The sequence below is a fragment of the Oncorhynchus clarkii genome, chromosome 30 (genome assembly GCF_045791955.1).
Source record: "Oncorhynchus clarkii lewisi isolate Uvic-CL-2024 chromosome 30, UVic_Ocla_1.0, whole genome shotgun sequence".
NCBI classification, from domain to species: Eukaryota; Metazoa; Chordata; class Actinopteri; order Salmoniformes; family Salmonidae; genus Oncorhynchus; species Oncorhynchus clarkii.
In genome coordinates this window covers 16,031,483-16,175,661 of record NC_092176.1, presented here as the reverse complement: position 1 = coordinate 16,175,661, position 144,179 = coordinate 16,031,483, and the positions used below count along the sequence as shown (strand labels likewise).

At 40.7% G+C, this 144,179-nt stretch overlaps 1 protein-coding gene across 7 annotated transcripts; it reads left to right on the top strand.

The window, feature by feature from the left end:
• Positions 1-42,384: 42,384 nt before the first annotated feature.
• On the top strand, positions 42,385-119,432 carry LOC139389592 (pre-B-cell leukemia transcription factor 3). 7 transcript variants are annotated; one of them, XM_071136428.1, is made up of 12 exons: positions 43,256-43,363; positions 43,605-43,823; positions 44,575-44,648; positions 103,107-103,348; positions 104,137-104,327; positions 105,353-105,488; positions 106,538-106,567; positions 112,709-112,874; positions 113,474-113,551; positions 114,002-114,114; positions 115,146-115,235; positions 117,654-119,432. In XM_071136428.1, exons 2-12 carry the CDS (start codon positions 43,630-43,632, stop codon positions 117,744-117,746), a joined length of 1,407 nt encoding a protein of 468 aa, XP_070992529.1. In that variant the 5' UTR covers positions 43,256-43,363; positions 43,605-43,629; the 3' UTR covers positions 117,747-119,432. The 7 variants fall into 7 exon arrangements, with proteins under 7 accessions (XP_070992532.1, XP_070992531.1, XP_070992534.1 ...); XM_071136427.1 differs by having other exon boundaries at positions 42,789-43,823; XM_071136430.1 differs by lacking the exon at positions 114,002-114,114 and having other exon boundaries at positions 42,759-43,823.
• The last annotated feature ends 24,747 nt before the right edge of the window (positions 119,433-144,179 follow it).

The window sequence follows — 144,179 nt, the reverse complement described above, 5'->3', positions numbered from 1 at the left end:
TTAAAGGGTTGTTCAGATTCAATTAGATCTGTGGGCCATACTTTTTTAATGGCTCAGAATATGAACTTTCCAAAAGTTGTTTATATTTTATAGAGATCAGTACTTTTGTGAGCCCATATAATTGATTTATAAATCCCATCATTCATGGTTTGGTAGTTGTGTTTTCCAAGGGACTCCACAGGCCAACATAGCTGACCTAAATTGTAAATGGTAATGTTTGTGTATCTTCCAAATATTGGAATGTTTTCAATCCAGATATCGGTAAGGGTACACATTCCAAATTTGGGCAATTGGGCATGCCATTTTGATTTCCAGGTACATTGTTTTTCAATTTTACACCAAATATACATTTCATGAGCAATAATAGGACCAATGAGTAGTTTACATTAACTAATGGATATATCAGTGAAGATCACTTCTTCCAGGGCAATAGGAGACACCTTTTTTCTCTCAACCAGGGGGCAGAAGAATCATGTCTAAACCATTTTAGGATGGGGCGAAATGTTAGTGACATGAAATACAATTTCAAGTTTGGTACAGATAGTCCGCTTACGTCTTTCGCTCTTTCTAAATGTGTTAATTTTAGGGATCATTTACTTTGCCATATACATTTTGAAACCACACAATATATTTCATCCCAATAGCCAGGAGGGGGAGCCATGTGAAGCACTGAACTACAGAAATTTAGCACGTGGCAATATTTTCATTTCGACAATAGATATTCTGCCGTTGTAACGGCTGTTTGAATGAGAGGACCAAGGTGCAGCGTGGTACGTGTTCATGATTTATTTGAACTGAACACTGATTAACAAAAACAACAAAGAGAACGAACGAAACCGAAACAGTTCTGTCTGGTGCAGACACAAAAACAGAAAACAACTACCCACAAAACACAGGTGGGAAAAGGCTACCTAATTATGGTTCTCAATCAGAGACAACGATAGACAGCTGCTTCTGATTGAGAACCACACCCGGCCAAACACACAGAAATAGAAAACATAGAACACAAAACATAGAATGCCCACCCCAACTCACGCCCTGACCAAACCAAAATAGAGACATAAAAAGGATCTCTAAGGTCAGGGCATGACAGCCGTTCAAAACAACTGGTATATTATTCCATCTAGTGAGGTCATACTACATTTATTTGAGCGTTCTGTTAAAGTTTCTGGCAATGGTTTTATCTAAGGAAGGAAATATATCTACTCTCAAATATATAAAATGGGAAACAATTGGGATTCCATAAGTCAAGATGGAGTCCTTCATTGGGGTCTTGAGAGGCAGTAGGGCTGATTTGGTTAGTTTAATTTTATAGCTTGAGATTATGCTGAATTTATCTATGATCTTCAATGCATTTGAGAGCAATTGAGATACATTGTCTAGATATATAAAATATTGTCTGTGTATAAAGAGATGAAGTGATCTGTAGATTTGAGGGAAATTGGTGTTATTTCCTTCGACTGACGAATTACTTGGGCCAGGGGTTCCTTGGATAATAAGAATAGCAAAGGCAAAATTGGATCACCTTGTCTGCTGCTTCTAGCGATTCTGAGTGGAGCAGAGCAGATATTACATGTAATAACTATGGCTGAGGTATTGGGATATAGTATTTTAATCATATGAATGAAATTGGACCAATTCCCCTATTTTCCAAGACTGACCAAGGATATGATCATTCTAGTCTGTCAAAAGTTTTTTCTGCATCGAGAGATAATACAACCCAAGAAGATGTTGTTTCTGATGAAGCACCTAAGATATGTAATAGTCGACTGACGTTGTCTGAGTATAAATGCTTTTTAACAAACCCACATGGACAAATTTGTAAGTCTCGAGGTGGGACGACAAGATTTTAGAAAACAGTTTCATACCTGTGTTTATCAAAGATAGGTGGCGATAGTGACAGGGCTGGCTCTACGGGGTGGCAAAGCTGGACGTGGACCCCCCAGATTGAATTTGTGCCCTCCCCCCTCCCAGTTTTGTTTCCCCATAAACATAACAAATGGTATAAGAATTACATTGCCCAGTTTTCACAATGTAGCACCACTGGGCCTGCCAGTAATGTAGACTGGGGCAGAGGCCATGTGCCGGGTGTGCACTCATGATCTGAGGAGGGGGAGGGAGGGGGATCTTATTAGTAATGTTATTTTTAGCGGTTAACAAAAAATGCTTTCTGATTGGGCACCTTGCCATGCAATGTCACAAGGTACCACCTTCATTACCTTGTTTAGGAAGCTCATTGGATCCCAGGGTGGGGTCAAAGAGAGAAAAAAGTAGTTAACTTTTCTAGACAGCTAATAATAGGCTAGCTAGTAGCTACTTACTTCGTTAAGTTTTGGTATGCTGAATAATAGTAGCTAGTTAGCTAAGCTTTGATCAGCATGGATATCCAAAAATGGCTGTGCATTGCCAAGAGCAAAAAACTGAGGACCACCATGTCGAGACTGAGCGATGCAAAGCTCACCGAGCAGCCTGCTGGTCCGACCACCGAGGTTGAGTGGCTTCCTTCGTTGAGAGAAGAGGAGTCCTTAGTTCTTTTAGAAGGACTTAGTCTTGGTGTGGATTTACAATCAGAGGTGTCCAGTTTTTTATTGAAGAGGGAGAATATTTGATTGATTAATTTGGGGTCTGATAGTAATTCCCTTGTTTCAGATTCAATAGTTGCTATATCAGCTAATTGATTATTACTGTGTAGCTTGTTGGCCAATAAATGACTGGGACGATTACCATGGAAGAAGGAAAAAGGAAACCGCACACTGCTCTTGATAGTATCACTGATCTTTAATAAGCTTACGTATCGGCCTCACAACCTTCGTCAGAGCTTTTGTGTTCAACTGTTGCACATGCAAAAAGATTGCTCAGATGTGTGAGTGCCTTTTGAATTACGATTACCATGGAAGTAATGGTTGAATCTTACTCGATTGATGGCAAATTCTGCTCTCTGTTTTATCAATAAATTAAGTTCTGTCTTGACTTTGGAAAAAGTAATAGCTACCTGGTCTGAAAATGTTTGTTGAGAACGCCCTAAGACAGTTGACAACATTTCCAAATCTGATATCTTCTTGAATTTTCACACCCTGATCTGTCTCACCTGTCTTTGTGATTGTCTCCACCTCCTTCCAGGAAGGAAGTTGGAGACTTGAAGTTGAAGACTTTTATCTCCCTCACCAACTTCAAACATCTGCTATCTGAGCAGCTAACCGATCGCTGCAGCTGTACATAGTCAATCGGTAAATAGCCCACCCAATTTACCTACCTCATCCCCATACTGTTTTTATTTATTTACTTTTCTGCTCTTTTGCACACCAGTATCTCTACCTGTACATGACCATCTGATCATTTATCACTCCAGTGTTAATCTGCAAAATTGTAATTATTCGCCTACCTCCTCATGCCTTTTGCACACAATGTATATAGACTCTCTTTTTATCTCTTTTTTTCTACTGTGTTATTGACTTGTGAATTGTTTACTCCATGTGTAACTCTGTGTTGTCTGTTCACACTGCTATGCTTTATCTTGGCCAGGTCGCAGTTGTAAATGAGAACATGTTCTCAACTAGCCTACCTGGTTAAATAAAGGTGAAATAAAAATAAATAAATAAAAAGGTGTTGCCCATCTTCCCCATTATCCCCTGTTTATTTATTCTCGTCTTCTCTGTTTGTTTGTTTATCAAACCTACCAGCGTTTTCCCGCTTGCTCCTGTCTTGTCTATAGTTCCTGTTTTTCTAGTTTGCCTTTCTGCCTGACCTGACCCTGTGCCTGCCTGCCGTCCTGTACCTTTGCCCCAATACTCTGGATTACCGACCTCTGCCTGACCTGACCCTGTGCCTGCCTGCCGTCCTGTACCTTTGCCTGCCCGTGTTCGATTTAATAAACTTTTGTTACTTCGACACTGTCTGCACCTGGGTCTTACCTTCAAATCTGATATTAATTGTGATTTATTCAACGCAGATGCAAATGCAGTTGCATTATTGTTAATTAAACATGTGGTGGAATCCCATATAATCCGGGGATCACGACTGAATTTATATAGATCTTTATGAATGTAGGATTTTAGTAATGAAACTTTAAAACACCATATTGTGCCTCTTTTAGGAGTTGGCAGTAATAAGCTCATATGTAGAATTTCTATTTTCATAATGAAAGAAAATGTAGGTGTAGATGATAGTATGAAATTGATTAGTGATAATGATTTATGCTTGTTTGAGTAAAAAGTATACTATTTTGCTTTAGGCTTACGTGCTCACCAGGCATAAATTAAGTTAGTCAGAGAGTATGTGTTGGAGAGTATATGCTTGGTTGCATGTGGATTGTAGTTAGTCTTATTAGATTTGTACCTCATGTCCAAAATGGCATTTGTCTTTCCCAATAACCAGATGGAATTCAGTTAATTCTAACAATATGCTGTTCAGAGAATACAAACATTTCAGATCATATAAATTTGGAGTGTCCACGTTAATAAAGGCAATTTTCGTTCCATAATGGATACATTTAACACTAGAACTGCAAAAGCAGACATGATTATTTGATTTGTATTACTCTACCATTTTTAAAAATCATGCCTCCCCCTGTCCTTGATGTTTCCTAAATTCTATATTACACACTGTAATTGTTAGAATCTTAACATGACAAACAGAACTGGAGTTATAATCAGTTTCAGCAGGGCATGTCATTTTTTGGTTTCCCCCCATTGACCTTGACCGCTCCTTCTCCTGACATTTGAAAGAGCCGTGCCCAGTTGATAATCAACCTGATAATTGCCTCAAAACTGAACCTAAACTATAACAAAACTACCTTCACATATATAACAACAGATTAAATGAATGAAGTAGTAGAAGGGTGAGTTGATGAGCAAGGGGAAGTGAATGATGCATAATTATGTAATCACCAATTGTGAATGAAGAACAACAGTCCAAGCAGTCTTATCAGTTTTCTCTGGCCTACTTGGAGTACACAGTGAGAGTGTGTGTAATTTACAAAATGATGGTGGTGGCGAAGGAATTGATGATTATTCTTCGGATTCCGAGCCTCAGCCTACACCTCTGAGGCCTATTGCACAAAAAAGCTGACCGGGCTCCCACCAAATGAAATGGTGAGACAGGAGTGAGGAAGAGACAGCACAATTTGGATAGAACAAGCCGGTGACAATGCTACGGGACGATTATCAGCACAACATGTATGGGATACCTTTCTTTGGAGAAACCATGTGTCGTGTCTTTGGCTATGCCGGATTAAGTGATATGACATACTATTCTATAAAATCCTTTCTCTGTAATTAATATTACCTGATTGAGCTAATCATGTAAAGGTAATTAACTAGAGAGTCGGGGCACCACAAAATAATATTTATAGAGCTGTTATCTTCCGAATAAACTCTTAAAGACCTAGTAATATTTGACATCAATAGCAGTCAATATTAATCGTCACCTTAATTCAGTCTCATCTGAAAGTTGTACATTCTTGGTTATCTTCACGAACCCTGGCTAACAAGTTGAATCAGCAATACAAAATTGGGTTTAATTATTTATTTACTAAATACCTAACTAATCACACAGAATTACATATACCTAGAATGAATTATACCTTGATTACAAATTACGTCATAAAGGAAAACGTCCCTAGCGGGCGGAACAGATATGACAGATGGTTACGCAAAAGAAAACGGGCTGGGTTTGAGTGAAAGAGTGAGAAGACTGAGGGACAAAGGGAGAAGCTGTGCTATCGTAAATACAGTATCTTATGCATTCTAAATTACTGCCCATTTGGAAAAGGAAAATGCAATAAATATTTACTCTGAGCTGCCCTTCGGTAGGTTGGTGGTAGATGGAAGGCCATGTTGCCAAACCGAGTCCTTTGTCCTTTGAAGAATGTCTCTGGTGGTCAATTGGATACGTTGTAGTAAAGTCGTTGTGTGGTAGACGGGATACTCTGTCTTTCCTAGCCCGCATTTGCAGCTGCTGTTGCTAACTCAACGGCTAGGAGGTATCACTTCTGTAGTGAATAAGAGTTCATACCATTCGCAACCAAAGCTCACGCTGAGGTTGGCTTAGTTCTGTAGTTGACATGTTAGTCCTTTTAACGCAGAGGCTGCAGACCTCACGTACTCTGAACAGGAGGTTACATTTTCGTCAAGGCTTTATATAGTGGAGCGAAAAGCGGCGGGCCACTGATTGAGCAGAGCCCTAACCTTATGAAAACCCAAATCTCTCATTTGGAAGCTAAAATTACATTTAATCTCTTCGCCAATAATTTTATATTCAAACATTTAAATTGAACAACAATTCCATGTGACTCCAATAACTACAATGTGCAGACTTTCCACTGTAGAGTTTATGTCATCCTATCATTGATGAGAATGTCTCCGATGACAACCGAACTGACATCATATTCATTAAGTACCACCGCATATATTAAATTGGTTGGATTACCAGAATATAGTTCATTTCCCCCCACCTTCTGATGTTCCCAGAATCTCTGTTAACCAAGAGGTTTTCAAATTTCACATCAGTAGGGAAGAGAGAGGAAAAAGGGGGGAAGAGGTATTAATGACTTTCTTAAACCTCCCCCCAGGCCAACGTCATGACACATGTCACTGGATTGCTTCAGAGAGATCATGTGTTACCTCCATTTTCATGACAAAGAAACTAGAAGGTGACGCCTGGAAACAGACAAATTTGCCAGGGTTCTGACATTTGGGGGGCGTCCCTTAAGGCCCAGCAGTTCTAGTGTTAAGGGAAGAGATTCTGCCTTCTTCGTCTTAGCCTTTACCCAGCATGGTAATTCACAGTTTCTTATGTATCATTATGATTACGCCTTTAGTTTTGTTTGGGGTTTATGAAACAGCACCCAGTTTGTACAAATGGTTCTCTGTTTTATGTGAGTTATTTTGGAGCAGGTGTGTTTCTTGGAGCATTGCTATATCAATATGGTTTCTTGCTGGGATATTAAGACAGCTGGAACTTTTAATAGGACAGTTAGGCCTTCAATTCCAGAAGACAATAGCTAGCATTGCCATTGTTTAAAAAAATGATGCATTATTCATTATGTAATTGTTATCGTTTGTGTCAATAAGCCCATGGATGTGAAACAAAAAGTAGGACCACAGGGAAACCCACCCTTTGGTCATTCCCCGCCAGAACCCCCCCCCCGTGACCCATTCCCCCTTCCCATTCCGTCACCCCCCTTCCCTAGCTCCCCCCTCCCTAGCTACCAACCCTCTTTTCTAACCCCTGCCCCCTCCCTAGCCCCCAGCCCTCCCTCCCTGGTCCCCCCCCCCCCCCCCCCCCGGCACTATCTTTACAGGGTTTCTGACCTTTAATTGTACGTTTGCAGACTTGATGAATAAGGGTAGGAAATGAATTTGAAAAAAGTAGGCTAAATATAATAACAGAAACGCAAGCCTTAAACAGTCAAACAGGATGTCTTTAGGAGCAAGAGCTCCTGGTCCATTATCATTAGCAAAATGGTATAAATTATCCTAAACATAATGTACCCTCAATTTGTATTAGGCATGTATGTGCTCAATAATATGTACAAAAAAACTGAAAAAAATAAGAGGGTGTGTGCAAGAAATGCAGTCTATAATCTAGATCTTCACTATAATCAATCATGACCTATAGTCCAAGTCTTCACTGGGATATAAATTCAGCGGAGGGAGCCAGCCATCAACAGGAAGAAAAAACTAAAAGGAATTGTGTGGTAGCCCATGGGACTGGCCATCTATCCTAAACAGTTTAGCCAATACGGGTGCAATGTGCTGTAGCCCCACAAGGAAGCAACCCCAGTCTGTATGAGACTTCAATATATTGTCCATTGTCATTGGCGTCGTTGTCTAAATGTCCTGGACCATAGGCAATATAATATTCACAAAGTCCAATGGTCAGAAATAATAATAATAATAGTGTTCCTTTTACCCAATTGAGGGGGTGTCCTCATCATTGACTTGTGCTGAGGGCAGCATCACAGACATGACTGCGTTATTGCGTATGGATAGCATACCTGAATATTGAGCTAGTCAAGTTGGTGTTAGCCTAGATCTGTCGGCTCTTGCCTTGTCTGTTGGGCTTGAGGTGCTTCTCCAAGAAGTCTTGTGCCTCCTTGGCAGTGGAAAAGGTGTGTGTTGTATTCTGGAAGCTCAAGATGAGTTTTGCCAGGTACATGAAGCCGCATCACAGGTTTAGCTTGCGTAGCTGGGATCTCATCTCATTATAGGCACTCAGATCTGGGTAGATGTTGAACATCTTCTCTACGAGGCAAACAATTTGCTGTTTGACTTCAAAACTGTACACTGAGATCCATTCCGAGGAGGACCTGTGCTGTGTGCAATGTTTATCACCGGTATGGGACCCAGCTTGTTCTGCTTAAAGAGTTCATAGAAAAGATCGCTCATGAAGGAATTTGGGTTGCCCGCTTCCACACCAGTTTCAAGTCCTGTGATCCACACATTCAATTTACAGGAATGATTTTCGAGTGATTCTGTTTTCTTTTTCAGGAGATTGATTTCCTCTTCTAGTTTAGTTAACGCTGTTTCCAAGTCATGGAGTCGACCCTCTGTCACATTAGCTGCTGTCTCCAAACTTTCCACTTTAGTTGAGTAGGCATTCACTTTAGAAGTGAGCAGTGCAAGAGATTCAGTTATTGGTTTTCATTTCAAGTCGAAGGGAGAGGTACAATCGCTTGGATAGTAGTGGCCAACTCTTTCTGTTGTCGGGTGTTGAGACACGCCATGTTCCCACAGGTGAATTACGAACCAATTGAATATGCCAGCTGCTGGAGCAAAATAGACCTGCTATTGTTCCTTGTAATACAGTGGACGCCCCAGAACCTTAATGTGATGTTATACTGTATGTTGCCAATTATTTGAAATTAAGTTATTTTGCTAAAGAAAGCCATGAAAAAGCCATGTATTTCAATGTATGCCACCGGAACCGGAACACAACTAGCTGGGTTTCTAAAATAAATCTAAGACTTGATATGGTACAAATTGAATGGAATGCTAGGCTGGCAGAGAAAGGACCTCAGTGTGGTGGTAGTGATGGTAAGGGTCACAGAGGTGGAGGTGCGGTTAGCTGTTTTTGCTTGGCTTTTTGTGGTGTCTGTGAGTTGATGAATGGCGATGGGTAGTGCCAGTAGCGTTATCTGTAGAAGTAGCTTATTCTGTGCTGCCATGCATGATTGATGATAAGAGGGCACTCTCTGACTTCACCATTTGCCATGGCCTCCCACTCCTTTCCATAGTGTCTAAGAAGGGTTGGGGGGGCAACCATTTGACAAAGCAACTGCACACATCTGGCTAAATGTAGATCTACCTACAGGAGTCTACCATCTAGACCATGGATGGGCAACTGGCAGCCCCCCTTTTATTTTAGGAACTCAGTCGGGATCTCAACTTACTGTTGAGTGTTAGAATTAGTATAACACATAACATGCAATTTTGAAATGTGTTTGTGCATCAGCAGTTTTTATGTTATGTCAGTCACTGACAATTATTTAATAAATTCTTCGCTACTTCGCTATCCGAGACTTAACAACAATTTCAAACTTTAGTTTTAAATACATCACTGATGCTAACTTGTGTTGTCCTCGTTGGCTTGTCAAAAACACATAATATAAGTGCAATTTTCTCCACAACTTCTGAAGCCTGAGCCAGCCTGAGCCATCTCAACAGAAATTGGTTCTCACCTACACCACCTGTAAATCACCTTCCACACCTCTGCCCTATTCCTAACCAATCAGGGTGCTTGGATGCATGGTAGAACCCTCCTCCTTCCACTTCATACAAAAATGACAGAAAGTGGGCGGGCGCAGCGAGCAGAGCGAAGCAGACAGAGAGGACGGGACTGGGAGCGGGTTGCAACCAACAGACATCGTTGCAGATTCTATCTTGGCTGGATGTGTGCTTAGGAGCTAGCAATATTTTATACGTCTCTGCTACTTCATATTAATTAATCCCGTCAGTTATATTTAGTATTTACATTGGTAATACCATCAATAGCAAGCCAGAGTGGTGTACTACGACACAAGATAGAGGACTTAGTGAGCTAACTTTGGTCAACTATTGAGTTCAATCCGGGAAAACCTTTGACAGGAAAGGTGCTTCCCTTTTAGCCAGGTTCATTTCTATGGCAACAAATCCTTCAGAATTCCACTTTATCCTGTTTGAACTGCGAGTTGAGGACCAATCAAATCAGATTCCCTCCCTCTCGCAAAGTGCGTCATCATCCCCTTCTTTCTCTTGACCATATTTGAGGAAGATGAATGATTAAATATATATTTTTTAAATGTAATTTTCAAATACATATCACACTACACATTTAGTAAAGACAGATTGCATTTGAAACTTTACACGCAGTAAGCTTCTGTATGACTCGATACAAATATGTTCGTGGGAGGAAAAGGTGCTCATACATTGATAAGCACAACAAAGCACACCAGAGACGTAATTAACGACACACATAATAAAAGAAAGATGGAGCACTTCCAGACTATTTCCCAACGTAGCCTGCTGAAATTGCAGGATAACTTTTCAAGAATGTCGATTTCATCAACATTTTTATGTGGTGCCTACTCACCCATGGATGACGGTTTTAGCGTTATCTCAATTAAGAATTTGGCGTTGGACTAGCCATGTGCAACATGCAAGCACAGTTACAACCCTGCTTGAGTTAGCAGAAGATGCAGGATCAATATTCACCTTTTGCAACATGGATGAAGCCTGAGCTGGAATGTTATGCTAACTGAAGCTGGCTAGCTTTAGAAAATCCTGAGTAGATCTGGGTAGTGTCATAGTATAACACTCAGGTTTACTGGCAACTTGGATAACAACAATAACAGTTGAAGTGGGAAGATTACATACACTTAGGTTGGAGGCATTAAAACTTGTTTTTCAAACACTCCACAAATGTCTTACTAACAAACTAAAGTTTTGGCAAGTTTGTTAGGACATGTTCTTTGTGCATGACACAAGTAATTTTCCAACAATTGTTTACAGACAGATTATTTCACTTATAATTCACTGTATCACAATTCCATTTGGTCGGAAGTTTACATACACTAAGTTGACTGTGCCTTTAAACAGCTTGGAAAATTCCAGAAAATGGTGTCATGGCTTTAGAAGCTTCTGATAGGCTAATTAAAATAATTTGAGTCAGTGGATGTATTTCAAGGCCTACCTTCAAACTCAGTGCCTCTTTGCTTGACATCATGGGAAAATTAAAAAAAATCAGCCAAGACCTCAGAAAAAAAATTATAGACCTCCACAAGTCTGGTTCATCCTTGGGAGCAATTTCCAAACACCTGAAGGTACCACGTTCATTTGTTCAAACAATAGTACGCAAGTGTAAACACCATGGACCCACGCAGCCATCATACTGCTCAGGAAGGAGATGCTTTCTGTCTCTTAGAGATGAATGTACTTTGGTGTGAAAAGTGCTAATCAATCCCAGAACAACAGCAAAGGACCTTGTGAAGATGCTGGAGGAAACAGGTACAAAAGTATCCACAGTAAAACGAGTCCTATATTGACACAACCTGAAAGGCAGCACAGCAAGGAAGAAGCCACTGCTCCAAAACCGCCATAAAAAAAGCCAGACTATGGTTTGCAACTGCACATGGAGACAAAGATCATACTTTCTGGAGAAATGTCCTCTGGTCTGATGAAACAAAAATAGAACTGTTTGGCAGGGAAAATGGGGGAGGCTTGCAAGCCGAAGAACACCAGCCCAACTGTGAAGCACATGGGTGGCAGCATCATGTTGTGGGGGTGCTTTGCTACAGCAGGGACTGGTGCACTTCACAAAATAGATAGCTTCATGAGGATGGAAAAAACTACAGGAGGGACTGGTGCACTTCACAAAATAGATAGCATCATGAGGATGGAAAATTATGTGGATATATTGAAGCAACATCTCAAGACATCAGTCAGTAAGTTAAAGCTTGGTCACAAATGGGTCTTCCAAATGGACAATGACCCCAAGCATACTTCCAAAGCTGTGGCAAAATGGCTTAAGGACAACAAAGTCAAGGTATTGGAGTGGCCATCACAAAGCCCAGCCCTCAATCTCATAGAACATTTGTGGGCAGAACTGAAAAGGTGTGTGCAAGCAAGGAGGCCTACAAACCTGATTCAGTTACACCAGCTCTGTCAGGAGGAATGGGCCAAAATTCACACAACTTATTGTGGGAAGCTTGTGGAAGGCAACCCAAAACGTTTGACCCAAGTTTAACAATTTCAAGGCAAAGCTACTAATTGAGTGTATGTAAACTTCTGACCCACTGGGAATGTGATGAAAGAAATAATAGCTGAAATAAACTATTATTCTGACATTTCACATTCTTAAAATAAAGTGGTGATCCTTACTGACCTAGACAGGGAATTTTTACTTGGAGTAAATGTCAGGAATTGTGAAAAACAGAGTTTTGTATTTACGATACGATGTATTTAAACTTCCGACTTCAACTGTAAATGCACTTTTGTGCACGCTTGAAAATTTAGTTTTTTTTTCTACAACTTAGGCCATACAAATTGTATTAAAATGTTTAAGGGATTTCATTTTTTTTAAGTGAGAAAGTGAGGCAATAGCGAGCCAATAAAATGTATTGATAAAAAATTAGACCCCCTTGTTAAAATATCAAGAGATTTTTATGGAAGCCCGTTTCCGACATCATTTTGTTTAAAATGTCGATCCTATCTCGAAATTTCGAGATACATAAATATACATTTCGAGATACTATCTAGAAATATGCAATTAGAGATATGCAATTAATTGAGAAACGCAATTAAAAATGTTGACACACTAACTCGAAATTTGGAGGCACATAAAACAATCAGACAACAACTGTGATTGGACAATATAACTAACTGGGCTGAGCTTGCTTTATGCAGGGTTTCATCATGTAGGCCTATGCATCTGTAATTAAAAAGTTACTCACACAGTATGTCATCACTATTCTGTTGATTGATTAATTCCAGTCAATCATTTTGGATTGAAATGGTCTAGATTGCGTAGCCACCCAATGTGTGAATATAAGGACTTACCTTGAAGTAAAACATACATTTTAATCTCCCCCTCTTTCAACATCGGCAACAACACCTCCAATGACAGTTGTGGCTTTTGCTTTGATTGTATGCTAGCAGGATAATCCATATCGCCAATCATCTTTGCTGACAGTGTTGTTGTGTTTCCATAAGTAATACATTGGTCTAATTTAGCATGTATGGTAAAGCCTCACCCCTTTGCCACCTCTTTCAATTTATATGAGTTCGGGAAAAAAAACTGAGTGAGGACATTTGAATTATTTTGCGTGACTGCAATCTAATTGAGTTGAGTGTCAAAGTGGACTGAGCGTTCACTGCCGACGTGCCCAGCTTCAGTTGGGTCATTATCATTCAAAATGAGGCATTATAAAATACACGGAACAAAAATATAAATGGAAAGAGTTGGTCCCATGTTTCATGAGCTGAAATATAAGATCCCAGAAATGTTTTGTATGTGCAAAAAGCTTGTTTCTCTCAATTATGTGCACAAATTTGTTTACATCCCTGTTGGTGAGCATTTCTCTTTTATTAAAGGTATTGTGACCAACTGATGTATATCTGTATTCCCAGTCATGTGAAATCCATAGGTTAGGGCCTGATGAATTTATTTCAATTGACTGATATCCTTATATGAAATGTAACTCAATAAAATCTTAGAAATTGCTGCATGTTGTGTTTATATTTTTGTTCAGTGTAAATTACACGGGCGCCTTACATGCAAGCCCTTAGTGTGCCTTTCTCCATGTCTCGGAAAGACAAGTTGGAGTTGTCACTGGATAGATATTAAACATATTAGCTAACCAGATCATGATATGATATAGCAATCTGATGTTGATGCATTGCAACCCCTGCACATCTAGTTGGGCAGCAACTCGAACCACTAACCACTATAATTCTATAATTTATCTTCTTAAAATCTGTTTTTAAACCTAACCTTAACCACACTGCCCAGTGAACAAATGGAGAAAAAAAAAAGATTTGCAGGTCTATTTGAGATTTGAAAAGACGTATTTTTGAGGTCGTTGTTTCAACGGTTCCATTTCAACCTAATTTCAACATGTGATTTTGACTGTATTTATGTTCTGTATCAGCCCCCACCCCATCCCAACCAACTACATGTAGGTAACTGGTTCAACAATCTATACTGAACAAAAATATAAACACAACATATAAAGTGTTGGTCCCGTGTTTCATGAGCTAAAATTAAATATCCCAGAAATTGTCCAAACAGCACAAAAAATGTATTATGTCCATCACCCATTTCATATGATTTGTTACGAATTTCATTGTTGTTGTTTCTACTATATGTGAGTGTGATATTATTCCATCCACTACTGTGTAAGAAATGTAATGTGATTGCAATGCATTCATTAGCATGTTTATGCCAGGTGTTAACACAACTATGGAGGTGACATTCATGTTTTCACTGAAGTAATTTGACCAGTGTTTTAGTGCAAGCTTTATAACAGAATGAAAGGTATGCATAGGGGTCTAAAGGGTTAACCCTATACGCTATAGGGGTCTAAAGAGTTAACCCTATACACTATAGGGGTCTAAAGGGTTAACCCTATATGCTATAGGGGTCTAAAGAGTTAGCCCTATACGCTATAGGGGTCTAAAGAGTTAGCTCTATACGCTATAGGGGTCTAAAGGGTTAACCCTATACGCAATAGGGGTCTAAAGGGTTAACCCTATACGCTATAGGGGTCTAAAGGGTTAACCCTATACGCTATAGGGGTCTAAAGGGTTAACCCTATATGCTATAGGGGTCTAAAGAGTTAGCCCTATACGCTTTTGGGGTCTAAAGAGTTAGACCTATACGCTATAGGGGTCTAAAGAGTTAGCTCTATACGCTATAGGGGTCTAAAGGGTTAACCCTATACGCTATAGGGGTCTAAAGGGTTAACCCTATACGCTATAGGGGTCTAAAGGGTTAACCCTATACGCTATAGGGGTCTAAAGGGTTAACCCTATACGCTACAGGGGTCTAAAGGGTTAACCCTACACGCTTGGCACTTACATAAGTCTGACTTTGTAGTATCAGACTCATAATTAAAGAATCAAACTCTAAACACAAAGATGCATTTGCCGCCACAAGTGATCAACTTGGCAAGACTTGGTTTAAAGGTCATCATATCATGTCAAAAATAATATTATTTACATTTTTTGAAGCTGAATTGCAAAACCTCCTACTTCACATAATTGCCACGAGGTGTTGTCAGATCAATTGTTTCTTCTGCAAAAAAAAATTGAATAATGCTCCAAATATTATCTTAGAGATAAAAAAAATAAAAAACATGACTTCTGTGGTAATTATCAGGTTGGTGCTGTCAGAGAGTTGATTAACCCCCCCTTTAAGAAAACATGACCCAAAGCCCAACAAACAAGGCCAGTCGTATTTAGAGAAAAATATTTTCATTTGTGGCTAATCTGTATTTTTGTATAAAATGGTTGGAGTTTAAAAAACACAAGAGTCTATTGATGCACCGAATTCCCATCAAAATCCGTCAGTTTAAGCTAGAGATATGTTTTTTTTGCATGAGCTGCAATAGTTGTCCAATGTTAGCAACTTGTGTCTGACCTTGCTCATTGACATAAAGGTCCCATTTATTGTGATCTTTAAGTAATACTAATTTAATGTTTTACATGTTTTAATTTAACCTTTATTTAACTAGGCAAGTCAGTTAAGAACAAATTCTTATTTACAATGACGGCCTACTAGGGAACAGTGGTTTGACGGCCTTTTTCAAGGGCAGAACAACAGATCTTTACCTTGTCAGCTCTGGGATTCAATCCAGCAACCTTTCGATTACTGGCCCAACGCTCTGACCACTAGGCCACCTGCCGCCCCAGGTAGCCTAGTGGCCACAAATGATTAGTTATTCAGTGCTGATAACCTATAACCCCAGGTTGTCCATGATCTGTGATTGCTTTAAGTGAGATTTTCTTATTTGTACAATGTTCTGACCCATCTGGAGATTGAAAGAAAATGGACAGACAAAACTTGAACTGTATTTAATCGAAGCAGACAAGGTGTAGCTCGGAGTAAGCGGTTGCTGTCTGTGCTAATTCTGACAGGTAAGATGTTGTTTCCCTAATGAAGGAGAGTTGCTCATTAAGAGCAGCACACAGAGTTGTGGCATTGATGGCTGGCAGACACACGCCTGTGTCAGGACAGACCTGGCAGGAAGCAGCTGCACACAGCCCAAATAACAAACAAAATAAATAAATCAACCAATAAGGCTCTCAGAGTGAAATCAAAAGTGTGTACTTTATTTGAAGATGTCACCTGTCCTTTTGGTGCCATAGGGTAATCTGTTTAATATAATGAGATTGAATGGCACAAAAAAAGAGTGACAAATTAAAAGGAGTGACAAATTTACTGTAGTTTGTTTTTAACTCACCCATGAAGTCCAGGCATCAAAAGCACATTGAGTTCATAAATAATTCACTCCGCAAGGTGTTCTATAATGGTAATGCCAAATTCTATAGTAATGATACAACATCAGTGCCAAATGAGCATTTTATTGTTCAGATGCACTTTCTCCTTAAATCGTATTCGTACAATAAAATCAATGTGGCTAACACATTCCAGGAACATTTCAACACCATAAGGATGAATTAAACATGCTGAAACTCTCTATTAATTTCAGCGGTACATGGTGTCATATTTAGATTTAATAGAACATTTTTAATGAAGCGGATTGGAAAAGGGATGCTCTCCTCCATTACCGGATGATGGATAACTGGGAAAGCTTAGCAGACACTCATTAACACTATCTGAAAATACAAAAGTACTTCCAGCTTTTTTTATTTTCTTTCTTTTTTTTTCTTTTCCTTAAATAAGATAAAATAATATTGAGAGGAGGGGTGTTGAATCTAGTTCAGGCATAATTAAATACACTGATGGGGTGAAAGTGTTCTCTAACAATGCTGGTCGGAAGTGTTGCCGTGAATCAAAATTGGGTAGAACACTTATCTATCAAGCCATGTCAAATCCATGGAAAGCTCAACGCTATAGGAGAATCTGTTTTAGATTTTATTTTAGCTATGAACAGCATTAAAACAATTTTTTTCCTTTTTCATTCTCCTTCAATATTTGATCAGACCAAGGATATTCTAACTGTATAAAATGGTTGGAGTTTTAAAACCACAAGAGTCTATTGATGCACCGAATCTAAGAAATTCCCATAAAAATCTGTCAGTTTAAGCTAGAGATATGTTTTTTTTGCATGAGCATCTCATCATTTTTGCATCTCAATCCACCACATCTGCCAACGTCGCCCCTCCGCTACTGTGGTGGAAAGCGGCAGAGCTACAGCGCTGTTTGTCAGACCAAGAGACATCCTGAAAATCGGTCTTCTCACGAAGACTTCTATAGCATGCAAATGTTTTCACCTACCATTCTATAGAAAGGGGAGACTCTCACGAACACAATGGTGTTCTCTGTTTTGCTCTACCCCCCCCCCCCCCTCCCCCCCATTGCATGCTAATCAAGATATTAGGGTGTAGAAATGCACACTGTATGTATACAAATACAGTCTGATTTGAGGCCTTGTGTGTATATTTTTACAGAGGTGTTAAGAACTCAAAAAAGAAAAGGGAGACAGGAGGTAACAGAGCATCTGATAAAAATAGAGGTCATGGTAAGGTATTCTTCATTTTGCTGAGTGCTACAGAAATGTTACCACTTGGGATGATTCTATATAGGACACATGCTGGTAAAACACTGCCATACAACCCAATGATTTCTACTTGATTCTTCCTAAGTTGAAGGCTCATGCTTGTGGAAATCAACTTCCTGAGGCTAATACACTCTAGGCTCAAAAGGTAATGGCATAAAATATAGATAGATAGGAGCCAGATGTTTATGTAGTGAACCAGCATTAAGACAACATGGTGCCCCCCTCCACTGCAGAGGAGCCCGATTAGTAGCGTTGGGTGGAGCGAGGGTGAAATAGGAGGGCCTCTGGCTGTGTCTGTGAATAGATCATTAGGACACCTCTTTAGCTTCCCCGCGTGACAATCTATTGCTCTCCTCTCCTGTCAGAGAATCATTATGGCCTGATCATTAGTGACATCGCCACATGCCCATCACTCAAAGTGGTGCCATATTGGCAGATGAACAGCCCCTGCCCCTGGACCACAAATCTGGAGCCTCCAGACTGAGAGTATGAAGGAATGTTCACGTGGAATCACAATGACAAAGGAGTGATGATGCCTGCCTGCCTAGACCAGATCAGCTGCACAGACTGCAGGTCTTATTTGACATGATTGGGGTGTGCTGCTCCCCACACTCAGCCAAAGGACATGTGGATTTATATCTTCTCAGAGATCAGGTTTAATTAAATATGAAGTGGGGAGGTAAATCTATGGAGAAACCATTCAACACATTAGTAGCTAGCACCTAATTGCTTGTTTTACGACCAGGAAGTGTAAGACAATAATGCTGCTACTGTACAGTCACATCATTTTTTTATTTCAATTGTACAATTTCACCTTTATTTAACTAGGCAAGTCAGTTAAGAACAAATGCTTATTTACAATGACGGCCTACTGGGAAACAGTGGATTGACTGCCTTGTTCAGGGGCAGAACGACAGATTTTTACCTTGTCAGCTCGGGGATTCGATCCAGCAACCTGGCCCAATGCTCTAACCACTAGGCCACCTGCCGCCCCCAGATCATACAAACTGTAGGTGTAGAACATTGACCTCAATGTAGAGGAAAATGATTTGTAGTCATTTGCATACCTCAAAGCGAAATACAAATCCTATACAGAATGTAATCCGTATTGAAATTGCTGTACCAAACTACATACTGTAAGTTCGACTACCTTCCTTGCGTTACAACATTTTTTTGAGTTTTGAGCATTATCTATAAGTACTGTTTTATTCTTTAGTGACTGGGAACAAAATTGTTGCCCCTTTTCCAGTGACCCATAAACAATGATAAACCAATTGTCTCATGTGACTGACACACCACATAATGAAGTAATGCAATTTTCTCAATTACATTTTGGTCTTAATTGTTGACTTCAATTAGTAGAAGTACCAGCACGGCAGAAAACCATGGCATTTTTCAATTAAAAGGTCCAGATGTTTTTGGAGGCTTCAGTAGACACAGGCAGTTATGAGAAATGCTTTATCTGCATTGTAATAATCACTACAACATCAGCTCCAGGCTGCATTTACATACTCATGTTTTATTCCAGCCCTCTTTCTAATATACCACTTAATTATACTGAGGGCATCACAAAGCCAGACCCCCATAGACCAAAATGTATTACTTTACTGTTGTGTGGAGAGGCTACAATCAAGTCTGCTGCTGAATCCACATGAAAACATTACACTCACCTATCACATGTGTTTGTACACCGAGTGTACAAAACACTAGGAAAAGCTGTCTTTCAAAGACATAGACTGACCAGGTGAATCCAGGTGAAAGCTATGATCCCTTATTGATGTCACTTGTTAAATCCACTTCAATCGGTGTAGATGAAGCGGAGGAGACAGGTTAAAGAAGGATTTTTAAGACTTGAGACAATTGAGACATGGATTGTGTATGTGTGCAATTCAGAGGGTGAATGGGCAAGACTAGATATTTATGTGTCTTTGAATTGGGTATGGTAGTAGGGTGCCGGTTTGAGTGTGTGAAGAACTGCAAAGCTGCTGGGTATTTCACGCTTAACAGTTTCCTGTGTGTATCAAGAATGGTCCACCACCCAAAGGACATCTAGCCAATTTGACACAACTGTGGGAAGCATTGGAGTCAACATGGGCCAACTTCCCTATGGAATGTTTTCGACACCTTGTGGAGTCCATGCCCCAACAAATTGAGGCTGTTTTGAGGGCAAAAGGAGGTGCAACAAAATATTAGGACGTGTTCATAATGTTTTGTGCACTCAGTGTATATTGCATGCATGTAATATACACGCACAGTTGAAGTCAGAAGTTTACATACACTTAGGTTGGAGTCATTAAAACTCGTTTTTAAACCATTCCACAAATTTCTTGTTAACAAACGATAGTTTTTGCATCCAACAATTGTTTACAGACAGATTATTGAACTTACAATTCACTGTGTCACAATTCCAGTGGGTCAGAAGTTTATATACACTAAGTTGACTGTGCCTTTAAACAGCTTGGAAAATTCCAGAAAATGATGTCATGACTTTAGAAGCTTCTGATAGGCTAATTGACATAATTTGAGTCAATTGGAGGTGTACCTGTGGATGTATTTCAAGGCCTACCTTCAAACTCAGTGCCTCTTTGCTTGACATCATGGGGAAATTTTTAAAAATCAGCCAAGTCCTCAGAAAAAAATTGTAGACCTCCACAAGTCTGGTTCATCCTTGGGAGCAATTTCCAAATGTCTGAAGGTACCACGTTCATCTGTACAAACAATAGTACGTACGTATAAACACCATGGGACCACGCAGCCGTCATACCCCTCATGAAGGAGATGCGCTCTGTCTCCTAGAGGTGAATGTACTTTGGTGCGAAAAGTGCTTATCAATCCTAGAACAACAGCAAAGGACCCTGTGAAGATGCTGGAGGAAAAAGGTACAAAAGTAGCTATATCCACAGTAAAAATGAGTCCTGTATCGACATAACCCGAAAGGCAGCTCAGCAAGGAAGAAGCCACTGCTCCAAAACCTCTATAAAAAAGTCAGACTATGTTTTGCAACTGCACATCGGGAGAGAGATCATACTTTTTGGAGAAATGTCCTCTGGTCTGATGAAACAAAAATAGAACTGTTTGGCCATAATGACCATCCTTATGTTTGGAGGAAAAAGGGGGAGGCTTGCAAGCCGAAGAACACCATCCCAACCATGAAGCACACGGGTGGAAGCATCATGTTGTGGGGATGCTTTGCTGCAGGAAGGACTGGTGCACTTCACAAAAAAGATGGCATCATGAGGCAGGAAAATTATGTGGATATATTGAAGCAACATCTCAAGACATCAGTCAGGAAGTCAAAGCTTGGTCACAAATGCGTCTTCCAAATGGACAATTGTCACAGGCCGGCTCATAGCCTGTGGCAAAAATGAGGGGACACGAACAACAGGTATAGGCCAATCAAAAAGGTTATTTATTATAAACCAAACTATTAACTTTAAACAAAGAAAAAGGAATGAGGTGTGAAAGTATCATAATGTAGGGTGTATGTAAAGTGCAGGGATGCGTGAATCTGTGTGTGTGAATGACTGAGTGAAAACTATGCAAAACTACAAAGGAACAAACAAAACAGGATCATACCTGGAGGAGCAGAGAGAGAGAGAGAGACAAGAGTGATTAGTGAAGCAGTTTAAATACCCTGATCCCAGGTGAATCCAATCACTAACGGCCCTCCCCTGCACTGCAGAGGAGGGGCCGTGACACAATGACCCCAAGCATACTTCCAAAATTGTGGCAAAATGGCTTAAGGACAACAAAGTCAAGGTATTGGAGTGGCCATCACAAAGCCCTGGCCTCAATCCTATAGAAAATGTGTGGGCAGAACTGAAAATGCGTGTGCGAGCAAGGAGGCCTACAAACCTGATTCAGTTACACCAGCTCTGTCAGGTGGAATGGACCAAAATTCACCAAACTTATTGTGGGAAGCTTGTGGACGGCTTCGCTGAAACGTCTGACCAAAGTTAAACAATTTAAAGGCAATGCTACCAAATACTAATTGAGTATATGTAAACTTCTGACCCACTGGGAATGTGATGAAAGAAATAATAGCTGAAATAAATCATTCTCTCTATTATTATTCTGACATTTCACATTCTTCAAATAAGGTGGTGATCCTAACTGACCTAAAACGGGGAATTTTTACTGGGATTAAATGTCAGGAATTGTGAAAAACGTTTAAATGTTTAAATGTATTTGGCTAAGGTGTATGTAAACTTCCGTCTTCAATATACACTATGCATGACTATAGTAATAGTGGCAGCCAGTTATAAGTTTTGCAACTAGCTACACTATCTGATATTACAGTGGCTACCCCATATACTGTATATTAAGTTCAAAGATCACTGCCATTAAGGGTGCACAATAAATACACGGACAAACACTTTGCATACAAATAAGCAGACTATCATTCGTTTTGTAAAGGTCACAAGTTCTGTTACGATGAGCAGGCAAGAGAGAATACCTCTGCGCAAGGCAAACAACCGGAACCAATCCAGTGCACGTTCTATTTCCTCCTCCGAAACAGCCAAGCATGAAAGAACCATCCCCATTCAGACTGAGGGTCTGTTAGAGGTATATACTACATAGATACAGTGAGTGGTATGGCATGCATTGAGGTCTAATCCAAACACACTCTTCTCTACAGAAGCCAATCAAATCTGGAACTCATGTGTAAATACTTGTCTGATTGGGGAGTATTTCAACATCATATTTTCCAAGGGAAGTGAGTATCTGTACTGACAGCAGTTAGCCACCGTATAAAAAAAAAAACTTTATTTAACGAGGCAAGTCAGTTAAGAACAAAATTCTTATTTACAATGACGGCCTGCCAAAAGGCAAAAGGACTTGGGCTGGGATTAAAAATAAAATTAAAATAAAGGACAAAACACACGTCACAACAAGAGAGACACCGTGACACTACAACAACTGAGATCGAAGACAACAACATAGCATGGCAGTAACACATGACAACACAGCATGGTAGCAACGCATGACAACAACACGGTAGCAACACAACATGGCGGCAGCACAACATAATAACAGGGCAAAACATGGCACAAACATTATTGGGCACAGACAACAGCACAAAGGGCAAGAAGGTAGAGACAACCGTGATACATTCATCTCTATAGAAATGCCACCAAGGAAATCACAAATAAAACTAACATTTGCTTCTTAGTATTCAATTGATCGATTTATTGACGTCACGGTGGAAGAGATTTTAGGGCGATAAAGATACAGATTTTAATCAGTAACTCTCATCTCGCTAGCACGCTGTTACCCTACTTTCCATGTTCGCTGCAGGCATGTTTTATCATTTGTTTGAAAACAATTTTCCTCTATCATCGCCAGGCAGGTAATATGTGGCACATTACACTGCTTGAAGGAAGCAAGACTTAATGCGTTTCTAAATTCAAAAACAAATAGCTCACTTTTGATATTGTTGTTCAGATGGGTTATATTTCTGTTAGCTCATGCCATGCACCCCAAACGTACCTATTTAGTCAACTTCAATAAATCCTCTAATGTAGCTTTCAGTGCAGCATGACAACACTCCTGCTAAAGACAGAGACTGATGTTAACAAAATAACTGTAATATTACAGCAATTCCACTGCAAGTGTGGAATGACTTTCCCAACCACAAGTGAAATTAGTTCCTGTTTTAGAGAGGGGTAAAAATCACATTTTCCCACTCTTACTTTATAGCATTAGTTCATTGTCATGGCTAATGGAAACTCCCCCATAGATTGTCGCTCCTCTGTAAATTAGTGCACAAGTCTTCTTCCAAAACAATGACTAATACTGCACTTAATCATAAAATGCTCAACTCCCATGAAAAATCTTATAGAAGGGGCTAGAGTGACAATGATGCATCGGAGCATTGCCTGCCATTGCATTCATCATGTTCCTGACTAAAGTAATCTTGAAAGGCTAGAGACCAAATTACTTTAGTTCACACACATTGTTCCCCAAAAGTGCTGAACAAATGTTTATTGTTCATTTCTGGTGCCTAGTGTAATTATAGATATGTGATAAGAAATGTTACATAAAAATAAAATGACAGTTGAGAGTCGCTAACAGTTTTTAAATTTCACACAGACACAGCAGAGACCAATGCTGTGCATTGTACACAAATGAGTTCAAGCTCCTCATTCCATTGACTGGTAGCTTGGTAGACACATCACAGTAATGATAACATCAATTACAGTAATTATCTTTCTCTCTACATACTCCCTGATATGTCGTCTCCATATTCAAATACAGCATGTGCATGTTTTATTTCAATTCTTAATTGTCAGATGGTAGACGGTAGTTCACTATGAGGAAACCAATCAGTAAACCATATTAATAAACGTTTTACAGTCCTGTGTCAGCTGATATTTTCCTGGTATTTACGAAGGAAGTGTGTGGTAACGATGGGTAACTTACCTGGTACCAAATGTTAGGTAATTGTGTTTGTTTGAATAAACCTTGGAGAAACAATGGAGTAAGTTTTAGGTCATTACTAAATTATTACATTTGTAAATACTAGGTAAATAACAGACTGTAAAATAAAGCGCAACTGAAACTTCATGAGGTATATGCAAATCATTTTCTCAATCATTTTCCTGAAAGAGCCCATGCTGAGATGTACACATCTTTAGCTTTGCCAACTAAAAAACAAACATGCAGAGCTCCTGTTACTTATCTTCCAAAATAACTCGTTTTTTTAATGACTCATTAATATGTTGAGTGGAAGAAGAACATTGAAGGAGGAAAGCATTGTTTGCAAATTGCAAATGTATACATTGTTCTGTAACTTATAGGGAAACAAAAAGTGATGTAACGCAGAGCACGCCGTCGTCACCAGTAGGTAGAGCAAAGCATTTGTATTATGTCGCTAAATGCTGACACACCAAATGGCTAGACAGGGCCTTAAAATATTGGGAAGTTTGCCAGTCTTTTCAGGTGCCCACATTTTAAAATACATCATCGTGTCACTTCTTTAATGTACCATGATCTATTAGGCACATGGCAAACTAACAAGTATATTTTTAAATGATGGGTTTTATGGCTTTGTGTTGGTGATTAATTAAATAAAAAGATGGCGTTTCACAAATCATCCCTTTAATAAGTCTGTGAACGTCACAGTGGCAATGCTACTTACGTCTAAGGCTGGTAGGCGGGGAGGTGCCAGCCAGAGCTCCAGCAGGCATAGGGGAGCTGTAGGGGGGCTGTGGAGTGTGAGGGAGGCCAGCCCCAGGCAGCCTGATCTGCACACCCAGGTGCTGGTGTCAGCTGGAATCCAGCTCCAGCTGCTCACACAATAATTATTTCCCTTCTTTCTGTTGGTAATTCTTTGTCTACTTTCTTTTGGTCTTTCTTTCGGTCTATTGTTTGTCTAGCTACATATTTTCCTGGGACTTCAAAGCACCTATAGCAAAAGCACTGCAGTGTTTGCATAGCTACGGAATATTGTGCATTTTGTAGAACTGTAGTAATTACAGTGTTATAGCACAGGTATAGAGAAACTTAATGTACACCTTAAACAAAAAGGCAGCATGTCAGTCCATACTACATGTCTTTTCTTTATCAGAATGTATTTAAAGTGTGTATGCCTATACCGTTACACACTTGACATTCGCTAAGTAGGCAGTACTACAATAATGTTGTGCAATTTTTTTCATTGTTCAATCGACATTTTTTATAAATGGTTTATAGAATTAACCATGCACATTGTCTGTATAGATTTTGTGTAGAAGAAATCATAGCAGCAAATGGCATATGTATGATAGCCAATATCCAATTCACCTTCCTTTATACCATGATGTTAAACCCTTTGACCAACTATCTTAATCCACTTCCCTTTATCTAGAACCTATTTAAAATAATGAACAAGGTTCATTTTATAATGATACCATTTACATAAGTACTGTATTGTGACAGTCCATATAACTGCTGAAAGAGATTTTTGTTACACTCTACTAGTTCTAGGTCATGCGAGTTGTGTTATCAGTCCTCGGCAATTGAAATTACCAGGGTTATTTTTTATTTGATCTGATTCTCTAAAGAGCTCTGAAAAATCCCCTCTTTTCACGGAGATCCATCCTCAATCACAGTTAATGTTAACTTCATGTACGCATGAGAGGGCTGATAAAGAATCATTAGTCTATTTAATGCAATCATGGGTCCTATCCCTCCATCCTTTTTCTATTGAAAACTGCTGTTCATTTCAAAGTTGTTCTGCTTTATTAAAGCTCATTACCATTTGTCTTTTAATAAGCATTTTTTAAAGTCATTACCTGCAGTGGAGTTAAAGGCTCAGCTATTAAAAGGTTACTTTGATGTGAATAATGGCCTCCTGATATACTCAAGTTAATTACTATTGGAAACTGGTTCTACTTTAATTTAATGCTGAACACCTAATGAAGGATATGCCAGAGTAACAAAATGTACAAAAATTATTCATGGTCAACAGACCTATTTATGCTATCTCTTTTCACAATGACAATGTCCTCCTCTAACACTAAAGAAACCCATCTTGAAGGTATTCAGGACTTTACATTAACCCCCCGTTTCCTCAATATAAAAAAATGGGATATGAGGAACGTTCTTTTTAAACAATTGAATTGAGTCTCAGATGTTCTGTCTGAACCAGTCACAGCCTACTGATGACACTCCCCATTAAATGAGTAAGAGAAGACATTGAAATAATTTCACACATTTTCTTGCTTCCTATTCAACTTCTCTTTGAAAACCTCAATGTCAAATACCAAGACATAATTTGAATTCAATAGCATTCATCGTTCTATCTATCAGCCTGTGCAACAAAGTTGGGGGGCAACTTTAAATAGAAAATAGCCTAATTGATTTCCTAAAGTTATGGTAGATGTTACAGTAAGCATTCCACAACCCTTCTCCTACAGAGCTAAAATAATTCCTAAAGTACAGTTATGACCTGTGACCCAGTTCACCTATCCACATATGCAGCACATGATTTAGTACACTATATATACAAAGGAATGTGGACTCCCCTTCAAATGAATGGATTTGACTTTTTCAGCCACGCCCATTGCTGTCCATCAAATCTAGATGATTTTGTGCTTCCAACTTTGTGGCAACAGTTTGGGGAAGGCCCTTTTCTGTTTCAGCATGACAGTGTCCCTGTGCACAAAGCGAGATCCATACACAAATGATTTGTTGAGATCGATGTGGAAGATCTTGACTGGCCTGCACATAGCCCTGACCTCAACCTCATTGAACACCTTTGGGATGAATTGGAACACCGACTGCGAGCCAGGCCTAATGGCCCAACATCAGTGCCTGACCTCACTAAGGCTCTTGTGGCTGAATGGAAGTAAATCCCAGCAGCAATGTTCCAACATCTAGTAGAAAGCCTTCCACCAGTGGAGGCTGTTATAACAGCAAAGGGGCGACCAACTCCATATTAATGCCCATGATTTTGGAATAAGATGTTCAACGAACAGATGTCCACATACCTTTGGTCCTGTAGTGTATGTGGAGCAGTCAAATTACAGGGGGGACCCATCCAATTGTTATCAGCCTTCTTGATTAAACTCTCATTTGACCATTACTGTAATCATCATACTATTGTATTATCGTATTATATTTCTGTTGAACTCTATGTTATCTGTTTCTCACATACTTTAAGAGCACATGTTTAAAGCTGTCCCTTTAATCTGAGCACTACCATTTAAATTGTTTAAAAAAAAGCCTAGTTACAAGAATTGCTGCAGAAAAGACTGGTGCAAGGGCTCCTACATCACTTTAATATTCAAGGCTTTCTTGACAAAATATTTTTGGGTGTTTCTGTGATTTTTAAAACCAAGCTGCAGAACACTAGATTTTCTTATAGAATGTGTTATGGATTACTCTGACTTTAGGGACAGAGAGGCTACAAACGCCCACTAGAATGGATAGTGAAACTAGGAGGTGACCAAGAGTCACTTCCTGGTTTCAGTGAAATGGAGTTGAAACCCAAATCACCCCCTTCCCTCGCCCCTTGGTCATCCATTTGTGCATTCAAGCGCTCCTCCACCATTTGCACAAGTGTCACAAAGCTGAGGGAGTGAAAATTATCTAGGGTGTAAGGGCTAATTCGACCGAGCTGAAGTGCTATCCTGACACACACTGCAATGTTTACGCAATTTTATACCAAAGAATAGATAATTATATGCCATAAAGGGATTGTTCATTTGAATTTCATGCTAGTTTTATTATTTAAAAGTGGAACATGAATTGCATCAGTCAAGTCAGGAGTGTGTCCCGAAGTTGATGGGTTTATTGGTCTCATCACCACTCTCTGATAGTCACACTCTGAGTTTCTTCAGCAGCACGTGACAATGGAGGGCCCTCCGAGTGAGTTGTTAGGGGTGAGGGGATGGTTTGGGATTCACAGAAAGAGTGAGTGTGACAGAAATGGGAGAAGCCATTTGGGGACTTCGATTAAGCTGGTCCGGGCACCTGGGTGGGCGGGCTTTGCACAGGGTTAAAAGTGATTGAATTCGTTATGGAACAGGACTGCCTCCCGGGCGTAAGCCTGGTGTCGTGTTCTGGTTGAAGGCGAAGTCGGCAAGTAATGAGGAGGATTTTGTGTTTTTACATGCAAAAGTGTTTGCTTTTGAAAAAAATGCTTTATTTGAAATCTCAATGAAACATAGTTTGAAATTTTTAACATACAGTGCCTTCAGTAAGTGTTCATACCCCTTGACTTTCCACACTTTGTTGTGTTACAGCCCGAATTCAAAATAGATTTGCACAACTGGATTACACAATATTTGCCCATTATTAATTTTTTTTATCCAAGTTGATTGTTGATCATTGCTAGACAGCCATTGTCAAGTCTTTCTATAGATTTTCAAAACTATTTAAGTCAAAACTCTAACTAGGCCACTCAGAATCATTCAATATTGTCTTGGTAAGCAACTCCAGTGTAGATTTGGCTTTGTGTTTTTGGTTATTGTCCTGCTGAAAGGTGAATTTGTCTCCCAGTGTCAGTTGGAAAGCCGATTGAACCATGTTTTCCTCTAGGATTTTGCCTGTGCGTATAGCTGTATTCCGTTTATTTTTATCCTAAGAAATTCCCTAGTCCTTGTCGATGACAAGGAAACCCATAACATGATGCAGCCACCACCTGCCAGGTCGCAGTTGTAAATGAGAACTTGTTCTCAACTGGCTTACCTGGTTAAATAAAGGTGAAATCAATAAAAATAAATGCTTGAAAATATCAAGAGCGGTACTCAGTGATGTGATGTGTTGGATTTGCCCCAAACATAATGCTTTGTATTCATGTCACGCGGGACTAGGTGTGTGTACAGGAATCAGATGCAGAGAGTGAGTAACGGAGTAAAGTGCTTTACTATTGCACACCAAACTGATAAGCCCAATAAAATACAAGGCGCAGGACACTATACCAGACAACCCAAAACCACAGGGTGTCCAGTATAGAAAACAAAATACACCACGACCTAATATGTACACACGTAACAAAAGACAATCCCGCACAAAAAAAGGGCGGGTCAAACTACTACATATAGGGAAGCTAATTAAACCAAAATAGACACAGGTGAAACTAATAAGACAAAACCAACAGACAAACGAAAAAGGGATCGGTAGCGGCTAGTAGGACGGTGACGACGACCACCGAGCACCACCCGAACAGGCAGGAGAGCCAACTTCGGTGGAAGTCGTGACAATTCAGGACAAAAAGTTAATTGCTTTACCCCACAAAGAAATGTGTATTACTTAAATGCCTTGTTACGAACAGGATGAGTGTTTTGGAATATTTTTATTCTGTACAGGCTTCCTTCTTTTCACTCAGTCATTTAAGTTAGTATTGTGGAGTTAATACAATGTTGGTGATCCAACCTCAGTTTTCTCATATAACAACCATTCAACTCTGTAGCTATTTTAAAATCACCATTGGCGTCATGGTGAAATCCCTGAGCAGTTTCCTTCCTCCCCGGCAGCTGAGTTAGGAAGAACACTTGTATCTTTGTAGTGACAGGGTGTATTGATACACCATCCAAGCCTAATTAATAACTTCACTATGTTCAAAGGGATATTCAGCGTCTGCTTTTTAAAATTCCATCTACTAATCAGTGGTCTTTGTAGTTGAATCTGTGTTTGATATTGACTACTCAACTGAGGGACCTTAAAGGTACTTGTATGTGTGGCGTACAAAGAATGGGGTAGTTATTCAAAAATTATGTTAACCACTATTATTGAACACGGAATGAGTCCATGCAACTTATTACGTGAATTTGTTAAACATATTTTTACTGCTGAACATATTTAGGCTTGAATACTTGTATTCTTGTAATACTTGTAATACTTGTATTAAAAAACTTTCGACAAACAAAATTCCACTTTGACATTATTGTTTACATGCTTTGCATGAAGAACGATTTGCCTAATAAATCCTGTTTCTAACGACACATCTGAAATCAGGCTGACTGATTGGTAGAAAATCGGCAATCATAATAAACATTCTACCGTGGTAAGCATATTTGATTCTGATTTCTGACATATAACGTTTGTATGTGATAACGACTTCTAAGACAGATACATTCAGTTTTTCCGAACTCAAGTCACTTGCGCTGAACAGGGAGGCTCGCTCGGCTAGAGCACATGCACATATCAAATACAAATCTGGAACACTGAATAAGGTGTTTACATGTTGTAAAAATTTGAAAGATTGCTCAGAAAACCAGGAGTTTTTAATCGCCGTAGGCTTACTTCGATTTTGACTCAACGACACCGATTAAGATAAGCAGAGTAAGGTGTTTACATGACTATTGCCTAATCTACCTACAGTTTAATATCCAATTATTATTGTGCATGTAAAGGTACTCAATGTGTGTTAAAGTGCAGACTGCTAGCTTTAATTTGAGGGTATTTTCATAGCCACAGGAAGTAGAGGTGCTGCAGTACCCCCTGAAAAATCTAAATCTATATTTTTACAAAAATTATAGCTGACCGATATAGCCGTCTGCAGGGTGGGCATATTTTTTTTCTTCTATTTATGCCTCTGTAACGTTATCACTCATCATTATTCACAATTAAATCAGGACTATTCGTAATCATGGTAGCATCCACATGAATGAATGTGTTTAGAAACATATTCTATTTCTATTTACAATGAAGGTGGCTCCAAAATGCCACATTATATTATTTACCATTTATTTCTATTGGGCACAAACTAATCTGAAACACAACCAAAACAAACAACAAATGCATCCAACAGTCACAAACTTGATGCAATCATTGCGTGCTAGGAATGTGGGACCAAATTCTAAACTTTTGACTTCTTTAATACATATACGTAAGTGAATTTGTCCCAATGCTTTTGGTCCCCTAAAATGGGGGGACTATGTACAAAAAGTGCTGGAATTTATAAACAGTTCACCTGATGTGGATGAAAATACCCTCAAATTAAATCTGACGGTCTGCACTTTAACCTCATAGTCATTGTATCATTTCATATCCGAAGTGCTAGAGTACAGAGCCAAATCAACAACAAAATTGTCACTGTCCCAATACTTTGGGAGTTCACTTTATTTTATGGGAAAGATTATGTTTGTTTCGGAACCATGCATCATACTGCCTTGTTGAGAACATGACCGAGGGGAACAGATTACTTCTCAATTTGAGCAGAGCGTGCCTCCCTCACCAGCTTTGCCCGGTCTCTTGAGGGGCCATAGCCGGGTTCAACGCAGGCAACTTAGTCAAATCCCCTAATTTTGACTGCCATGTTGTTGTCAGAAATGTTTAGTAACGAGGAAATGTGGGTGGATTCTCTAGAAACCAAACAGAAGCAAACGGAACGGAACGGTGTAGGGACCTACCTGAAATTGTTTAATAGGAACTCTTATTTTCATTGCAAAACAAAACACTTTGCAAGTGTTTGGACTAATGATTACACCCCTGTTTATGGTTTAAAAGACTCGTTTTCCCAGTACAAGTGAGACCTTTCTAAATTACTTGTACGAGATATTTTATCGATCAAGATAAGTCACCACAAGTAGATGCCTACCTGGCTCCTCATTGGGAAGGAAGAACATTGATGTGCCAGCTTCCAACCACACCCTCTCCAATCCCATCCCTAGCCCCACCTCACTCCCTCCACCACTCCGCCTCCGCCTCCCCCAGAGACTGACAGCCGGGCTTAATTGCAGCATTTAAAGATGCTCTCACTGGCAGACCACAAAGCTTTCCAATCAGCACGTTTCACTCATTCGCATTATACAGTAAGAAAAATAATAATAGCCATGATGATATCACCACCTAACAAATTACACATATTCCTCATAACTAAAGTGAAGATGTTCTTAATGTTGAAGATATAGTGAAAGAACACATAATTCTAAACTTCCATTTTTATTTGTCTACTTAAAAAATGTATTGTAATTGCCTTTTTAATTAATCTAGGCTGAATGCACCGCATGAACGTTTTTCGGGCAATCTGTTTCCCTCACTCTCAAGGTTGTGTGACTTTAACTCGAGGCCTAAGTAAGACTTATGAGTGTCAGTGTGAACCCTTTCATAAATCCCCTGGCCCTTTTTGCTGGATACTAATTAGTACAGGTCAGGATGTCATCTGATCACTTTTTCAAACAAGATTGCATTAAGACAATGGCAAAGAATTAAACAAGTTATACGCTAGAACATGCAGGAGGAATAGGGAGAGGCCAGTCTAAAATGTAGTCATGATGAAAAAGTTTTTGCCAACATACTTTGAGTATTCATTAAAGGCATCATTGAGATGCTGTGGATAAATCGTGATCATTGACAGACTCCATGATAGACAGGTTATTTGCAGAACTTCAATGTCTCTTTGAAGCCCACAGGTCAGCCACTGTCAGCCGAGCAGATACTGAACATTATAAATGAGAGGGTGGACAGCCGACTTCCAGCAAAGGCATGATGAAGAGGCGTTATGTAGACATTGTTTCTTGATCAAGAAGATGCAACTGCTATTGAGCAATGGCATTATTTTAAGATCAAATATTTCATTGTTTAAAAGTGACTATTGCGTGGGCTGAATGGCTTTAGAGTAGCACAGATATTGCTCACATTTCACTTAATGAGTAGCATACAAAGAAGCGAGTCACATTGATGATACTGACAGACATGCTCAACAAAAGGAGTTTGAAGTATGGTAACAATGGATAGCATTTTCAATTGTATGATTCTGTTGATAGGAACACAAAATACGGAGATTGCTTTTAACATGTATGATACTGTAAGTGTACCTGAATGCACAGACACTTCATTTGGACAAGGTTTTTCTTTTTCAGTCACTGTTACTTTCTCCATTGTAGCGTTCTGTTGCCTGCTTTTTTGCTTTTTATGTCTTTGAGCTTAAGACGAGGACACATAAAAGGAGGAATAGAGATGATGGAAATGATCACACAGTGCTGTCCAATATTAATCAACTATTGTTCTCAGTTGTCCTTTTGTATCTCTGGCATTTGTCATGAAAGATGACTGCGGATGCGGATCAAATAAAGTGAATCTGTCTACTGCTTAACAGTGCGAGTTCAGAGAGAGAAGCAGTCTTACAATAACAGCTAAGTCCAGGTCCTACTGTATAGTACAAGTCCTGAAGAGTTCTTTAAAAGTCATGATTCTCAACATAGCAGAATAAAAACAACAAAAGAGAAAAATAAGTCGTAAAATATCTTGTGATACACAGAAGTAGTAAAAGAGAGAGAAAAATTGCACAAATATTCTCTGAACATTTTGCTGATCTCTCCAAGCAGATCGATATGTCCACTGGACAGGAAAGTTGTCTCTATCCCGCCCAAACGAGAGCTGACATTATACTGATGAATGGAGCACCCTGCCAGATTACTTGATTTGATAAGCAGTCGGTAACATAATACATCACAAATTGTTTTGTCAACAATTTATGGCACTATTTATCAAATGACCATCGCAGTAGGCTGAGTTATGGTGTCAGATCTGGCATGATGTCAACACCCAAGTTGAGTTGAGGGCAGCCTGGCTACAGTGATTTAGACACACTGTGCTATGACCTTTGCACAATGTTTAATTCATGTAGCAGGGAAAAGTGCTGTACCATTTAAAAATCAGACGGACGGATACCAAGAAACTGATGTGAATTGTGTGTGTGTCATTCAGGTAACACAATTGCTTTATTTATCATAGTCATCCTAATTTTCTAATCTTTACAGTATCTGTCTGGGAGCATTTGAATAAGACGGTATACTGTATATTCAAAGTCTACGTTTCAAATTGTATACAGTGTATAATCAAATCAAATTGTATTGGTCACATACATGTGTTTAGCAGATATTATTGCGGGTGTAGCGAAATGCTTGTGTTTCTAGCTCTGACAGGGTAGTAATATCTAACAAGTAATATCTAACAATTTCACAACATACAGTATACCCAATACACACAAATCTGAGGAAAGGAATGGAATTAAGAATATTATATGGACAAGCAATGTCAGAGCGGTATATTGAATGATACACTTCAGGATGTTTCACCTCATTATAGGCTACAGCACATCAATGGTTACACAAACAACATTTATCCTTGATGAGAACATACTCTAGGTTTAATCCAAATCTAACATATTTAATCCTAACATACTTTCCCAAAAATGTAAACAACTGAATAACTAGAACTCATGATTAGCGCTATTGCTAGTTAGCATCCTCAGTAGTTACAGATTATTCTATGATAAATGGATAACAATGATCTCACAGTACTTCACTTTGCTTGTGTAACATATCTGGCATATTAATGACTCATTGATTTATAATACATTGTTTGATGTGGCAAATACTATCATGTTGGGCTAATACAATGCATAATTACTTAACCAACAACACACTTCAGTTTCCTCCAATGTTTCATGATCTGTTTTACAATGCCAGATTTTTTTTGCTTGCTCTTCAGTGTAGCCTTGAAATGAAGGCCTGAGTCCAACGTAGTCATAAAATAATCAATGGAACTGCAGCAAACAGTCAGTGAGTGGCAATTAAAAGGGAAAGGCCTTAAATGCTTCCTCAAGTCAATTCTCAATCCTGTATTGGACGGGATATATGGCCCGTGTCCAACCCACCACTGGCCGATCTTAAAGGTTATTGCGACCACTACATGGACCCACATTAACAGGTCTCCTCACTCTCAGGGTTTATAGCCTGTGTAATAATTTTAAGCAAAGAGAACAGTGCATTCAGTGGAGACAGTGTAACAGCTGGAGTCTAGGAAGGACAAGTAGAGTATGATTGATCATGGGGAGCAGTATAGCTGTGTAGCTCTCACCTTCCCTTGTGCTTACTGCCTGCTCCTGATCTCTCACATCTGTCTTGACTTCCCAAAGAAACACTCCCCCAGAATACCTCTCACAGTTAAATTCCGACTCTCTTTTGGCAGGTACTTTGGAGGAACTTTGGGATTAGGGACAAGACTTTCAAACCATAGTGTTGGGATTTCCAGTATTGTTAATTGTACATATTGTATTGATGAGGGTTAGTTGTAGGATGACAGTAGGTTAAGGTTAAGGCAAGGGTAAGGAGTAAGGTCAGGGTTAGAGTCAGGGTTAGCATTATGGCAAATGTTTACCCCCAAAATGTAAAACATTAAATCATGAGATCAGGCTGTGTTGAAACAATTGGGCAAAAGGTTCACTGTGCCGATTGTCATTCAAATCAAATCAAATCAAATTGATTTATATACCCCTTCTTACATCAGCTGATATCTCAAAGTGCTGTACAGAAACCCAGCCTAAAACCCCAAACAGCAAGCAATGCAGGTGAAGAAGCACGGTGGCTAGGAAAAACTCCATAGAAAGGCCAAAACCTAGGAAGAAACCTATAGAGGAACCAGGCTATGAGGGGTGGCCAGTCCTCTTCTGGCTGTGCCGGGTGGAGATTATAACAGAACATGGCCAAGATGTTCAAATGTTCATAAATGACCAGCATGGCCAAATAATAATAATCACAGTAGTTGTCGAGGGTGCAGCAAGTCAGCACCTCAGGAGTAAATGTCAGTTGGCTTTTCATAGCTGATCATTAAGAGTATCTCTACCGCTCCTGCTGTCTCTAGAGAGTTGAAAACAGTAGGTCTGGGACAGGTATCACGTCCGGTGAACATTTCAGGGTTCCATAGCCGCAGGCAGAACAGTTGAAACTGGAGCAGCAGCACGGCCAGGTGGACTGGGGACAGCAAGGAGTCAATAGTCCTGAGGCATGGTCCTAGGGCTCAGGTCCTCTGAGAGAAAGAAAGAGAGAAAGAGAGAATTAGAGAGAGCATACTTAAATTCACACAGGACACCGGATAAGACAGGAGAAGTACTCCAGATATAACAAACTGACCCTAGCCCCCCGGCACATAAACTACTGCAGCATAAATACTTGAGGCTGAGACAGGAGGGGTCAGGAGACACTGTGGCCCCATCCGATGATACCCCCGGACAGGGCCAAACAGGAAGGATAAAACCCCACCCACTTTGCCAAAGCACAGACCCACACAACTAGAGGGATATCTTCAACCACCAACCAGACAAGGCCGAGTATAGCCCACAAAGATCTCCGCCACGGCACACCCCAAGGGGGGGGGGTTTGTTGACCCTGCCAATGAGGGTCATATTCTCAAGCATAATTGTGACTGAGTACATTTATCTTTCTGGCTTAATTTATTCAACCTCATAAACCACATATCACATCACAAACACCCTGGCACCCTCATCTTATTCTTTTAAAATTACAGTGGTGAGCTGCCAATGTACAGTATCATGGACTTTAGAGTTTATTCATCTACGGTGGAGCAATGTAAACAGCCATGGTCTACAAAGCAGGAACGGCCAAAGATAAAGAAGTGTGGGGTGAGAGGCACATCCTCTAACCCAGATATAGTGGTGGTTACTCATTTCTAATGACCCATTAAATCAGGGCCCATCTTGAGACCTCTTTTTCAGACAGACTTTAGACTATATTGCTTTAAAAAGGGTCTGCAAATTCCCTATAAAAATTACTGCTCATGAATATGTCATAGAAATGTCAGCATGCTAATTGTGCATTTAAAACATTCTTAATAATGGTTTGTTAATTTCCCTCCTACACTAAGATTGCACTTGAAATTAGTTAATGACGACAGTGGGAGTTAACAACATGCAATGGCAGATGCAGTATTTTAAACATATGTATTTACCTTTGCAAAGAGCACACACATGGACTTCTAAAGAATCAACATTAAAACTGGATTTAGTAATAGTGAAACTGCCACGTCTGTTTGCAATATTACAACAATAAAGAAATTACTTCAAACAACGAACAATGTTTTTCCCCTCTGACAACATAGCACATCATAACACATCATAGCACATCATTGCACATCATACACATAATTTTACATAATTTTACATCATAGCACATCATTGCACATCATTGTACATCATAGCACATCATTTTACGTCATAGCACATCATTGCACATAATTTTCAATCATTGCACATCATTTTACGTCATAGCACATCATAGCACATCATGGCACATCATAGCACATCATTTTACACCATTGCACATCATAGCATGTAATTTTACATCATAGCACATCATAGCACATCATAGCACATCATTTTAAATCATTGCACATCATTTTACGTCATAGCACATCATAGCACATCATAGCACATCATAGCACATCATTGCACATCATAAGCATGTCATTTTACATCATAGCACATCATAGCACATCATTGCACATCATAGCACATAATTTTACATCATAGCACATCATAGCACATCATTGCACATCATAGGACATAGCACATCATAGCACATCATGACACATCATTGCACATTACAGCACATCATTTTACATCATAGCACATCATTTTACGTCATAGCACATCATAGCACATCATTGCACATCATAGCACATCATAGCACATAATTTTACATCATTGCACATCATAGCATGTCATTTTACATCATAGCACATCATAGCACATCATTGCACATCATAGCACATCATTTTAAATCATAGCACATCATAGCACATCATAGCACACCATTGCACATCATAGGACATAGCACATCATAGCACATCATGACACATCATTGCACATCATAGCATATTATAGCACATCATTGCACCTGATAGCACATCATTGCACATCATTTTACATCATAGCACATCATAACACATCATTGCACATCATAGCACATAGCGCATCATAGCACATCATTGCACATCATTTTACGTCATAGCACATCATTTTACGTCATAGCACATCATTGCACATCATAGCACATCATTTTACATCATAGCACATCATTGCACATCATTGCATATCATTGCATATCATTGCACATCATAGCACATCATAACACATCATAGCACACCATAGCACATCATTGCACATCATAGCACATCATTGCACATCATAGCATATTTTAGCACATAATTTTACATCATAGCACATCATTTTACGTCATAGCACATCATTGCACATAATTTTCAATCATTGCACATCATTTTACGTCATAGCACATCATAGCACATCATGGCACATCATAGCACATCATTTTACACCATTGCACATCATAGCATGTAATTTTACATCATAGCACATCATTTTACATCATTGCACATCATAGCACATCACTGCACATCATAGCACATTATTTTACATCATTGCACATCGTAGCACATCATTGCACATCAAAGCACATAGCACATCATTGCACATCAAAGCACATAGCACATCATAGCACATAATTGAACATCATTGCACATAATTGCACATCCTTTTACATCATAGCACATCATAGCACATCATTGCACATCATTGCACATAGCGCATCATAGTACATCATTGCACATCATAGCACATCATACACATCATTGCACATCATAGCACATCATAGCACATCATTGCATATCATAGCACGCACAATAGAACCACAGAGTACGTATTGCATTTTTACCACCATACTCAATGCTCCTCTCCGCCATGTAATAAACAGAACAAAATTAACAAATACGCTGGGGGCGAACAGTGGCGCTGTTTCCCCTAATGTAGATTCCAGCTTTAAAGTAGGCAGCATTGACGATTTTCTTGGACCAGTTATCCCTTTCCATGAAGAAGACCATTTCATAGATTCATTTTGGAACAGTCGATGCAGGCAATACACAATCACAAAACATCTATTGCATGTCGTATTTCATAAAAATTTTGCATGGATTTAGAGCCTGAAGCAAATCATATATTTACCTCACATTGTCAATATAAATGTCCATAGCTTGATATTTCTGAAACAGTATCATGCAAAATTATCGCAAACATGAGCAAAGATCCTAAAAGTCAAGCCAAAAGCAGGCAGCATGTATGTTTCTTCACCCCTCTACAGCCATAAACAGATGCAACAAACAGTCACAGTACCTCTCATCTTTCACATGTGCAGCAATAATGAAGACAAAGTGCAAGCCTGGAACAAATGCCGGGAAATAAATAAACAATGTACACAAACCAAATGAAAGACTGTTCATAATTTGGTTAGTAATGTCTCTGGCACCGTCTGCTTGGTCATTTCCTCGAATCTCCCTCAACAAGGGGATCACAGAGGCGACACTCAGACCAGGATCCATCTCACCGCTCCTTTGTACCATTGGTCAGAGGTAGACCCATTAGCAGCAGCTCTAGTTCTATTGAACATACAAAATATGAATCATAACAATAAGATATACATTGTTAATTCATATCATTTTGATATCTTAAAGCTGCAATCCTTAATGGTGAAACAGCCACGTCCGTTTGCGATTTTACAACAACAAAGAAGTTACAGCAAACAACAAACACCGCTTTTTTCCCCCTGACATCATTGCACGTGCGATAGAAGAGCAATTTTTTTCCTCCATGCTGGAAGATGCTCCTTAGCTCGGCAACAAAAACAATAACAATGGTGGTGGGTCGGCCAGTGGTGCTGTTTCACTGATCTCAGCTTTAAAGCGCAAACATTTGGATTTTCAGTTCATTTGGAAATGTTGTTGATTCATTTGTTTTGTGTTCAACAGCACTGGGTGGTTTACAGAATTTTCGTGTTTCTTTTTTTAATACTCTTTAGTATTCCGTTAACCCCTTGCAGACAACAGCCTTCTAAAATCACGCACCCATAACTTCCTCACTTAAACTGTATCCCTCCCATCAAAACAGAGCAAGCCACTCTATCAGTAAATGCTAATCTCCTAATTAACAAGCTAATTAGGCAATTACAGCTTTGCAGAAGGATGCCTAAATGAAATATGACAACACAGTCACTGCTTTCTATGGCACCTGTGGGTCTTTTCAGATGTCACATTGAAAAGCATAATATACATTTGAACAGATGACAAAGTGTTGTCTCTGCACACTCATGTGTAGCTCAAACAGACGAGCATGCTCTGCTTTAAAAGTCCTCATTTCATTAGTAATGGTGAGTTGATGAGGCTCAGTAATAAGTCCTCATGCATTAAACATATCATGTTATGCCACGCATCCTTTCCTCCAATATCATGTCCATTCTTGACAAAGTCCACAGAAGGTAAATCCTAAATGATCAAATTATCTCATATGCAATGTAATGTGATGCTTGTTCCCCCCCCCCCCCCCCCCCCCCTTGATTCAAGTGGTGTTGCCATTACAGCAATGATTAATTTCAAATGTTCAACTTTTCTTCATCGAAGTGGTGATGTCTCAATTAACACAAATCAACTAAAAATAAATACCAGGTATACAGTCAAATTGACTTTCGGTTATGTCTTACTCCTTTTTAGATCAACTGCAGTCGCATTATAAATGCAATAGAAGAGGCTTTTATTATGTACTTATTTTTGCAATGGTTTTCTACTGAAAATGATTAGGGAAATGAATAAAAGTAGAATAAATAATATATTTTAGATTCAAAATATGGTTTCAGAATTGAAAACATTGTTTTATGACAATAGTGCACGATTGGTTATGTAAACATAGGGTGGTGAATTTGTAATGGTACTGTGTCTTTTTGCAGGGGGCTGTCATAGGACGGAAATGAATTATGCTGACATATGACTGAAAACAATGGTGAAAAGGTATGGTATGCAATGCAATGAAGAGTCATGCACTGCAACAGAGGAGAGGAGCTCGAGCTGTACCTTTGAGCCCTCCTTGACAGGTATGCAGTGTGACTTGACAGCTCCGGTATTTCAATGATAAATGCAGTAGTCCTGGGACTCCCATTCACTAAACTCAAGAGTGTGTTGAGCTGATACTTCAAGGTCAAGTGAATAAGAAAGGAGCGGAACCACACAGTTCACTTGTTAGAAGCTGTTTGCCGTGATCTCAACCCTCAGACATTTGAGGTTCTTGATTCAATCCAGAACCAAATCTCTCTTGGAATTATTTCATTAATTTTGTGAAAGTACACAGTACACAGGGTAGTGTATAGTATAGTGTAGTTCACTCCGTGGTATGACTTTTCCCAAAGGCTACATTGTAATCTTGATATTATTTGTGACGCAAAACCTCTTGGTGTTCCTTTCTGATAAACAACACTAAACCACTTTTGTTGTTATATTTTATGATGACTGTATGATCCAATAACAGTTTTCAATTTGTGTTGCAATTTATCTCAAGAGTTTTGAGAGGCTATATGGAACTTCATGCTCTGGGAATGCTGTTGAGCCAAAAGGGGTTCCCTTCAGTTTTCATTAGAGGCTGTACAGTACCTAAGTTTATTTTGTAACTAATGAAAGCACATAATCTTTTCTTTTAGGCTAACAGGGCTTTTGCTCATGGGCATGGATGAGCCCCTTTTTGTCTATTGAGTTAATTTCTGGAGAATATCTGTCCATTTAGGGGACCCCCTTTGGCTCAAAAGCACCCCTAGAGGCAAAGATTCTGTATAGCCTTTTTAATTTTGTCAATGTTATACTTACAATGAATTAAGATAGCATTTAGTTATTATGTCTTGGTTCATATTGCACCACCACAGTTTGTGTGACCTACACCCTCACCAACATGTGGAGCTCTCCGACAAGTTTGCACAGAGATACTCTTCCCACACTTGCTATTCTGGAGTGCTTGCATGATGGTGACATTTAATTAAAACCTGTCTTATATGAATGGTGGGTATATAGATTATGATTAAATGTTGTTGCCCAAGAATTAGGAATTCGACTACTAGAATACTATTTAATAGGATCTCTATGGTTGCAGCCTTGCATCCAGCTCAACAACTTGTCTGCTGCCATAGCAACTGCAGGGGAGCGCTGAGCGGTGCTGCCTGCTTGTGCTATGGATGTCACCCGTAGCAACGACCAATCAGAAGTTTATATACTTTCAGAGATCTGTATATAATGAAGAGATGCTCATGTCTCTGCCCTAACAATTGGAGTAATTGTCCCAAAGGCGACAAGCTTAGGTCCAAAATAAACCCATAGAAGCGCATAAGGATTATTTCGGACAGATTTTAGGGAGAGTGAAACCTCTCGCTTCGCCTCTTCCTCTATGTCCTTTGTAGAAGTACATGAAGGGATGTGGTGGGTGGGCTTTCAGGACCATGCATCGGCCAGCAATAGGTCAGCCTGGTCGTCAGTCGCATTCAAACACAGCGTTGATTGGTCGATGAGGTTTACTTCCAATATTATAAACATGTCTACTGCTTGCCTACCCTATGAGGCAAGGCTTGGTAGGGACGACCATACATAGCATAGCCCTGAGAAGCGAAGAGTCAGTGCAATTCATTATCAGTTCTGTATCAAACTATATAAAACTCTGCTAAGCCTTTTATTTTGTGTGTTACACTCCAATTTTTTATTATGTGTGGAGAATGACGGCATTTTGGTGCACGTGCACGGGTAAGGCATACGACAAGTGGGACTCCACCGTTATTTCATCATTATAATAACAATCTCAAGTACTGCTCTAGCATTTTATTTTCGGGGTTCCAGAGAGAAGTGACAAGAATATAGACCCCTCCTCTGAAGGGCGGAGCGTGCATTTTTATTCCGATTTAGTATTTTTTTGCTCTGACACGTCTGCACTGAGTGAGTGGCATTGGCACACTGTCAATCGCTCACTACCGCTGCCATCAAACAACATAAAGCACACAGGCAGAGGCTCGGGCTCATAAATTTCAGCAGGCAGATATTTTTGCGCATCGCTTTAAAGCGTGTAGCCTAATTAATTTCTCGCTGTTATTTTTTCTATAATTTTTCCACTAACGCTATTAACTTTTTCTACATTTCATATTTTTATTTTTGCATTTGGCTACCAATGCCGCTAATGATTTATTTAATTTGCAGTTATCTTGGAAATAATTGCTATACATTTACAGGTAGAAGGTACTCATTTACTACCTAAGTGTTGTATTTTGTTTTTAATTGTTGTTGTTTTTTCATTCACTTGCTCATTGCTTTATTTCACTTTGGATATTTTTCGCGCTCACAATAATGTGGATTTGAACATTTACAAGAGGAATTGCAAGAGGAAACATAATCAAAAGAAGACCGCTAATAAATGAGAGATCAGCAAGGATCAGCAATACCCAACACGTCAAATCTAAAGAGAAAGACGAATTGACAAGAGGACTCGTGCAGGATACGAGGGACAGCGGCTGTCATTTTGACAAAGAAGTTTTGAAGAATTATAGCGTATGCATTTTCGGACACAAACATTCATAACTACACACACTTCGGACCGTAAATAAACAAGATAATAAGAAAGTGATTACATGGACACGCGATATTGATACCGTCACTGGTACTCACCTATTTATTTTTTCTTATCCGCGTAAGCGCAATATCACCAATATTCAGCTCCTTAACGCAACACATGTACTAGTAGTTTTTGTATGTGAGTTTTTCAAGCTAAATTTCCGTTTGTGTGGCTTAGTGCATTGATTCTGTTGCGGCTGACTATGGACGAACAAGCCCGGATCATGCAGGCTCTCGGCGGTGTCAGCTTGGCTGGCCACTCCGTACAAGGAGGCATGGGACTGCAGCCTCCACATGGACACGATGGGACAGATGATGGGCGAAAACAAGATATCGGTGACATTCTGCATCAAATAATGACCATTACTGACCAAAGTCTGGACGAGGCGCAAGCAAAGTTGGTTCATTTATATGTTTTCACTACAAAACACTTTACGCACCATTACGCACTATAGCTAATTAATGCCCATGTAATAACAGGTAGCTAGGCTATAAAATGCTGCTCCATACCTGAAACTCACGGACAATTAGTTGCAGGGACCAATGTATATTAAAAAGTGAACACCTGTCATCCAGTAATTCTAACAGTTTTGACACTTGCATCTTTGCCTAGTGTGGAGTCTACATAAACTTTTAGGGGAAAGTGCAGGCTATATATTTCATTTACATATAATGTTGCGTATTGGTAGGCTGGGCTACTGTAAACATTGACTGATGCGTATTTGTAAAATAATATGTTTCACAGTAACTCATGATATTTTAAAATAACGTTGGGTAATGTCCTAATTTAATTCCATAGCAAGTTATTTTCCATTAGTAACAATTTTGAATGTACACTCTTGAGTAGTTTCAATTGTGAATTTTCAACAAATAAACTTTTTTTAAACTAACTTTGAAGTCATACAGAATAGTTAGTATTTCAACAAACAATGCATCCATTGTCATTCGAGTTGACAAATAACTCTTTATGTTACAACTTTGAGATGCATGTCAACATTACCTACAGATCCTCCATGTGCAAAGTGAGCAAGACCTCGAAGTTATTGTAAAGAGCAAGGACATTATTCAGTAATTTCTTAAAAGTTTTAACAACTGTGGTGTTATAGTGACTATATTTCAATGTTGGTTCTTGTCTCAAACTGAAACAGGAAACATGGACTGAACTGCCACAGAATGAAACCTGCACTCTTCAGCGTCCTCTGCGAGATCAAAGAGAAAACTGGTAAGATTTCACATGCATTAAAGTGTAGGATTAAACAACACGAGGACTGTAATAATAGGAAACATTGCGGAACATCAACGCATTTGCACACCGCCATCTTTATTTTCCTCTAGGCAGCCTTATCCGATGTTATCAAGCGGGAGACAGAATCAGCTCCGCAACGGAGCAAATTTGTAACAGGAAAATGTAGGCTATGGTTTCACCCGTTGAGAAGCATCCATACCCCACAAAAAAAATGTATTATGTGCTCTCACGTACAAATTGATAGTGGGTTGTTATTCGGTGTTTCCATTACCGTGGCATGGACGAGCTGGCATCCTGCACATGTTTACGCTGTGCGTCACATTCTCCCGTTTCGCACAAATAAAGGACATTCACCGGCTTTGGTGTTTTTAGGCTACACCACACAGCGCCCATTATGTGAGCTGCATCTCAACTATGCGTCGTTGTGTTTTATTAACATTGAAAGTATAGCCTACAGTGATTATCCCTGTTTTCACTATTTAAATTAATCCGAAAATGTGTCAGTTACAATGTAATCTCCTGCATAATGAGGTTTTCTGACCACAGGATCACTATTGACATTATTAGCGCCAGTCTATCTAACCGTTGTTGCCATCTGTAACGCACATACAGCATTCATTGGATCAATAAAGTCAGACGTTTCTAACGTGACAAGCTAAGTGCAATGAAACGGTGTAAAGTATATATATATAAAAGCATTGTGTAGCCTAATAGAAAACAACACATACAAATATTTGCCAGGCATTCGTGGACAGTCTTCAGAACCCGTCTCTGCACATCATTTGACTTTCCTAATACAAATGGGTAGCATACAAATGAGTAATTGTATTAGGGTTAACACATTGTTAGAAAGTAGGACATGATTTAAGATTTTAATTATTATGTTTAATTCATTTTAAGTATATATTTTTTTATATTACATTTGTTTGGTCATCTTAGTAGCCTTCTGTAAGATGATGTGTAAAACACGAAAGGGGAAACAAGCGCCCCCCAAACAACAACATTGGGTGTGTGTCCACTGTGTGAGTGAGTTTGTGCATGTGCAAGCGAGTGAGTGACAATTGTGGCACCATGCGACTTTAGGATCACCTTTTTCAAACTCTAACCATAATAAATGCACAAACGAATAGGTTGCTAATAGTGGGTTAACCTGTCTTGTGCACCTTTCTTGTGCGTTGCGATGCCATGCAATCCTGACGTCACAGCAAATCAAATATGATACACTGATAGCACAGTATTTTATCATAATGCGCCTTTTAATTTCTGTTGTTTACCCAAGGTCGAGTGGGCCTGTAGGTTTTGGTGAAAGGAGAATGCTCATAAGAAGCCACAAACACCACAGCCAATGATGTGATGCTTTTGTTAGGACAGGTTGCCAGTCATTCCAAGGCCAGATGGATATCGTATGGACCTAATACAAATAATATAACATTTGGATATGACAAAAAAATACTAAGGATTTTATGCCCACATTATTGGAGAAGGTCTTTTTCATGGATAGGATTCCTCTCACAATTTTTATGAGCCAAAAGGAGGTTACTGCTAGTCAACTTCTCACATATAAACCTATTACAAAAATGTGTTTGCACAGCAATGTAAAACACAAATACAAGTTTTCAGTATTGTAGGTGTATATGAAACATATACAAAATATTGCAATTCATTATTATTGTTAAAGTGTGTGTGGCTTGTTTTTTTTGGGCCAATACCCTATACAGTCTAATAGGCAGAGGTTCTTATTATCGGCCAAAATATTGAACTTTATTAAATACATTTAATATAAAATGTCCTTTTCATTTTAAAGATTTCAAGTTGTGGAAAGTTTTTTTTCAATCTGTTGCCAGGAGCATTATACTTACTCTTGCTAGTGAATATTTGATATATTTGGTATATTTGATACCAATGGCAAAGTTAATGACTACAAGAGACAATACATCAGATTACAAGAGTGATGTAAGCATTTGGCATTTTCCCCTACATGCCGGTCAGTTCTAAGTTTTGTATATTGGTGTCTGTAGAGATAGAGAGAGAGTGATGACAGCTGTCAAATACCGGTAAACTCTTAAACCCATTTTAAAACATAGGAAAGTGGCCTATCATACAAAAAAACTTAAATGACATTCACTTGCTACTGCTTCAAAATAGTGATGGCTTGCCAGATTTGTGGCCTTTGTGGGGCTAATAATAAGCAGAAGTGACTTGGGGAAGACCATAAAACTTAATGAACTTCTTGGCCACGGGAGGTGTCCACAGGGGCAAGAGAAGGGCCCGCTTGGCTGCCTTGCCTACTTGAGGCATTCTTTATGCCTGTCGAAAAGGAAGAGGGAAAGCGAGCGAGCGATCGTGTAAGAAAAAGGGACAAAGTGATCACTGGATGGTTTAGCTCGATGTAATAGTGTGTGAGCGACTGTGCATACAGTATTGTGTATGCTTCTGTGTGTGCATCATAGATGAATCCATGCATCAATATAAACACACACACGATATGTATGTTTCCCTATACGCTTTCAGATCTAAACCCCACCTGTAGAACTCAAATCTCCATGGGCACATATTGGATTACTTTTTACATATTTATATTTCATATTACATTAAAGATCTAATTAAATATGCATGAGGAATAGGGTCTCCAAGTATGCAAATTATTTAAATGAGCTTGTTTACCAGCTCAGTTGTTGTAATCTTCTTTAATCCCTTTGATGGCCTTTGTTTCAATGTATTTTTCCACTAAACAATATTCTTCTGTACTACATTTTTTGAGCACTCAATTTAGAAATGGCTGTGTAATAATGCTTCTTCTGGTTGTACATTTTCTCTATCCCAGTCCCTCTGATCAGTGTGTGTTTTGTGTGCCGTTTGGCATTTGGAAGTAGCTGTAAAGTTATTGTTTTTACTTTTATGAATTTAAATCCACTTTCTGTTTTGAATTGAGACGTGCCTCAAAATGCAGAGGTGTGTGTGTGTGTTTAGCTTTGCAGTTTTGTCTACATCTTATATGTATGAAAACATTTGACAGGTGGACATTATTGATCTCATTGTAACCAGATACTCCAGTGCCTTCATTTGATTATACTTTATCAATAGATACGTAATGCAATTCAATGCAATTAGTTTGCTAAGATATTTTGTCGTAAATCAAAGGAGAGAGCAATGTTCGGAAATATAAAATGCTCATTATTATTCTTGGATCACACTGTATCAAGCATAAATAAAAACAGGCTAAATCAAACCAGAAGTGTTTGTATTGTAGCCATGTAAACAATGACAGCAAACATACGTATTTACATCTGTTTAAAGAGTGAATGGATGATGTGTGTATCTGTCTTGAGTGTGTGTGTATCTGTGTGTGTGTGTGTGTGTGTCTGTGAGTGTGTATCTGTGTGAGTGTGCATGTGGTTAACATGTGGTTTGGAGTCACAGCCTCCCCCCTCTTAGCCATTGACAGAGCTCAGCTGGTCTGGTGGCCTTCTTGACCGGGTTGTTTTCCTTTCCCACTGTGGGCCATTCACATGCCCCTGTGAATCTTTGCCCCTTTCATGTCTGTTCAAGTGGCACACAATCCCAATGTCATTTAACCATGCAATGATCCCATCCGGTGAAAATAATTTCCAACCATGAATTTGACAGCAGTGCAACAAACAAACACGGCTTTAATTATTTTATGTTTAAAATATGTGCTTCAAAACTGAGCAGAAAATGTATTTTTGGGAGAAAAGTAGAGTAGTTGTATCAAGGCTCTCTTAAACAGCTCCAGTGGAAAAATGTGAAACAGTACCTTATATATATCTAGAATCTTTACATTAATATCCATGTTAGAAATACGACGGCCATTTCAACCTGTGTGGAGAATTAATGTATGTATGCCTCCCACTTAGAATCTCAGAAACTCACCAGGGACCTCGGTGCATGGCGTCAAGGGCGGGGGGTTAAGTTAAATCTATTTTTCCGCTTGGGTCAGTAGCCCGTGTTGTGTGGTTGGGAAAGAGAGAGGGATGCACTTGACTGGTAAACAGACAGATGGGTTTTGCAATGCAAGGCTGTTTGTAGTGTTCGGAGGATTTTTGGCACTCTTATTGTAGACCTAGAGCAGATTTCCTCATTGCTAAGACCCTAGAAGTATTAATTCACTTTGATATGCTAATTAGAGGGCATTATGGAAGAAATGAGATTAAGTGGCAGCATGAAGTCATTTACTTGTCAGTAAATTGAGTGTTTTTAGCAGGAGGGGTTTGTTTTTTCACTTTCTCTTGGTTTTGCATTTCAATGAGCTGAATGTGAGATATTGCTAAAACTGCTAAAATTCTGTGCCCTTTTGCCCATTTAGTTTTTTCTCTCTCGTCATGTTTGACACTAGCAATCTGCAAAAGATCACACGGGTTTGTTCTTCGACATTACTTTTTTCCACACCTCTTCTGAATTGTGCCCAGCATGTCAGGGGCAGAAAAATAAAAGTAAACGCTAAAAAGATAAGTATGCTGTCATTTCTTTCTGCCATAGCTTGAGGAAGAACTACGGTGCATTGTGGAGGGAGATCTCAGTGCTAATCAGATGTGCTGGGTTTGTTTTCTCTTGCTCTCCTTTCCCCTCTCTCTCGCCCTGGAAGAGAGGCTTTCAGCAGCAGCGGGAGCAGCAAGAATAACAACAGTGAAAGATTACCTCCATATGGTATTTCTGACCAGGAAAGGAGAGGTTCTGCAGCAGGACTCCTCTTTTGATGTGAGGTTTAATCAATAGAAAGAGATTACAGAAAACTATTACAATCTAAATCACAGCGCGCCACTGAGAGGCTTAGTCCTCTTCACAGCTCTCTCAGCTGCACTGCACTCCTCCTGGCTGCTTATTGACCTGTTGTTTTCTTGACCTTTGACTCATCAAGTTCAGAAACGGGAGGTCTGGAGAGGTAAGAGAGTGCAGGAGGCTCAGGCTGATAGATACCCAGATCCAGTGTGTAGAGCAGAGGATTAGAGAGACTAGCTACAGACTAGGGGAATGTCAGCATTGTGCTGGACAGCATTATGTTAGCCTCCTCACATTACTGAACACACTGCTGAACATGCTACAAAATGTGTCTGTTCATCTATGTGCACGCTGTGGTTATGAACACTGGACTGGCTGAATTAATTTCAGAGTGAGGTTGTAATTAACCACATGCAAGGCTGAGTAAAAGCATTACCTTGCGTAAATATTGTTAGGTTTTAGGGGTAAGCATTTCTCAAACCTTTAGGGAACATTAATTTCAAGGCTCTCTGACAGAGTTAATGAGCCACCTTAATCTAGTTTGGTGTTAATTTTACATCCCATTATTATTATTATTATTATTAGTATTAGTAGTAGTAGTATTTTTCTTAGTATTATTAGTATTTGTGTTAGTATTATTATTACATTGAGAAAACAATCTAAGTTAATGATATCAGTATCCTTCCCGTGGCCCAAGATCAAAAGTCAATATTTGTCAAGACTGCCTTGTTCTTTACCATTTGTTTTTTTTATAGTGTTGATTTGCGCACAATACCAGAGTCGATGTATGCCGGGGAACAGAAAGCTATTCAGCAGACAGACAATTGACTTTGGCTGCTTTTTGTTTGAGAGTGCCTCAGTGATGTGGCTGCAGTGACTAGATAGCGCTCGGCAGAATGGTTCTCTCACAGCTGGGTTCCTGGCCGTCTCAATGGCAGGGCCACTTGTGCTTCCTCTGCATCGGGCAGCGGGCAGGGGATTGGGAAGATGGGGCTGTTATCTAAGCAGCTCCCAAATTCCCTCCTTTCTCCTAACAACAGAGAAAAAAGAGCAAGCATATGACAAAGAGAGAATGGAGAAAAAGTAGGGTGCTAATCAGTATCTATAGGGAGGGAAAATCTGTAATCTCATGCTTTCACATGCTCTGAGTATTTGTTGTATTTTGTTATCCTGACTCCTACAGTATATAGCAGCACCGGAATCTGATTCTGATCTGAACGAGGCGCTTTTGAACGATAATCCGCTGGTGCTGATGTCCCTCCATCTGTACAAACGCAGAACCTTGCACTTGCCTCTCTCGCTCCCATTTCTATAGCTGGAAGCGTTTTCTGTGGGCTCCTATGTGAACAACAGCCGATAATTGTTTTTCCACATACGTTATGCAAATTAGTCTTTATGGCAACTGGCATAAGAATTAGCATCCTCCAACAATATTTTAGTAGGTTAATTGCGAAATTTCGAAATTGTACATCTGCGTTGTTAATTAGGCATGACAGAGGTGGTGAAATAGCTATCTTCAGGCGGTGGCAGCCAGGAAAGGCTGCTTGGGATGCAAAAGGGAAGGATTGATTGAAATTGAGGGGTTACAGCTGTAGGAGTATGGCTGTCAAGGAATACTTCTTTGTGTCTGCCACACGTTTATTTCACACGGTTGACATCGGTAAAGCTTGGAGCATCATGGCCCTTGCTTGCTTTCTGTGCACTCGCCATTATCCTCAATGTTCTGGTGCCTCTCTCTGCTAACCAAACAGAGTATCCCACCTGAACCAACATGCTGCTGAAGCGTGATGAATAATAGAAAAGAAAATTAGAATAAATCTCTCAGATCCTCCTCAGCATTGTTCGTCCTCCATCAGGCAGAAAGGCTCCTCCCACATTGACCCAGTCTGGGTATCAATGACATTGTCTTATATTTGCTAATCTCATTTAATAAATGTGGTCCCTGCACCCCCACCCCCAACTCTTTAGATGAGCTCATGTTTCATTTAAGTACCTTCTATCTCAGATCCCTCGATTTGCTCCATTCTTTGTTATTCAAGAAAACACAGTGAATATGAACAAATAGAATATTAACTCATAGCCAGAATTCGGGTATTGTAATTTCATTGGAGTTGATCAATTCAGTTGGCTTAAAAAAATAAAATAAAAAAATAAATGGGAATATGTTTGTTTTACGTGTGAGTTACTCGAGATGTTCAATCCCTGCAGAATATATCATTTATTTTTCTACACTATATCCCTTGTGATCGTTGCGTAGCTAAGCCTTCCTCTCCAGGGGCCAGAGGTCATAATGTTTCCCCCTGTGGGCTACATGGTGCCCTTATGTTGATGGAGGAACTGAAATGTTGTAGATGTTTTAGGGGCACAGCAACATGGAGGAGGTAGCTTGTTCTCTATCAGGGCCCCGGCATCTGTTAGCATGGCATCTCCTCTAATATATTGCCGTGGCTGCGCGCTCTACAGACCAGAAAGAGGCCGGCTGATGAATTCGATATCACCTTTGACTCGGCAGCTATTCTTTGCAGGTTAACCAAATTGTGCTCAGTATTGAAACATTACATTTTCATTTAAAGTGAATGTTCCACCAGCCACGCTGTTTTCAATATTTTATACTTTTCCCCTGACATGTGTATATGAAATAAGTACAATTTGTGATGTGTTATCATCAATAATTTTGTCAGCAGGCGTAAAAGCTTAAAAAGCCATCCACCCACCACGGTGTTTATGTCTACAGCAAAATGTAAAATTACCATTTACCCATGCAGACCTCACTTGATGGTTCCTTTCAGATATATATTTGACAGCGAGTATGTCTGTTAAATCAATTCGTTTCATGTTTACTTAATGACATTTTCTCAATTATACATTGCTAGATTTGTGTCGGTAATATTCAGTTCAAGCTTAAAAGGGACTAGTCTGAAAGTGTCTTATGGTGCGATAAGTGATATTGATTCAGTAAGAGCTGATCACAGATCAGGTCAGGTAACAGAGACACTGGACCATGGGGAAGACTGTTACACAGTTATAACAATGATACAACTAAAGGTTTGGTTACCGGATGTTTCCTATAGAGTTTCTTTATCTGAGCCCAATCTTGGTCTTAATGTTTTAACGCAGCATCGTTAGATGGTGGAGCTATATTGCCATATAGCAGTTATTAGTGTAAAGAGGGTCAGATGGAGAGACTGGTCTGCTGTCAGTAATGATACTGCTATTTATAGGTCCCCATTTCATTAGCTCCAGTGTTTCAGGGAAGAGATTTTCTCATGGGGCAATAGATGCCTGATGTTAATTTACTCTCCATACACATTACATGTGGACAACCAACATGCTATAATGGTTTTTAGTACAGAGGTGCACCGCTGCTGTTCACAGGAAATATATTTTGATGATGCTATTTGTTTTGGGGTTTATCTATTTTATGATTGGCCGTTTGTTTTCTTCGTTATACGATGAATATAATATTATCCATCTAATACAGTAACATGTATAGGGAATGGAACTCTTACAGGTGATCAGTTTTTCTCTCAGAGAAGTGTTGGCATTTTCAGATGTAGGCTATTAGGTTTACAGATTTTATTTGAGCATTTATAACAGCACAACATTGCTAGGCTGCTACCGTGTTCAAATCATTATCAGTGTTATCAGACACATGCTCTACCATGTCGAATAACAAAGCGTGACTGTAGTCCGTTTTCTCCCTTGCTGTACCATATGTATCTTCCCAAAAGGTGTTTTCTAAAGTTCTATCCTTATTTGTTCAGCTGAAATGAAGACTCTTTTCCATTGTTCCACAAGCCATTGTTCCACATGTTTCACACATTAGAATGATATATTGAAGGCCGAAATGGGAAAAAGACTGCAATGCAATGAAAATTTAATCAGCGTCTTCTGCTGCTGCTTTAATAAGGCAAATAATTCTTATGGCTGCTGTGTTAAGATTTCTAATATTTAATTCATAACAAACCTTGCATTATTCTGCTGCTGCCCTAACAAGCCCCACTCTGCTGCCTGCCAAAAGGCAGCCATAAAAATGTAAAAGCAGATGTAAATGTCTAACGACAACTGGATGAGCAGCTTTGAAGTCATCAATAAATACTATACTGCCTTAACATTATACTATTAAAATGGGGCAGAGAGTGTCTATTTTTACTCAACATTAAGATAATGATAGAAAAAGTGAAAATATATATTGAAGGTCAGATGTAAACAATTCCATGATGGGGCTGTATTTGTTTTAAAGGCAAGATATTGGTTCCTGGTGTTGAACACACAGAGAAACCTTCTATTATTGAGTGATCCAGATTTACTATCTCTACTCCTAGAACAATACACAAGGGACTGAAATCCCCTTCCTCTTCTCGCGTCATATTAACTCAAGCAAGGGTTGGTGAATGTATAAGCCTACTCTAAATGTATCTTTCTTTTTCTTCACCTAAGCCCTTGAAGTTCATTTTTGTGGGCTGAAGCAATGGAAAGATGGCAAGTGGCCAACGACTAGGTTCTGGCTCATGTTACAGTGAAACGGCGGGTCCTGTTTTCGTCTCTTGGTGAAATGGCTTAATTGGTGTCAGAGCCCCAGGGATAAAGGCCTCTTGCTCTGAAACATAGCCACACCGGGCCTGTATTCCCTCAGCCAGGACGAGCGGGTAACGCCTGGTGGTGAATGAGGACTGAGCCGTGCCATAACAATACGCAATGATGTTTGGGATGACAGAAATTAATACGCTCTTGCTCCCAGAAAGCCATGATTAATGACGGCGAGCAGGGGAACGCTGTCCCTCCTTTTACTCCACATTGACGGGCATTGAAAAGCGAAAAAGGCTGGCTTCTCTTCCCTTTAGAAAGTGGAGGTCACCCAGAGTACATTACTGCTATTTTTCTCTCCCTTTTTTTCCGGTGGGAGATTGGATGGTTCCTCCTAATGAATTTAGGATGGGTCCGCTCCCCAGATTTGTGAGCTGGTATCCTGTCCACTAGCATGCTGTTGGGAGTACTCAGTCTTTCCTGGAGTTATGGCTGTTAGGAAGTACATGGGAAAGGAAAAGCACCTACTGATATATGGAATTACTTATATTACAACATAACAGGTATTGACTGATGTTTGCTTGATTTGTTTAACAGCCGTCCCTAATATCTTCACTACATGTCTATAGATATTACAACACAGTTAATGGCATGTTGGCAACCTAGATCCATGTATCAATATGATCGATCATGTCTGCACACTTGGAAAAGGACAGCAAACAAAAATAAGGTATATTCGATGTTGTAAAGAAAGGATGATGACAATGTGCTTTTTCATAGTAAGTGTGTTTTGGGATATTAACAACAGTCGTTTAATTGAACATCTTAAACATTGAGGATTTTCTGAAAGTGAAAGATTCGGGAGCCCATGTGTGAACACACTGAGCTGATGTGCAGTAGCCATGATATGAGTGTCTGTTGTGTCCTAGCAGCAGACACATTAATATTTAATCCTGTGTGCCACAGACATCCCCAGAGCATTCTGTTCAGGCCTTACTTTCACTAATGTCTTTTCCACCTTCCCAGGTATTTCATTTCTACGTAATGGAGAATTAAAGCATGCATTAGGATGATACCAGGCACCTTGTAAGGGATTTCTAAGGGCATTTCTCTCTGCACATTGCAGTGAAAATTCTAAAAGCAAGTTTTGCCAATGGACATTCTGCTGACACGGTGTATTTCCCTCACTCCTGCTTCTCAAATAAGCACTAGCTCTGTCAGAATGATTGATACATATTTAGGTAGCACTTTCTTTCTCGTAGCACTGTGGAAGGTAGGAGTGTATGCGAGCAGCAGAGAAGTCAAAGTTTTAAACAGTGAATCAGTAAGCCTCATAAGGGTCTCTCTCTGCTCTCAGACGGGTGCGTAGGAAGACAATGTCAGCTTTGATTTGGCTTGTCAGTGATTTGAATAGTTACTATCTCACCATTCGTCATTTCAATTGTTTCCTGTGTATGAAGGCTCAAAGCTCCCATCAACAAAATCTCACAAAGTCACTGAATCAGCATAGTTACAAGGGTTTGTTTACTATTTAAACCTCTACAGTTTTACTACGTATAGTAAGTTGTGTCAGTCTGTACTGTATATGTAATGCCCTCAATTTGCTTTCGGTCTTTTAATACAATTATGCAAAGTGATAGGCTTCCCATGAAAATGTGCACATAGCTGGGTTAGAACAGAAGGCGTGGTTCCCCACATTCTCTAAATAATGAAAAATATCCCCTAACGTAGTGTGTGTGTGTGTGTTTTTGTGTGGGTCGGCCGACCCGTCAGGTCCTGGAGTGAAGGCTGGGTGCGAGGGCGCCTGGAACCTCCGTCTGTAAGTATGCCGAGCACGGCCTGGCCTCTCCCGGGTGCTGATGGAGAGCATGGAGTGGAAGAGTTAATTTATTTAATGACTGAGTGTCTTTTATCTCCCGAGCCCTGATTAGAATCCATGCTTGATGAGGGAAGGGATAGAGTGGTGTGCACCAGCCTCACGCACTTAGACCCACGGACTCCGATTCCTCCATCCTTTCTCCTCCCCACCTCCACTCTATCCGTCTCCTCCGCTTCCTCCAGTAAAGATCAGAAACTAGGGTTAAGGAAAAATCATGCTATAGAGTCAGATATTTTACAATTATTATCTGAATACCTTTGATAATTGTGTAGCCTACCTTGTATATGATTTAGCATGGTGAGCTAAAGGGAGCGATCCTGGGAAATCCGAGTGAGGAGTAACGTTACATTGTAATTGTGATTAGTTGTGTGTGGCATGGGGCGTGATACAGATGAAGGGCTGTGGAGCTAGCTGTATGAACGTGGGAAAGCCAAACAGTGTGTGTCACTTTGGCAGCAGTGGCTGTCAGCAGTGGGGAGCTGCTGTTGTAAAAACCATGACCTCGCTCTCTGCCAGCATGCCTCTTGTGAAGCCAAAGCACTGCCCTGCAGATCTGGGCCAGTTGTGGGACGGAATGCAAAAAACACAGAGGACAGTGGAAATAAGTTCTAAAAACCTAATTGTGAACGGGTGGAAGTAATGACATACTTCTCTGAGCTATCATGACCAGAGAGGTGAGAGAGAGTGGGAGAGAGGTGAGAGAGAGGGGGAGAGAAGTGGCGCAGAGGGAGAAAATACTCCCTGCTTCTAACATTTCCATAAGCCATCATCAGTAATGCAACAGCAACCTCACAAACCAGAAATGATTTCTTCAGGCATTTCTGTCAAGTCTTATTCAAATAACACCAGCCTCACATTTGAATAACAGGCGACATTTTGAATTAATTAATCAGACAAGATAGTCTAGGCCTCTTCTCATTAGTCTACGGGTCAGGCTGGGGAAGATATATGAGCTGGAGATGATATACTTCTCTTTAATAGTGATTTATGGAGATTTTGGATTGCGCTCGATTTGTCAAAGGGCCTGGTAGCAGAAGAAAATAGGACAGTACATATTTCATTACCTAATCCTTGATTGATTCCATGATGCTAAAAGATATAATGCTTTTGTTTAGATGCATGGAAATCTCTTGTTGAGGCTGCAACCCAACATCGAGAGCAGAAACACAAACACACGCACACACGCACACACACACACACACACACACACACACACACACACACACACACACACACACACACACACACACACACACACACACACACACACACACACTCTCTCTCATTTTAATCTCCTCATAGACCTTTCCCATTTTACTTTTCCTATGCAATTAAGCGAGGGCTGTAAATTATAACTGTGCAGTACTTTAATTATCACAGTGTAAAAATAGAGTTCCTATCTTTGAGAGGATTTCATTAACTTACTGATTATCCTGTGTGTGCTAAATTTGTTCTTCCAGAATAATTGTATTTACATTATGTAGTCGGTATGTAGTAGGTATGTACTGACACAGCCAGCCTTGGGCTATTCTGGCTAGTGAAATATAAGCACCTATTCTAAAATAGAGACAACATATTCATGTCAGTTCCCAAGTCAATAAGATTCTTGACATTTGCTGACAGCTTGGTGTTAAACTATTTTGGCTTTGAAGTTGTTTCCGTACTGTACTGTAATGTAATGTAAGTTTAATATTTAGTATAGGTGTGAATCCAATACATAACAGTTTTATGACATGCTCTCTTTCTTGTTATTTCCTGGCCACAACAACTTGATGTATTTCTTTCATTCATGAATATGTTTGTTATCCACCATGCAGCCAATTATGGTCAACCCACTCTTGTTTATTGCTCTTAGAAATGAGTGTTTGTGGTTGCAGATTGAAGTACAGCAATGCTTTAGCTGTCTGTATATGTCTGTGAGTGTGCGTGTGTGTTCCTGTTAGCTTGCTTTGGGCCGGTGGTATTAACACTGTGTGAGAGGATGAGGCTGCGGATGAGGCTGCGGTAGGATCTGTTCATAATTCTCTACTTGGGCATGACTTTGCAAGCGTGTAATTGGGCATAGGCCTAAACTTATCAGGGTAAAGGCTGTTTGTACAACCCGGAGGTGCAGAGAGACTGCTGATCTCCACCTGCTAGAACTCCTTAATAATACTGACTATTCAACAGCGACTGAGGTTATAACACACAAGCATTGTTATTGATTATTGTCTGATTGCCTTACATTGGTGGAATGTGTCAGTGTGTCTTTGACTCGGTTCATTTTGCACAAATCAGTCATTTTGGTGGTTTCGATGGTTGAATATAAGACATATCCATGAATAAGGAATTAAAAACGTGTCACCCCCTCACTGGCCATTTGGCTAATATGGCAGGACTTGTGACAGCACGATGTGTGTGTCAGAATGGTACGAGCTGTTGCCATTCTGGTGTGCGGGCAGCCAACACAATATGCACCACCGTTGTGACGAAACATTCAAATAAATTGCTGTCACCCTGCTGAAACACCAAGTGCAGAGATTTCCATCTGACGTGTGGAAGACCCAGACATGCAGTCGTGACAAGTAACGCTGGAGCACCTGTGAGAGACTGACGATAAAAATCAGGATATGCCTGATCCTCGGCATAACAATACCTACCATTACTTGATATTATTACTCTTCCTTAAGAGAGAGCTCAAGATGGAGAGATATTTGAAACGTGGCGGCGTTTTTAAAGCCTGGGTAATGAATACACGCCTGCTTTTTTATTGTTTATTTTACTGCACAATTCATTATACAGTAAAATGCAGGACTGCTGATATTGAACTGTCAATTATTTTTGCATTATAAATACATTTAAACTCCCCTTTCTGAAAGAAGAGTATGTTCTTTGAATAGCACAATTGGGAACGATAGGTTTACTTTTTGCACAATTCTGATTGTGGTTTCTAAACATGATGATGTTTCACCCATAGGCCTCCAGTGCTTTAAAATTTACACTGCAACATTTTAGTCAACTTTAGAATGAGAAAAAGCTCTGCTGAAAACCAGAGGACACATTGTAAAATCTGCGATCCATTCTCCACTGCATTGTTATATTCTACCTTATAGGTTGTTAATGAGGAATAGGCCCTCATTATGAGTTTAAGGATGAGAGAGGAAAGCTTTTAATTAATGATATGTAAATGGTTCTGAATTGATTATGTTAGAATATCAAGAGAGATGGGTAGAAGCTGTGGTGTAATATATTTTAATTAAGAATTAATTAAAAATGATGGCAATTTTATAGAGCCTCACAGAAAATAGTGGAATTTACTCTCTGTCAGAAGTAAATTAGCCTTTGATTAAATAAACGAGCACATACTGTATTTATAGAAGAGTTATTTTTAAACTTTGCCAGGAAGAATTACACAGTTTTCCAAAAATAATTAGCACTATGTCAGTGGTCGACCAATAACTGAGTTTGCCGTGGGTTAATTGTGATTTATCCCAATTATAATGTATTAGATTTCCTTGATTTGTGTCAGCTGAAGTTTATGGATCAATAAAGCTGTATTTCATTGAATGTACTTAGTGCCTGAAATTAGATTGGACATAATGAAAGCAATTGAAGTGCATAGAACTGCATCACACAAAACATTGTATATTTATTACATACTGTATATGTATATACTTATCATATATGACAAGTCAATTGTAAACCACAAAGATATCAATACATTTTTTTGAAGTATCATACAATTTCTCAAAAAGATTAGTTGTGACTAGTGTGAGACCCTAGTTAACCTGTATAATAGTGATCTATTCTTTGGAGAATTTTTTTATTTTTATTTGAGACATTAGGTGCACTAATCGTGTGCAGTAGTTTATCAAGGCAGCACAGGCCTTTGTTCTCTGCTAATACTAGCATGCGTGCTCTTTGCAAAACTGCGATCAATGGCAGAGATGCTGGTATCACAGCACTCAGAGAAGGCATAGCTCGGGGGAGGGGAGGGGAGGGTGTGTGTGTGTGTGGGGGGGGGGGGGTCCCTGGTGGTTCATTTTGATTGGAGCACAGAGTTTTGTGTTGAAAGGCCAGGGAGAGACAGGCTGTTGGAACCAAATCCCCCTGGATCAGTTAGAGCTTTGCAACAAAAACACCTTGATATTCCGAGGGAACATTTTGCTTTGGAAAATTATGAATTTAAATGAATGAGCTATTTAAAAACTGAAAAAATAAACAATGAAATGGCTATAAACGACACGTATGTGTGTGTGTTTACAATGTATGAATGTGTGTCCTGTGTAGTGTATTGGGTGGATTCGTTAAATATACAATACTTATGTAGAACTGTACCACTATATTTTATAGTGTATAGTCTAGTATAGAGTATTGATTTGTTATTATCAGTTTTCTATTGAACGTATGTCAACAGTACTGTATTCAAAGGTCACATACATTATGGATGTTGAGATGAACCAGGCTGTTAGCTGAGTAGTGCTGTGAAGAAGCAGAGAGACAGAGAGAGAGAGCAGAGGAGAGAGGGGTTTGTGAGAGGAGAAGATGAGGGCTTTGATGGGGTAATGAACCAGTTGTGGGAGGCAGTGTGGACATGGTGGCTGAGAGGAGATGGGGTATCAGACCTACTCCCCCCCCCCCAAACACACACACACACACCAATGGCTGGCCAAGCCTCTCTCTTCTCTGACACCTGCAACCAGTTGCAATACATCACTGTCAGGATTGCTTTCCCCACCCATCTGCATTTGCACGTTAGTTACCCATGGAGGCCCTCATCAAAAAAGTTGAGCAGTCCTGACACAAGCTCCCTGGTGGGAACACGGAAGGTGAGGCAATGTTGGGAGGTGCCATGGCGGGTGTCACTGCTGGCTGCACTCTCTCCCAACACGAACCTGATTAATACTGAAGGCAAAAATGGATTGTTAGCTCATTGGCTGTAAATGCTCAGATATCACACCAATCACTTCCTAAGTTAAATATTGAACACATCACATGAAAATCTTGGCTTTGGTTCTTGAGAGCTGATATAAGCACACATTAAGAAAAATATATTACATCACACTTCCATAGCATATTTCCATTACAACGTCACGACAGCGGTTATCATAAATGGAGTATAACACTGAAATAGTCTGAGTCTGAGGTAATCTAGGTTGAAGTTCAGAGTCATTGATCGTCAATGAATGGCTCCTGTATCATCTGCAAGGTTGTCAATCAAATTGGTTGTGTGTCTGGTCATTGAGGAGGAAGTGAATGCATGGTGCCTCCAGTGTGTGTGAGCTCACTGTGGCGTGGGGGGGGGGTAGTAGTCATCTGACAGTGCCACTGTTAGCTAGCGGTCAGTGAGTGGAGCGGTGGCTCCGGCCACGATGGCGGGGGGTCAGCATCTGAACTCACTGATGGGAGCCAGAACATGAAACAATGCCGGGGGAACGTCTGGTGGGCGAGCAGCACAGAATTACAAGCGAGGGAGCGGGCCTGCTGAGGCAATTACGGCTTAATGGGGTCATTTGGAAGGCAATTGCCAGGGGTTAATGTAGTATGGAGAGATGAGGTGAGATTGAAGTGAAATTTGGGGCTAGTAAATGTGTTCAAATGAAAAGGGAGCGAGCAGACATGTTGTGCATCGACGAGTTGGGAGGTTGGATGGGGGAACGAGAGCACGGGCACTCCCAGCAACACATATGGACACATGGCTCTATCTTTCACACTCATGCACACACACACCATATGCCCTGGAAGCACTACCTCTCTCCCTACTGGAGGTCTTCTTCTCTTTCTCCTCTCTGTCTCTTCTGTCTGCCCCTCTGTTCTTTCCATGGCCTCTCCTTGTTGGCTGCTCTCTGAACAAGGGCTGCAGTGTTTCACCCCTGCTGATGACAAGGAAGTCTACAAGAAAGTGTTATTTTACAGACGTGTCAGCACTTGTGATATTATTTCTTGTGTCATAAAGCAGGGTTTACCAGTAATCTACCATAATTTTGGTATCTTTCAAGGATTTTATGTAATCTATCACAAGACATCTAGTGGTCATTTTGGGTACTTCAGATTATCACAGGTGTCTGTAATAATCTCTGACCCTCTATGTGTCTTTATCACATGTTAAAATATATGAAATAATTAAATACGATGATTTTCAAAATAAAACATTTAATGAAAAATCTGTAAAACATTATCCTAAATATAAACAATCAACCTAGTGAATAGCACTGGTGTTTAATGTGAGCTGGTGCCAGTTAGAAGAGTTGCAGAGTTAATTGAAAATATTGTCATTGTTGATGAGATTTTTTTGTTTTTTACATTAATGAGGCTATTTTCTCTTTAATCATTTCCCCTAGAAACTCAGGGAAAATATGGAGACCAATATTTATATTCAAGTATAAATTACCCAAGTTACAATAGATACCATAGATTTTCTGTTAATTACCAAAATTACTGAAGATTCCGGTAACTTTGGTAAACTACCGGTAGCTTAGCAACCCTAGACATAAGTGAGAATAATAACAGTTAGGATGATCATAACATATCAGTTTGATGAATTCTGGGTGATGTAGGATAGGGAGGTCCTCAGTTAGAGACAGGTCAAGCCCTCCTATCAGTTATGATAGAGTGGTAAACATGTTAGAAATTGTAGGAGAGGCACCTCAATGGATGGGGATAAAGAAGGTAATTATGCGTTTTTACGTTGTCCAGTTCATTACGTTAATTGCCAAACATAATCCTGGTTTGGAAGGGTGCACTGGAGCTTTGGGAACAGATCTTTGCCAGGGCCCCTGGCTTTAGCCCCTGATCCCCTAGCCTGATCTGCAGCAGGCAGACCAATCCTGCTAACGCTAAACTTTGATCAAAGCCAAACTTCCTTAAGGTCAGCCATGTGAATTCCCCTGGAGCCACTGTGTGCGCTGAAGCGGACTGCAGTATAGGAGGTTGTAGAGCACTGGGTGCCTTGCTGCTGCTGCCTGGGACCGTGCTGGATCACTGGCCAGCAATAGCATTATCATCAGCCATTTCAAGTCTTCAGCGTTTTTACACGATTATGCTCAACACTGGAACTTAACATCATCCATGGGTGAAGATTCCTAGAGCAGTCTCTCTCCCTCTCTCTCTCTGCATCCCCCATTCTCTCTTGCTCTCGCTCTCCGTTCACCCTTTCTCTCTCACACACTGTCCTGCCATCTCTGTGAAGTCAGCGCCTCCCCTCCCTTCCCCTTCCCCTCTACACATAGTTTTGGCCAGGAGCCGGCCACTTCACTGAGGCACATTTTCCCAGGCTCCCAGAAGGCTATTTTACTAGGATTCCCATTAGGTCTTAACCCATTACCAACGTTCCAAATACAGAATTATTTACTTTATATGCTAATAAATTTATTTCACATGGCTTGCTCAATGCTCATGAACACCAGAATTCCACATCCATGTCTTACTCATTTCTTCTGTATAGACTTCATGATTTTCTGTTGAAGTTATGTGACATTTGAAATACAGTACCAGTCAAAAGTTTCTTGTCCCAAGCAAGTCTCTTCTTGTTATTGGTGTTCTTTAGTAATGGTTCTTCTGAGCAGTTTATGTTGAGATGTGTCTGTTACTTGAACCCTGTGAAGCATTTATTTGGGCTGCAATTTCTGATGCTGGTAACTCTAATAAACTTATCCTCTGCAGCAGAGGTAACACTGGGTGTTCCTTTCCTGTGACGGTCCTCATGAGAGCCAGTTTCATAGCGCTTGATGGTTTTTGCGACTGCACTTGAAGAAACTTTCAAAATTCTAGAAATGTTCCTGATTAACTGACCTTCATGCCTTAAAGTAATGATGGACTATCATTTCTATTTGCTTATTTTAGCTGTTCTTGCCATAATATGGACTTGGTCTTTTACCGAATAGGGCTATCCACCCTTACCTTGTCAAAACACAACTGATTGACTCAAATGCATTAAGAAGGAAAGAAATTCCACAAATTAACTTTAAACCAGGCACGCCTGTTAATTGAAATGCATTCCAGGTGACTAACTCATGAAGCTGGTTGAGAGAATGCCAAGAGTGTGCAAAGCTGTCATCAAGGCAAAGAATCTCAAATATAAAATATATTTTGGTTTGTTTAATACTTTTTTGGTTACGACATGATTCCATATGTGTTATTTCAACAATGTAGATTTTACATGATTTTTCAGTATGACAGAATTTGCATTCAAATGCCTGCAGCCTTTATTTGTGTATAGTTGAATTGTTATTGGAATACTGTACATAGCGCTCTGTTGTCTGGTCTGGTCAAACTGTATCCTCTCAACCATAGCACAGCCCCATGTGGTGTAAGGATTGTGTCAGTGCCATGGGGAGTACTAGTATGATGCAGCTACAGTATGTTGTCATTTCAGAGTGACAAATACACACTGGCAGAACATCAGAATGGGGGAATGGAATGGTGTCACTGACAAAGTGCCCTGACCTCTTGGGCCCCTGGCCTCCAGAGGACCCGGCACTGATTTACCTCAGGTCAGCAGTGGTGTGAATATGGTGCTCCCCCATGGAGAGCAGCTCATCCCATCGCAGTTCAGACTCCACTGGTGGAGAGGACAGGCGTCAAACCCTTTAGCCTATAGAGTGGGATGGAAATTGGGTTAAGATTTTGTTTGAGATTTTCAATGGTAAACATGTATACCCTTTTTGTATTTTTATTTTTTTTAATTCGCCATCTTCTTGCATTTTAAAATACCGTCATTGGTCCCATGACATCTTTATACCTAATTTGAGAACAGGCCATAAAGCAAAGCCTTTACAACGGCAACAGAAAGGAAGATGTAGAAAGCCTGAAGCTACCGAACGCCTCGCTTCACCTGCCTCCATTTCATGTCACCAAAGCATCCCATCAAACCCAGCCTCCTTCCTGTTGTAAGGTAGGGGGGAAAATCAATGCTGCAATCTTTTTCTTTTTGCCTTCTCCAATCCGTAATTGAAATGGAAAATCAAATGAACGGCAAGCAGATAATTGTTTTATCAATATTCCCTGCCTGCCCTACAAGGGTCAGCGCAGAATGATCATGAGTCGGGGATATGACGAGGACAAAATGTGAAATTGAACAGCTAGGAGGCAATAAATCATCAAGAGTGACCAGCATGTAGCTGGAGCAGGCAGCTCTCCCCTCAGAATTTGTCCTAAAGCTTTCCACGCTAAATAGGGAATATTCATCTCATTATGGCTACAGTTAATATTGTTATCAAATAGTACTCTTAGAATTCATGCCCGAAAGTCAAGGTCAGTTTTGTTATTATTGTTGTCATTGTGACTCTGGTATCAAGACTATAATAGAGGGCGAAGCAGAATGGCATACGCTTGCTGAGAGGAGAGAGAAAGTAACAGAACAAATTAAACATAAAAAGGAAAAGAAATAAGATTAGAATTCCTATAATGTAAAGCATAAAATATAAGTGCATTCTGTTTGGTCATAATACAAATATGTCTTACCTTTTGATAGTTTGTGAATGAGCTTTTAGGTTACAAGCCTAGGAAGATTGTATTTTAAATGGTTGTCATTGTTTGCTAAATCAAGTCTGAGTTTTTTTGTGCTCCACAGACATACATGATGTGTCTCTTCTCTCACAGAATTGCAGTGTTTATCCCCTTTTTTCCTTTAAACATTTGTTTAGAGAGGTGGTTAAGAGGACTGTTAGCTTACCGTGATTGACAGAACATTCTTCTTCCTCTCTATGTCCTTAAATGGAAAAGTCTTGTAAAAACTGCAGATAAAACTGTTGTAGAAAATCGACATCCTAAATCATGTATAGTCCCTTTCCATCAGGCTCATCCTCTTGCAAGGCATTGACAAAAATATGAAATTGATTTGGTTGAAGGGTGTTAAAGAGGCGACAGGAGAATGTCACAAACAATGAATGGTCGCAGCTTGGAGGAAAATCAATGGAGGAGGTTGAAGCCGGTCTCGAGAGCAACTTGGCAGGCGCACACTGTTCCAGGAACAAATCTGCCTTCTGGCCTTGGTTGCATGATCAAAGGGAAAACTTGATAGGTTTAATGAAGGGAGATACGATAGAACTGACAACAGAAATATAGATATTGCGGCGCAGTGCATTTCTACTTCAGAGCCCCAGCCATGCAATAGGCCTGATTGATAATACATTTAAATTAGCTGCTTAGGGGAAGTAGAGAGACTGCTTTTGCTCTGCATAAACACGCTGTACACTACTGTAGCTAGTCCGTTCAGGTGCTCGCAATACAGCAGCAATATTGAGGTATTATACTTTTCTATATAATTTTATATCAGCCAGGACTTTTTTGACTGATACCTTGTGACAAGTTGTTTAACATGGTAGCATGGCTAACATGGATACTTCCCCACTTGCCAGTTGTAAGCTATTAACCATATGGTTCCATGCTGCTTATGGTGCTTATGGTGCAGTAGTACACTCTTATGATGTGTATTGGCATGATTCAAATCATGACACAAATGAATGAATAAATAAATCCCATGAGTCAGGTTAATCTCTAACAGTGTCGATGATAACCTGTGAATGAAAAAAAAAGAAGAGTTTTGGCTATCCAATATCCTTCAAGTGGACATAGTGTTATAAATCCCCCCTACTTTGTTTGGATTGCAGTTGTAAGCCTGATGCCATATGCTACTTTCCTCTTTAACTGGGATTATGCCATCATTATTGCTGATAAAAGCTGTTTACTGCCTTGGCTCCAAATCGATGCTCAAGGCGCTCTGAAACTGGCATTCCCTCTACAGAAGAGTTCATTTCATGCCAGCTGCTCAGGATTCCACCCTTTTGTAAAAAAAAAATCACAGGTTTTTCAAATGTTTATTTTCCAGTTAGAATAAAAAAATTCACACAATAGGTGTGCTTTCTCTTCCAACTGACCATACGTTTTGACAATATTCCCTTAACATTTGCGTTTGAGTTAGATTTAAGGGAATAAGGATATGTTTAGTTCTGGCAGTTTGCCACCAAACAGACTGCATAAACATTTGTTTTCAGTATTCCAAAAATCACTTTTGTGTTTTTGTTTTTAAAGCAAAATGTCTGGCATTTACATTTCAGAGATCACCAAAGAATATCCAGAACCGCTACTCAGCCCAGTGTTATCAATCAGTGCCATATCAGTCAATGCAGATGCAGGTTGACAACTTTGTTAAGATAACAACCAGTTCCCAGGACTATCAGGCTCCAATGACCTTGTGTGTCTCAAATTAATAATGTAAAACCAACATCAAATCACTACTCACTGGTTCCCAGGCATTGATGCATACTCTTTACCTGACCAGCTAAAGTCCCTCCGTTTAGCGAACCCACTTAGCTAACTCATCTGTTTCAGGGGCTCTAACATTCCAGCCAAGAAAAACAGGCAACTCAGAGAAAATAGCAATTATTGATTTCTAAAACATGATTACATGCTTTGATCTAGTGCAAATAATGGCAGATTCCGCCCCACAGTTTTGAAGCAAGAAGAAAAGAGCTTTTCCTACCATACCCATTAGAATACCCATTAGAATACCCATTAGAATACCCATTAGATGAGCTAGAGCCAGTGTAGCCAACAGTCCCACGTTAAAGCAAATCCACCATTGTCAGCACAACACGTACAACACATGCAGCATGGGGAAGTGATGCGTGTCATCTATCAGCTTATCGGGATGTAGAAAACATCTGCAAAAAACATCCCCTCTACCTTTTGGCTCCATGTCCCTTAAAGAATGTCTGTCACTCTTCCTGCCTGGCTCTGGCTACCCAGGGAAATCACACTGATCAATATTCCCCATTTCAGAGGAATTGCAGCAAACATTAAAGGAGAGCGGGATTTACAGTAGCCTTCTACTAGGCTCTCTTCAAACTAGCATTTAAATCAATTGAGCGAATGGTTAAAATTCAAATTCAAAGGTGATGTAAGACAAGTGCCTAGGAAGGCTGTTTTTAGTATTTCAGTCTGTTGCCAAAGGTTACTGGCCTTTCCTTCTCATGATATTCTAACTCATTAGTGTGGTATAGCAACGCTTTTGGAGCAAAGTGTGTTTGTTGGTGTTTGTATGTGTGCATAGGCATGTGTGTGCATGCATGTGTTCACAGGGCATAAATCAGAACATGCAATCCAAGCACTTCTTTGTATTGATCAAAGGCTATTGAGCAAAATGGCTTAATGCTCTCTTAACCATTTCAATGCAGGCAGCAACTGGAGGAAGTGCTGCTTACTGCTGGTTAGCTGGCACTTGAGCCGAGGAATAGTACACACTGTGACTCTCAGTGTGTTTACTGTTCAATGTGATGTACAGTGTGCAATCTCAACAGCATTACAACTCTCCTTTGGGCTATTCGTACTGCTCCCTCCCTTGCACAGGCCTCTGAGTTAGCTAGCTAGCTCGGGTTAGTAATAGAGGGGATTATCAGGAATGCGTGAAACCCCTCTTGCTGTGAAGTAATGTCATTAAGTATCAGTACATTTGACAATACTTTTCTATTTAACATCAGAGAATGGCTTCTGACTGTTTACATATGTCTTTTTGAGTCATAGGGTTAAATATCTTGCTATGGTGTCCTGGCTCACTGAAGGAAAAAATGCCTTAATTCCACAATCTGTACATTTTTGGGCAACCCAACCAAATTCACATTGACGTGTGTGTTATTGGGCCTACCGAGTGGCACAGCGGTCCAAGGCACTGCATCTCAGTGCTAGAGGCATCACTACAGACCCGGGTTCAATCCCAGGCTGTGTCACAACTGGCTGTGACTGGGATTCCCATAGGGTGGTGCACAATTGGCCCAGTGTCGTCCAGGTTAGGGGAGGGTTTACTTGGCTTGTTGCGCTCTAGTGACTCTTTGTGGTGGGCTGGGCGCCTGGAGGCTGATTTTGGTCGTCAGTTGAATGGTGTTTCCTCCGACACATTGGTCCAGCTGGCTTCTGAGTTAAGCGGGCGGGCGGCTGTTAAGGAGCGCGGTTTGACGGGTCATGTTTCGGGAGGACGCATGACTCGACCTTCACCTCTCCTGAGCCTGTTGGGGAGTTGCAGCGAAGATTATAATTGGATATGGAGAAAAAGGGGGGTTAAGCTGTCATTCTTATATAGCTGTCATTCTCATATAGCTGCCATTCTTATTGAAAGCAAATCTAATACGTGGTAGATCTGTTCAATATGCACTATTTCTATGCTTCCCGTTCTTAAGTTGAGTTTTTTTGTCTTTTACTTTGGGTTTTGTACACCAGCTTCAAACAGCTGAAACTGATGGTACAATGACATAGATGATAAATTATTGTTTAGAAGGTACAATGATTCTCTACACTATACTTTCTTGTTTTGTAAACTGAAATTGGGAGAAGTATTTGAATTTACCAACCAGGAAATGGTGGAGCAATTTCTGCATAGTGAACCATTAAGATTGAGAAATACAGTGAACACCAAAAGTATTGGGACAGTGACACATGTTGTTGTTTTGGCTCTGTACTCCAGCACTTTGGATTTGAATTGATACAATGTCTATGAGGTTAAAATGCAGACTGTCAGCTTTAATTTGATCCTACCATGATTACGAATAATCCTGAATGACTTGTGAATAATGATGAGTGAGCGTTACAGATGCACAAATATCATACCCCCAAGACATGCTAAGCTCTCACCATTACAATAACAGGGGAGGTTAGCATTTTTTTGGGGGGGGGGGTATTATATTTATGACTTCCTCACTCATCATTATTCAGGATTCATTCAGGATTCATAGTAGCATGCAACTTAATGTAGAAGTCTTTAGAAACATATTCTATTCTTATTTAAAAGTGACTCCAAAATGACACACTACTTTTTTTACACACCAAAAAGGTTCCAAAAAGGTTCTTCGGCTGTTCGCTTAAGAAAACCCTTTTTGGTTCCACCTAGAATCATTTTGTGTTCCATGTAGAACCCTCTATGTAAAGGGTTGCACATGGACCCAAAACGGCTCTACCTGGAACGAAAAGGGTTCTACATGGAATCAACAAGGGTTCTTCAAAGGGTCCTCCTATGGGGACAGCCGAAGAACCCTTTTAGGTTCAATTCTTATTTACAATAAAAGTGACTCCAAAATGACATAATGCATTATTTACCATTCATTTCTATTTGGCACAAAATAATCAGAAACACAGCAAATGCATCCAACAAATGTGTAATGTCACAAGCTTGATGTAGTCATTCCATACTATGAATATGGCACCAAATACTAAACGTTTTACTACTTTAATAAGCATATAAGTGAATTTGTCACAATACTTTTGGTCCCCTAAAATGGGGTGACTATGTACAAAAAGTGCTGTAATTTCTAAACGGTTCACCTGACATGGATGAAAATACCCTCAAATCAAAGCTGACAGTCTGCACTTTAACCTTATAGTCATTGTATAATTTCAAATCCAAAGTGCTCGGGTACAGAGCCAAAAACAACAAAACATGTGTCACTGTCCCAATTCTTTTGGGAGCTCACTGTATTTATCTAATCCCTTAATGTCAAGGTTTTGGCCGAGGATATTCTTTTCATAGCTCTTGGGTATTGTGTAGCACTTTCTCACTCATGCATGACTGTCTGCACACCAAATCAAGCTTTAACCCCATCCAGGAAACACTCAAAGCTCCCAAAGGGCCTGCAAGCTCTATCAGGATCTCTGTGAGTGAGTCATTGCCAGGGTTAAGGTATGCTAGTCACAACCATGCTCACTATGGCATTTGACATAACTTTGCCCCAGAGTTGTATTCTTGCTCAACTTTGAAGGCTAGTTTGCATACTCACATACTCGCACAGGACGGCTTGAGCTGCATTTGAGAAAGTTAGGGCCAGGGGACACAGGACTGATGTTGAGAATTTTGGAGAGGGCCTGTAGTTTAGGTGTGGAGTAAGAGGGACCTAAGTCTAATTGGGACCCCATTATAGATGTTGAGAGTTGGGGCCGGGGCCGGGGCTGAGGCTGGGTGGCAGGACTTTGGTAGTATGGGGATTACAGCATGCAATAAGCCAGCTCCATATTGCAGGTGGTGACAAGGCATGTGTGGTCTCCCTCACAGGTGTGTGCAATTAGCCTGACAGCTAATCCTGGACAGCCATGAAATAGGACCCCTTCCAAAATGCCTGTGTGTTTGTTTGTGTGTGTGTTTGTGTGTGTGTGTGTGCATGCGTGTGAAAAAAACAGCTGGCTTTTTTTATATACTGTATACAATAATAGATAGTATTACATGACATTAGTTTCAGAAGAATAGCTACTTATTCTTAAGATCTAATGCACTTACTGTACAATTTCAGGAGGGTATTCATACCCTGTTTCCTTCCACTATGTTGGAAAATGCACATGTCATTTATTCAGCGCGTAGTAATGGGGAATGGACTTGGAAGAGAAGAGAAGCTAATGTATTGGAAAATGTCCCTTTCAGCACCTCAGCATTACTTGTCATAGGTCAGGCTTAAAATGCGGCTTGATACAGTTATTAACTATAATCCGGGCATAAACACAAATCCTCTAGCACCAGCCCAATTAATAATTTGCATAATTAACATGCATTTTAAACAGAGGCTGGCCCTGTGGTTGCCAAGGCAGGGCTAGGGGTAATTAGGGCTAACGGAGCAGTACCTTGGGCCCTTACCCGCGAACACACTGCACTCATTCTCGGTACAGGGATTGACAACTGCAAGACAAGCTCTCCCGGCTTAGAGCCGAAACCCCCTTTGACAGAATTAATAGTTGACAAACTGCTCCTAAAGCCCCGGCATTGTTTCTGTCAGTTGTTTGGTTTGATGTCACTGCTAGACATTATAAATCAATAGTGTCAGGATTTGGTAATGTTTATAGCAAGCCAAGGTTTATTATTTCATGTGACTGTCATGGACAAATAGCATTTATCATAGCTGTCTATAAATTACTGGAGGCAGACTGTTGGTTTACCCAAACCCACACTGCTCTTGCATGGCCCATTCTGACGTCCACTTACATATTTAAAGTAATTTATTTTCTCAGCCGTGGGCCAAGGTTAACCCTTTACTTTCTCACTCTCCTGTGGGACTCTGTGTGTGTGTTGATTACCAAGGTAATGCTGCCACATGAACACCTCAAAAACCTGATCAAAGCTAATTGAAAACAGACCCTATGAAACTGTGTTGGAATTAATAATGTAATGTAGCTTTCTAGCTCGAATGTGTTTTAGACGCTCACTAACTATCGAGACTTTTTCAGACGGACTGTTGTGAAGATGGAGAAATACTATTGTAATCCTTCTCCTTTAACAGTATGAATATGCTTTTGTGTATTTCATGATACTATCTGTCTGAGAGATCTGAGAAAGGGAGTATGAACTTCTCAAGGAAATGCCAAACTGACTAGGTTCAGGGAGTGGTCATGTCCAAACAAAGTGTAGTCTACCAGGTCAGACGCAGAGGAACGTCTCCCCCCCCTCCATCAGCACAGATTTATGTGTCAAATTCAGACATAGTGTAGCACATCGTCCACTCTGGGCTGTACCCCAAGAAAGGGCCTTAACTTAACCTTTGTTTCAGAGCTGCACTAATCAAAGCAGTTGGAGTCATCACTTTTAGTAAGATGATAAATGAGTCATCTTTCACTACAAAATGTGTCAATGCGGCACAGGTACATCAGTTGTTTCTGTATTCGGTGATTGATGTCTTGTGGTCTGTCAGCCATACTTGCATTTGTAGGCACAGTATTTTATTTGCATTTTACATCCAACTTCTCTGACAATTATCTATGACAAATGAAATAGATTGGCCTGAATAGTGTCTATAGTTTTCTTGATCATACAACCCTGATCAGAAATCTTCTCTTTCTCTCTCCACCTTATTCCACACTTATGGCTCCCATGGTAACAAAGGGTCTCATGTTTGTATTGAAGATGTATGTATAGTGTGTTATGAGGCTGAGAAATCAACAAAAAGGGAAACAGGAAAGGGAGAGCTGAGGCTTTGGTATTGATCAGCAGTGCCGTCGACGATCAGTTCTACTTTCAGTAGGAAGGTCATTAGCCCAGTGCGCTAATTCATCCCTGGATTGGAGTGTATCCGTTAGAATGCTAATTCACTACTATGATCTGACATGTAGGAGTTTGGTGTGGTTCTGGTGGAAGAGGAGGAATGCGGCACATGGGATATGTCTGGGTAAGGGGTGCAGAAATGTCCCCTGCTGTCTTTGCCCTCTAGCAGTAATGATGCAAAAGAAAGATGACATTTGGTGTCCACATTTAACTTGCATTTGCAGTCCACTTGAGAGGGCCAGTATGCGTGACCTACCTTGATTAAGCCTGGGGCTGCCTAGGACAGTACCCTTTAGACTGAAACAAAAAGTGGGAGCGCAGAGGAGAAAGCTGAGCCTGTATAATTGGGCCAAGTAGAGCGGCGGGAGGCAGCCAGTCTCCGCTTCGCCTTTTGTATATTCATGACCCCCCCGACTTGATTGATGGAAGGATAGCATTTGGTGACACTGTCATTTGCAAGTTGAAAAGGTAGTGCAGTGGCTGGAGCGGCGCTGTGGCTGTGCCTTAGAGGGGGCAGTAAGAGGAGCCTCATTTCTATGCTGATGATATCCAGCCCTTCTCATTTTCTTTGTCTCCGTTAGAAGGACATCTGCTGACACCACAGAGTTGAAAAAGAACCACATTGAAAATGAAAAGGGGGGAAAAGAAACATCCATCTGTGTGTTTGCATGTGAAAAGCACAGGCTTGGGGCACATTTGTAATCAGCTCAAAGTTGTGTAATTGATCTGCATATTTTGTCTGATAATATGTTTCTTTACATTTGTATTTATTTAATTGATAACATTTATTATTATTATTGTTTTGTGTTTCTGCTAATTATTTGCCATTTTCTTGTACACAAATACTCAAAACAGTAAATTACATTGAGAATATATGGGGATTTTATTAACAAGGTATAGTAGATATTAAACACGACTCACCATGTGTTCATACATACGGATTGTTAGAAGCACTTTGCTGCAATCACATCATAAAGTTTGTTGCTGCACTTGAAAGGAGAGGCTATAAAATCAGTTTCAGAAATCTCTCTGTTCCCTTTGCTGTCCCTCCAACACGGCAGCCCGCACTTATCAGAGCCACAATTTATAGCTGGCAGTGTGAAATGTTCGCCTGCAACTCCCATCTTTGTATTTACACCAATTAACACATAAACTCTAATTACCCAGATCAAGGCAGTTGGGAGTCCATAAATGCAAAGCGACATGGAGAACCTAGCCAACTGACAGAGGGAAGGTGACGACAAATAGAGAAGTATCAATTAGGCAGAGGCATTGGCGGTGATGCATGTGCTGGGAGGTGTCATGCAGGGGGTGGAGGTGAGAGTCAGGAGTGTGCTGTGTGGGGGCGGAGGGGTCTACAGACAGCTAGCTACAGACAGAAGCTGTGGGGTCCTGCAGCTCACACATTGACTCACTGTGTAGGGGTGATGACACACTGACTGCATCTCGCGTTGGCGCTTTAACAGCACGTTACCCCAGACACCTTTTTTTTTATGGATATAAGGTGTTGTTTTAGGTGATGGTGTCTACATGTGTAATGATTAGCACCTAGTCACATAGAGTAACACATTCAGCCTGCAAAGTTGAACTTTTTATGACACTTGGACTGGTTTTTATTTTTTTGTGTAAGGAGTTGTTCAAAATGTACAGTAATAGCATTATGGTGAGACTTGCATAGTGGCGTGACAGACAACCTGCCAGTTTATGTTTGTATATAATAACTGAGCTTTGCAGACTCAATCGTAGAGAGGAAAAAAATAGTGGCTTCTTATAATGATTTGAAATAGATCACAGACCACGCTTTAACCACATGTTAATCCCAATAAATTTCACTCGATCAAAGACCACAGCAGTAAAAAAGTATGGCTCTGCACATGAATCTAGTAAACGCATAAAACAGCCCTGGGTCGGCTCTATAAATTAAACACTGGCTGCAATAATGCTGATCTTATGAAATTCTGCACGTCTTGGCTCCAGCTCTGTTAGGAGGTCTTGTAATCCACATTTCTCGATCTCAAATGATCTTCTATCTGCTCTCTTTTTTCTACAGTACTTGGGTTGAGCAGGATAGCAAGGAGAGGATGGCTAAATGATGGATCTGCTAAGAAGTAGTTTACAAGAGTGTATAAAGCATTTAAGAGCTGCCAGAAGGGCCATTAACATAAATGTTTAAATCAGACAAACAAACTTATGTACCCAAATGAAAATGTTCCCTGCATTAATCTGGCACAGACGGCTCCAGCCTAACAATTAGTGCCCCCTCTGCCACCGCTCCCACCCGCACCCCACCCGCACCCCAGCCCAAGTTCAATCAGTAGTACCAGTAGTGTTTATGTAGAAACTACCTGGGACAGCAGATTTGGAGTTCCATGTCACTGCTGAAGCAGCATCTTTGCCAGACACCACTCCAGGAATCTGAAAATAATTGTCAGACTTGTATATTAGAACTGGGTTTGTTGGGTTGCTGTGAGGTTGTGCAGAGCCTCTGTAAAGGACTACATAGTTTATCTTGTTTTCTGTCTCTCAACACATAAATGGGCCAAACTGGAAGGACTGATTGAAGGGCTAGTAAAAGTGTCTGATTTTAAATACTGTTTGCATGCTACCCCCTGGAAGACATTTCATATTCAGCAGATTTACATGGCCATTATTATGGTTTTATGAACCATGAGCTTTTTAAACTATTGCCTCAAAAGTGCATGGGGATTTCTCAGGCTTTGCACAGGCACATGTAAATGTGTGTCTATGTCTGTGTAGCTCTAAGAGAAGAGAGAGAGAGGTTGTTGCTGCATGACTCCGTCTATATCCCTCACTCCCTCCCCCCTGAAACCCTGTCTCTATCCCTCACTCCCTACCCCCTGAAACCCTGTCTCTGTCCCTCACTCCCGCCCCCTGAATCCCATCTCTATCCCTCACTCCCTACCCCCTGAAACCCTGTCTCTATCCCTCACTCCCTCCCCCCTGAATCCCTGTCTCTATCCCTCACTCCCTCCCCCCTGAAACCCTGTCTCTTTCCCTCACTCCCTACCCCCTGAAACCCTGTCTCTGTCCCTCACTCCCGCCCCCTGAATCCCGTCTCTATCCCTCACTCCCTACCCCCTGAAACCCTGTCTCTATCCCTCACTCCCTCACTCCCTCCCCCCTGCATCCCTGTCTCTATCCCTCACTCACTCCCTCCCCCCTGAAACCCTTTCTCTATCCCTCACTCCCGCCCCCTGAAACCCTGTCTCTATCTCTCACTCCCTCACTCCCTCCCCCCTGAAACCCTGTCTCTATCTCTCACTCCCTCCCCCCTGAAACCCTGTCTCTATCTCTCACTCCCTCCCCCCTGAAACCCTGTCTCTATCCCTCACTCCCTCCCCCTGAAACCTTGTCTCACTCCCTCCCCCCTGAAACCCCATCTCTATCCCTCTCTCCCTCCCCCCTGAAATCTTGTCTCACTCCCTCCCCCCTGAAACCTCCTGAAATGTTTTAACTGATTTAATTCACCCCATGTGCCACACAAAGATATTTCCTGCCAGTTTTCAGGCATCTTTTCTGCTGTGATAGCAGTTTGAATAAACTATCCTCTCATGCAGTTGACCTGGAGGGAGAGAATTAGAAGCAGAGTTTAAAGCTAAATTAGCCCTTTCATATGCTCATGTTTATGTTCCCACATTAACTTGATTTCCAACCTCTTGGTTTCTTTAGTCTGTGATGTCCTGTGTTTAGTACCAACATACATCATCTCTGACCACATGACTCACGGGTAAACCAAAACATTGCTACGGCAACGTTTACGGTTGTGATTGAGTAACACTTTCAGGCACATATATCCGTTTGATGTTTTAGATGTTCGGATGCACCATTGGAAATAGATGAATTGAAACAGAGACAAAAAAAACATTTGGATTGATTCCTCCATTACCTGGCTAGACTGTTGATTTTGGGGAGAGTTATCGCTGTTTTCCTAAGTGTGGCGTGGAGATTTGCTGGAGGGCTGAGTGATCGATTCAGCAGCCTGGAGCATCCTAGTGTGTTTATACATGACTTGTATGGCAGCTTTCATAAGACATTTACCCCATGATTTGCGATGAGCTTATGTGTGAATAATTAATGGCAATTAATCCTTAATTACAGTAATTAGGCAAGTCACAGGAAATTAAGCTGCAGCTGGAGAAGCCTGTGCCTATGAAAAGGGAGGACTGGGGCTGAGAGAACGTGCCATTTAGTGACAGTGGAGCTGTGGCACAATGAGTGTGTGGCAAGCTTGCGCCAGTGTGCCTGTTTGGCAGCAGAGGCAGGGCGTGTGGAGAGACAGATGCTCCTGGGCAGTGGGCCTCTGTCACCAGGCAGCCAGTCCTACTCTGAAAACACAAGGACAGTGCTCATTGGCTGTATGTGTGTTCACCATGCTCACCCCATAAAACCCACCTACCTATAAAACACCCTGGAAAATGGCCCATGACCCAAACACCACGTAGCTATTTCAGTTTTCACAAAATGACGTTGCCCTCTTTTGGACGGGAGGGAAGCCGAGAGCCTCAGACAGTCATTACATTAATTTCCTCCCTTTTATCTTATTTTTAATGAAACTAATTTACAACTTGGTGGAGCACATGAGCTATAAAACTTTAATGCCATGTTTTGCTCTTAAGACCCAGTTTAAAATCTCAGCTGATGTGACTTGAAGGACCAAGGGTTCTGGAATAATTCACTAATATTTGCAGCAAAACCATTAACTTTCCTAGGACTGTCCAGGGAAGGAAACAACTCATCAAGAGTTGTTTGGTTGCTGATTTAATTGTTTGGTAAGCATTGGTAATAGTAGGTGATTTTATTCCTGGCAAAGACTGGGAAGGGGAGTGGCGGAGCGGCTCTCTACTTTTCCTTCAGAACCCATTTGTGCTTTTCCATGGTTGCCTTGATGAATTTCCGCTTCTTTCTGCTCCTGTTGCTTCCAATTACACTCTTATTCAGAATCCTAATTGATATGCCAGTCCCACTAGATGAACCATGGCTTTTGTACACTCCATTTTTCCATAGGCTACTTAGTCTAACTTCCTCCTATGACCAAATTGGGTTTATGAATATCTCAGTTAGTTAAGAAACTCTGAATAAAGCTTAGTAATTATGATTATTTTCACCAACTGTAGCTGTTTTTTGAAATTATGTTCATATGCTGTTCATATTGCAATGGAAACAGCTTGTATTTTCTTCTTCGTTATCTACTCCCTACATATCTACTCCCTGAAGTAGGTTAGACAATGCTCTTTGCTCTTTAAGTTACTGCAGACATTCATTTTTTTGTGCATAGAAGGACTGTTTTACTAATAGGGAGTTTAAGTGGCTTGGGGATGCATCCAACTGTGATATTACATTAACCCATAGTGCTTGACCGTGTCTGCCACTGACTGCAGAATAAAGAGAACATGCTCTGCTCTACTCTCTAGCCTTCAAAAATGCTATTTGAAATAATAAGGATTTATAGGGAGCTAAAAGATGCTCTCCTTGCTCCTGATTTACAGCCACTCCTCCCCCTTTATCCTTAAAGTAACTGCCCAGTGAAAATTTCACTTTTAAATGTTCATATCCAAATAATGTTGTTGACTCACCCTATACTCATATTTGTGGCCAAAGCACAAATTGGAGACTCAACCCCACCCCAAACTTGTATCTCAGGCTGTTTAAAAAATGCTTGCTTTTTCCTCATAGAACATGATATAATCTCTGTGAGGAGGATGAGCTGGCCAATTAGTGGTCTAGAGGACGATGAGCTGCCCAATCAGCGGTCTAGAGGACGATGAGCTGCCCAATCAGCGTTCTACTTTCATTAACATTTTTAATTACCTGTATACACACCATTCTGTTGTTGGGGTATGCCCACACCATTCCAATACAGAAAACATTGCATTTTTTAGGAGGAAAACTATTTTACTCACATTGTAATTATACAATATTTATAGGTCATATTTCATAGAAGATAGGAAACACTGGGCAGTTACTGGGCTCATTGGTGTCATTGGTGTCATTAAACCACCTTTAAGACTATTGCAATGAATGTTTAGGTTCTCTTATACTCAGCATATGTATAAGGCAGGGCTCTCCAACCCTGGTCCTGGAGAGCTACCCTCCTTTCGCTCCAACCCCAGTTGTAACTAACCTGATTCAGTTTATTAACCAGCTAATTATTAAAATCAGGTGTGCTAGATTAAGGTTGTAACGAAAACCTACGGACTGTAGCTCTCCAGGAACAGGGTTGGAGTTAAAACCTACAGGACTGTAGCTCTCCAGGAACAGGGTTGGAGTTAAAACCTACAGAACTGTAGCTCTCCAGGAACAGGGTTGGAGTTAAAACCTACAGGACTGTAGCTCTCCAGGAACAGGGTTGGAGTTAAAACCTACAGAACTGTAGCTCTCCAGGAACAGGGTTGGAGTTAAAATCTACAGAACTGTAGCTCTCCAGGAACAGGGTTGGAGTTAAAACCTACAGGACTGTAGCTCTCCAGGAACAGGGTTGGAGTTAAAACCTACAGGACTGTAGCTCTCCAGGAACAGGGTTGGAGTTAAAACCTACAGAACTGTAGCTCTCCAGGAACAGGGTTGGAGTTAAAACCTACAGAACTGTAGCTCTCCAGGAACAGGGTTGGAGTTAAAACCTACAGAACTGTAGCTCTCCAGGAACAGGGTTGGAGTTAAAACCTACAGCACGGTAGTTCTCCAGGAACAGGGTTGGAGTTAAAACCTACAGGATGGTAGCTGTCCAGAAACACGGTTGGATTTAAAACCTACAGGACGGTAGCTCTCCAGGAACAGGGTTGGAGTTAAAACCTACAGAACAGTAGCTCTCCAGGAACAGGGTTGGAGTTAAAACCTACAGAACAGTAGCTCTCCAGGAACAGGGTTGGAGTTAAAACCTACAGAACTGTAGCTCTCCAGGAACAGGGTTGGAGTTAAAACCTACAGAACTGTAGCTCTCCAGGAACAGGGTTGGAGTTAAAACCTACAGCACGGTAGTTCTCCAGGAACAGGGTTGGAGTTAAAACCTACAGGATGGTAGCTCTCCAGAAACACGGTTGGATTTAAAACCTACAGGACGGTAGCTCTCCAGGAACAGGGTTGGAGTTAAAACCTACAGAACAGTAGCTCTCCAGGAACAGGGTTGGAGTTAAAACCTACAGAACAGTAGTTCTCCAGGAACAGGGTTGGAGTTAAAACCTACAGAACAGTAGCTCTCCAGGAACAGGGTTGGAGTTAAAACCTACAGAACAGTAGCTCTCCAGGAACAGGGTTGGAGTTAAAACCTACAGAACAGTAGCTCTCCAGGAACAGGGTTGGAGTTAAAACCTACAGAACAGTAGCTCTCCAGGAACAGGGTTGGAGTTAAAACCTACAGAACAGTAGTTCTCCAGGAACAGGGTTGGAGTTAAAACCTACAGAACAGTAGCTCTCCAGGAACAGGGTTGGAGTTAAAACCTACAGAACAGTAGCTCTCCAGGAACAGGGTTGGAGTTAAAACCTACAGAACAGTAGTTCTCCAGGAACAGGGTTGTAGAGCCCTGGTATAAGGAAATATGTATCTTCTTGCAAAACCAGATATACCCCATTTATGTCCTATTCATCTGATATAATGTACTACATTTAATAAAACCCCATAGGCTGGGCTCAGAAATAAGACCAACATGTTACTGTGTCTTACTTTACAAAAAGGTTAGTTATGCCTAACCCTACAGCAGACACCTGTTCTGCTGTAACACATAAAAATCTCCTTTCTGTTGTGTTGTAATGGGCCAGAGGGTGGATGGGTAACAGTACTTTAGCACCAACAGGCTCCTGCTCCTGCAGCCCAGGGGGATAGCCAGCCTACCCCCCAGAATGACAAGGTCAGCATGTTCTACAGAACCTGCCCATGATGGGCCTCTCTATAAGTCAAATAAATGAGTCTGTGTTAGCCGTAAACTCACATTGCGTTGCCAGTAAGCTACAGGAGCTCCTTCTGAGCAGGTCACACTATGCAGGGCTCCTGGCTCCTGAGAGATGGACACCACTGCCTTAACGGCAGTTCTTCATGCTGGCATGTTTTCACCCCATATGCTTTACCACATAGAGCCAAACACAATCAATGTAAATGCCATAAAACAACCAAGCTAAATAGCGTACCTAAATTGCTTACCACAATATACTCTGAGTGTACAAAACATTAGGAACACCTGCTCTTTCTGTGACAGAAAAACCAGGTGAGTACAGGTGAAAGCTATGATCCGTTATTGATGTCACCTGTTAAATCCATTTCAATCAGTGTATATGAAGGGGAGGAGACATGTTTAAGAAGGATTTTTAAGCCTTGAGACAATTTAGACATGGATTGTGTACACTAAGTGTACAACACATTAGGAACACCTTCCTAATATTGAGTTGTACCCCTTTTGCCCTCAGAACAGCCTCAATTTGTTGAGGTATGGACTCCTCATGGTTTTGAAAGCATTCCACAGAGATGCTGGCCCACGTTGACTCCAATGTTTCCCACAGTTGTGTCAAGATGTCCTTTGGGTGGAGGACCATTCTTGATACACACGGGAAACTGTTGAGCGTGAAGAACCCAGCAGCGTTGCAGTTCTGGCCACACTCAAACCGGTGCACCTGACACCTACAACCATACCCCCGTTCAAAGACATTTAAAAATGTTGTCTTGCCTATTCACCCTCTGAATGGCACAGAGGGTTGAACAGTCAACACAGTGAGAGCATCAAAACATCCATCTGAAGCATTTGAGCCTCTCAGGGAGAAAGCTAATTATGGTTTAAATGTTTTTCCAGGAAGCCAGATCTTCGTTATTGGCCAGAAATATGTTGTATTGTTTATTTCTGAAGTACCTACTTAGAACCAGTCAGCAGGCTAGTGATATTGAGTTGTGCAGTTCACAAATAATTGAAAAAGTCAACAACAACAAATATTACTGCTCAAAATATCATTGTGCACTTTTCAAAACTATGTCATCGCAATTACTAACTAAAGTCTTATCTCCAAAGGTATGCTTCTTTAGTACAACACATAAAGCAAGACACGTGCTACCAAAGAAACAACTATTGTGTGGTACTAATTCATTTCCTCTTTAATCTCTGTGGTCATGTGAGTGAGCAGGCTGAGGTTATGGTTGTAATGATAATGAGTGTTGTTGAATGGCATCCTGCAAGATACCTTCTTCCTGTCCTGCCGGTAGAGCCGTGCTGAAGACACCTCTGCTGATCTGCTAATGGACCAGGACCTGTAAGGCTATCCCCTGGCCTCGCTCTGACCCCTAGGTGGAACTGAATTCCTCAGATGTTTGCAGGATCAAGTCACTTAATCTGTAGCACAGGCCTGGGCCAGAAACAGAGGACAAGGGAGTGAGAGAGAAAGAGAACGAGAGAGAGGGGGAGAAAGAGGGTGGCAGGAGCAGACAAGCGCAGCACTCTGCTGGAAGTCGGAGGGAGTAGACGATGTGCATACTTGAGAACTGCAAATGTCTGCTTTTCAAGTATCTTTCCTAACCAGTTTTAGAACGCTAAATGTTGGACCTACACATAAAAATATTCTGAATTTCAATACTTGTAATTGCATAAATGAAAACAATCTATACCCTTTTAGAAACAGGCTTAAATTGAATATTCCTCCAGCATTGTTCTATTAGACGGAACTCGGTTTGTGTCTCTGACTGCATCCCTGTCGCTTACCAATCGTGAGAGACTTCCCATCAAGCCCCAACTGCTCCCACATGAAAGCAGCAATCCATAATTTCAGGTCTGTGTCACACACAAAAAGCAGGCTCTCTGTGCCTAATGGTTTGTCGAGCCTGATGCGAAAATGATTTAGCTTAAATGGAATGAAACCTGGAGAAATATTTGAGAATCAGGCAATGATGTATTCTGAGGGGTGGAGAGGCTGGGCTGGGCCAGTATAAATAATGGATGTGCCGAGGCCCCTAAACATAAGCTGGAATTTGCTTCAGTACTTTTTTGTTCTCAATCACCTTGATGAAACAGTCCTGAAGTAGTCCCTTGAATGGCAGCTTGAATGAGACCCATGACAAGCATATTTCCCACCCCTGGCGCGAGGCTGCTTTCTCTAGTTAATGTTCCTCGATAAAGTGTTGCAGAGAAGTTAACCAGAAGAGCCTCCACTCTTGACGCAAGTGACAGCATTTGCATCAATTATGTAGTCTGTGGCGGCGGAGAGGGAGAGAAAGAGAGTGGAAGGGAGAAAGAGGGAGAGGAGAAGGGTTTGTGACACAATGATGAGGCAAAATGAGCATTTCTACAAAAAAAAGCGTTCTTTAAAAAATGTACATGAAAGCAATAGCGGCATTACATTTGGTAAAGGAGCGAGTGAGTCTATGCAGCATTTACTGTAGACATTAAACCCCAGGCAAAAGAAAGTGGAGCGGGTATTTCTTTGTCTGCTTTTCATTGACTGTAAGTTGAATATCTAGTGGCAGAAGCAGGACAATGGAGAGAGAGAGAGAGAGCGAGGGAGAGCGAGAGAGAGGAAGAGAGAGAATCCCTGCTCTGAGTGAACCTCCAGCCCCCTGATTGCTTTGTCAAACAGAGCAGGCATCAGCTGCTCCATAGACTCACCAAAGAGACCGGCTCTCACAGCCCAGCATAAGAAGCCAAATAAACTGCATTAATGAGGAGTGCACTGGAAAGGCTGTACTTTGTTCACAGGCTTACTGCAAGTGCTGGGGCACTCTGTGTAGGCATTCTCAGAAGAGTAACGTTGCCTTCTCCAAGGGATTTCTTATTATAAATGTGATCGTTTCAATTATATTACCATGTGTTTACACCACACACTTCCTTCACCGTTTGAGCAGTATTTTTAGTCCAGCATCATCAGGCTGTTTTAGTTTCCTAAGAGACGGTGCCAGTGTTGCCCGGGTCCTGCCACCTGTGTGGAGGGAGATGCCCAGCTGCTGTGGCTGTACTGAGCCAGTGGCAGTGGCGTGACCAAGCTGCACTGGCAGCATTGTGGCCACACTCCCTGGCAGAGGAGCTTATTTTAAACCATGTCCCAGATTTAATATACCCCAGCGCAGCACTTCTCTTCTGTGTGTCCATCCTCATGTCACGTGCCACTGAAATACACACTCAAAGCTGTTGTGCCATGGTCTCCACACGCACGCACACACACACACACACACACACACACACACGCACGCACGCACGCACGAACACACGCACGCACGCACGCACGCACGCACGCACACACACACACACACACACACATACGCACGCACGCACGCACCTACACACATACACATACACACACACACACGCAGACACACACACATACGCACGCACACACACATATACACACACATATACACACACACGCACGCACACACACACACACACACACCACCTGTCACTGCCTTTTATCCAACGTCAACCTTCAACTGTCTCGCTTATCCGTAGTGACACTATAGCAAAGTGCTTGACTGCTTTTTGCCAACAGACTGCAACACTTTAACTGTACTTAGTCATGCATCATTATGGCAGACTCAAAGCGGGGTGTCTGGGAATGCCTGCAGATGGTGGAGGCAGAGCCATTTGGAAGGGAAGGAACTGTGACAATGATGCTTATTGCATGAGTAAGTGTGTATGGACATGAGGAAGTGTGTATGGACATGAGGGCGTTTCTGAGTAACAGTTACTGAAAGGAAACGCTTGTGAAAGACAAAACAAACAAACAACAACAAAATGACCAAAGGTCAGAAAAAACTATATCGTTAGTGTTGAATAATAACAACCAGAAGTGACAGTGGGTACAGTAAGTGCTATTTCAGTATGCTTGTCTAGAACTATCTGTTTTTGAGATATGATATTGTATATGAATTCTACATGCAGGTCTTTGTTAGGAAGAGGCTTGTATGTGTGTATTGATCAGACACTGTTCCTACAATCAATTACGTTGGCTGTGTAAAATAGCAACACCCTACTGTCTTTGAGACCTAACCCTCTTGCATCCAGCACATTGGCTTTGTACGTTTACAAAAACTCATCTCGCAAAAACTGTCATACCATTACTGTCACTTGTCACTTTCTCTTTTGTTCAATTTATAAGAAAGCTGTTACATTACAGCCTATGTTACACGTGGGTATTTTCAACAGATCTGTGCTGCTATGGAAAACTAAAATGCTGTTAACCACTTTCAATAGAAGCTGATTCAAGGTTCATATAAAAGACTGGTTTCTTTATTCTTAAGGGGAATAATGAAACCATTAATGAAATACTAACTCACAGAGAGAAGAAAATAGTATCTTTATTCCACATGATCATACAGTGACATATTCCTTTTGACATCATTGTGTAAAAGCAATGTCTCGCCCACATGAACTCTACTCTGTGACATTACCACATCTATACACTCCCAGTTCCTTATTAGAAAGTAGGTGGCCTGGAGGAAAATGTACGTATTCATTTCCTATGGCATAACATGTGCATATAGGTTCCTCATTTCATCTCCAATCTGTGTTATTCCTTTAAAAATTCACAACTGCCTGCAGTCCTCTTAAATATCCAATTTGACAACTTTTTAATCTGTCATTGCGCTGTTTTGAAATAACCGCCAACTGTCGCAACAAAAAAAATCTTAAATGGATTTAAATGGACTTACTTGGAAATCGGAATTTAAATGATTCAAAGGGTGGGGGCTGTATATTTGTTTTTGCACAACTAATAATATGAGCCTGAGAGAAAAAAGGGTTCTAACTTTGTTCAAATACTCATTTATTCATCATATTCACTCTGCCCACACATACAGTAGGCTGCTAAACCTAGTCTGCTAGTGTATTACCGTCATCCACTCTGGCTGTTCTCGGACTCTGTGTGCTCTGAGGACAGCCTGGTAGGGAGGGACACAGGAAAACAGTCATGGTTTTCATAGGACTACTGGACATCTATTAGCCCACTGCACTTCTGTCCTAACCTAACCTAACTATTTCCACACATTCCTTACTGTTTCCTTTCCATTCTATTCTCCACTCTGACACAAAAGCCTATTTGCTATCACTTTTAAAATGGCATATAAAAATGCTAGCTACTAATGGAAGCACACGGCAGTCAAGTACATAATCACTGATATGACATTTGTACTATTTTCTACAGTGCCCCCTTTTGTTGTAAAACAACATTCCAAAATTTCCTATTGACCCTGTACAACAATGGACCCCAAAATTATAACGTATATCTTAATTTATTTATTTTTTAAATAGACTGTTTTAAAGAGGCCTGTAGATTACTACAGCAGTACATTCTGAGTTGCAGTCAACATGACAGATGCCGTGTCTCCAACAACGTGTTTTAGTAGGGAAGACTTTGCCTTTGTTAGTGTGACCTTGTTGCCAGACTGGATCTGAAGATTTCTGTGTTCGTTTGCTTAAAACAAGTTGCGCAGTTGACTTACGAGATGCTCAAAAGTCCTTCACCTATCTGGGAGAGTCACAGAGCAATGATAATTACGGGCTGTCTTTTCTTAGCTCTTTCTGATCTTTAGTGATCACAGATTATCCATCAAGCTAGATAAATAATTACCCTGAATGTCTCGTGAACAGACTGGGAGCAGATGCTCATATACCACCACTGTCTCTACCAAGGTGAATGTTCTTGCAATTTCCCCCTGTATCACTGCCTAGTGAGATGGCCAGACAAGCCTCATTTGGACATCAAAGCAAATAAATAATGAAACAACTCAAATGAATGTAGTACCACTGGTCCAGATGAATGGGTTTAGTTCCCCGGCCCTCATCTAGCCTCTACCTCCTCCCTGTTCAGCCCTTATACCACAAGGCCTCTCTACCAATCTGGCCATGTTGGGCCCCCACTGTGAAGCAGCATGGCACTGGGAGTTGTGGAACCCAGTCCCCCCATAGCCCCAGGCTGCCTCTACCTTTGGTATGCTGCTCAAGGTTAAAAGGATCCCAGTTGGGTGTTTAACAATGCGTACGGCTTGGACCCGGGCTAACACTAACATGAGCTACTGTATCTTGAACAGGAATAGCAATGCTGCAGAGCACTGAACCTTGAGGAATATCTCCCTCCTATTTCCGGGTGAACTCTTTGTCTTTGAGTGAATGAAGATGATCAGTTGTCTCAATTAGATGGTTTTGATCCATATTTTTCATCCACCATCAATATGGATGCCAGAAAGTGGGAGGTGTCATGAGACACCGTTCCAAGTGTCAGATTCGCAGGTTATACTGTACTAGAGTCACAACCATTGGAATAGCTTACAATAGTTACCGTGTAACATGCTAGTAAGTCAAAGTTCCCTGAGAAATTCAACAACTCCTGGACCGAGAGACATTTTTTATTGGCTTCTTGCTGCTTTTGCTGGTGTTCAATTTTATAGCAGACAGAGCACTTGTGACTTTGAGTAACAGAGCTCAGGGAAACTGCATGCTGGGCTCTGTAGTGACTCTACCTCTGACCCAGAGTGAGGGAGGCTAGATTTATGAAATCCACATGTTTAATACATTTAATTTTGTCCAGGGGATTTGAATCGCTTATCACAGGATTTTAGGCTTGCAACATTTGGTGTATCACCAGTGGTGGTATTGTCTGAGGGGAAAGAAACTGACTAATAATTGTTCCTGTAGATTTGTCACATGCAGTACATGCCTCCATGATACTTCATATGGGTAAATTCCATGTAATTTCAGCAAGTGATGACACCCACTAGCTCAGATTGTTCTGAATAATTTCTGTAGTTAGGAAACAGATAAGATTAGCATTCCTGACACATTATTTTGGTGAAACTGTATTTGATCTCTGAGAGATTAAGCTAATTGATTGCACCCAAATTGACCCTTTTCATTTATGGGATTCACATAATATTCAACAAAAATAGTAAGCAACATTTGATTTGGACCAAACTTCTTCCTACCATTGAGTACTTCCACAACACCCTTGTATCCATTTTCTGATCTCTTGTGTTTATTAAATGGATCACAACATTTTCTTTGCAACTTTGTGTAGAAAACGAATAGCTTCTCTGAATATGAAAAAAAACTTCACCATACTCACAGGGAATACACTACAAAGGTTGAAGAAGCAATACTCCAAGCAGCAGCTCCATACTACTTGTCAGACATAGAGAACTGACTCTGTATCCTGGTTGTTGGGGTGGGATTGGCGTGGGGTGTGGGGGGGTCCGTGGGTGGCTTTTGACCATTTTATTGGATTCCTCATGTCCTACTCATTGTTAAGAATAATTATGTTCCAAATTGGATGTTGGTGTTGATGTTTTTTTAATACTATGTGAATCCTGTCAATTCAAATGTGGGTGCAATCAATTTTGCTGACATCTAATTATATTCAACAAAATACGTTTTCAGCAACGATAACTACAGAAACGATTTCAGAACAATGTGACATGGTGGGTGTCAAAATCCTCTATGTTGTGCTTTTTGAGGTGGAATGACTCATACATAATCCTCCCTAAAAACATGCAAAAGAAATGGAAAACAGATATCCACATACAGCGATTGAATATTAGGTGTGTTATTTAAAAGACTGAAAATGGCCTCAATGTGATATACGACCTGTGGTGATATATGACCTCAGAGTATTCATACATAAAGCCACAGATATGATACATACAGTACAGTACTGTAGCCTGTTTGCAGAGGAACTTTTCCCATTGGTAAACACATCCTGTTGGGATAACAGATATGGAGAAAAGGGAAAGAACACAAAATGGACCAGACCAAAGAGAGGCCAGTCAGTCAGTTGCTGACCTATTAGCTTTTCTGAAGTGTTGACATAATGTAAAAGGTAGAAAGCCATGGCTTTGCTCTCACCTGTAATCAGGTAACAGTTTTTATAGTGTAGTGTTTGTCTTCGTAATGGTGTTTCCATTTAGGTAAGTCTGTGTCATCACCCTCCCATTTGGAGAGCAAACAGGAAGGGAACTCTACCTTCTGGGTGCTGTCTGTGGTGGGAGTCAGAGAGTGGTAGCATCTCCTGCTGCTGTTCTTTTAGAAATAAAAAATTCAAAGGGAGACAGAGAGAGAGAGAGAGAGAGAGAGCGAGAGAGAGAGAGAGAGTTCACAACCTGGATCAGTAACTAGGCAGCATTTAATACAGTGTGTCACTGCCCAACACAACCAGCTGTGTACTGACAGTAAGGCCTGGCACAATTACTGTATAACCGTATAACCAACGGTTACGTATGTAGACTGTCATGAAAATATAATAACCATCATAACCACCCCCCCAAAAAAAAAAATATATATATATTTGTGTTTGTGGAACAAACATGTGCATGTGCTGCCATAGAAATAGAATGAATAGAATGGGCATCCCCATTCTAGGGAGGACTGGTGGCCATAGCGACTGTACCCATAGGAGCAAAGCAGGAAGTAAAATATGTGCAAATGTCAGTTGAGTTGAATCAACAAAACACAACACATATTTTAGCACATACAGTATTTTACTTCCTACTTTGCTCCTATGTGTACACTCGCTATGGCCACCAGTCCACCCACTATGCCATCATTGTCTTGAATGGGGATTCATTCTATTTCTAGGGCAGCTCATGCAGCCAGGAGCAGAGGAGAAAAAGAAATGTGTTAAAAAAAAAGTTAATATTTTTTTGCTACTCGAACGGTTATTACGGTGACCGCGGTCATTTGGCTGGCCAATTACCATCCTCCAAAATTCCATGACCACCACAGTTCTCTCTGTGAAGGTGGATGTTTTTTTTACATCTAGGATGTAGGCAAGTTTTATGTTGACAGATATACGTAGCGAGTGACGAGTGATAGTCAGAATGTATAAGGGCTCATAATGCTGTTGTCATCTTGTGATGCCATGTTGAAAATAAGCAGCTCACCTCTCTTTTCATTCAGGAGAGCCCGCAGCAGACAGCTCTGGCTTCTCGTCTGTATTTATTGACTTGTTTTACTAGCCTCAAACAGGGCGCTTTTATACAGGCCTGCTCAGTCTTAAGACTCTTCAGACATTTACATTATTCCTGGCTGAGTTACACACACATATAAAAGGGCACGTCCCCAGGCCAGAGCGGGTATGCGCACTTCACACACACACACGTGGACGCCCAACAAATATGCTCAGAAAAACGTGATCATATCTCCATGCACTGTACAGTATGTCACAGGCCCATGCATAAAGGCTACACAGATACATATTCTATACTAGTATAGAGTTATTTTTTTAAAATTATTTTCAATTAAATATTTTGTCCATGCATGAAATAGGAAATATTTTTGGGGAGGGATTATACATTGTAGTTGAATATATATTTTTTGCACAAGCCTCTGTTAATAAAAGTAACGATTTGGAAAAGCTCTAAACATCCTCTCTCCTTGGCTAATTTGCAGAACTAAGATGTCCAATATGTTGGGCTATAAATGATTATGAATATCAGCAGCAGAGTCACAGCAGAAGCGATGATCCCCAACCCAGCCCAAACCTTCAAACAGTATTTACATGATTTTTTTTTTCTGAATAAACCTCTTTTCTCTCCCACTGTGAGGATATTGAACCCTTTCACACAGATGTCATCTTAACCAAAGCTTATTAAAAAGATGGACATCAAAGTTGTGTGTGCCCATTTATCTTATACCACTCTAATTGGCCACCACAGACAAGAGAACAACATACTCCAAAATAAGAGATGTGGAGCCGTTGGGCTGGAGGGCTAAGAAAGAGGATGTCTTAAGTTCTCTCTGTGGATTCATTGCCAGTAAATCCTATGGAATGAAAATGCAGTGCTTTTCAAAAGTGTATGGGATTTCACAAACACATTGTGAAAGGCGATACCGTGAATTAACACTTATGGCATGAGTACCCATTTTCTTTCTTCTTGTGTGTGTATGGGCGTGCAATGTACTGTGTTAGACCTGGAACCTCATGGTCTGCTTGCAGGTATTCAACGTTAGCCATTTAAACAAGGTTTATAGTTACAACCCTTTGCCACTCCATCACTCCAACTCAGAGGCCAAGCTGAGTAATGGGCTATGTTTTCCACACAAAAGCTAAATCATTAATTGCCCACATACAGTAACCAAATGCCATCAAGAGCCCATGCTCTCATTAACCTGGCACCTAATTATCTGCTTCCAGTTTGAGTCGTGACGAGCCCCGGCATCTGAACCCAGTGCTTGTTGTGTCAGCAGTGGGCTGCAGCGCTTCCGCAGCCCAGCCAGCCAGCTAGCAAGCCACTGCTCCATTAGGTGTGTACCACACAAAAGCCCTGTGCCGCAAAGGTTCTCTCCGCACACGCCGCCACAATGTTCCTCCCGTTAATGCCTTCCCTTCCAATTAAATCTGCAACTGTTAATTACTGTAATTATGGAGCAAGCCCCTCGCTCTGTCCCCCCCAACCCCCTCTCTCTCCCGGTAAGCCGAGACGAGATGGCACGGGAACTGTTGTCTTGCTTCGGTGAAGCCGTTGTGGAGAATTGAGTAGGGAGAGGGACTTGATTCACATGATGGGGGTGACGTGGGGGAGACTTGACGGTTCATCTTGGATAACTAGGGGAGGAAGTCACAGCCCATGGCCACTCCTCCAGACAAACTCATTAAATGGTGTGTAAAATACACTTTGAGAATAATTAGAAACAAATAACCTTTTTTAACTTGTTCACTGGATACCAGACAAGCAGTAGCACCATAAATACAGAACAGTTACTCATAAGATAAAATTAAACACAAAAAACAAAAGGTTTTTCCCTTTAGCAATTTGTTGTTGGAATTATTATAGACATTTTTATTTTATTGTGAATCCCTATTATAACAGTTTGTATTAAACCCCAATACCACTGTAGTACTGTCACAGTTATTCTTGCGATAGATATGATGTGATGCGTTGAGCAAAAGGAGAGCTGATTAAGAGTAGATTGGCAGCCTTCCTGGTAGTCTCTGTTCCTCTGTCCATCCTTTCTGGCCTGCTTCTGTCACATGCTGTTGTTGGGACTGGACGCTGATTTGTCCAGCTCCTCCTCAAAGTCACACTGCAGACCACAGCAACCTGCAGCATCAGGCACAACAATACGCCAGAAGCTATGATGCTCCTGTTCAGGTACACGTGACTTTGGCTGACCTGAGCATTCTGTCTCTCCAAATCACATTCACTATTTACCTTAGGTCATAAACACTGTAAAAACAAATGTATGGTGCGCTTCTCAGCATTTCTCACCGCTCAGCAGTATGATATTCTTTTGTGTGTCAAAGACGCCCATTTTCCACCGGTACAGCCTCTGCCTCCAAGTGTAATTGGGACTATATACGTTAGCTCGGCTGTGAAGGGAATGTTAATTTATAATTTGGAGTCATATTCTTCTCTATAAAATACATTCTTCAGAGGGAAACAGCTCCTTCTCCTTCAGGCAGTGCAGTCTCTACCGTGGATACACTGCAACAAAATCTAAATGATGGACTGTCAACTCTCGTGTAGAAATGCCACTGCAAAGAATAATTTGTCTGGCACTGGATCATGGTCTGCTGTATGTTCCCCATGCTGCTTTATGGTTTATGTGTGCATGAGTAACACACACACACACACACACACACACACACACACACACACACACACATACACAATTCTTCAACCCTAAACCATTTCTTTAGAGGACAACAGTAAAAACATGGGATTAATAACAACCTTAGCCTGTAGAATAATGTATGCATGGCTTCATGCACATGATGTTTAGATGAAATGGTATCTGTATATATGCCTGGTTGTCTGTGTGTACAGGACCTGCTGTGTGACCTGGTTTCATACAATCTTCTAATTAGGGAGCTGCAGAGAAGGCTGGAACGAGAGGAGGAGAGATTAGTTGCCTTTGGGTATTTCATAAGTGGCTTTCAGTGCCACATTTGCATTATGTGCTTGGGGTCTGAATAAAAAATCTGGGTACTTTTGCAGTAAATTGAGGCTAGCAGCTAAAAACCAAAAGTACATAAGATATGAAATGAAGAGGGAAGAAGCAACAAATGATCTTAGTCATATTGAAATTGTACATGAGTACTTTATTGTAAATCTCATTTATTTGTTACTAAAGTAGAGCAAGATGGATTTTTTTTATGAGGTATATAAATATGTCATATTTTTCTACTAGGTTTATGTTAATATTGATGGTAAGTGGTTCATTAGGTAAACAGGCAGAATTGAGTTGGTGATTGCTGCTGATCCCTGTATGTGTTCTGTAGGGTCAGTCTGTGTGCTGATCTGTAACGGAGGTCCTGTCCACTCATTTGGCCAGTCTCCCCGACCGCCGCGTGCGGCCGCCACAGCGAGGCCTGGTCAGCCATCACCGCGCCATTTGGCTGCCTGCCCACCACAGTCTGAGAGGGCAGCATTCAGAGTGGACACACACATACACACACACGGACACACACACAGACACAGCAAGTGACACTAGGCCTTGTTTACCCAGTCTCCCTCCCTCAGTTTTCTCCCATCCTCTCTCCCTGGCCTGTCATGCCTTGTGTCACTTTCCAGAAATGTCCGTGCCACAATGGGACAGTGATTCATTTTGGTGTACTCGGCAAAATGTCTACAAGATGTTTGTTCGGGTTATCTATTCCCACCCCCTAACCCACCCCCCCTCCCATCTTTCTGATTTGGAGTACACCCCCTCCCCATTACCTTGTCAAAGCCTCCTTTGGGAGAGGAGAGCATCATCATCGAAGGACAAAGGCTACCTGAGCTGACAGGGATCTTCTTCTCTGACCGGAGCCACTTTTTGTCACGTCTTGTCCCTCCACCCTCGCGTGCTGTCCGTTTAGAGTGTGCTGGTGGTGTATGACTTGACCCAGCACCGGGGGGCTGTACCACTTCACTGTCAACGGGCCTGCTGATTATCTTATCACTCACCATACTGGGAGGAAATACAGCATCATCCTGGACAGGGATTCCCCAGTTTAGGGTCCCTTTCTCACCCTCTATTACTCTGCATTTAATCGGCATGCTCACTTGTTCATCTCCACAGTTTCTCTTCCTTTAAAGTCAAACCCTTTGCGGTTTACATTGAATACAACGAGAACTTGCATGCTTTGAAGTCTCTTTTTATTGAGATGGAATAGTAATGTAATGTGTGTATCTTTTCCTATTGATGCAGTTTGAAAGAGAGAGTGTGAGCACGCATTGACAGACATGTGCAGAGAACTGTCAAAGCCACTGTTTCTGTCTATGGGGAAATATAATGATTTAGCCCCCGAATTAGACAGGATCCTTTTCAGCTCTTTCATGGTAAGAAAGAAATTGGAACAAAATGTGGCTAATGCGTGCTAGCTTTCCCTCAGCGTGATTGCCATTAACATTGGGAATAGCTAATGTGTATTAATGTGTTAATGGCATGTTAATTATGTACATGCTTGAGAGAGCCCGCAGGCATTCTCCCAGATTCTCTGTACCATGTGGATGTAGGCCAAGCTTATAAAAGACTTTAAGGACATCAATGAAAGAGAATCTTTATTTTTGATTTGCCAGAACAAAAGATTTCCAATGGTAATTTGATGCACTTCCCTGCTTCCAAAGAGGACAGCCACTGATCCGGGGGCTTTGAAAATTGAGATGATATTAAGTCAAAAGAGACATGGGAACAAGACTGTAGTGACACGGTGCTCTTTGTGATAGTGTTTCTCTTAAGTCCTCCGTGGTCTCTGGTGTGTTACTTTGGCAGTGTGGTCTAATCACATGGTGGAAATCAGGGATCTTCACTAATACACAGAACAGAGAGGGCTGAGAGGAGAGAGGAGAACCACAGCCTGCCTGCATCTGTACTGCCTGGGATTGTCTCCTGGTTTAAGAGAGATGACCTTTGCAATTATTGACAGAAAATAAATTCTGTTTCGATTAGTTAGCTTTGGGAGACCTTTGTGGATCGATGCAATTAGATGCAGAGTGTGTAGATATGCGCTGGGCCCATTCGTTGGAAGCATTGAGCAGGATAGGAACTGCAGGGGATCAGGGTTAAGTGTATCGAACAGGATATTTTGAAAGCAGTGGAAGTTACAGAGATACAATGTGTTCTTTCAAATACAGCAAGGCACACAGTTTCCTAACAATTTACGACACTATTGTACAGTTTATATTGTTCCATATTCTTAGCCCTCTATCCAATCACATGCTATAGAGAGAAAAATAATTAGTCTTTTGATTCAATCTGTGGAAGAAATATTAAAAGAAAGGAAATGCAAAAAGAAGAAAATCATCTCATTAGAAAAAATGATTGTCTCTGTTCTCTATAACAGTCTAGTACTGCAGTATGAACTGGTGGATAACCCTGCTCCAGCCCCTGATTCTGCTCCTCTACTCAGAAGCTCACATTAACCCAGCAGGGCTCTACCTTTATGGCTCTCCAGCTCACACTTCAGTGATGAGAGTAAACAAGCACTGGCCAAAGGTCAGCTAAGCCAACGGAATGAAAGAGGGCACAGGGGGAAAGAGGTGGTAGGAAGGAGAGGCTGGAGGCACTGCTCAGATCACTGTCAGAACTTCAAGCAGGGGTGATGAACGAGACAACGGCCTGAAACCGGAAATTATCATAAACAGAGGAGTGGAGAGAGGCTGTGAGAGAGGCTGTGAGAGAGGCTGTGAGAGAGGCCTGCTTTGTCTTCATCTGTCGTATGTGTTATTGTCTCAGATCAGATACGACATTGAAACATGTAGAAATAAAAAGTCAGGCCAGACCTCGCTGATATGAATGTATTAATCACATTGTCGACTTCTATTCCTTTCAACCCTAGAGGAGAAATGAGGTATTAAGTAACATGAACATGAAGATTTCAATGATGAGAGAAAACAAAAATACAAGGAGAGTGAGAGTGAGAGGGAGAGAAACACCCCGCTGGGCACAGGCGTCATTCCAACGTCTAGTTTTGATTGACATTTGGTTGAGTTGTCAACTAACGTGAATTCAACGAGAAATCCCCCCCCCCCCCCCCAAAACTTAATCACCATGATATTGGATTTAGCTTAAAAGTTGGGTTAAATAAAGACAATTCCTTTACAGTACGTTGATTACTGTTTTGCAAATCCAATCAGTTTTCCACGAGGATTTAACACCATCACATATACTATATTGTTTTGGGTTGAAATGACGTAGAAACAACATTGATTCAACCTGTTTTTACCCAGTGGGACAGTAGTAGATAGACTTTGTGAGTAAAATCGCAGCACTTGGTCTTTTGAATGAGAGCTGCTCCCTACTGTATGTTGAGCCAGGTGGAGGGTGGCAGTGTTTCCAAACGTGTTTGTTATGGATGGGGCTCGACAGCTGCTCTGGCACAAACACACCCTAGTGGGCTGCTGGAGGGGCAGCACAATCTCAGACCAGTAGAGTAATGATTTTTATCCCGCTGATTTCCCAAATAGAAATGGACACTTATGATAAAAATGTCATGGCCACTCCACACGTCAGCTTCATAACAGGATTACATGTCACTTCCTAATACCTCGGTCTGTTTTCCCAAGCTCTGAATGGCCACATTATTGCTCATAGGAACTTTGAGGTAATATATGGTAAGAGACAAGGAGCTCTTTATGGCCGGTGATTATTTGGTTGGAATGAAACCAGTGATTTATGTCCATTTAACTGAAAAGCCCTGTAAATTCCCCCAGCTGTATTTCCCCTGGATAACGAGTGGAGTGAAAGTGACAACATGGGCTTGGTGTGGAAATGTGAACGGCTGCTCTCAGAGTTCTAGTTAATATACCTGACATGAAAAACGGGCCTACCTACTTACTAGCACCTCCAGCACAAAGGAAAGTGCAGACTTAAACAAGTGTCTGCAGCAAAAGGTAGACAAAAGTACTGCTCTGAGCAAACCTGTTTGGTAGATCAACCTCCAGCTATTGCCACCACCATAGATACGATTCTAATCAAATCAAATTTATTTATATAGCCCTTCGTACATCAGCTGATATCTCAAAGTGCTGTACAGAAACCCAGCCTAAAACCCCAAACAGCAAGCAATGCAGGTGTAGAAGCACGGTGGCTAGGAAAAACTCCCTAGAAAGGCCAAAACCTAGGAAGAAACCTAGAGAGGAACCAGGCTATGTGGGGTGGCCAGTCCTCTTCTGGCTGTGCCGGGTGGAGATTATAACAAAACATGGTCAAGATGTTCAAATGTTCATAAATGACCAGCATGGTCGAATAATAATAAGGCAGAATAGTTGAAACTGGAGCAGCAGCACAGTCAGGTGGACTGGGGACAGCAAGGAGTCATCATGTCAGGTATTCCTGGGGCATGGTCCTAGGGCTCAGGTCCTCCGAGAGAGAGAAAGAAAGAGAGAATTAGAGAGAGCATATGTGGGATGGCCAGTCCTCTTCTGGCTGTGCCGGGTGGAGATTATAACAGAACATGGCCAAGATGTTCAAATGTTCATAAATGACCAGCATGGTCGAATAATAATAAGGCAGAACAGTTGAAACTGGAGCAGCAGCACAGCCAGGTGAACTGGGGACAGCAAGGAGTCATCATGTCAGGTAGTCCTGGGGCATGGTCCTAGGTCTCAGGTCCTCCGAGAGAGAGAAAGAGAGAAGGAGAGAATTAGAGAACGCACACTTAGATTCACACAGGACACCGAATAGGACAGGAGAAGTACTCCAGATATAACAAACTGACCCTAGCCCCCCGACACATAAACTACTGCAGCATAAATACTGGAGGCTGAGACAGGAGGGGTCAGGAGACACTGTGGCCCACTCCGAGGACACCCCCGGACAGGGCCAAACAGGAAGAATATAACCCCACCCACTTTGCCAAAGCACAGCCCCCACACCACTAGAGGGATATCTTCAACCACCAACTTACCATCCTGAGACAAGGCTGAGTATAGCCCACAAAGACCTCCGCCACGGCACAACCCAAGGGGGGGGGGGGGGGGGGGGCGCCAACCCAGACAGGATGACCACATCAGTGACTCAACCCACTCAGGTGACACACCCCCTCCAGGGACGGCATGAGAGAGCCCCAGTAAAGCCAGTGACTCAGCCCCTGTAATAGGGTTAGAGGCAGAGAATCCCAGTGGAAAGAGGGGAACCGGCCAGGCAGAGACAGCAAGGGCGGTTCGTTGCTCCAGAGCCTTTCCGTTCACCCTCCCACTCCTGGGCCAGACTACACTCAATCATATGACCCACTGAAGAGATGAGTCTTCAGTAGAGACTTAAAGGTTGAGACCGAGTTTGCGTCTCTGACATGGGTAGGCAGACCGTTCCATAAAAATGGAGCTCTATAGGTGAAAGCCCTAATAGCTTAGCATCTTTGCAGGTATGATGGGGATGGGGTTAGAGTTAGTGGAGTTAATGGCATATTGTCCACATGGGTGATTTGGCTTGGCAGACCTGATGCTACAACTCTTCCAGCATCAGTGTCTCCAACACAAATGGCCACATTCATCCTCTACTTTCACACCATTACACCTACAAGACAAACATCCAGACAATCCATGAATAGACACACATTTGTCTTGCATTCGCATCTCCACATCTGAGCTACACACACCAAACACACCAATGTCAATTGGGAATGTGATAGGAGAAATGACATCATGTTCATTTAAAAGGACCATATAGTGTCACTGTTTTCAGCTCAATTTTGTGTTTATGTGTCTGAGCGAGAGAGAGAGAGGCTTAACACACTCCAGTGCCTACTCACTAGGTGTGCTGGGTCAGTCGCTCAGTCAGTGCCAGGCACTTCCGGCGCCGACAGAGATGGCCGCCAAGCTTTGCGTTCCTAGGAAACTATGCAGTATTTTGTTTTTTTTAATGTGTTATTTCTTACATTGTTACCCCAGGAAAGCTTAGGTTTTATTACATACAGTCGGGAGGAACTATTGGATATAAGAGCGACGTCAACTCACCAACATTACGACCAGGAATACGACTTTCCCGAAGCGGATCCTCTGTTTGGCTCACCACTCAGGACATGGATCGGATCCCAGCCGGCGACCCAAAACAACGCCGCCGTAGAAGGGGCAGACGAAGCGTTCTTCTGGTCAGGCTCCGTAGACGGGCACATTGCGCACCGCTCCCAAGCATACTACTTGCCAATGTCTAGTCTCTTGACAACAAGGTAGACTAAATCTGAGCAAGAGTTGCCTTCCAGAGAGACATCAGAGAATGTAACGTTCTTTGTTTCACGGAAACATGGCTCACTCGAGACACGCTATCTGGTACAGCCACCTGGTTTCTTCACGCATCGCGCCGACAGAAACAAGCATCTCTCTGGTAAGAAGAAGGGCGGGGGTGTATGCCTTATGATTAACAAGACGTGGTGTGATCATAACAACATACAGGAACTCAAGTCCTTTTGTTCACCTGATTTAGAATTCCTCCCAATCAAATGCCGACTGCATTATCTACCATTATCATAATCACAGTCGTGTATATTCCCCCCCAAGCAGACACATCGATGACCCTGAAAGAACTTCATTCAACTCTATGTAAACTGGAAACCACATATCCTGAGGCTGCATTTATTGTAGCTGGGGATTTTTACAAGGCTAATCTGAAAACAAAGCTTCCTAAATTCTATCAGCACATTGATTGCGCAAACCGGGCTGGCAAAACCCTAGATCAGTTTTATTTCAACTTCCGCTACGCATATAAGGCCCTCCCCCACCCTCCTTTCGGAAAAGCTGACCACGACTCCATTTTGTTGCTCCCAGCCTATAGACAGAAACTAAAACAGGAAGCACCCGCGCTCAGGTCTGTTCAACGCTGGTCTGACCAATCTGATTCCACGCTTCAAGATTGCTTCGATCACGTGGACTGGGATATGTTCCGCATAGCGGCGGACAACAACATTGATGAATACGCTGATTCAGTGAGCGAGTTAATTAGCCAGTGCATCGGTGATGTTGTACCCACAGTGTCTATTAAAACATTCCCCAACCAGAAACCGTGGATTGATGGTAGCATTCGCGCAAAACTGAAAGCGTGAACCACTGTTTTTAATCAGGGCAAGGTGACCGGGAAACATGACCGAATACAAAGTGTAGCTATTCCCTCCGCAAGGCAATCAAACAAGCTAAGTGTCAGTATAGAGACAAAGTGGAGTCGCAATTCAACGGCTCAGACACGAGAGGTATGTGGCAGGGTCTACAGTCAATCACAAAAGAAAAATCAACCCCGTCGCGGACCACAATGTCTTGCTCCCAGACAGACTAAACAACTTCTTTGCTCGCTTTAAGGACAACACAGTGCCACTGACACGGCCCGCTACCAAAACCTGCGGGCTCTCCTTCACTGCAGCCAACGTGAGTAAAACATTTAAATGTGTTAACCCTCGCGAGGCTGCAGACCCAGACGGCATCCCCGGCTGCGTCCTCAGAGCATGCGCAAACCAGCTGGCTGGTGTGTTTACGGACATATTCAATCAATCCTTATCCCAGTCTGCTGTTCCCACATGCTTCAAGATGGCCACCACTGTTCCAGTTCCCAAGAAAGCTAAGGTAAATGAGCTAAATGACTACCGCCCCGTAGCACTCACTTCCGTCATCATGAAGTGCTTTGAGAGACTAGTCAAGGACCATATCACCTCCACCCTACCTGACACCCTAGACCCACTCCAATTAGCTTACTGCCCCAATAGGTCTACAGGCGACGCAATCGCAATCACACTGCACTAACCCATCTGGACAAGAGGAATACCTATGTAAGACTGCTGTTCATCGATTACAGCTCAGCATTTAACACCATAGTACCCTCCAAACTCGTCATTAAGCTCGAGACCCTGGGTCTCGACCCCGCCCTGTGTAACTGGGTCCTGCTCTTCCTGACGGGCCGCCCCCAGGTGGTGAGGGTAGGTAACAACATCTCCACCCCGCGGATCCTCAACACTGGGGCTCCACAAGGGTGCGTTCTCTCCTGTACTCCCTGTTCACCCACGACTGTGTGGCCATGCACGCCTCCAACTCAATCATCAAGTTTGCAGACGACACTACAGTGGTAGGCTTGATTACCAACAATGACAAGACGGCCTACAGGGATGAGGTGAGGGCCCTCGGAATGTGGTGTCAGGAAAATAACCTCACACTCAATGTCAACAAAACAAAGGAGATCATCGTGGACAGCAGAGGGAGCAGCCCCCTATCCACATTGATGGGACAGTAGTGGACAGTAGTGGAGAGGGTGGAAAGTTCTAAGTTCCTCGGCGTACACATCACGGACAAACTGAAATGGTCCACCCACACAGACAGCGTGGTGAAGAAGGCGCAGCAGCGCCTCTTCAACCTCAGGAGGCTGAAGAAATTTGTGTGTCAGTATAGAGACATTAAAATACAAAATACAAAATAGATGGCATCATGATGGAAAGATCATCAAGGACAACAACAACCCAAGCCACTGCCTGTTCACCTCGCTATCATCCAGAAGGTGAGGTCAGTACAGTTGCATCAAAGCTGGGACCAAGAGACTGAAAAACAGCTTTTATCTCAAGACTGTTAAACAGCCATCACTAACATTGAGTGGCTGCTGCCAAGATACTGACTCAACTCTAGCCACTTTTATAATGTAAAAAATTGATGTAATAAATGTATCACTAGCCACTTTAAACAATGCCACTAATGTTTACATACCCTACATTACTCATCTCATATGTACATACTGTACTCTATACCATCTACTGCATCTTGCCATCTTGATGTAATAAATGTATCACTAGCCACTTTAAACAATGGCACTTTATATAATGTTTACATACCCTACATTACTCATCTCATATGTATATACTGTACGGTATACCATCTACTGCATCTTGCCTATGCCGTTCGGCCATCACTCATTCATATATTTGTATGTACATATTCTTCTGAAATTGTTAGGTTAGATTACTTGCTAGATTTTACTGCATGGTCGGAACTAGAAGCACAAGCATTTCACTACACTCGCATTAACATCTGCAAACCATGTGTATGTGACAAATAAAATTGGATTTGATTTGATTTGAGAGGGCCTCTGATTGCTAGGCTACTGCCTCACACAATAGAACCACTAATCTTCTTATTTGGAATTCAGAGGCTCACCATATCTTAATGAAGCCTTAATGAGCTGCTGGAAATCCCTGAATCGCAGGCAGATTATTGAATTGAGACAACTCTGGTAATCATAACGTCTGAGTGGGCACTCAGTGTTTACTGCAGATTGGGCGCAGTTTTTTAAATCCATTTATTAGACTGAATAATACAGGGCTATTTGGCTGGTAATTCTGAACTGCTGCAGTCTTTTTTCTTTGCAGCCGTCATGGCAACATTCTCTATGCGTGCAGGTGTGCTCCGAGGCTGACTGATGGCTAATCAGGATTTGTTGAAAGATAAGAAGGAAAGAAAAAAGAAACAGCAGCAAAAGTCAGCGCTCAACGATTTGTGGGTGTGTGCGTGCACGGGCGTGTGCCCTGAGGTTTCTTAGTTGCAGAGTAAATAAGTGCACAATTAGCAGGATTTTTTTTTTTTATAGTGTAGTAGTACAGTAGTTCTCGCAGATTGTTGTAAATGAAGTGGAATAATGCAAAATATGTGTTTCATCTCAGAAAACAAAGTGACAATTGTGATTTAAGGCTCTGCTCTATGCCGAAAAGGCAGACACATGCTTGAGGTATATTCATCCTTTCGGAGAATAGAAGCGCTACCTTGCAGTTGAGCTTTTGTCAGTTTATGGATGTTGCTGTCATGTAAGGCACCCTGTACACACAGTGAGCAGCACAGTGTGCAGTTAAAAGAAGGCTTGGGCAACAGGAATACAGACCATACACAGGAAGTACCCAATCCATGCCCACAGGGGAGTACCTGTCCCACACTACGGCTTTACGATTCTGTTGAGGTAATGGCGTTAATTACCCCTGCAATGTTTGCACATACCAGAATTCAGACATCCAGTGAATTTGGGCTTTAGTGGCTCACTGCTCAGGATTCTGTACAAGACAATACTTGTGAGGCTGGTACTTTAGCTGCATAATTTGAGCTGTTGTGTGTTTTCCACCCTAATGGAAATCACCCAGTCAGCCATGGAGTTGTTTGAGAATATGTGTCTAGGTGTGGTTCTTGGTGAGCCAATCAAACTCACCCTCTGGTTTCAAAGGAACACTAAACAAATAATGGAGTGATATTACTTTTCAGTTACCATGGAGGTTCTGCCCTATCATACAGCCCACTAATCAAAAAGCCTCTGTGTCATGTCTGGAGGTCTGGATGTCATCATGTGTCTCTCTCTCTCTCGCTCTCTCTCTATCTCTCTCTCTCTTTCTCTCTCTCTCTCTCTCTCTCTCTCTCTCTCTCTCTCTCTCTCTCTCTCTCTCTCTCTCTCTCTCTGTTGTCTCTCAGGCCTCAGCATCCGTGGTTCCCAGGAGGAGGACCCTCCTGACCCCCAGCTCATGCGCCTGGACAACATGCTGCTGGCGGAGGGCGTGTCAGGACCAGAGAAAGGGGGTGGATCAGCCGCTGCAGCCGCTGCAGCGGCAGCCTCGGGCGGGGCCTCAGACAACTCCATCGAACACTCAGACTACAGATCCAAACTCACCCAGATCAGACAGATCTACCACACAGAGCTGGAGAAATACGAACAGGTGGGTGTGAGTCACACCTTTAACCTCCTTTACATCACACCTTTAAGCTTCATAGGCTTGCATGATGTTTTTCATTCTCACTTTGCCCTCACTTTGCCCTAGAAATATTGCCAGTAATATTAACCACCATGAGTACAAAACTGGGAACAAAATATTCCCCTTGTAATATTGTAAACATGTATATATTGTGTGGTTCGTGAACAAATTCTGAGGAGTGGTGCAGTCGTCTCAGTAAAATGAGAATACGATCAACTCATTAGGCTGCCACGTTGAGCTTCAGCAATAAAACAGAGGAGTATTATAGGAGAAAATGAAAGGTTGGAACACTGCCTCAGCAAGGCAGCGAGGTAAATTACACAAATGTACTCTCTCATTCTGAGAGATAGCATTGCCTGGAGTGAAGGCATCTTTCTTAGGGGTGTTTCCTTGTTTAATTATCTAAATTTAAATACTTAACGAATTTTACTCAGAGTAATGAGCTAAAGTGTGCACAACGTAAATTAGTTATTCTAATGAATCATGTATGAACTACTGGTTTAACAAAAAGCTGGTTAAATTCTCTCTGTGCTGGGCCAAAGCCAAATTGCAAATCGGCATTTGCATTCATAGATGACTTCACCTATTAAGTCATTGAAGCACTCAGCAGTAGGATAAATACAGGGCACGTTCAGTGAAGATGCTTTTAACCAAGGGAGGCGGGTCAGCTACTTAGAGAGTTGTACCTAGCCAAAAGATACAGCCAGGAGGACACTAACAGGGCTGGGTTGTGCTCTGTGATTTCTCTGCAGGCGTGTAACGAGTTCACCACCCATGTGATGAACCTGCTGAGGGAGCAGTCCCGCACGCGACCCATCTCTCCCAAAGAGATCGAGCGCATGGTGGGGATCATCCACCGCAAGTTCAGCTCCATCCAGATGCAGCTCAAACAGAGCACCTGTGAGGCCGTCATGATCCTGCGCTCCAGATTCCTTGATGCCAGGTCAGTGTGTATATATGTGCGTGTGTGTTCCTGTGTGTTTCACTGTGATGCACTAAACCAATGTTACTAGCCTGGAGCATCGGAAGGTACCCATAGACAGAACTCTATGTAGACATATGATCGTAATAACAACATTAGAGAAATGCACTTCCTGTCTGAGAAAAAACGAACCCACAACATACAGCGCCAAAGAGCACACTGCAAATATTCACAGATGATCTTGCCATAAAGTGCATTTGTTATGTATTATAGCCATCTTCTCAAAACAATCATCCGCTAGCACCTGAAAGCAGTTTAGATTAAATGAAGCAGGAACAAAGTCATGTGTAATTGGTGGAGTGGAGGTCATGAGCAGGTGTTCTGGATTACTGTAATAACAAACCGTTTGTGGAGTGGAGCTCTAAGGAGAGCGGGAGGAAGTTTAGGGCTAAAGCAAACCAAGCAGAAGCACATTTGCTTCCCATTGCTTTCGTGAAGTGCAGTAAACAAGGCAAAATAAGTTAATGCTCAATAACATGGTAAGTAGTGCCCTGGGGGGAAGAAGGGGACCCGGATCTAGTTAGAGTTGTTTTGTTCCCACTGAAGTTCCCTGGGGCTGTGGCACTTCAGGAAGAATGCTCAGCTGGGCATGTTGTGATTTCTATAATGTACCGAGATGCACTCCGACTGGGCAATTGGGCCTAGCTCTCCATCACCACGCCTACCCATCCACTGCACTAAACACTACACATTACACGCTTGGACTGGAGATCAGAGACCAACAGACCAAATTAAGCAATGTACTGTACGTGTTTGTGTTGTGTGTGTTTGTGGGTCGCCGGATGGCTTGGTGTGTGTTGATGAGGATGGTGCTGAAAGGCAGGACACAATATTCCGCTCCTGACGCCTCTCTCAGACCCACATTCCTCATTATTTTCACCATTTATGTGTGAGATTGATTGTGCAATTTGTCTGTTCCAAATGGATGAGTTAATACTGGTCTTGCTAATGAGCTTGGCCTTTCTCTCATTTTGTTCACTTTTCAGGCGGAAAAGAAGAAACTTCAGCAAGCAGGCGACGGAAATCTTAAACGAGTATTTCTACTCGCACCTCAGCAACCCATATCCCAGTGAAGAAGCCAAAGAGGAGTTGGCCAAGAAGTGCAGCATCACAGTATCCCAGGTGGGTGCAGATTCCTTGTCTCAGACGCAGTGGCTGTTGGGTAATCAGGGGGGAAAAGGCAGTAAACAAGGCCCCTGGCTGCAACACCAGACCAGCCTGGAAGGACGGCTATTCCGCACTTTCAGAGGTCCAGTGTCTTTATCTTACCTTGACATTGAGCCTAATGACACCTCAGTTCGGGCGTGTTCGGCCTATCGCAGCAGTAGCCATGGGGAGGGGAGGTCAGTGTCCTCAATAGTAGCCTCAATAGGAGGTCTACAGTGGGTTAGCCCTCCATAGCTATCCACTCTAGGCCTGTTAATCCTCCATAAATGTCCACTCTGGGCCTACAGTATGTTAGCCTTTCAATAGCTGTCCACTCTGGGCCTACAGTATGTTATCCTTTCAATAGCTGTCCACTCTGGGCCTACAGTATGTTAGCCTTTCAATAGCTGTCCACTCTGGGCCTACAGTATGTTAGCCTTTCAATAGCTGTCCGCTCTGGGCCTACAGTATGTTAGCCTTTCAATAGCTGTCCACTCTGGGTCTCCTGCCATTTTCTTTCTCATTCCCATCTGCCATGCGTGTTCTCTGTCTGCCTGATCAGTCCAGGTGACTGGATGTCTACCAGTATAGGTTATCCAGTAAATAAATATGATTTTTAAGGTGTACGTGTGTGGTCACAGTGGCTTGTACATGGAGACAACACTGCTTCACCCACTAAACATTTTGTTTTTACTTATGTGACTTTCCCACTTGACCTTTAGCCTAATAGTTGGGTTAACCTGAAGGCAATATAATCTCTCACACCCAACCCCCACACCCAAACCAATTTAGTATTGTTATCTTCCTGCATTCTGTTCTGCTACTATTGTTACAACTTGAACCATTTTGATTTTTGTATTCTAGTTCAGATGTTAATCCATGGCTGTTCCAATTTGAGAATTACTTATACAAGAAACACTGATTTGCAATGTTCTCTCTTTTCTGTGGGGAGGGGGTGTGAAAGGGTATATTGAGTGTAGTCATGCAGTCAGATACTGTAAAAGCCCATTCTTTTTTGCCTTCAGGGGGTGGGAAGCACCATCACAGTATCACAGGTATGTCATGACTTCTCCTGATCCACTGTTGTTGTTTTCATTCTTTGTATATTTTCTTTGTTTCTGTATGTGCACCTTCACAGTCTACCACTGCACACAGCTCCCCTCCCTCACACAAATGGACTGATATCCTGGCATAAAAAAATGTATCCGATGCTATTTTCATGTAGGCATACCATGATTACAGTTTTACTGTAGGTTTGGCACCAAGCAAGTTCCACTGTGATACATAGAACGTGTTATTTTGCTGTTGAATCTCACACATCAGAGTGTGAGCAAATCATATGCAAAGACTAGGGATCATACAACATTTCCATTTGTATTTTCAGCTCACTTTTAATCATTTTTTATGATTGTTAAATACCAGTTCAAGATAACACCCATGCCACCACACTGTGTTTGTTTTGATGTCTCATGTCATATCATTTCACTTTTTGGTTATTTCTATAACACAAATCATTTGTTTTCTATACTGTATGCATTTTTTGTTAGTTGTAGATCATTTGTTAGGAATGTTCTTCTTGGTTTTAAAACATGCAGCGTGTGTCTAATGTTCTGCTTTCTACCTGTGTGCTTCATGTTAGTTGAAGGAGTGGACATTGACCCTCACAAGTGGAACAATTCTTTGTTCTGAGTGCTTCACTAAACAGGACACTGTAGGAGTTCCCAGGAGGACAAATCAGTCTATGCAGAAATAAGAGGTCTTTTACAAATCCACTTGAACTCATCTCAAGCCCCATTAGCAGGGTTCTCCTTGACAAGCCTAGGCCACTGCAGACACTCCTGCTGAATACTTTTGAGTTAGACTAAGCCAAGTCCTCTTTGAGTTTGTCATCCTAAAATACTCAAGCATAGGAGGAGAGCCAGGAAAGTTACTCCAGAGAATGAGTGTTTGGGTATTTCCAAATAACCTCAAATTTAATGGTGAACTTCAATGACTGTAGTAGAACTATGTGAATCAATAAGCATTAAATATCAGCCTGAAGGTTATCACAGATGTCTAGGTGGATTGTACTGCTTTGATTAATGGATTGATTAAGTAGGTTTGGGTGGACATTATACAATGCCTATATTCTTCTCTGACAAGAAGGAACGGAGTGTGAGTTTCATTGCATGAACATCATTTTGAAAAAAAGTAACCTAACTTAGATCTGTAAAACATGTGCACCAACACTTACAAGCATGAATTGGACTTCTCATCCAGTAAAAGGAATGGATGACTTATTTACTGGTGAAGTAAACAGCATATCCTCAGATTATACCATCCGAGGCCAAATGTGCTTGTTTGTAGCGACCATCAGTGACGCGAAAGGAGCTAATGGTGTTGTTTAAAAGTTGACCTCACTTCACGAGGCAATGGCCCTCTAAATGCAGGATGCAGTCGTATTATTTCACTCTGTCAGTTTGCATGTGTGACACTGGGCTCCTAAATGAAAGCATGTGATTGGATGGCAGTGGTTTGTGTCTTGGTTTATGGATGTGTCTGGGGCCATAATTGATATCTTCTCCAGACAGTGCTGCTGTGAGGGGTCACTCTGCTCCCAGGGCACGAACAGGGACAGGCAGCCCTCCAGACGGACAAACGAGAGAGTTCAGAACACATGGCCGACTCAGCACCGCAATCTGTGGTTGCCCAGTTCAGAGCTCACACTCTTCAATTGAGCGACACTTATCAATATTTCAGGTCATTATATATTTAGGCGAGGGCGCGAGGGATGCCTTGGGTTAATGTGTTAAGTATTAATGTTCTCTGTTCTATTATTGATAATATAAGTAGCAGCACGGCCACTGAAACCACCTTTGTCTGTATAATTAAGACCCACGTGTGAGGCTTCATTAAGGAGTTCTCTAAGAAGTCCTTATAAATCCAGTTGTATTGAGATCTGGGAAAGATCATCTATTCTCTTTCGATGACAAGAGCGGTGTATTGACCCGGAATGGGACAGAAATGTTAGTGGATTATTAACTACTGTTACATGCCCTCTCTAGTGGGTCACTGAGAACAAACCCGGTGTCGTGTTCTTGCAAGGAGTCTGCATGGCCATTATACAATCGCTCCCTTTGATGCAGCTGCTGAGGTCAGGTAATTCAGTCTTTCAACCTGGCTCCCACTAACACAGGGAAGTCAATTGAATGCACGGTCTGCCACAAGATAAAAGGGAATTAGTTCTGTGGATTGGGTTGTGGTCCTTACCTTACGGTGCCTGCATTTACACAATGTTTCGCGCAACCTGTGAATCACCAAAGCCAGGGTTCAGTGGGCAGGAGAAAAATGTGTGTAGACCAGAGGAAGTGGCCCCTGAGTACCCAGGCTAGGTGATGCTAACACTGCTGAGGCTGTGCAATCTAACAACACCAAACAGTGGTTAAATACAGTCATAACAGCTTGTCCTGAATAACAGAATAACACTGACCAGGTCATCACAAACTGATATACTGATATATTAAATACCATTTCAACATTATATATCCTGTCAAAGCAATTCTGTTTTTGATGAATTGATTGCAATACTTTTCTATTCCAAGCATTCATGTAACACTGTTGAATACCGGATAGTGAATTATTATCAAGAATCAGAAGCAAATATCTCTGACAGAACTACTGTTTCTATAGCATAACCAAAACCAGTGATAGTCACAATGATGATCATTAGCGGTATAAAAATGTTCAAAGGCCTCTCATATATTGCTAATCCAAGCTCAGTGTCATAATCATTGTGTTTATTATGCACTATAATGCCATGTAGATGGGCTGCATAAAGTGTCTGGCTATGGTGGGCTAGGTAGTTTTCATTATGTTGTGGCCCTTGTGTTAACACAACGCTGCTGATAAGTGACTTTTTTATGATGCGCTGTGAGGCCCATAGATGCCATTGAAGCAGACGGGTGTACGGCATCAGCCTTGGTCCACCATGTGTTTTCATAAAGGATGGATTAAAGGCAGCTCCAGCCATTACCCAGAAGCACACACAGACAGGCAGTTCAGTTTGGTCTTTACTATTAGATGAAACAGGCCAGAGGCTTTAGAGAGCTGGCTGGATGCTTGTTTTTACCTATGCTTTGTTTTTTCTCTCTTAAATGTTAGCCCAAGTACTATACTGCAGAATCATCACTGTTATTATATGCATTTATTTTAATTAACTGTAATAATGATAATTGTATACTTAATTTAGTTCTGCATTTACTAAAATATAACAATGTCATTGCATTTGCCTTAAAGTGATTTCTCAAAGCAGGGTAATGTGTTTTTGTTTCCTGTTAAATATATACAGTAATATCCCAGTAATGATACCACTCAGAGAGAGGTTTTCTATGGTCTGCAATGCTGTTGGTGATCTGGCTCAAAGGGTGAGACTGCCTGCATCCTGTCTGCCCTTAAAAACCACTGTAAGCAGGTTAAGTAAAAAGGATGATGGCTAGGGCTTTCATTGCATCCAATTAAACCTTGCTTGTTAGTTTAACCTCTAGGTAAACCCATCAAACAATTGATGTCAAGGAAACCATGCCAACAGTGGCTTCGCCTGAATGGTCATTAATTTTAATTGCCTAGATATTAAAGATTTAGAAGCACAGAGACATGCAGGATAGAAATGATCTGATGTCATGCAAATCCAGTCAGTTTGCGCTTGCTGCAGTATTGGCGGGCTGCTGGAGATATTAAAAAGTAAGCGCAGGGGTGGAAATTAAATAAAGCTTCATTAGGGGCAGATGCTCTTTGGCTGGTCCGGCAGAAGGCTGCAGGAGCTGAGAGGGGAGCCATAGCACGGCGACAGGCCACTCTAATTTATAGGACTATTAAAACACAAACCTAATCTCATTATTATTCCACTATTATTGCAGAGCCAGCATTCACACACTGGTTTTACCCCATGCAAAGAAAATGTCAATCTTTCTTTCTACTATGAGAGACAGTTTTATTTCTATCACAGTGCGGTAATATTGAAGTAGTAGTCATAGTAATATAATATAAATATTGAAATGTAGAAATGTAAATATAGAAACTGCACTTTAGAAATATAGAAGCTGGACCCTATACCGTTTTTAATGTTAGCATTTACTAGTATTGTTAAAGTGAGGTTTCAGGTTTCAATTTGAAGAGACACTGCAGACATTGTCCTGAGATTGTATTTCATATGGACGCAACAGTTCCTCATAAACCCCTTAACTTATTTCACATTTTGTTGTGTTACAGCCTGAATTCATAACAATGTCTCACCCATCTACAACATCATACCTCATAATGACGAAGTGAAAACATGTTTTTAGAAATGTTTGCTCATTTACTGAAAATGAAATACAGACATACTGTATCTCATTTACATAAGTATTAACACCCCTGAGTCAATACATGTTAGAATCACCTTTGGCAGTGATTACAGTTGTGAGTCTTTCTGGGTTAGTCTCTAAGAGCTTTGCACACCTGGATTGTACACTATTTGCACATTATTATTTCTTCAAGCTCTGTCAAGTTGGTTGTTGATAATTACTAGACAGCCATTTTCAAGTCTTGCCATAGATTTTCAAGCCGATTTAAATCAAAACTGTAACTAGGCCACTCAGAAACATTCAATGTCATCTTGATAAGCAACTCCAGTGTATATTTGGCTTTGTGTTTTCGGTTATTGTCCTGCTGAAAGGTGAATTTGTCGCCCAGTGTCAGTTGGAAAGCAAACTGAACCATGTTTTCCTCTAAGATTTTGCCTGTGCTTAGCTCCATTCCGTTTCTTTTTATCCTAAGAAACTCCCTAGTCTTTGCCGATGACAAACATATCCATAACATGATGCAGCCACCACCATGCTTGAAAATATGGAGTGGTACTCAGTGATGTGTTGTGTTGGATTTGCCACAAACATAATGCTTTGCATTCAGGACATAAATTGAATTTCTTTGCCACATTTTTTACAGTTTTATTGCAAACAGGATGCATGTTTTAGAATAGTTTTTATTCGGTAAAGGCTTCCCTCTTTTCACTCTGTCATTTAGGTTAGTATTGTGGAGTAACTACAATATTTGTTGATCCATCCCTAGTTTTTTCCTATCACTGCCAATAAACTCTGTAACTGTTTTAAAGTCACCATTGACCTCCTGGTGAAATCCCTGAGTGGTTTCCTTCCTCGCCGGCAACTGAGTTAGGAAAGTAATGACGCACCACCCGAAGTGTAATTAATAACTTCACCATGCTCAAAGGGATATTCAAAGTCATATTTTTGCGAGGTATTGGAAATCCTCCCTGGTCTTTGTGGTTAAATCTGTGTTTAAAAAACACTGCTTGACTAAGGGACCTTACAGATAAGGGTATGTGTGTTGTACAGAGATGAGATAGTCATTCAAAACCATGTTAACCACTATTATTGCTACTTATTACGTGACTTGTTAAGCACATTTTTACACCTGAACTTGAGGCTTGCCATAACAAATGTCTTGAGTCAGTAAGTATTCAACCTATTTCATCTTTTCATTTTTTCTTAATTTGGAAACATTTCTAAAAACATAATACCACTTTGACATTATGGGGGATTGTGTGTAGGCCAGTGACACAATCTCAATTTAATCCATTTAAAATTCAGGCTACAACAACAAAATGTGGGAAGGGGTGAGAATAGTTTGTGAAGGCACTTTAGGTCTCACTGTTAACTCTTTGACCTCACCATAGCACCACAATGCCTGTGTCCTGTGTTATGCAGCCCGGCTGACAGAATGTGCAGTGGCCAGCCATGGGTTTGATGCTCTGCACTGGTGTAGGCCAGTGCAGAGCAAGTTCTACCACCAATGCAGAAGCAAACAAGTCTATACATTTCTTTGAGTGTAATGGCAGAACTTGTTTCCTTAGCAATAGGCCTGGCAATGTAATACAGTCAGGAGAACTTTTCAGTTTGTGTTGTGGGAGACGAGCAACCCCTGGTGTGTTGGTTTTGTCAAGAGACAAACAGAGAGCATGTCATGCTCACTTTTATGAAAACGCACAAGTGATTCCTGATTATTGCTTAATTAGCCTGCATACCCAGTGGACATTACTGCAGGGGCTGGGAATTGGGTACTTGATGGACCCAAACGTCTTGAAACAATCACACTGCTCAGTGCACAGTGCCTTGGCTGCTTGACGTCTGACACCTCGGCTCTCCCTCTGCTCTCTCCCCCAGGTATCCAACTGGTTCGGCAACAAGAGAATCCGGTACAAGAAGAACATAGGCAAGTTCCAGGAAGAAGCTAACCTGTACGCTGCTAAGACTGCAGTAACAGCAGCGCATGCAGTGGCCGCCGCAGTGCAGAACAGCCAGACCAACTCCCCTACCACACCCAACTCCGGTAGGCACCCCTGTGCAGGCCCTAACTCTGCCATCCACCCCCAGCCCTCAGCCCCCAGCCCCCCCATGCCTCACCCCCACTCACGCACCATTCACACAGGCAGGAGTGACAGGCACTGCTCCCAGCCTGGGGATCCCAGAGTCTCCTGTCTTTGAGACAGTCGATGCCAAATAAGACAAGCAAACTCATGCATAAAGAGTGCGTTCTTGGTTTGTGAACCGAGAACAGATGTATTTCTGGCAAAAAGACAATTCAAAATGATGTCACTGAGGTTTTGTTTTCCCTTGACTTTTCCTCAGCCCCCCCTCTAATTTGTCAAACTGTAGCTCCACTGTATGGTAGTGCATTTTATTCTAAGAGAGATTGAAAATAATAGCTGGGAGCAGTTAGAGTAGACTGTATAGGTTACCAATGTGAAATAACAACAACAATGCACACAATTATTAATGAATAGGACTCACAAATGACAATACAAAGACATCCAACACAATGTATAGTCCAGGAGAATGACTGTGATTTTGGACTTGGCTGACCTGACAAGGGGATGTGATCTGGTAAGCGATAGCTATTTGAAGTGGTCCCCTTTTTCTTGCACCCAGGATTCCAGATGAAAGATGAAGAATTTCAGCTGGACTCTGCAGAGAGCAAAAACACTCTTTTAACCAACATGTTTACTGGTACTGCTCTTTTCATAAGCTTCTTATTGTCCTTGTCATTGGCATATGATATTTCCCCACTAACAGTAGATAAGGATTAAGGGATGTGGAACAAATTTGGAGCTTAAAGCCACCAGCCACATATTGAATCTCTGTTTGTGTCATGTGATTTTCATTCAGTTTGTTTTGCCTCCTTTTTGGGGAAAATCTGTATAGCCTCTCAGAGTTCTGACATGACCATAATCCTCTCCTCTATCTTGTATTTCCTTGCTTTCCGTTCTTTCCTTTTGTAGTTGCTTACTTTCTGGGAATCTAGTAACTGAGTGTAGTAGTGGGCGTTGTGTTCCTATGTACAGTAGATTGTGTCTGCGTTTGTGTCTCTCTGTGCGCTTGTGTGTGTTAAGTTAGTGTGTACTCTTCCCTCGTAGCCCTCTATATAGTTATTCAGCTACTTACATCTTCCCTTTCCAGGTTCTTCAGGTTCTTTTAACCTCCCAAACTCTGGGGACATGTTCTTGAGCATGCAGTCTCTGAATGGGGATTCTTACCAAGGGGCACAAGTCGGAGTCAATGTGCAGTCACAGGTAGGAGCCAAAAACAGGGACAGGTCCTGTGTGCAAATGCACAGAGCCGTCCCAGTTTTGCCTGTGTGCTGAGCCATCCACAGTGCAGTCTGAAGTACAGTAACTAAGACATGCTGCCCACATTGGGCCAGCTCAAATTCCCACAGTCAGGTCTCCACTGCAAAAGTGAGCCACACTGTGAGCTCCATTTTCTTTTTTACTGACTCTAATTCGCTTTGGATGGAATATTCTGGCCTACCTGAAAATATCCCACCCCATTGCTATCAACAATTATTTATAAAAGCCTCCAGAAAATGGATTTATTTCATCTCTGTAACAGACTTGATTGAAGTTTCCATTTTGTGAATGCATTTGGCTTTGACTTGAGCTCTTGGGTTGGTGTTGGGTTTTATGGTCCCCTACATTCCTCTCTTGTATCTTTTCCTGTCTTTGTCTCATTTTGGTTGTGTTACATATTGTTGTTGTCATCCATTATGTTATTTCTTCAGGTTCAGAGACACATAGAGGAGCATAATCATACGCATGTCAGATGAACCCCTTAGAACTAGAGACGTATGGCTTTAACACTTCAAAGAACATATGAATCATGTCCGTACAATACAACTGTATTGTCCATATGTTACAGCAAATATGTCCTCGTCATTATGTCCATTCGGATGTATTCCTCCCCTCTATTTGTTTGTGCATATAGTTGTGTTTACAAAACACATTGTTGTATGGTTGAATACTTTATGTGTATAGTGTGGCCTTTCTTTTCCCAGTGGTATGTCTCAACGTTAGAATTTAGACATTTTCCACAATAACTTTCGACATAGCCATAGGTAGAGTAGACATTTAGATGACAGTGGATCCACTCTACATACATTGGATAATGCAAACACCCACCATAATGTGTTGTCTGTGTCTCATAGTCCCTTTCCACATGGAGTAAGTCCTGTATGTTTTGAAATGTGGCATTGAGCATGTGTGTTCATGTAAACCCCCATGCCACAGTGAGTTGACAGCCATGCCCACCCTCTCTCTCCCCACAGGTGGATACCCTGCGCCATGTTATCAGTCAGACGGCAGGATACAGTGAAGCTCTGGGGGGGAACACTATGTACAGCCCAAATGGCTTGAATGTAAGTGATCTCGGTATCCTCTTCCTGTAGGCACCATTCTGGAGACAGTGGTTATTTTTCATTACCTTGAGCAGACCTTGTCCAAACTGGATCCATTCTACTGTAAACATTATACACATAATGGTAGTAGTGTGTAGCTCAGACGGAGAACCCCGTGTTGCTGCCAACTGTCTGATTAAAGTGCCATCTTAGCCAAATGAATTGCACTAATTGATTTTATTTCTTGACTCGTTATACATTTACTTTTCTTAGAAAAAAGTTTTGAATGTTACTTGAAAGGTTGAATGGAAATCTAGGATGTCAGGAGAATAGATAGTAGCAGCTGGGAGCCAGGGAAGTGAGAAACTCCATTCAGCACTGCCGCAGCAACGCAGCAAGTGATTGAGCTTCTTAAAGGATAGAGCAAACATGACACTGGAGATTAGAGATTGTAGGAAAGTTGGCACATTTTCATTGCAAGGGGATAAAAGCAGAGTTTAATGAAACACACCTAGATCATAGTGCAGGTGGAATAAAAATACATTGGATTTAAAATCCCCCTGTTTTTGATTTTATAAACATCTTGTAATACCTTATGTGACTGAAAGCAAAATGACATAAGTAGGCTTTTAGTTGTATTCTATGTTTAGTTTAGCTGTTTTGAAATGCTTCAGAGACTTTGCCATATCCTTATCACCATGATAAAATATGAAAGTGAGATCGCCTGCAACCTTTTCCAGACGTGAATTCCATCTTCGTTGATGAGGGCTGATATGGTTATTTTTTATAACACAGTGCATAATCTGAAGCCATCAGAGTAAAGATGAATTTGTTTGATGAGAAAGGATAGAGGCAGAGGGAGAGAGAAATGGTTACTGACATATTTCCCTTTGCAATGTCAGAGAGAAACTATTACCATTTGTTGTCTTTATGTTGCCATGGTTGAGACAGTAGTGATGTGAAGACTTGGTTATTTTCAGCTTCCCAACATGACAGCTATTGTTATTGAGAGGCATTTTAATATCATGAGCTAATATGTACATTCTGATAGTCATATAAAAGTTATACATTTTCAGTATTGCAAAGAGGTGAACCTAATACTTTCGACATTGCCAACCTTTGTCAATGAACCGCTTAGATGTTTAATTTTCCATACTTGACAATCACTTGACATTCACAAAGTGAGATACATATTTGGAAGTATTATAAAATATCACACTGTTATCTTTAAAATAAAAATAATTGGGGGGGGGGGGGGGGGATTTACCATGTAAGCAAGCACACACACGATAACACAGGCCATCGTTAGTGTTCTCGGACAGCGTTTGGTGTCATTTTGGTTTTGTTGAGCACCTTTTAGCCTGCAGGCCTTTAGAAGAAGTGTCAACCTCTAGCAGGCTCAACTGAAGTGTTTCTCACTCTCTCACTTTCCTTCACTGTTTAGGCCAGAGCTCAATTAATCACCACACAAACATACTCTCTGAAATACAACATTACTGACAAGTCAACACATCCAATAATAGCACGTGAAAAGAGGAGAAACATCCAGAAAACAACACAAACATGCTTTGGATAATTCATTTAAAGAGATAGAGAGGCCTTCTCATACAGCAATACTCTTATTTCAATGCAGTACCGACATTGTGACAAAGCAGACCAGATAAAGCTATTTATTGACCTATTCCAGGCGATCTAAATCATCAAAATACTACGAGTGCTAGAGCCCCCAATGTACAGTAATGCAGATGGATTGTTTTGATAATGAAGTGCATCATAGATTAATTAGCATACGCTAACCTTTTGTTTTGTTGATGGTGACGAAGGGGATCCAGCAAAGGCTAGTCCCTGCCGCGAGCCAATCGGAGTCAGGCTGGCTCAGACTGGCTCTCTGGGAAAGGCCCTGCCCCGTCACTTCCACTCAGCATTCCCCACCTCACCCACCCCCAGCCCTCCTTCTTCCTGACTGACATAAGAATATGTAGCGACAAGCTGTCTGCCACTGCTGAAATCTGATTAGACATTGATTTCAGGGATCGCTCCCATTGGCTGAGGCATAAGGCACATTTGTTTCTAGGAGTCTCATGGCTGATGCTAGTATAATGCAGAGAATGGCCATTGGCTTTCCAGTTGTACTGCATACTACTGTATATCAAAAAGTAGATACCTCTTTTTATTTATTAATTAGTAAATGAGCATATGGACACAAACAAACTCTACACAATAAGAATGACTCTTTTACCTGTATTTTGGTTATCTGTATTACTAAATATATTTTATTGTACAGAGTCATCTTATTCTCCCTCACATGAAAACATTTTTGGGGGAATAACTGGTCTTGATTACAAATATAGGTTCCCTACGAAGCATTATGTTGTGAACATGGACTTCTTTCATTTGTAGTATTTCATTTTGATCCCTTCTCTTCTGCTTCCTTCCTAGGCTAATGGGGGATGGCACGATGCAATGACTCCATCTTCTGTAATCTCCCCGACAGAAGGACCTGGAAGTGTGCACTCTGATACCTCGAATTGATCTGTTATCGATGCATCTGATCCCCAAGCTGTAGAGCGTGAACTTTCACTGACTGACCAACCAGAGAGGATAAACAAAACTTTTTTTCAGAACTAATTGTCTGCTACATCTACCAGAGTCCTCAACCCCCCCTCACAATGATGTTCTACAATATGGACACCTGATGTTTTCTTGGTAGTTCAGTGAAGTCTTCGCTCAAACTCCATCAGTCTCATGATTATATTTCACCATTTCTCTATTTTATGTCTGTCATTTGAAGGGGTAAGCACATACATGTACCAATCAAACAAGGCCCAGATGTTTATTGCGCAACATTCATTTCAATTGACAATTGATTTAAGAAGTGATGTTCTCCAAGCTGAATTTCTTCCTAAGTGGATGGCATTTGGTGTTGTCATATGCATTCTAAAATGTTTTGGTTTTGAAATGCAATATATATCATTTGTGTTTTGTTTTAGATCAGCTAATTCCCTTGGTATCTTACCTACTGTATATTGACTAACAAAGTAGCAGTTCCATCACTGAATGCAAGGAGTGCAGCAAATAAGAAATGCTACTGTTGTAAACTCACTGGCAGCTTGGAAGAGTTGCTTTCAGTATTAGTTTTGCCTTATAACCACCAGGTTGACATGCAGTCCTTTCGTTGACATGCAGTCCTTTCATTGACAAGACTAATGGGATAACACTGTATTTTGGGAAAAAATCTTCAAACATAGAAAATTACAACTTTAAATAGGTTAACATTCTGTGTGAGGTGAAAGTCATGTGATATTCAAATGTTATTTTGGGCTATTGGTTGAAATAGTCATGGGTCTAACAGTAAATCCAACCAGTTATAGCACTTCCTTTTGGCATGTGACAAGATACCAGTCACACAAAATATGTTGTATATAATATAGCTTAAGAGTATTTATACATCCCACCAATCAATACACAGCTTTATTACCTCATTCAAACTCATAGAAACCAATAGATTTTCAACATTTCTATAGCTTAGAGTGCTCACTTACTACCTCTAAACAATATCACCACCATAGTTTTTGTCTTTTTATTTAACATTTTTATTTAGTGGTTTTGATTACATCTTGTAATAAACTCTTTGTTTTTGTTCATGTAATCTAATGTATATTTTAATCTTAAAAAAAGAATGTTGCTTTATTGCAACTTCAAAAAGACAAAAACAAGAAAATGTATGATGTTAACAACAATAATATTAATACTAAGAATAATGAGAAAAAAAAAGTCATTTTTAAAAATAAGAGGGAGAGGTGCAAAATTGTTAATTGGTGGATTTTGAGGGAGGGGCTAGGAGAATGTTGGTCATAAATTAACACCAAACAGTAAAACTGTTGTAAATACTGAAGAACATTTTGAATGTTGCTCATCTTGTTACTAATTCACACAAAAAATCATTATAAAAACTGTAATACATAGAAGTTTCAGTTTTCAGAACTGTACATTTCAAGCTCTGTTTGACAGGGTTCAAACTTTCTTTCTCTTTTTTGTATTGTATGTGATTCTGAAACTGATAAAGTCATGGAAATTGATTTGTGGCAGTGATTCTAACGTATTAAAAATGTTTAGTGTTTCTTTCTAACCCGACTACACCCTGGACTGAAAAGTCTTCCTTGTGGTAGTTCTGTGTAATTTCAAACATGAATAAACGTTTTTCTTTAAAAATTTAAATTTGTTCTTATTATTAATTTGTACATTAATACTAACAATCTTTCCCCATATATATATAATATAATTTACATTTATTTGACTTTGACATTCAGTCATGATCAGAATGCATTTACAGAAACTAGTAAAGTCAAAAGTAATAGCGTATCTATATATGGCTCATAAGACCCCCACAGTCATTGCATAAAGTGTGACCAATCTAGGTAATTCATTCTGTTGTGGCATGCTAAATATCAAACTATCAACCCTTAAAGAAAGCATGGTTTATCCACAGGGCCAGACAAGGCTATAAGACTTCAGGGCCCATTTCAGACATTTGCTTTGATATAAATACGAGGAACAGCTTGCAAGATACCATTACATGGGCTCCCAAGTGGTGCAGCGGTCTAAGGCACCTCATCTCAGTGCTAGAGGTGTCACTACAGACCCTGGTTAAATTCCAGGCTGTATCACATATGACCGTGATTGGAAGTCCAATAGGACTTGCAATTCACAATTATTATTGTAAGTAAGAATGTGTTCTTAACCTTTCTCGGGCAGGCGTTCCGCTAGCGGAACCCCTCCACAACATTCCGCTGAAAAGGCAGCGTGCTAAATTCAAAAATATTTTTTAGAAATATGTAACTTTCACACATTAACAAGTCCAATACAGCAAATGAAAGATAAACATCTTGTTAATCTACCCATCGTGTCCGATTTCAAAAATGCTTTACAGCGAAAGCACAACATATGTTAGGTCATAGCCAAGTCAAAAAAACGCACAGCCATTTTTCCAGCCGAAGAGAGGAGTCACAAGAAGCAGAAATATAGATAAAATTAATCACTAACCTTTGATGATCTTCATCATGTTACACAATACATGTATAAATCTCAGTTTACATTGGCACGTTACTTGCAGTAATGTTTTGATTCCAAAACATCCGGTGATTTTGCAGAAATACTCATAATAAACATTGATAAAAGATAATATTGTTATTCACAGAATTAAAGATAGACTTCTCCTTAATACAACCGCTGTGTCAGATTTTAAAAAAACTTTACGGAAAAAGTATAATCTGAGAATGGCGCTCAGAACCCAAAACAGCCAGAGGAATATCCGCCATTTTGGAGTCAACAGAAGTTAGAAACAACACCATAAATATTAACTTACCTTTGATGATCTTCATCAGAAGGCACTCTCAGGAATCCCAGTTCGACAATAAATTACTGATTTGTTCCATAAAGTTCCATAAAGTCCATAATATATGTCCAAATAGCCACTTGTTGTTAGCGTGTTCAGCCCAGTAATCCATCTTCATGAGGCGCAGGCACTTCGTCCAGACAAAAACTTGAAAAGTTCCGTTACAGGTCGTAGAAACAAGTCAAACGATGTATGGAATCAATCTTTAGGATGTTTTTAACTGACTTGCCTATAAAAATGACGTGAAAAATGACAAGACGGACATCTGACAAGATCATATTAATAGTTATATTTGTTGCCTGAGTCCTCTGACAAAGGCAACTAAATGAATTGGGATGTTTGCAGATTTGTGATTAATCCAAATCCTGGATTATCATAAAAACAAACAACATGTAAAAATCATTGGACAGTGAAGTAAGCTTCTCATGGATGTCTGCATGGAAATGCATTTAGATGCGAAGAGCTGAGTATTGAAGAGCCTTTCAATTATGAAGATTAGAGTAAAGATGAGGAAATATGTGTAATTGAATTTTTTTTTTACCAGAGACAGAACTCAGTGTACAAAATATAATTACCCAATGTGACTTTCCAATAGGAACTTGTTTCAAAAGACTGCTACAATCTATCAAGCCTCTCCTGTTTCATAGCACTGTTTAAGTGGTCTTTGCTCTCATTTGAAACTGTGGCTGGAAGGTGAAGACTTAATTGAACCTGGTTTGGAGGTTATTGCGAAGGTGGCATGCTTAGTGCAATTAACTGAAATGTCAGGCTGTTCTAATTCCAGTTATTCTGTCTGTCTGTGGTAGAAAGGCTGTCTCAATGGGTCATTGGTTACCAATTTAAAATGGAAATTGACATCCATTTATTCCCATTTTCGTAGCAGACTCCTTGGAAAAGGACTGTGCATTTACTGCGACTGAAAAGGGAAGCATGCAGCTATGTAAGGGCAAAATAAAAAACAGAAATACCTTGTTTACATAAGTATTACACTCTTTGCTATGAGACTCCAAATAATGTTCAGGTGCATCCTGTTGCCATTGATCGTCCTTGAGATGTTTCTACATTTTGATTGGAGTCCACCTGCGGTAAATTCAATTGATTGGACATGATTTGGAAAGGCAAACACCTGTCAATATAAGGTCCCACAGTTGACAGTGTATGTCAGAGCAAAACCCAAGCCATGAGGTCAAAATAATTATCCATAGAGCTCCGAGACAGCAATGTGTCGAGGCACAGATCTGGGGAAGGGTACCAAAACATTTCTGCAGCTTTGAATGTCCCCAAGAACACAGTGGCCTCCTTCATTCTTAAATGGAAGGAGTTTGGAACCACAAAGACTCTTCCTAGCAATCGTGGGAGAAGGGCCTTGGTCAAGAAGGTGACTAAGAACCCGATGGTCACTCTGACAGAGCTCCAGAGTTCCTCTGGAGAGAAGGACAATCATCTCTGCAGCACTCCACCAATCCACCAATTTCTCAGTAATAGGCAAATGACAGCCCGCTTGGAGTTTGCCAAAAGGCACCTAAAGACTCTCAGACCATGAGAAACAAGATTCTCTGGTCTGATAAAAAAAAAACAAGATTAAACTGAATGCAAAGCGTCACGCCTGGAGGAAACCAGGCACCACTCATTACCAGGCCAATACCATCCCTACTGTGAAGCATGGTGGTGGCAGCATCATGCTGTGGGGATGTTTTTCAGTGGCAGGGACTGGCAGACAAGTCAGGATCGAGGGAAAGATGAATGGAGCAAAGTACAGAGAGATCCTTGATGAAAACCTGCTCCAGAGACTGGGGCGAAGTTTCACCTTCCACAGTCAAGACAACGCAGGGGTGACTTTGGGACAAGTCTCTGAATGTCCTTAAGTGGCCCAGCCAGAACCTGATCGAACATCTTCGGAGAGACCTGAAAATAGCTGTGCAGCGACGCTCCCTATCCAACCTCCCCATCCAAGCTTGAAAGGATCTGCTGAGAAGAATGGGAAAAGCTCCCCCAATACAGGTGTTCCAAGCTTGTAGCGTCATACCCAAAGGTGCGTCAACAAAATACTGAGTAAAGGTTCTGAATACTTATGCAAATGTGATATTTCAAGTAAAAAATAAATAAAAACATTTACAAACATGCCTAAAAACCTTTTTTTGCTTTGTCATTGTGTGTAGATTGATGAGAGAAATGGTTTAATCCATTTTAGAATGAGGGTGTGATGTAACAAAATGTGGAAAAAGTCAAGGGGTCTGAATACTTTCTGAATGCATTGTATATTTGATGAAACACCAAATTAGGCCTTAGTGCTGTGTGATATTAGCTCGTAGAAACGCATTGAATAACACATTCATCCAAAAATAAATCTAAAGGAAGTATGGTTTTAGGTGTCTGAGATACATCTGATACAAATAGGAAATCATTACAATAATTAAAAAAAAGTTACATGTGTAACACTGGTTCCAAAAAAAATCCTATTAATTTTCATTCATGTTCTACCGGTCTGTACCGGGTTGTCTTCAGACAGAGAGTCCCATTTTTCGATGGTTGGGTCATAGTCTATGGCTCAAACTGTTCGGATTTGACAGACGTTTTTGTGAGAAGACCTGCTCGAAGTTGGAACGCCGGCGTCACGAGGCCAGTGAATCTTCTGGTTGTCGTAGAATAAAACGTAGAACACGTTCGTGAGAGTCTCAGATAGTTTTAAACAGAGGGATTTTGATGGCAATGTTTTTATTATGTGGGCTCGGACATCTACTCCAGGTAACACTAGCTAAGAGCATGGTATACACCAAAAAATCTATTCTCTATGAAAGCTCAGTTTCAACTGTAAATGATGGATTAAATACCACACATTTAAAACAGACCAGCATTGTAATTAATGTGGCATTATTTAATTTAAGCTAGCACCTGGCAAACTGGCTACTGTAGCTATACCTACATCATGCAGTATGAACCAAGAGTGTGAATAGATCATTTGTTACTGTTGTATTGATATTGTATAGCTCAACAATACTGTAACAAACCCCTGAAAGAGTTTCTGCACATACAGTAGTGATGTGCACTGAGCAAACTATTAATTATTTTTGAACAACTCTTTTTACTGACTCGAGAGGCATGATTCGTTTTAATGACTTGTTCATTTTAGTAATTAGTTTGACCTGCTGGCCGCAATGAGTCCTACAGCAGGATTGATATACGCTCCTCCCGCTCAGGAGCTCTAGTCCAGGAACGTGTTCCGACCATGAACTGTCCGTCATAAATGCGCGCAGGAAAATAGATTATGCGGCAGGAAGCATAGAGAAGAAAAATACATGTACCAAGAAGTAATCATATTTGTATAACTAGCACTCAATACATTTAGATTGTTTAAAGCACACTTTTACAAGTCTCAGTCAGAAATTAAAGCTCCAATAAGCCCCCTAAAGTGAACGACATATGAACGAGAGGCTTGTAGAATCATAACACTTTCGAGTCGTCAGTTCATCGTTCGCCGGTAGGGGGTCCTGTGTGCTCTGGGCATTATAGACTCAAATGAACTAAATTAGTCGAAAGATTAGTTTTTTTGACTGAACGAGTCGAAAAGATCCGTCAGTAAAAATAGTCAACCTTTCCATCACTAACATACAGTAGGAACCCTATGCGGTGTGTAACGTTAATAAATAAATAAGACCCATTTAAGTAAAAAAATAAATATATATTAAGTATTTCTTTATTGTTCAAATATGATACATTAGGCTTTTTATAATCAAATAAGAAAAATGACCAAAAGACCTTTAGAAATAAAGAAGTTACATTTATCAAATAAGAATCCCACTAAAGCTTTCTAAGGTTCATTAAAGACAACATTTTCCAAGTAAAATTTACCATGAAAATCATGCATCATTAAATATGGAAATCTTGAATTATATTAGCATTCTGCAAGATCTGAGCTGACGCCAATTAAATTAAAGAAAGATGTAATTGATTTTATTAAGGTAGAGTTCATATTCTGTTAAATGCAAATTTGACATGCAATTTTCTACTCTTGTTGATTTATTGCTGCTAGTACATTGTTCAAAGACCCATGTTACATTTCAATAGGGAAACAATGTTTATACATTAAAATTTAAACTGCTCTTATTGCATGGCTCTACTCACACCAGATGAAATTGGTATGATTTCAAATATAAATTAATAGACACATTTGTAATTCTGCAGCGAAAGGCAATCTTCCTATTTTTCATTAGGATCCTTTAATATTTCATTGAAGCACCACACACCCATTACAGCACAGGGCCTTTACTGCACAGGGCCTGCCTGGCTCTCCCTGCTTGGTGGGTGATGTATAGACAAATGCATTGCTTTTCCACAACACATTTGATTAACAATGTGCACAGACATCTCCACTGCAGGAAAATAGCAATGGAGATGGAAGATGATTGCTGTTTTTGGTTTGATTTTGTATCTATGTAAATGACTGAGTATGTTAGCATTATGTAGGCTTATTCTGCTGTTTAACATTGCCATCTGTAACCAAATAAACGACACTAACATTAGGCTACCAGCACAACCTTAATAGCGGGTAAAGACTTCTGAAAGAAGCAGTATAATATTATTTGAAAAGCATGGACATGTATTTAGCATGCCCTCTTGCATTTTGATAATGTGATAGTTGTAGGGAATTCAGCAAATATAGGCTGTCTTGATGTAGTCAACACTCATTACACAAAAACGTCAGTTTGCCTTCAGTGGATATGGTTATTTTATAATGCACTTGCTTCATCACGTGCATATAACACACGACTCAAGCTGTAGACTAGTTTGATTTATTGAGTATGAGCATTATGGGGCATGGACTCACTATACTGAGTTAATCTGGAGTGCTGATTTCTATAAAGACATGAGTCCTAAGTGGCCTTTGAGCTATAAACAGTACAGTTAATTAACATTTGATCCCACCTATCCTTGCATCTCTGGAGTTCATTCTCAATTTCATTTCAAAGCACACTGAAACCATTCCACCATCTTTCCCTCCCCATAGCTAGTACAAAGTACGTTCTTATATGAGGATAGCAACAAGGCTTCAAGTAGCCTCCTTTCCAAACTGATGGTGGCTTATCTTACCCTTGTTGGGTAATGGCAGGCCTGTGAAGGCTTGTGACAGGAGACAGATGTTCTCTTTACCTCTCAGCAGAGGCATGTCAGCAAGCACGGGATTCCTTTGTGCTGGTAAAGTACACTGACATCAAGCCCCCCCCCCAAAAAAAGAGAAAAGAGAAAAAGGCATATCAGTGAAATCAGACCTCTCTCTCTCGCCTTCTCTCTCTCCTTCTCTCTCCTTCCCCCCACCCTTATGAGCAAGTCATAGATTGGTCTCTTTAAATGCTCTATGTACCTAGAGCATAGTCAGATCAGTAGGTTATATTCTGTAATGGGAAGTCATTTGCTTTTGGTCTGGTGCTGTGTGTTCTCAATCCCTTGCTGCTACATTTATATTTTATAGCTCATGTTTCACTCTATATTAACAGCTGTGGCTTGTTTTCACCATCTGCAGACAATTACTTTGAGTTTACTTGGCTTTGTTATAATAGCATGTTTTCTTCTAGCATCTCTCTCAATAGGCACTGTACCACAATCTCTGACAGGTGCTGAGGCATTTGCTCAGGAGACACAGAGAGTTGAATTATTGTTGCATTATTTAGTCTTGAAATAAACAAACAAGTTCCTTACAAGCATCATGTGCTACCAAGTCTCCATTGAGTAGCTATTACATATCACGTGTTCAATTATTCTGTGCAGCCTATTATCATTCACATCAACTAGCAAGCACCCCCAATGCCCCTTTCCAGCTCCAACAGGCTACCGTTAATGTGTAATACTTCCCCGGCCGTACCCTCTCATTTGCTCCTCACTATCTCTTTGTTCTCTGACCTTTCTACATTCACCTTGCCTTGTTTCACCTATTTCCTATCACCAGACTAGTTCGGGTTCTGTTCCACAGTCTAGTTTCAGTATAATAACTTGACACTTCACATTGCATTAGTCTTAGTCCCGACAACAAGGTTATGTGACCTATAGTGTCAGAGAGCATACTCCATGCTTGCCTGGAGTAGCTATTTATCAAGACAGCTTTGGGCCACCTATGATTCAGAGCAGAACAAATACTGATGTGAGGCTGTGGCTAGTCTGCTGAGGCGATGTTTGTGTGGCAACAAGACCTTTAGCGACCACCGTAAAGGCTGTACAGTAGCCCTCTCTAGGAATAGTAACCATGTTACAGAACTTGTAAGCATACTTAATGCAAGCATACTTTTAGCTCCTGAGTTTTTCGTGACCTGACCAGTTTAAGCTCATGAATATATACTGCAAATTATACCCACTAGTATGAGGTAGCAGGAAAGATGTTATACCATCATGAATGAAGATCCACAGGATCAACATCAATAGATACATAGCAACACCACTGTATGTGTTCAGAAAAAGTGCTATCAATTAAGGGCAAGGAGATACCAAATGAATTACTACTCAATACCCCAAACTCTTGATTAAAGACAATGAGCTCAGAGGCTAGCCAAGCGTTGAGCTGGCCAGGGTGGAGTGGAGAGGCCTACAGTAGGGCCGAAGAGCAGGCGGCTGCTGCTGTGAAACCTGAGGAGGTCATTAGGAGACCAGTGACCTCATTGGTACAGCGCTCTTACAAGCCACCCACTGGCATGATGTCATACTTCACATGTCATCAATCATCCCAGCACCTATGGCCACTAAAAATGACGAGTATATAGATACTGACCATTCAAGAATACTTTCATGACAAACAGACGTGTTAATGTGAAATTCAATGGAACCGATAACAGCACGTTTAAGTTGACTCAATGGTCAATTATAGTTGTTTTTAACACAAAAATACATTGCCTTCTCTATCCACAATATTTGGGCACACACCACAACATTGATTGGTTTGTGTTGTTCAAGTGTTAGTTGTGTATAAATTGAATGATATTGGGGCATTCACCAAAGCCAAAACATTAAGGTATAACTAAAGCGTGAAGACTAGGTATCAGTTCCGGCTAACACAAGTCTTCAGGTCTTGCATAAGCGAACCTCCTTAGCCACATAAACATGGTATTCAGGTGACTTTCACTCCCCCTAGCTACGAATTTTTGAAATACTCCTGTATGTGATCTGATACAAATTTCTTCATGCGGCTGCTGGCTCCCTGGTGTAATGGAGTCCGGGCAAGGGCCGCCAGCCTGGAATCCAATATTAAACCTCATTTGTAGTCAATGTCACCTATGTGCAGCAGTGCTTGCCATGTAACCTGCCTCTGACCAAGGGTCCTCACTTTATTATGTAGGCCTCTGGATAGAATGGCGAGTAGAGTCCACTGGGGAGCCAGGCTCCAGGCAATGACCATGCAAAATAAAGGATGATTTTAAATACATAAGCTAAAAGTAAAATACATCAAAGGGGCAAAGTCATTTTTGCAATTAGTATGTTTTTATTTTCTGTGTCCGTTGTTTCGCTTGTCAAAGTACCAAAGTACTAAAGTTTATATGTTGTATGAAAAGTAATACTGGAATTTCCGTCAAGTATAATTGCAAAAATGTGTATCTTAGATCTCAGATTATTCATTGTATGTAGGTATACTTTTCTGTGCCAACTGTTTCCGTGTGTGTGTGTGTGTGTGTGTGTGTGTGTGTGTGTGTGTGTGTGTGTGTGTGTGTCCACTGGGTCTTGGAGGTCTGCCCGGCCTTGTGTCTGCTTCCTGGTGGTGTCTGGGAGCTCAGGTCTTCAAGGCACCAGGATCAGTTTCCCTCTGTAGCTGTTGTCACTAGCATGGACCCAACTAATTCATCTTGCTAATGGCAGGCGGCTCAGTTGAGCGCTATTATTGTGATTTTCTCTTTTCATTTTATGATACTGGCTGCAGTTCCTATTTTTTCCTTGAGATAATACAATTAGCAAAAGTACACTTAAGAGATAACAGCTCTGTCTGTCCTCAGTTCCCTCAACACAGTTTATTTGGATTCATTTTGTACAAAAGTACAAAATAAATAATTGAAATACAGGAGTGAAGATACTATTATTCAGTCACAGAATAAGACAATTACTCAAGTAAAAGGCATCTAATATTTTTTTATATATTAGTATGATTTGTACTTTCAAAAAACAACACATATTTATTTTACTAATTGTCTTGATATGAATAATGTAAAACATTTTAATAGCCAGGCACACATTTTAACAAATGAACACCTGTTTAAAATAAATGGCAGGTCTAAATTAATAAATGAATGGTTTACAATGTTACCATGTACACGGCTCTGATATTCCCATGGTCAAGTGCATAAAAATGATTGAATAAATGTTCTGTCACCGTTGCTAGCCATGGCACCACCAAAAAGAAAACACAACATCAAATTCATGGTGCTGTAGAACGAAATCAGGGGTGTATTACAGGAAGCCTTTGCACGTCTGATCGAGATGGATTTGTTATTATTACATTTAGCAGACTCATTGAGTGCCTTGTTGAAAGGCACATCTACAGATTGTTCAACTAGTCGGCTCAGGATTCAAACCAGCAACCTTTCAGTTATTGGCACAATGCTCTTAACTGCTAGGCTATCTGCCACTCATTGTAATGTTTATACTGGTCATACTGGTCACAATAAACAGTGTAGTGTTTGCAACATTTTACTGAGCAAAAGCTGCGTGCATTAAGGAAATAGACGCTTGGCTCTAGTAGAAGCCCATCTCTAATAAGCACCGGTTGCCTAGTGATTAAAGCAAATAAATGACCAGGTTATTAATTGAAGTTATACAGTATATATTTTTTCACTGGGTAACAATGTGAAGTAAAATGGAGGGAATGTAGTCAGTAGGTTGGAGAGTCATTGGGGTACGACTCTCAGGAGACCGGTAGACATGGAACGACCCCAGCCTGATTTCAGTCAGGAGGAAGGTTGTCGCCATACAAATGAAGAACATGAGAAGTGGTTGGAGGTCTAATCAAGTCCTCAGACTGCACTCACTGGGAGCAATTAAGTCTCCCTCTTCCTCCGATCCAGCATAGGTAACCAGATCTCCTCATTGACCTTCTCAATAAAATGGTTATTTACAGGATGGATAAAATACTCTGGCCCAAAGCTTTATAGACCTCCGAGACTCTGTTACTACATGGAGAATCACATGCATTTGCACTTTGAGGTTTTAAGCCGTGGTTCAAAAGATATTGCTTGTTTTGTGCAAAAATTGGTCTTATCCACATGTGAGGAGATGAGTTGAATACATGCAGGAAGTGATGCAACTAGAAATGACGCCATGGCCTGTCCAGAATCTTTGTCTCGTGTATTCATGGCATGGATATCAAAACCTGGCACAGTGTCCAGCCCACCACAGGAATTACTTACCATCATTGCTAGTCTGACACAAATGAAGTCCTGGCACTTGCAGTCTACCCTCTTAGACCACAATAGTTCATCATAAGCCATCCTTAATTTGTTTGGTTGTCAGACTACTGTAGTCAAGTCTGTAGAGGGTGGCAGCCTGTTTGTTTACAGCTCCGTTTGTCACAGTATGTCATGGCAGTAGGGGCTGGTTGGAAGTGATCCTTTGCTTGACTTTTTCAACCCCAAATTCCTCCATTACGGTTCTCTCATTAACCCCTAAAGCTATGAATTAAATGTACAATCCTACTAGAAGTACTGTCACCCTTCACCTTTGCAGTCCCTCTGGGAGACATGACCACATTGAGAGGTAGGCATACAGACTGAGGCACATCAAACCAAATTAGCACAAACAGGTTTTCGTCCAATGAGAATTCCCAGCTCAGAGAGGAGTTGGGGCAATGGAGGGTTTTGCATTCAAACTCCATTTCCAATTGTGTCTAGCTAGAGGTATGGAACACATTTTCCCTTTTTCCTCTCGCTCCCCCTAGAGAAATCAGCCTGTCTCTGTGTCCTCTCAGAGCATCTGCTTTACACATCTACACATCCCTGTTCACTCTCCATCCTCCTATTGATTCCTTATGAGAAAATAACCTGCATGTCTGAATGGGAGTGAGTCAGGATGATGTTTCAGAATGGCATTGTTCGGGTTGGCTGTATTTAGTGTGCAACGGGCTGTAAAAAAACACACACAAAGGAATGTTTGCGGATTTTCAGTGGATTAGCTAAAAATACTTGTCTCAATAAAGGTAATGATCAAAGACCCCATAATATCTCTTCAAATCTAACATATAGAAGCTGAGCAATATGGATGACAGTATTTGTCGTAGCACCAGACCCTCATTAATGGAAAAGAGGCAACTGCTCTGGAGGGTTAATGGCCTTATGTCCCCAGGCAAGCACAATGAATGGAAATGGGATGAGAGGGTGGGGAATATGAGCCGTTCTCCATCCCCACCACAGAGGGAGTTGGTACAAGGATAAAGCGACACTAGAGCTATCCATCCAACCTGAGAAAACATTCACAATTTAAATATGGTGGGCTCTTTCAAAAATAATGTCACATTTAATGCATTGCAGCTGAAAGATGCACACTATTTCTACAGGTTATTGGAGTGCATTGTTTAATGTACCCCCGCACACTGACTCGGTACCATTACCCCTTGTATATAGCCTCATTACTGTTATTTTATTGTGTTACTTTTCATTTTATGTTTTACTTTAGTTTATTTAGTAAATATTTTCTTAACTGTTAAACTTTTAAGCACAAATTGGTCCTCTGATCAGTTGACACTTTATGCTAAAGGCAAGGGCATCTCTGTGACTGTTTCCAGCAAAATTATCTTATACAGAAATAAATGTTGCATCTTGGATGGGGTTATCACTTAGAGAGGGAGATAGGCCATCATTTAGTGTGAACTCCCACCGTTGTTTCCTGCCACTCCTTCATGTCTCTTAATTACCCCCACTAGGACACACAAACTCCCCTGAGCTCTTTACCAAAAAGCAATAAACACTGTATCACACTGATTTACCAACTGGCAAATTACTGCAAGAGAGGAACACGGAAAAGTCAACCAATTAAACAGAGAGTACAATTGTTGCTGTAACAGATTAGACAGTGAAGTAGTGGATTCTCCTCACATGGGGCACCATTTATGTAGGGGGTTATTCTCACATAAGATTCACTATTTACTTCAAGTTTATAGTATCTGATCGCAGCCTGATAGGTATGCCAGTATATAAATAACATGCAGCAATTATTACTTTGGAATAAAGCAAACCAAAATAGATTTTATATGTACATTTCGACAGGTAAGAGCAAACTTGGCCTTTGTTAGTTACAAATTACTCTTTTGAAACAGCACATTTAAACAGAGGTGTCCAAACAATACATGTTTGTTGGGTAATACTGCCAACTCGCAAATTGCCATCCTTATTCATGTCTGTCATGGGTATATTGCAATCAGAATGCCCACATAGCCTTCATAACGAGTGAGTACAGCTCTGAGTTGCTGAGTTGCTGAGTTGCTGAGTGGGAGAGTGAAGGGGATCTGTGAATGTGTTGACATGTCATAGCCATCAAAATCTAGTAAACCTCAACAGTAAGACATTGTCCACCATCTCAAAAGTGATGGTCTAGTTTTTCTGCTAATCAGCATTGTTACAAAGGTTGCGCAATATAGCGAGTTACACTTCAAGGTCTCTGGTGGCACAGCTGGCACCCTTAACCACTGTGCCACCCGGGAGGCTATTATGAAAACTTTTTGAGGCAATGAAGGTCAAATAACTTTATTTAGTCAACAGTAATATAAAAATCATGTTTTATTTACCTTAAAAGATTAGCTGGGCAATGAAATACAGTAAGTTGTGGCTGTGTTGTTTTGAGGAACTTCTGAAAAATGTGTTTAGCACTTGTACGTGAGGAGAAATAAATGAAGGGGAGTGGAGAGACTGCAAGAGAGGAAAATAAGTGAAATGTAACTCATAGGTAGTGATATTTTGATAAAGTAATCATGGTTCCAGGAACAAGCTTTAGACCCCGATATCAGCCTTTGGTGATTCTGCGGAGCACTTCAGAACATGGCAGCATCAGATTTACAAATTGAAAATCATTAATAATTCTAACCAGGATGTGATAAATCTGAAATCACTCTCGATGAACCTGGACACACTTTCATAAATCAACAAGATTACTTGCAGATTTAAAAAAATCTGACATCAAGGTGTCAGGCTTTCTAACGGTTTTTGTAGATCCCTTACTGTGATATATCATTAATCTGAGATACATTTGAAGTATGTCAGCAGGGAAATATGTGATCTCTTTAATATTAGGAAACAGGGAAGGAGCAAAGCACTACGTTATTGTGTCTTACACTGAGGAGGGTAGTTATTTTGTTGTTTTAGTGTCCACATACGTAGATCAGGGGCCAAACTTAACAATGTACAGGTCACCAAATATGTGGATTTACTACTACTCATGAGATGCAATATGATGACAACAACAAATAAGATGATAATGATGATGAGGAGGATGATGATAATTATTACGATGATGACGAAGAAGATGGCATTCTCTACCTAACGCAAGTGTTGTTCAAATATCCCATAAACCCACCCTGAAGCAATACACAATTGTACAGTACAGTACATGACCAATTCATGTTTTAAATGATCAAATACACCATGTTTTGCTAAACTACCGTGAAAGTGAGTGCACTAGATTGGACATAAATAACAAAGCAATCATAGATTCCACTGAAATGAATGCTCATCTGACTCATTCTAAGTCCTGAGCATGTCCATATTTAAATGATTACAGGCTTAAAAAAGGATTGCTTGTAAAATATGTTTGCTTTATTCTGAGAATGGTGTTGCTTAGTCTCTGTTGTGGAGAGGGTGGTATTGACCGTGGTGTCAGCAGGGGTGCCTCTGTAATCTAAATGTCATTCACTGAAAGGCATCTCCCACAAATCCCACAGCTTTCATACAATTGTGGGTCCAAAAGATTAAATTACTCTTTCTATCTCCCTCACCCCCTCAGTCCCTCCCCCTTTCCCATGCACCAGTTGCTTATCTGCTGTGATTATAGTCATTATGTACCAGCCGTGTCTGAACCAGACATGCTCAGCCAGCTGCCTCTGCAACCATCCCTCCTCAATTTAGGCCCAGAAAAGCCACACAGACTGATGGCCAGGACCTTATTTAAATCAAAAACCTACACTCAAAGGACTTCCCACACAATAAGTACAAGTGTAACTGTTATTTTACAAATCTGTAAAACAACTCTTGCTTCACATTAGGAATATTTACAATAGCCTTTTCACAAACACCTATTACGTGTGATGGCTGTCCACGATAATGATAGTTAGGCTTATATTATCCTATGGCAACAATGTTAGAAGTGATTTACAGTATTTGTATGATTGCCTCTGGATGGCAATCATACAACACAGACGCTCTTTTCATGTTCAAAATCTGTTATTATCGTCTTTCGCTACTGTACCTATCGCTGAAATGCCTGTCAGATAGTAGAGTGAATAATGATCTACAGTATTCACCTGCATACGCTCATCTGAAGTCTAAGCCGAAACTAGTATAAGGTATATATATATTTTTTTTAAGATTGGTGGATTAGGTCATTACCATCAGTATTCATATTTCCCCTCTTGGTAAAAAATTATTATTATTAGTTATCCATTGAATGAAAGTGACAGGAAAGCGCCTCCAAACAAAAGTTATCGAGATTACCGCTGCTAACCAGTGCAAGCCAAAGAGATAACTCGTACAATACTCTCCCCGCATATTCCATATCTAACAGTACCCTTCAAAATAAACTTCACTCGCCGGTTGTGTTTCATGTTTTTGGGCCTATTATGTACTCATGTGCCCTTAATGGTTGCAGTAATTTTACGGAACAGAAGAGTTAACCGTTTCACCAATATGTACTGGAAGCTATAGATTTAGGTAGGCCTTTAAAATCCCCCTCCACTAACTATTATTGTACATGGGTTGGCAGTCTATAGTCGGGCCTGTAAAATCTTTCAGGGAGGGTCATTAAGGATATTTCATTATCTCCGTATTGCCAAGGTCAGGTTGTCCATATATCCACTTTACAGCTGCTAGGGGAATATGCTGCGACTGTAGTATAATAGACCAGAAAATGTCCACACTTGGAATGATGGGAAATCAATATTGGGCCCAGCTCATCAATACAAACCCCATTTTCACAAGCAGGAAGAAGGTACTCAACAAAAAAATTGAGGAGAATAGATTGAATCAAAAAAGGAAAATAAAATAAAACAATGCTTCAGTGTTCAAAATATGTTTTTTGTTACACAGTATGCTGAGACTCCTTCACAAAACTGGTTTAAACCAGTTTGGCTTGATTTTGTTTTAATCCACCACCACTGGATCAAGTAGTCCATAAATGTCCTACTACAGTCATGTAACTGCGTTAAAGAAGAGAGAAACATGGGCTGTGACAACCATTTCCCCCATTTATTACAGCTGGGGGCTCAGAGCCCTGCTTTGGTTTGTTATAGAGAATTTTGATACCTCCTGCTCATCTGAAAGCAATTGTGAAGTTTTAAGATCAAAGAGAACCAATCAAATGCAGGTAACTATGTTAGGAGCTATTAATCCTTCAGAGTCTATTGAAGCATGTCAATCTAAGTAACATAATTTAAAAAAAAACATCAAAATCTGTCAGTCTAAGCTAGAGATATCATTTCTTTGCATGGACTGGAAGGTTGCCGAGCAACAGCGATGTTTGTCAGACCATGAGACATCCCGAAAATCGGTCTTCTCACGAAAACATTGGTTGTGTCCAAACGGTTTGGACTAATATGACCACTCTATGGATTGGTGTTCTCTGTTTTTCTCTACGACCTCCACAAGCCCCACAGGACAAGTCTGAAGTCGGTAATGCTGATGTGCCAACTTCTGTCTGTAGCATCCAAACTGTTTTCTAAAAAAAAACAGTATGACCCCACAAGTATCACGGGACTTGTCTGAAGGTAACTCAAATGAATGGAAGTATGGAGGTAGTTTTAAGCCAACAAAAGTAAGTGATTAAATATGTGTAAAAATATATATATGTATATATTTATTTCCTGAGCTTTCTTATATCTGCTAGATATAGGACAGACACTTCAAAACCTTATTCCTTATCATGTCTTTTGTTTACTGTCTTTTTTTGCCATTTATGAATGTGTTATTTAATGTGTTTCTATGGGCTATAGTAGTAAAGGCCAAATTCAATATTTTATCAATGTATTTAAAAATACAATTATGTGGATACCTAAATTGGTCCTAAATTTCCAAATCAAATAGCTTAATAAGCCGGGGTATGACCATCTTAAAACATTTCTATGTTATCTCAGTAGAGTTTTTACTATTGAACTTATTTAGGCTTTCCATAACAAACGGGTTGGATACATATTCACTAAATAGATTTCAGCTTTTCATTTGTAAGTAATTTGTAATAAAAAAAAATATATATATATATTTTTTTTTACATAATTCTACTTTGACATTATGGCATATTGTGTGTAGGCCAGTGACAAAAAATCTCAGTTTAATCCATGTTAAATCCAGGCTGTAACACAAACAAAATATGGAAAAAGTCAAGGGGTGTGAATAGTTTATGACGGCACTGTATATCACTACTTATACTAAGCACCAGTTTCTCTGGCCATGGTATTGGGCAGTTCAATGGTGAGAAATGCTTCATTCCCTGGAGCCAAACATTGTGCTGCATAGGACACCAATAAGCTGTTCCCCAACATTTTAAACCTGCATCAGGAAATTGAGTCTATCATAGTTCATGTGGGATTCAATGAAATTATGAAGGGCAGCTCAGAACAGCTGAAGATGAATTTGAACGAACTGATTCGGTCTCTGCTTGACACCAACAAATGCCCCATAATATCTGGTCCTGTGCCCTCCCTAAATCGTGGCATTGAATGTTTCAGCAGACTTTTAGCCCTCCATAACTTGCAGCTCTGTGGATGTAACATTTATTGACAATTTTGATACCTTCTGGAAACAAAGAACATTTTATATGGAGGATGGGATCCACCCAAAACATTTGGGTTCATGGATCCTTTCACAGCAATATAAGGCTGAGTTGAGAAAATGACTTATCAATGACCCAAGCCCAGCTCAGTTAATCCCTCCCATTGTGTCGCTGAGTTGTCATAATGCTTCAGCAAATGTACATTATTCCACAGGCGTTGGAAGACACAATATAAATAACCTAATTGATGTTTCACTAACTGACCTGAATGCCTCTGCTGATTATACAGCTATTGTATGCAGTAATCATGTGCCTATGAACCATAGTTTTACTGTTAGCTGTGAGGCGGTGTGCCCTAGTTGGAAGTCCAATGTGTGCAGCACACCCTACACTAACATAAATAACATGAGCATGTCTACTTCCGCTACGATTCCCAGTAAAGCAATGAAAACAATCAAGCGTCCCAGAAAAGTGCTAAGAATAGCCCACGTTAACATATGTAGTTTAAGAAACAAGGATCATGAAATCAATAATTTGCTAGTAACAGATGACATTCATATTCTGACAATCTCTGAAACTCACTGAGATAACACCTTTGATGAAAGAGTGGTAGCAATACATGGCTATAACATCTACAGAAAATACATAATGCCAAAGGTGGAGGTGTTGCCGTTTATATTCAGAACCACATTCCTGTGAAGCTTATAGCGGATCTCATGTTAAATACTGTTGAAGTAATATTGGAACAGATTAATCTACCTCACCTAAAACCCATTCTGGTGGGAAGCTGCTATAGACCACCAAGTGATAACAGTCAGTATCTGGAAACATGTGAGAAATGCTTGATAATGTATGTGTTATTAACAGAGAGGTATATTTTTTGGGGTGATTTAAATATTGACTTGCTTAAAACGTCTTTGGGATAGGTGGGATGGTAGCATCCCACCTATGGCCAACATCCGGTGAAATGGCCAACATCCGGTGAAATGGCAGAGCGCCAAATTCAAATTAAACTACTATAAATATTAAACTTTCATGAAATCACAAGTGCAATACATCAAAATAGAGTTTAACTTGTTGTTAATCCAGCCAAGGTGTCAGATTTCTAAATGGCTGAACTTGACACATTTATGAAATTGCTTAATCCAGTTACTAGTAAGCATGCACCTGTTAAGAAAATGATTGTAAAAAAGTTAAATCCCAGTGGATTGATGAGGAATTGTACAATTGTATGGTTGAGAGGGATGAGCAAAAGGAATGGCAATTGACTCAAATGATGTCAATTAGCCTATCAGAAGCTTCTAAAGCCATGACATAATTTTCTGGAATTTTCCAAACTGTTTAAAGGCACAGTCAACTTAGTGTATGTAAACTTCTGACCCACTGGAATTATGATACAGTGAATTATAAGTGAAATAATCTGTCTGTAAACAATTGTTGGAAAAATTAGTTGTGTCATGCATACAGTAGATGTTCTAACCGACTTGCCTAAACTATAGTTTGTTAACAAGACATTTGTGGAGTGGTTGAAAAACAAGTTTTAATGATTCCAACCTAAGTGTATGTAAACTTCCGACTTGAACTGTAAGTCTGGCTGCACAACCAACTGGCAAACGTACTGCAAATTGAGAAATCATGTGACTAAACTTAATTAAAAGAAGAAGAAACTATAGTATGAAACAAAGACATAAAGAATGATAGTAAACCGCTTTGGAGCACCTAAAATGACATTTTGTGCAAAAAGGCAAACTGAACTACATTATTGATTGAATCAGATGGCTCATTCAACACAAAACCCACTGATGTTGCCAATTACTTTAATTATTCTTTCATTGGTAAGATTAGCAATTTGTACATACCAGCAACAAACACTGACACTACACATTCAAGTATAACTGATCAAATTATGAAAGACAAGCGTTGCTATATTGAATTCCGTAAAGTGAGTGTGGAAGAACTGGAAAAAGTATTGTTGCCTATCAACAATGACAAGCCACCGGGGTCTGACAACTTGGATGGAAAATTACTGAGCGGACGATATTGCGACATCTACTGTATTTGCCTACTAGAAAGTGTGTGCCCTCAGGACTGGAGGGAAGCAAAAGTAATTCCGCTACCCAAGAATAGTAAAGCCCCCTTTACTGGCTCAAATAGCCGACCAATCAGCCACTTACCAACCCTTAGTAAACCTTTGGAGAAAAAAAAACATGACAGACACAATGATATTTTATTCTAAACAAATTGACAGCAGACTATCAGCATGCTTATAAGGAAGGACATTCAACAAGCACCACATATACACAAATGATGATTGGCTGAGTGAAATTTATGATACAAATATTGTGGGAGCTGTTTTGTTAGACTTCCTACATTGACATTATCGATCATAGTCTGCTGCTGGAAAAACATATGTGTTATGGCTTTACACCCCCTGCTATATTGTGGATAAAGAGTAACCTATCTAACAGAACAAATAGGGTGTTCTTTAATGGAAGCCTCCCCAACATAATCCAGGTAGAATCAGGAATTCCCCAGGGCAGCTGTCTAGGCCACTAATGACATACCACTGACCTTGAGTAAAGCCAGTGTATCTATGTACTGTATGCAGATGACTCAACACTATACACATCAGCTACTACAGCAAGTGAAATCACTGCAACACTTAACAAAGAGCTACAGTTAGTTTCACAATGGGTGGCAAGGAATAAGTTAGTCCTAAATATTTCAATAACTTAAAGCATTGTATTTGGGACAAATCATTCACTAAACCCTAAACCTCACTAAATCATGTAATAAATAATGTGGAAATTTAGCAAGTTGAGGTGACAAAATTGCTTGGAGTAACCCTGGATTGTAAACTGTCATGATCAAAACATGTTGATACAACAGTAGCTAAGATGGGGAGAAGTTTTCCCATAATAAAGTAATACTCTGCCTTTTTAACAACACTATCAACAAGGCAGGTGCTACAGGCTCTAGTTTTGTCGCACTTGGACTACTGGTGTGGTCAGGTGCCACAAAGAGGGACCTCAGAAAATTACAATTGGCTCAGAACAGGTCAGCTGGCTGGCCCTTAAATGTACACGGAAAGCTAACATTAATAATATGCAGTGGTGGAAAAAGTACAGAATTGTCAAACTTGAGTAAAAGTAAAGATACATTAATATAATTAATAGTAAATTACTCAAGTAAAAGTGAATGTCACCCAGTAAAATACTACTTGAGTAAAAGTCCTAAAGTATTAGTTTTTAATATACTTAAGTATCAAAAGTAAATGTAATTGCAAAAAATATACTTAAGTATCAAAAGTTAAAATATAATTCATGTCAAAATACTTCTATTAGGCAATCCTTTTTACAGATAGTAAAGGGCACAGTTCAACATTGACATAATTTACAAATAAAGCATTTTATGTTTTGTGAGTTTGCCAGATCTGAGGCAGTAGGGACAACCAGGGATGTTCTCGTAATAAGTGTGTGAATTGGACCATTTTCCTGTCTCGTTAAGCATTCAAAATGTAAGTAATACTTTTGGGTGTCAGGGAAAATGTATGGAGTAAAAAGTACATTATTTTCTTTAGGAATGTAGTGGAGTAAAAGTAAAAGTTGTCAAAAATATAAATAGTAAATTAAGTACAGATATCCCAAAAAATGACTTACAGTATTCAGACCCCTTGACCTTTTCCACATTTTGTTACATTATAGCCTGATTCTAAAATGTATTAAATAATTTACCCCCCTCATCAATCTACACACAATACCCCATAATGACAAAGCAAAATCAGGTATCAAGAAACTGAAATATTACATTTACCTACAGTGCCTTCTGAAAGTATTCGGCCCCCTTGAACTTTGCAACCTTTTGCCACATTTCAGGCTTCAAACATAAAGATATAAAACTGTATTTTTTTGTGAAGAATCAACAACAAGTGGGACACAATCATGAAGTGGAACGACATTTATTGGATATTTCAATTTTTTTTAACAAATCAAAAACTGAAAAATTGGGCGTGCAAAATTATTCAGCCCCCTTAAGTTAATACTTTGTAGCGCCACCTTTTGCTGCGATTACAGCTGTAAGTCGCTTGGGGTATGTCTCTATCAGTTTTGCACATCGAGAGACTGACATTTTTTCCCATTCCTCCTTGCAAAACAGCTCGAGCTCAGTGAGGTTGGATGGAGAGCATTTGTGAACAGCAGTTTTCAGTTCTTTCCACAGATTCTCGATTGGATTCAGGCCTGGACTTTGACTTGGCCATTCTAACACCTGGATATGTTTATTTTTGAACCATTCCATTGTAGATTTTGCTTTATGTTTTGGATCATTGTCTTGTTGGAAGACAAATCTCCGTCCCAGTCTCAGGTCTTTTGCAGACTCCATCAGGTTTTCTTCCAGAATGGTCCTGTATTTGGCTCCATCCATCTTCCCATCAATTTTAACCATCTTCCCTGTCCCTGCTGAAGAAAAGCAGGCTCAAACCATGATGCTGCCACCACCATGTTTGACAGTGGGGATGGTGTGTTCAGGGTGATGAGCTGTGTTGCTTTTACGCCAAACATAACGTCTTGCATTGTTGCCAAAAAGTTCAATTTTGGTTTTATCTGACCAGAGCACCTTCTTCCACATGTTTGGTGTCACCCAGGTGGCTTGTGGCAAACTTTAAACAACACTTTTTATGGATATCTTTAAGAAATGGCTTTCTTCTTGCCACTCTTCCATAAAGGCCATATTTGTGCAATATACGGCTGATTGTTGTCCTATGGACAGAGTCTCCCACCTCAGCTGTAGATCTCTGCAGTTCATCCAGAGTGATCATGGGCCTCTTGGCTGCATCTCTGATCAGTCTTCTCCTTGTATGAGCTGAACGTTTAGAGGGACGGCCAGGTCTTGGTAGATTTGCAGAGGTCTGATACTCCTTCCATTTCAATATTATCGCTTGCACAGTGCTCCTTGGGATGTTTAAAGCTTGGGAAATCTTTTTGTATCCAAATCCGGCTTTAAACTTCTTCACAACAGTATCTCGGACCTGCCTGGTGTGTTCCTTGTTCTTCATGATGCTCTCTGCGCTTTTAACGGACCTCTGAGACTATCACAGTGCAGGTGCATTTATACGGAGACTTGATTACACACAGGTGGATTGTATTTATCATCATTAGTCATTTAGGTCAACATTGGATCATTCAGAGATCCTCACTGAACTTCTGGAGAGAGTTTGCTGCACTGAAAGTAAAGGGGCTGAATAATTTTGCACGCCCAATTTTTCAGTTTTTGATTTGTTAAAAAAGTTTGAAATATCCAATAAATGTCGTTCCACTTCATGAGTGTCCCACTTGTTGTTGATTCTTCACAAAAAAATACAGTTTTATATCTTTATGTTTGAAGCCTGAAATGTGGCAAAAGGTCGCAAAGTTCAAGGGGGCCGAATACTTTCGCAAGGCACTGTAAGTATTCAGACCCTTTACTCAATACTTTGTTGAAGCACCTTTGGCAGTGTTTACAGCCTCGAGTCTTCTTGGGTATGACACTACAAGCTTGGCACACCTGTATTTGGGGAGTTTCTCCCATTCTTCTCTGCAGATCCTCTCAAGCTCTCTCAGGTTGGATGGGGAGCGTCGCTGTGCAGCTATTTTCAGGTCTCTCCAGAGATGTTCGATCCGGTTCAAGTCCAGACTCTGGCTGGGCCACTGAAGGACATTCAGAGACTTGTCACGAAGCTACTCTTGCATTGTCTTGGCTGTGTGCTTAGGGTCGTTGTCCTGTTGGAAGGTGAACCTTCGCCCCAGTCTGAGGTCCTGAGCGCTTTGGAGCAGGTTGTCTCCAAGGATCTCTCTGTCCTTTGCGCCGTTCATCATGTTTTCACTTTGTCATTATGGGGTACTGTGTGTAGTAGATTGATGAGGGAAAAAATGTAATATATTTTAGAATAAGGCTGTAACATAACAAAATGTGGAAAATTGAAGGGGTCTAAATATTTTCAGAATGCCCTGTAAGTAGTACTTTAGAGTATTTTTACGTACTTTTCACCACTAATAATATGCATGTAACTCTCTCATGCCTCAAAGTGGAGAAGATATTGACTACTTGTGTTGTGTTGACATGCTGAATGCACCAAGGTGTCTGTTTAAACTTCTGTACTAGCACACAGCTCGGACACCCATGCATGCCACACAAGACATGCCAACAAAGGTCTCTTTACAATTTCCAAGTCAAGAATAGACTATGGGAGTCTCACAGTACAAAATAAAGCCATAACTACATGGAACTCTATTCCACATCAGGTAACTGATGCAAGCAGCAGAATCAGATTTAAAAAACAGATAAAAATACACCTTATGGAACAGCGGGGACACACGTACACATGAATGTTGTATTGTAAATATGTGATAGTGGAGTAGTGGCCCGAGGGAACACACTAAATGTATTGGGTAAAGTGTTATGAAATGTAATGTCATGTAATATTTTAAATTGTATATAACTGCCTTAATGTTGCTGGAACCCAGAAAGAGTAGCTGCTGCCTTGGCAGCTAATGTGGATCCTTAATAAATACAAATACAAAATGACTGTTTGATAGGGGCCTGACTGCCTTCGAACCAACACAAACAAAATTCTACAGAAAACATGGAAACATGTTCTTCATCCATGTTAAAATTACACGTTGTCTACTGTATGTTAACTGCTTATTGACCAATTATGGCATAATGAGATCCTGGATGGAAGGGCAGCAGTGATCTATGAGGGCAAAAATTGGCGTGTGCTATACTGATGACCTAATTTTAATATTCGGTGGGCACTCGTTGGGGGAAACGGCACTTTCATGTGTCAGTGCTTTGTGATAGCCCCTGGGTTACTGTACCTCTGCCTAATCTCACCCCCAAGCAAAACCAACCCCACACACTGCTTTGGGAGAGCACAACTGGACCCTCCAAATTACTACCATTCATTGTGGTCACAGCAAGGTGTGAACCTAATTTAAAATCACTGACAGAATACATGTCGAGAGGGAGGATTTGGCTTCTTTTAAAAGTCACCTTCATCTTCTCTGTACAACAATCTCGGCTGACTTGATGCATGCATTGAAGAAAATAAAACAGAGACGGATTGCAAAAGGCCCCTGTCTGCAGAGATAACCTTGAGGATGTATGGCATTTAGCATTCCACTCAACTGCTGTCTATGACATCCTAAAGCACAGATTTGATCCCTACCTATACATACTGAAACATTAATATCTTTTCATATTAAACGAAAGTGTTGCCTATATTTTTCTTTCGGGGGAAGTGGGAATATAAAGACTCTGTCAATGCATGTTAGAGCATAAGGGGGTTGAAACCCAATGGGGCTATTTGCATTTCTGTCTGGAAGAGAGAAGAGCGAGGGGGTTGGGCAGTGAAAGGTTGTGAAAATATTTACTTATTTATCATTCATCTTTTATTTTTCCTCCATTAGTGAACATAGGCGTCAAGTTTGGCACATTGCAACTCTCCACACTCTGCCAAAGAGAAGTGACATGGAGAAAAATAGCTGTTGTTTTAACCTTGAGTCTGATCTTAACAAACATGAATATATTACATACAGTATTCCTCACCCCACCACCATGTTCCACACTTTATTTATGCTGTGGTGTGATGTGGTAGCTGCTTA

Excerpts from the sequence above, each read along its gene's own strand:
- LOC139389592 (XM_071136427.1), top strand. The coding sequence starts at position 43,630 with ATGGACGAACAAGCCCGGATCATGCAGGCTCTCGGCGGTGTCAGCTTG. Across the intron at positions 103,349-104,136 it reads AGCTGGAGAAATACGAACAG|GCGTGTAACGAGTTCACCAC; the intron begins GTGGGTGTGAGT and ends ATTTCTCTGCAG. Across the intron at positions 106,568-112,708 it reads GCACCATCACAGTATCACAG|GTATCCAACTGGTTCGGCAA; the intron begins GTATGTCATGAC and ends TCTCTCCCCCAG.